This window comes from Arvicanthis niloticus, chromosome 4 (assembly GCF_011762505.2).
Source record: "Arvicanthis niloticus isolate mArvNil1 chromosome 4, mArvNil1.pat.X, whole genome shotgun sequence".
Classification (NCBI taxonomy): Eukaryota; Metazoa; Chordata; class Mammalia; order Rodentia; family Muridae; genus Arvicanthis; species Arvicanthis niloticus.
In genome coordinates this window covers 7,837,213-7,981,391 of record NC_047661.1, presented here as the reverse complement: position 1 = coordinate 7,981,391, position 144,179 = coordinate 7,837,213, and the positions used below count along the sequence as shown (strand labels likewise).

Sequence of the window (144,179 nt, the reverse complement as noted above, 5' to 3'; positions counted from 1 at the left end):
GTTAGCTAACTGATTCCAAGGGTGATCTGATTGTTTTTGAGTTTCCTGTTTAATGTATTTGTAAGAATTTTCTCAGGGAAATTTATTGTGACAAAACATAGCTGTACGGTTTTGCTCTGTGACCTTGGAGGTTGTATAGAATGGAATTATTCTTTAGAAATTTATCCTTTTGTCTTCCGAACTGTATATACTGTACTAGAGAGGTCAAATTCCTTTCTGTCCAGGATCTTGGCATGATCATGAAAAACATATATAGAAAGAGGAAGCAGGTCAGCAACTAAAATTTTATGTAAAAGAAAACAGTAAAACTCTCTAGTTGGGAAAACAGTGTCAGGGCTTCTAAGGGAGGACCACGGTGGGAATGGTGGGTGACATTTTTAAGGGTTAGGAGGGGAGTCTTTTGGGTAAAATCATTAGATGTGGATTTCATGGATGTTGAATGAGGCAAAAGTCTCCATAGGTGGTTTCTGAAACCAGGAATCATGATGATTTCCTTTATACTTATCCCAAAGAGTCTGATATCACTAGGGTGGTGAAAGTTTATGCTCTGTAAAGATGTGCTTGTTTGTAAATTTTTATTAGGAAAAAGAAAATGGCTTTTACCCACTTTGGAGATAATCCCATAGATTATGGTTTAATTGTCAGATGTGCTGTATTAATAAGGTCTCATTTTAGACACAAAGTCACCCTCCATGTATTTATATACTCTACTTCTCTTTTGAATGATCATTGAATTTGCTTCAAGTTGGCACGCACACACACACACAGAGAAACTATATATATATATATATATATATATATATATATATATATATATATATTCGAGAACTAGACTTTGTGTTACTTCTCTGTCTTTTCTGTCCGTCTGTCTGTCTCTCCCCCCTTCACACACACACACACACACACACACACACACACACACAAGTAATCAGTCAGGGAAACAATCAGTAAAACAAAAATTTCATATAAATCTATTTTAGTATCCAGCACTACTTCAAAGACACAGCAAGATTCATTATTTAAAATATTGACTTTTCTAACAATATATTGAGAAATTGCCTTGGGTTCAATGTAAAAGATGGAGGTTCCTCAAGGCAGGCCACCCTTGGAAGTACAATTAACAGAACTATCCAAACAGCCACCTTTACCCAATGAGACTTTGTAAAGGGTTTTGATTACCAGGATTGGAGTGAGAAAATGCAATGCTATTCAGTTTCTTCAATAACTTGTTTTATAACCAGAATTGAATTCATTTTTTAAAAACAAATGAATAAAAATACTTTTCTAAGTAATTAACCACAAAATCCAGTGTGTATAGTTTTTATATCTTTTTGGTTGCTGTTGTTTTTACAGTCAAAGATCCATTTTGTAAAAATATATTTTCAAGTGACTGCCCCCCTCTTCAGAAGCCCATACTACAAATTAGCATGTCTTATTCTTTACCAGGCATCTTTCTCATTAAACTCTGTGTTGAAGACCTGTGTGGTCACATGTTTAATGCACATAAACTCTGCTTCAAAGCTGTGTTTCTTACATGTTTGGAAGAGATGACTGACAATGAATGAGTGTGTGAAAAGTGAAAATGATATAAACTATGATTAATAAGACATTTCACCTTTGCCTCTGTCCCTGTCTTGGTCTGTCCTTCTTCCCCTTCCAGGCAACTTCTATTTAGCAATTAAAGAGTTCTTGCAGGTAGTATTTATGAAACCACAGCAACAACAAATACAGCCTAATTCTCCTCTCGTGACCACACCTAAAATACCAATGTACAGGCACTGTTTACCAGCTTGTCATTTACATAAAATAGATATACTGATAGTTTTTTTCCATATTGTTAGATAAAATGCTCTGTGTGTTTGTGTGTGTGTGTGTCTGTATGTGTCTAACACTTGTTAGTCAACCCTCTAAGTGCAACCACAAAATTGCATGTTATAAACATGGACTTTAAAAAGCTCATCTTTGCCCACTACTTACAGTGTGGACATAATGATCTTTCCTTTCCCAGATTAGTTTATTTATTTATTCACTTTACATCCTTCTGGCAGCCCCCTCCTCTTTTCCCAGACCCACTCTCACACCTTCCTTCCCCATTCTCCCCTCTCCTTCTTAAATTACCAGGAAAGAGGATTCAGGGAGTGATGAATTCTGCCTTCTGTGACATGAGAGACAAGGAACCAAAGATCTTAGAAACATGGTCACATGTGAACAGGACCTAGAAGTCACAATAGCAATACATTCCAGTCATGTTTTGGTGCAAATGAAAGATAGAACCCACAATTGTTGAAAGAGTTGTGGGTTGACTCTTTCTCTAGTGTCCTGTTATTTCTCTGCCTAAGGGTATCAGGGTAGTAATTTTAGACTCTGCATGGTGTTTACAGCCTTTAAGTGTTTGCAACCTAATCAAGTCACCAGGCCCACATATCTAAGTGCCTTTAGACTCCTCTTCAGGACCTATTTTTCCTCTTCTGTTGGTGACTGGGGCCTCCTCCAGTTTTTTCAGATAACAGGAATCACTTGCCTTCTGAAGATGAAAGCCCAGAAGCAGCCTTTTTAATCTGAATATAGACACCTCTCTGGCACCCACCTCCTACCTTCTGAAATGTTTCTGCCAGTTGAGCTCATTTGAATATTTCACGATCAAGCCATTTTCATTGGTCCCAGTGTAATAGTTTCGTCGTTGGGTTCTCACATTTAGTAAAAGAGATTGATGATGCCAACTTGGAGAATTCCTCCCTCTTATTTTCATTTGTTTACTGGCTTTTCATGTGCTCAGCTGGCCTTTTATCCATGAGATATAGATGACAGTTTTCAGTAGTCAGTCTACTAATTTTAGAGCCTTCCCCAAGATATTTTTTCTGACATCTCTGTACATCTGAGTCTCTGCTTACCCATGATATACTTCTCTAGAAATGGACTACTAACCAGCATATCATTTTTTTGCTCATGATCTGCACTTTATTTTGTTTCTCCTTTTCTTGGCATAAGTCTTCTTCTCACCTGAGATCACAATGACACTTAATGGCCAGATTAGAATTTTGTCTGGTTTAAGTAGGGGTGTGACTCTGTGATGTATATCATTTGTTAAAAAATTTTTTTTTCCAAATATTCTTCCCTATCTGAAACTTGGCTAGAGTTGTGTCATTATTCTTAACTCAAGGCAAACAGTAGAGTGGACTCAAGTACAGATGTGAAACATACCTCCCTTTCAATGCCAGCTTTGAGGAAGAGAAAGACTTGTGCTGCCAAGTGAAGCTCAAGGTTGAATTGTTTTTGCAAAAGTTTGGCAATTTTTCCTTAACGGTACCACTTTCTTCGATATTAACATGGCATAGTGCTTCAATTATACCCTCTACTATGCCAGTCTTAGTTTCTCTGCTTGTTGCTGTGATAACTGATAAAGGCAACTTAAGAGAGAAAGAACTGACTCAGAATTCCAGTTTCCAGTACATTACTGAGATGAAGTCAAGGCATCATGAACTGGTCACAGTGAAGAACAGAGTCTGATGAATTAATGCATGTATACTAGTCCTTAGCTCACATTCATCGTGTTTAGAATCCCTTCTTAGGGGATGGCTCTCCTCATAGTGGATAGACATTCAAACTTCAAGTGACTTGATTAATATACTCCCTCATAGACGTGCCCACATAATGTAGACAAACCCTCACCAAGAATTACTTTGCAAGTGATTGTCTCAAGTTGACAACACTATTCAGCATAATTCCTAGTTTCCTCTCGTTGCTTTCTTATTCTATTTGCCATTAGCAACATGGAATGTATGTAGTAGTTCCTTGGTACACATCAGGGATCTTCTTTAGAACCTACTGTGGAAGCCAAAACCTGACACTTTTGAAGAAGATTGTTTAAAGTGGATTAATTTCTGCATATAATATGAACAATTCTCATGTATACTTTGAGTCATCTCTAGTTTTTTTCTATTGTCTAATACAACAAATACAGCATATTATTATATTATACTTGTTAGTGAAAAATGGCAAAATAACAAGGCAAAATGTTAGTGGATATTTAGTGTAGATTCATTTTTTTCATGATTGGTCCACCCATTAAGGCACCCATAGATATGGGGCGATCAACTGTGCTTTATATTTCATCTCCTAACTTGGATGGACTTCTGTGAAGGAGGGATTTCCTTCATGAGTGTTTGTTCAGTGCCCTCAGAATGTGTCCATGGCATTAGAATTGTACACTAGATGTTGGTGAGTGAATAGATTGCTCTATAGTATCATTTTTGATTTTTGGCTTAATTAAATATTCTTGTCCTTCATTAACATACACACTGGCATTGTTTGTTTCTTTTTTTCCTGTATTATGCTCACTTCTCCTTCCAGATACCTTGCATCAGTTTCAAATTTCAATAGGTATATCTTTAAAAAAAAAGATTGACATGCAGAGGCATCATTTTTTAATTTTATGGTTATGAGGGTCAGTGTTTGAGAATACCAGCCCTTTCGTAAGAGAATAACTCAAGATCTCAAAGCTACAGAAGAACTATGTGGGGCCTTCACCTGCATTGTTATTGTTCCTGCAGCCACACACCTGTGACAGGAAGACATTGTGTTATTTTTAGATTTAAGGAGTAAAATGCATTATTCAGAATATTGGTATAACTCTGAATCCAAACTGGCTTTCCCATGCATGTGATCAAAGCATTATGGTCTCTGATACATGCAAATAAAGATAATAAAACCTCCTTGTGAGGTAGTTTGGACTGGATATTACATGTGACAAACATTACCACCATTTGACCACTACTATTAATCATTTTTACACTATTCTCTTTCTATTGATTTTCCACTCATTACATACAATAATCTTCACTCCAATCTAGATTACAAATATGATGATTTCTGGCTAGCATTAAATGGTCCACATGTTTGTTCCATCAGTAAGTGTTAGATGAGAATCCAGCACACACCAAGAAGAATGCTAATCACATTAGCACAATCAGGTAGTCGCAGCAGTCTTGCACTTTCAGCAGCCTGGTACATCTCTTCAACAAATAGGTCAACAACTGTTTAGTGAGTGTCCCACGTGTCACATGTACTGTTAGAGGGACAAGAGATGCATCTACACCAGAATTTAAAAAGGACAGAAGATTCCATTCTAGAGGACAGAGATGAAGAGTGAATGAAGTAACTAACAGCTAACTATACTATGTTAGAGTGGATACAGTCTAGAGAAACTGAGTCAAACAGAACAGGAAAAAGGATACTCAGTGAGTGCTTCATTGGACCCAAAGGATTTATAAGTAGGGTGGTCAGGGAAGAATTTCTTGTAAATGTGATATTTGAACACAGATTTAAGAAAAGCAAGACTAATCTATATATTTGGTAGAAGAATATTTGGGCTCAAAAAGATAAAAATCAGGAGGAAAGGAAGAAGGAGAGTACACTGTGAAGCCAGCATCCCAAGGCTGGTGGATTGAGTATGGAGTAATCATGGAATATGGTTACGATGAAGTCATTGGCAGGATGTGCTGCAGGTCCATTGAGCACAGTATGAAAACAGAATCAGCCTTTGGGCCATGTTGTCTTCCCTTCCTACTTAAATCACTTATTCAGGCCCTGAAAAATGACATCTCCTTCTTTTGTGTTCTGGGTGGATTTTCTGGGACTTTTTCATTGCTGCTGCTTCCTTCCTCTCACAGTCAGGATCAGTGCCCACACCTATAACCATCAGAACCTCTATATCAGTAGAATGGAACCAGATATAAAAGCACAGTTTCTTTTTTAATTTTATTTTTAATTATGGGTATGTGAGTGTCAGCATGAAGGTATATATGCATTCTCAGGGAAATAAACTAGTTAGTAAGCTCAAGGAAAGGACTTGGGGGCTGAGAAAATGGCTCCTTAGTGAAGTGCTTGCTGTGCAAGCATGAGGATCCAAGTTCAGTCCCCACTACTTAGCTAAAACACTATATATAGAGATACAAATATGTGAAATCACCACTAGGAAAGTGGCAACAAGGAAAGCCCTGATTTCATAGACAGCTTACCTAGAGTAATTGGTGAGTTGCAGACCAATGAAAAACTCTGTCTTAAGGCAAAGAAATATTTCCAAGTTGAAGAGTACCTTAAGAAAGACACATGAGGGTGGAACTCCCCTCCCCCAACATACACACAAAGAAAAAGAATCAAAGGAGGAGGAGGAGGAGCAGGAGGAACAGTATATTTAAATAGAATAAAAAATTAAGTGCACTGATTTTAAAATATATGTCTGAAGACTCATGCTTTGATGTATAATTTCCTTTAATTTTTTTGCTGTAGTCATGAACTGACACCCTCATAAGGCAAAGACAAGGTAGATACATTTATGAAAAGTATGTGATGTAGTGTACATGTCATCTTCATACACATGTGCACACATATATATATATGCATACTCAAACACATGTGTAGACACATATGAATACCCTCACACATATGTGCACACATGTGCACACATGCGCACATAAACATGCACCCTCACATACATATTCACACACATGTGCACACATGTATACCCATATATACACAACTCTAGTGTGAAGAATCTTTAAGAAAAAAACAGCAAATAAGACTGTAGTTACTAGATTTTTTTTTTTCTGTCTGATTTTGATCTCTCTGTGTTTTTTTTTTTTTTGTTTTTCATTCTGGGATGTGATAAAAATTCTCTACAAGCTCCTGGGAATCCTTCATATTTCATTTTTTAGGGGAAAATTTCTCAATTGAATTGGGAGACTGGCCCTATATGAGATATTGTGAAGTGTGTCAACATAAGCCTGTTTTATAAATACCTTTTCCAAGTGGCTTGCTATTTTTATGCAAAGAAGAGATAGCATATAACTTAATTTTAGGTTATGAAGGCTCTCTGGCATTTTAATGTTTATGAGTTTGTCATATTGTGAAATTATTTTCAACTTTTATCAGTCATTTGAAGATGTTCTAGAAGGAAGGTTTTCTCTTAGTAACAAAAGAAATCTCAGCCTATTGTTTCAGAGTCCATGACTGTACCCAACAAAAGACAAAACAATGCAAACCCATGGCTTCCCATCATGTCTGGTGAATTCTGAGATGCATTTCACAGAATTGTGTGGAAGTCAGTTTGTGTCTCCATTGTAATTGAAACAATCGTGATGACAGTGACAGCACTGTATCGTCTCTTCCCTGATGTATCATATTAGCTGAGAACAAGAATCGCTGTAGTTCTAGAAGAAAATGAGAGAGAGAGAGGAGAAAGCTTGGTATTTTCTTAAGCTTCAACAACGGCACATATAACTCAGAGAACTACTCAAAATGAAATTCATGTTGTATAGAAGACTGTTCGTCCTGGACATGGAATCGTGTTTAGTTAAACTCATAAAGATAACACTAACAATGTCTGTGAAACTATATATAAATACTCATGTCAAAATATGTACTCAAGTTACTAATAACAGACAGACAGATTTTATTTTAAAAGGCTATTTTTGAGCTTCTGGGAAGATAACTCATGGTAAAGTCACTACTGGGAAGATATAAGAACCTGAGTTTGATTTCTAGCATCTACATACAACTTCCTGATGTGATGACCCCAGCTTGTAATCATACTTCTTGGGAGGTAAAGAAAAGCTAGAAAAATTTGTAAGCCCATGTACCACTGAGAGACCATATCTCAAAAATCAAGGTGGATAATTCCTGAGAAACAATATCTAAGGTTGTCCTTGGGTTTCCACAGGCACATGTACAGACACATAGACACATAGAGACATGGTCACAGACACACACACACACACACACACACACACACACACACACACACACACACACGAGAGAGAGAGAGAGAGAGAGAGAGAGAGAGAGAGAGAGAGAGGAGAGACAGAGACAGAGACAGAGACAGAGAGTTATTAGTGAAATCTACTGCATCGTCTCTGTGAAAGGGCAGGTATTAGTGCAGAAGTCATCATTATAAACTCAGCTTGCAAAGTTATAGTCTTTCAAAAGTCCTCTCCAAATACAGAGAAAATTTCAGGTTTCGTTTAAAACAAGTTTCCCCTTTGGAAAGTTGTTCTCATGAGTTCTAAAACGTAAAAGCTCTTTTAGCCTGGCATTGAGAAAATTATTTTTCCAGATTTTTTGGCAGCAGCTTAGTAGAGGGAAAAAATGTTTTGCAATGTGGTTCTCCTGCCATAGTCAGCCTGTCTGTACATTTGGCAGGTACCTCATAGTCCACTGGGCTCAGCGCTGTTAGATAATGATGAGTCAGCATCCACGGTTCCAAATGGAAACACTTACAGAGCCACCGGATCTCCCTTGTTCTCAGATACTTTGAAATAAGCATTGGCAGCATGTATTTATAAAAGCTCAGGACTTTGAAATGCATCAGCAATAGGCTTTAGTTTTAAACAGATGATGCTGTGTTTTCCTCGGGGTGATTAAAAACTGTAAACTTAAATTTATGTAACTGAAAAGATAGCAGATTACAATAACCTAGGACCAGAACTTCAGTGATACTCCCATTCCCCCAGGGTGTGGCCAAAGTGGGTCTTTTTTTTTTTTTTTTTAAAATCTTCTCCCACATCAGTCACAAGATTTTCTTTAGTCCACAAACATTATCCAAGTGGGTAGGGGTTTGTGGTTGGTTTTGTTTGGAATAGAATAATTTTGTTCCTTATCTGCTTTGGTAGATTAGGAGTTTTGAACTGAATTTCTCTCTTCTAATAGAGTGTGAGTTACATGAAGCAGTAAGAGGTAAATAATACACACACAGAAACGGTCAGCACTGTGGGTGCTGCTCATTTGTTTTAAGTAAGAATTAAAATTAAGGTTTGTTGTGCCAAGTCCCCTTTCTGGAGAAACAGAGGAGGTTCTATATTGAAGGATATCTACAGATAAGTATTGAAAATGTAAAATGAGTTGATGATCACAGAGACTAACCTCACACATTATCTCAGTGATGTAAGGAACTGACAATGCTTTGGTTGACCTCTCTTGCTTGAGTCAATTGTGAAAGAGCAATTCCTCTCTCTTTTATCTTTCTGATGATGTACTTTGCATCACTGGGCATATTTTCTTATCTTTTCATACTGTTAGCCCTTTCTAAATTTTTCATAGTCATAGTGTTCCACTGTTCATCTGAAGTCATGTCTATGGAAATCCTTAAAACTATGACATGTCATAGAACCATATTGGACTTTGTGGTTAGGTTTAGGTAGCATAGTAATTGTGGCTTGACCTCTTACTTTTTTTTTCTTGACAAGGTTTCAGAAAGCCCAGGAAGGCCTCAGTTTCACTTTGTCACCAAAGAGGACCTTGAACTTCTGACTCTCCAGGTTTGTCTCCCAAATGCTGAGATTATGGGCATACTCTACCACAAATGATTTGTGTGATGCTGATGATTTAATCCAGGACTTTTTAAGTGCTAGGCAAGCACCTTATCAACTGAGCTACATTCCCAGCTAATTTTCTTCTTGAAATTATTTGTCCTTTCTCCTTTACTTCCAATGAACTCACATGGAGCTGCCAAAAGTTATTTATGCTAGCAGAATGATTTCTGAGTCCATTTATCTAAGAGAACAGAAGTTAAAGGATTGGAGTGGAGGTAACAAAGACAGGAGGGGCTATGTGTCTCTCTTCTCCAAATTTTCTTTAAGTGTTTCTTCTAGAAAGAAGTGGATAACAGTGCAAAACAGTAAGATTTCTCAAAATGTGCTTTAAAAAAATGGGGAATTGAAGGCTGAAGAAATGGTTCTGCAGTGCTGCTCTTCCAGAGGACATAACTTTGGTTCCCAGAACCTACTGTGGGTGGTTCACAACTGCTAGTAACTCGAGATCCAGAAGGTCTAATCCAATACTTAAAGCATGTTGTGTGCCTATGTTCATGATGTAAACACACACACACACACACACACACACACACACACACACACACACAAATAAGTCTTTAACAAAATGGAAAACTCAAATCTACTTTTCAAAAGAAAGTTTATACCGAACCACAACATGTACATGAAATAAAGGTTTAAACCACACATATATTCTCTTTTTTTCCTTTAGCACCATTGGTTTCAGGATTACTTAAGAGGGAAATCAATATTTGACAGAAAGCAGCTTTAAATGTATCATGTTAACCATGTCTTCTAGGGGATGAGTGAAGAAGGGAGGGCAAAGGAAAAGAGGAAAGGCTTACACTGGTATTCCAGACATGGATCAGAAGTCACTGTACTTTGCATTTAGCCACACAGGGTGGTCATGTTCAGCATAATACATTACAGCAAGTAGACATGTGAGGTGCTTACATTCCTAGGTGACAGGTTCATAGGAAGAGTATCCAAACTAATTTGGAATTCTACAGATTATTCTTAAGCTAAGACAAAACCTGGTCCATCTGCCTGCAACTCGGCCTCTTCCATTGTGCTTTGAGAATAATAGGCACTTCATTGTATATTGGTTCCAAGACCGCATTGTTTGTCTGGGCAGGGTAAGAGTTTGTCTGGGCAGCCCTGCTCTACCAGAGGTCACACTGGCTTTCAGAAGTCCAGGTACCTGACCTTGGAACAAGATATTTTCTCTACAAAATTATAGTAAATTACATTTTGTAGGCTACAAAAAAAGTGTTTGGTAAATGGAATGGTTCCACTTCATATACTTAGTTTGTTATGGTGTTTGTTTTTGATGGTATCCACAGCTTTCTGAAGTAAACTAGGTAAGAGGTTAAAGATACTTTGCAACATTGACAGTGTAGAATACAAATTGAACATGAGATGAGTCAAGAATTCAGCTGTCTCTCAATTTGTAATATGAGATTTTTATAAAAATAGATTTTGCCTTGGAATCAAATAAAAGGCAAAGATTTTGATGGTGAAATAGGATAAGACATATGTAAAATTTTCATCTGTTACTGCCATGAAATGACTATGTTTGGGCCAACACTATATCTTCAATTATGTATGGCATTCTCTTTCAGAATTACAAAAGGAAAAGATAGCTGGGATGAATTAAATCAGAGCTATCAGCATAAAGGAAAAGTTGATTTCCTGTTCTGACCCTAAAAGCCAGCATGCAAACTGCTCTTTCCAATACTCTTGGCTATTTCTGCTCTCATCTATGACAATGCAACCAGAGCCAATCCAGACCTCTTGCCAAAAACACTCAGAAAACTGAGCAAAATGCATGAAGTGACTTTTTCCAGGAAATGAAAAAAGTTTATGTAGGACTGAGTGCATGAGAGTTTAAATCCCCAGGAAATCCAGCTCTCTCTCTGAGCAAACTTTCATGCCACTGTGCAAGAAGATAAAGCCAAGAAGTATTATGGGCTCAGTAACTGGTCTCAATATTGGTTGGTCTAACATGTATGAAGATAGAACCCAGGCAATGAACATTGGGTGGAAAGCAGGGAATGAAATGGCCTAACGGTACTAAAATGTCAAGGGACATATAAGCCTAAAATCCAAGAAAGTAAACAAATCCTAATGGGTCCGTAAAAATAATCAACCTATACTCCAGACTTCTAGATAGCAAGACTTTTACCAGTCATCCAGGGAGACAGCATCATGTTACTATTAAGGAATGACACCAAGGCTGGGATAGTGGCTCTCTGATCAGACAGAGGGGACCAGATTCCACTTAGATGACAATTTTTTTTAAAGGGCTGAAATAAAGGGAGGAAAAATCTATGATTGAGATCTTAAAGTTAAAGTTAAGTGTAATGGATAAGAGGAGCTACACGTACCAAATTTTTATATCCTCATTCCAGAATCACATACAGCAAAAGCGATTTTGCAGGTGTGACTGAGTTTCCAGACTTTGAGATGTGGGAAACTATAATGAATTATGCAGGTAGAAAAAAAAATAAAATTACACTGATTTTTATATCCAGAAATTTTTTTCCTGTGGAAAAACTGTGGTCAGAAGGTAGCAATAGAAGAAAGAAAATAGATGAAAAGTCAGAGAGATGCAGTGTTCCAGAGTGTGATGATACCCAAGAGCCAGGGAGTGAAGCTTGCTTTTAGAGGCTTGAAAAGCAAAAGATATGAATTCTTTGCTAGGAATTCCAGAGAAAACATATGTCTTCAGACACTGATATAAGCCCAGTGAGACCCATGGTTGGTTTTAGAACTGTAAGAATAATATTTTTTTTTTTTAGTGTTTTTAAGTCAGAAAATGTGTGCCAACTTGGTATGGCACAAGAAGAGAGAGAATCTGAACTCACATTAACAGTTCCTTAGCATAAGGCATTTCCAAAAAACAAATGTGTGAGAATTTGTCTTGAATAGAATTAAAACTTGAAAATGGTAAGGGACATGCTTTGGACTGAAGGGAAATGAAACTAGACTTAGGGTGGATTGAAGACTAGTCTGGGGATGTTCACTATGGGTAGAGTGATTTGCCAAGCACATGGGGAAACTTGGACTCAAGTTCCATACAAACAGGAAAGAACAGAAGGAGAAAGGGGCAGAATAAATGATCCTTGTTGCTGCTGTGTTCTCTACAGTAATGTGGGAGCAACAAATATTTCAATTCTCTGTATCCTTGACTATCAATGTTTTTAGAAACAATTCAATGAATGGAAAATTAAAGCATGGCAAGATATAATCCATATTCAAGCATGAGAAAGCTCTTGTGGCTGTATTGCCAAGTGGACTTCAGACTGAGATCCTTACCAGAAGTCAAAGGGAATGTTCAGAATGGTCAAAGATATAACTCAGAAGGAAGGCACAATTCTAAATGTATATATGTTCAAGAGAAAGGTCTGTAATACACGAAATAAAAGTCTCATAGAAATGTAGGAGAGAAATCTACAAAGTCAGTTAATGTTTTAAAACTCTTCCCCTGTAAAGTATAGAGAAGCAGACAAGAAAAAAAAAAATACAGTAATCACCGAAACACAGACCTGAGCTGCATCATCAGCAACCATACATCAGAATGGGTAATTGCAGACTCACATTCACTGGGAAGGTTCACAGAGAATTTCCTGAAAGCAAGTCCTGGAGACTATTAGATCACATTTTATTAAACAGCACCAACATCATCATACAAGAAAGAGAAATGATTTTATTCACTCTGGAAAAACAAACGCTAGTGTGGAAAAGCCACAATTCAACAGCCATTCATGGTGAATGCTTTTAGAACTTGCCACAACTCAAGGGTCTGCTGCCTCACTGAAAGCAGGTGTGAGGCGGGCTGTAGATGCTGGAGTGTGTCTCCATTTACTCACCCTTCTGATGTGGAAGCATCTTAGAAAGAAACTCCTCTCAGAAGCAATTAATGAGTGTTCTTCTACTGAGAAGTTATCAGCATGTTCTTCCTGTGTGATTAATCTTTTGTGTTTGTGATTCAAACCACAGTTAAAAACTCAGATAAATATACACATTAGAGAATTCTCAAAAGCTTAAGAGAGAAAGGTTGGTATGATTGAAGGAAGGCGAGAGAAAAATTTTAGTCTGATTCTGGTTGCAAATAAAGGAAACAAAGAAACGAAGACAGTAGAGGCCTTATAGGACAATAGCAATAATAATAATTAATAATAATAATAATAATAATAATAATAATAATAATAATAAAGACTTGTACATCTAAGGCCTACCTAATAGAAAAGCTGGAACAAAGATGGAGCAAAGACTGAGAGAATAGCCAACCATGGGCAAGTACCAACCCCTGACACTATTTGTGATAGTGTTATGCTTGCAGATGGGAGCCTTGTATGACTGTCCTCTGAGAGGCTTTACCCAGGGGCTGGCTAAAACAGATGCAGAGAACCACAGCCAAACACTGGATGGAGCTTGGAGAGTCTTAGAGAAAAGCTGGTGGAAAGGATTGAGGGCCACAGAAGTGATAGGAACTCCATAGGAAGACAAACAGAGTCAAGTAACCTGGACCTTGGTGAGCTCTCAGAGACTAAACCACAAATCAAAGAGCATATATGGGCTGGATCTAGACACACTCCCCCATGCATATGTAGCAGATGTGCAGCTTGGTCTTTCTGTAGGTCAACCAATAACTGAAACAGGGGCTGTGTCTAATGCTGTTGCATATCTGTAGATTCCATCCCCCTAATTCGGCTGTCTTGTCTGGCCTCAGTGGGAGAGAAGATGCCACTATCCCTGTAGAGACTTGATGTTCCAGGGTGGGAGGATATCCAGGGGTTTCTACTTTGCTTCAGGAAAAGGGGAGTGGGTACTGGAGAAGGGACTATATGTACAAGGGCTGGGAGGAGGAGGGGGCAGTGATCAGGATGTAAGGTATATAAATACATAAATAATAATAAAAATCTCTGCACTGCCAGACAGGCTGGCATACCAACAATACCAGAGGAAGAATTGCACTCCTCTCACTGACAGCTTATATTGATCTGTGACTTTGAACATCAAAGTTACAATGGAAAGAAACTTAAGGAGGAGACATCATTTTCTACTGTTTTAGGAGGTTTATCTTGCTCCATTGTTTTTCTTGATCAGATTTTTTTTTAAAGTTCATTTTATTTTATTTTATTTTTCTTTACCAGGAATACAAACTTGACCTTGGCTTTAGGGTCAAAGCCTATTCAGACTGTGTAGTCAGCAGAAACTAGGAGAAAAAAAATCAATACAAAGCATATTAGAGAAGAAAAGGGAAAGAGGGATACAGAAGCTCTGGGAAGTCTGACAGAAATTGAAACCAAGTGTGGGAGTATTTAATGTGACAGGCCTGTGATTCCTTTCTCCTTTATCCCCCTGTTCTTCCACCAGGCTAAGGACTACAGTGGTTTAAAGACTAGTTGGCTATGTATGCTTTTTCAGAAGATAAATGCTACTTTCAACCTTCAGAATTAAGATTCCTGTCTCCTTTACCTCCAATCCCCATTAAGTCTTGAAGTATTGGGAATGATTCTTCTACATCCCTAGTGTGGCCCATAGACTCTTAAGGCCACATGCTGAAAGTTAAACCGATATTTATGCAGCTTTTAATGATGGTATTAGAAATAATCCTTGTACTAAAGGAGATATGTATAAAATAACAGTGGAAATATTGACCATGGAATTCTACAGCTGGGCATGGTGGCATACAATGCCGGTGCTTGGAAGGGAAGGGCAGGGGTACAACGAGTTCAAAGTCATCCTCAGCTCCATTGTGATTGTGAATCCCTCCTGAGATGTCTCAAACACACACACACACACACACACACACACATACACACACACACACACACACACACACACACACACACACACACACACACACACCAAAGTAAGCAAGCAAGCAAGCAAGCAAGCAAGCAAGCAAGCAAGCAAGCAGGAAGGCAGGCAACCAACCAACCAAAGAGAAACTATATCAGAATCTATTGAGAGATCAGACAGAAAGGAACCTCAAAGTCAATAAGAAAGAAGTAAAGATACTAAAACAACAACAACAACAACAACAACAACAACAAAGAGTAAGAGTTTGGTCTCCATTTAAGGCCAAGGATAGCCTTTTTTCTCCTGTCACTACTGATACTAACAACAAATTAGCCACAAAAAGCATTCATTGTTGTGTTGGAGCTCAATATTTTACCAAAATTTACAGAACTATAGAAGATTCGGAGAAACGAACTCACCATGTATATGTTTATGTGTACTCTGTCTCTCTGCAGTGTAAATGTAAAAAGATCAATAGGGATTCTGTCCTGTTGTCATGGAGAAGCAGTTTGCCTGAGTTTAAGTAATTTTTGAGCCAAATTATGTAGTGCTAGCTGAAACACATGAACTCTTTTGCCAGAAAAGCAATGGACATAAACCATATGGTGTCTTCCCTAATATCTAACTGGAACATGCTGTGCTGGAGACAGAGAGCAGTGCACTGGCTCTAGTATGCAGACTACTGCATATAGAGCTATGAGTACTGGTTTCACAGAGAAGTGGACACTGATGCTTCAGTGTTCCTGCCCAGCCTAGTTTTACACAGACTGCAGATTTGATATTGGAAAAACAACAGGAAGGAGCTGGGAGCAGAGCTGAGAGCAGGAGACTATGAGTGGGGATGGTCATTGATGATGATTTTGCCCATATGAAACTGAAGGTGAGCAAATATGAAAAGCCACTCCTTCCAGGAAACATGTTACGTAATGCTTTGGAAGAGATCTGTATCAGGGGCTGAACTGGGGAAACACAGATTGAGCTGCTGCTATTGTCTGTACTATTGTTCAGGTTGTTTCTACTACAACATCCCATCCGGAACCTGACAGGTCTCCATCAAAAGTCACAGAAGAAAACAAAAACAGAAAAAAACATTTCTAAGCTTAGTCAAATGTATGTGTTTTAGTTCGTGGAAAGTCAGTGGGGAAACAAGAAAGATTCTCCGGGCTAACATTGATTTTCTTTATATTCATTTTTTCAGTCTGAACACTCCAGGCAAAAACTCACTTGGCTTCAACTAATTTGCAAATACCGTCACTCACTGCTGTTTCGTTACCCATTTCTCAAATCTCAATTAACTGTGATGACAGTGTACTCTGCCAGAAAAGCATAGAAAGGTTTTTCCCGACCAGAGCTCTTCACTCATTTCTGCTCGTGGCCTTGGCAAGTGGGGTCAAAACATCCATTACTGAGGGTGAGTTTTAATTTAAAAGGTTATCAGGTGAGTCAGCTAAACAATTATAAAATAATTTATGAACACATACTGTAGCACACAGGCACAGGAATTACTTAGAACTGTACATACAGTGAAGACTTCTGGATGTTTTAAAGAATGAATTTAAGGCTTGCATTTGGGCCACCCTTAGATGGACAGAAAGGTTGTCTTTTTTTTTTTTTCAATTGTAGTTTACATGAAAACCCTAGATAACAGTAGGAATAATGTGCAAATCTTAATGCTGCTACTTGCTCCCTGGTAAACTAGAAGTTAAAGGGAAGGCTCTTTCAGGAGAACCCCCTAGTTTCCTTTATTTCGTCTACACTTATTCTCTTCGATATCAGTAAGTCTTATCAAATTATGTGTTATTACTTTAAGAACACAAATTCTTGCATCTTTATTCATCACAGATTCTTAAAGAAATCTTTAAGTGTAAAGAGCTACTCGTTTACATAATAGATGCTCAATAAATCTATAAAGCACAGAAACAGACCTCAGTTGTCCTTCCTCCTAGGTTGTTGGTTCTGCTTGCCACCATTTCAGAAACCCTCACTAAACTGTGAGGAGAGAGATATCCATAAGTAAATATTTTGTCCATTTAGGTCATATCATGTTGCCATTTCTGATGGAATCTCATAGCATCCTGCTTCATGCTGTTTAGGATGTGAGTCACATGTTTGTTCCATGGGTCCACGTGTATACAATATTCACTGGTGGCGTCTATATGATCAGGCTGCTAACTGAAATCTTTATTCACCTCCATTTTACTCAGCAATGACTCCAAAGCAAAAGAGTATTGATGTCAGTAACTTACATCTGCCAGAGGAGCCATAAAATGTTGGTTTAACTGAGAAGCCAAAAGTTCACTTAGTAAGAAGTGAAACATTTGGAAGTGTGGTTGATCAGATCTGTTTTCTGTTATTTATTTGCTTGCTTGTTTGTTTAAGCAATGATGTCTCACAATATTACATGGGATAGACATGAACTCTTAGGCTCAAGTCTTAGCCTCTTGAGTATCTGGAATTGTGAACTGCAGCTGAAGTTAGATAGATCAGTGGTCAGAATAAATCTCCTGACAATAAATGGTAAAAAAAGAAAACTGAAGTTATGGAGCTTATGGTTATGAGAGTATTGTTAGGCCCTTGGTAAACACGGAAAAATATTAAGCTTTGTGATAGTTTTGTTTTCAGGCAACCCCGGGCATCTTGTAACACATTATCTTCATGATTTTCTTGCTCTTCAGACCTCAAGAACTTAGGCCAGAGTAGTTGAAAAAATTTAAAGACTTAAAGGGTGGTCACTGACAGCCAGGGCTGACTTTTGTCCTGGGTCCACAGTTACCTATGTTTCACCACTATCACAGAACTTTAGTTATCAACTCATTCTTTAATACCAAGAGGAACTCCAGATACTTAGAGGTTCTTCCATCACAGGTCTTAGGAGTGGTGAGAATGTGTATAACATTTTAATTGTCGCACCTATGAGCTTGCAAGCCCTTGCCTGAGCTCCAAGGAATGTGATGCATTGGATGCTATAGTGAAGGCTGAGTCACTCTTCTGAGCTCATGGTGTCTGCTTACCCTCTCTTCAGGCTTCTGGTTTATGTCAACATTACCTTGGACATATATCACAAAGCTCCCTGAGAGACAGAGGGGAGGGGAGTCAGAATGATCATGAAGTTTTAAAACGGGACAGCTTTCTCCTTTTTGTTTTTACAAATGAGTAAACTTTCTGCTAACTTCAGTATAAACTATTCACTCCTATAGTTGGAAGTTTTGGTGGCAACCCAAATGCCTCAGTGACTATCATTTCTCATTTTCCTTTGAGAAAACATCCAGCAGGAGACATTTCCCATGCCCACCATCCCAGTAGAAGGCACTGCAGGCAAGAATGGCCCTGGAATCTTGGCTATTCTCAGACTCACTGACTACTCAAAAGCTGGGGTCTTATAATGCCCCATCCTTATGACTGCAGGTCCACTGATGGATTGTGTAGATAAGAAGACAAACCTGCTATAGGCTTTCTTACTCAATAAGCGCATCTGCTTACTGAATTTGTTTGAGTTTAAGCATTTTGTTTCATAAAGTGTTTAAAGGGGAATGACTTTGGGAATAGTTTTAAAAATGAGAGTGAGAAGAAAAGGAGTGGTAAGGTGTCACTATTCCACTTTACTGACTTCCTGTCCTCTCAGGAAACACATCAGGGCTGGGCTGCCAACCACCACAGGAATCCCTGTCACTTGTCTGAAAAGAGGAGGTGCAGGAACAGAATAGGAGAGAATGAAAAGACAAGAGAGTAAAAAATACAATCTCTGTCAAAAAGTTACTGCTGTTGGAGGAGTGCTTCTCTCCTGGGCTCTATTGGAATGGCAGTCTGGCTTTACACTACCCAGTAACCACACGAGGGCTATCATCAAGTCTTTACAACTCTGAGACAGTTTTCTCACCCATTAGTGACCATGATTGTCTGCTTTAGTTTTTACAGTCATTCTGAAAAGGAAACAAATGGCTCCTCACCATGAAGCCCGATGTCAGTCAGCAGAGAATATGTGGTAATTAGTAATTTTATTCTTGCTTTATTTGGGGAACAATTTGTACATTGAAAGTTTTCAAGTTACGTTGGGATGTGGGAATAGGCAAGACCACATTTGCTGTTAGACCTGGATTTTGTAGTAGATGAAAGCACACTGCTAGGTATAAGTTGTGCTTAGTTAGCTACACAGGTTATGTTCATCTGTGTAAGCTCCATCCCAGCATTGTTTCAGAGAGCCCCATTTGCTAACTTTGTACTTTCCAGACCCAGAAGACACTCCTTTCCCCAGAGTTTTTACTGCTGTGTGCCATTGTCTCCATTTCCCAGAGCCTGGTACAAGCCTACTTGCTCATGCCTACATAGTTGGAAGCATTGTGGGAAATGACAACTACTTTGCTCTTGTCATTAGTCATGAGTCTCTCTCAGGTGAATATAGGGAGCATGGTTTCTATATAAGTATGGTATTAGTGGGGTTGGAGGTGGCCACAGTAGAAGGACCCACACTCAAGGTTCTTCTTTACACTGTCAGGCTTGGGCTTGGGCTATCTTTTGCCTCCCAGGAGTACTCTCTTCCAGGAGCCCTGCAACCTTCATGGGCATTTTACTGACCATCTTCTGACCTTTCTCAGTCATCTCTGTATTACTAAATAGATCTTTTTCTCTACTAGGAAAAAAAACCCTGGAGCATCCTTCTCTTCAAATCACTAGAACTTTACATACAGTTTTTTTCAAAAGCAAGTGCTCAGAGTATTTGGAAATTCTTCCTAGGTTAGCAGTGGTTTTCTCCCTTTCCCTCACCCAAACCTAGCTATTGTCAAGTCTCCTGTGAATGCCATCCCAAGGGATACTTTATGGATAAACAAAAGAACTGAAGTACTTTAATGAATGTCCTGGAGCGACACAGAGCATCTGTTACATTCCTAAGGCCTGTTACCTGTGAGAGTCAGTTTATATTTAAGGAGATGAAAGTCCAAAGCCAGGAGTATGGGTCAGCTTCGTACTCTTTCATGTCACCGAGGAAACAAAAGAGCAAAGAATTAATGAGGTATAGAATTGGCTTCTTGTGAAATAGGATTCCTAGGACTTAAAATAAAACATAACTGAAAGAATTTTTACTTTTCTGTTTCCCGGTGTATGGCTTCCAATATAAAAATCCTTGAATTCTTCCCCCCCAAACCGTCAGATGTTTCATAAACCTGGGCATGCCCTCATTATTCTGTGTAGTGCTTAGTATCAGAATGCTTGGGACATGAACACATGCAATTCCAGTCACACATCCAGCATAGATTTAATTTTTTATTATAGGATAAATGTTGGCGTGACAAAGGATTAAGATGCAGATTTTGCTGAAGAGCAGTGGGTAATTTTTCTGAAGATCCTATATTAGTGAACACTCACACCCAGAAGTCAGGCAGGAGTTACGCTGATCATAAATCAATAACCTCATTTTAGGACTCAAACACAGAAATGGTGAATAAAGCTCAGCATGGCCCTGGGCAGTATTGACAGAAGCAATGGAGGAGTTATAATAGCAGGCTGCAAGAGTCATTCTGCTACTGACGGCAAAAAGAAAAAAAATTCTCCCTTTTCTCAGTCTCTCATTTCAGCAGGATTTAGATTTTTTTTTTTTTTTTTTTTTTTTTAATAAAAAGACCCACAGATACACTTTATTTTAAAGTATCATCCATTGGTGCTTTGGTCAGAAGGGAAAAGGACTGAGAGATATCAGTCTGGGAAAAAGGAGTGGGATTTAAGGACTTGTCTTCATTGTTGTTGGTGGTGATGTATATATGTTTGTGTATGTGTATGTATAGGTATATGATGTATATGCATATGTGTAGTGTGTGTGTGTGTGTGTGTGTGTGTGTGTGTGTGTGTGTGTATCTGTATGTGGTGCCTACAATGGTTTGGTTAGACCATTGTAACATATGTAGAGGTCAAAGGACAATTTTGTGTCACATTTCTCTCCTTATATCTTTATATGAGTTCTGATGGTTGAACTCAGGATGCCAGGCTTGTGCAACAAGAACTATGAGCTATTGAGCCATCTCACTGTCCCTCAGGTTTCTATAAACTGATCTGACTCACTGGGCCTCATATGTCCCTTAACTGAATTGTTAATTTGCCATTTTGCCACAGTTTGCAGAAGCTTTCAGATAGAATTGGAGGCTAGTATTTCTCCATTACCTTACAGACTCTCGAAGGACTTGGAAAATGCATGCTAGGTGAGGCTAGATAGTAAAGTGGTTAAGAGCAGAACTCTGGGGCCACTGGCCCTTTGATCCTACCTTGGTCTATCAGGCAGTCATGCTGCCATCTTGGGTAGTTTGTATCTCAGTTCCTTCATTTTCTTCTCTGTCATATAGAAGGATAACAGCAGCACTCTCTCTAGGTTGTGTGAATTAACTCTTGAAGAGTTCTTCATGTGGCCGATGGCCTCTGCAGAGTACTGTATACATTTTCTCCACTGCAACCCAGTTCTTTTTGGTCTTTTAATGGTCTTATGTAGGCCAAGCTGGCTCCAAACTCCTACTTAGCTAGTGATGAACTCCACAACATGCCTTTGGGGAGTGCTGAGATTATAGATATGAGCCATCCCACTTGGTTTATGCTGTGCTGGGGATGAAATCTAGGATTTCCTACAAAAGAAAGTAGCAGGGCAAGCAGTCTACCAACTGAACTATCACACTCCCAGTCCTGAATGACTCTTCTTAAAGAATAATCATAATCTTGAGGAGAATTATTTATCTTCTCAATCTCTCACTGTCTTTCTCCCAAAAAAATCACAAGGTAAGTAGGAAGATATTTTATGAGACCAACAAAAAAGCATGAGCTTTTTAAAAAGTATGATAAAAAAATTAAAAAATAGAGTAATTAAAACTGTGACTTAGTAATAATAAAGAAAAACTTTTATATCAAATATAAAAATACTTAATCAAAAATAAATTTTAATTAAGAATATTGAATTATTTGCTAGTTGGATTATATCTTCTGTCTGTATTGATAAATAGGTTTGACATGGGGATAATTTAAGTAATAAAAGAATTGATATTTTGTAATTAAATTAAATTTAAATTAGTAGAAAAAATAGGTGAAAAGAAAAAATAAAGACTGGGAAAGAAAGAGACTTTTGGTGTGAAATCATACATCAAACTGTAAGGGCTTACTCCAAGGGTCCTGCTGAACACTGGATGTCTGAAGGACATTAAGAGGACAGTAACAGAGGGGCTGCAATGCATCCAGGTCACTACATAAAGGACAGCAGTTGTTCAACAGTTCTGACTCTCCAGAAATGCAATTCCTCTCACATCACTTGCTTTCCATATTCACCAGACAGTTGTAGTCTGCTTATCAATAAATTCATCTGGCATCTGTGGATTGAGCCCTTAACCCCCAAAATGACCAAATTAGATGCTACAGTGAACAGATACTTTCCTAAGAAGATCCCAAGAAGATGCCGCTAAGAGTGGTAATAAGTAATCCACTAATGAACCAAGTCCTTACCTGTGATAAGAGCAAGATGCACACTGCTCAAAGAAGCAATCTAGATTAGTACAGCAAACTCTAGGCCACCCCAGAACAGGTGTAGAAATAACTTGAGCTCTTTATATTTTGGAGTGTATCAACTTCTTTAATTTCCTAATGGTGGTTTTTAAATACTTAATGTTTCTCTAATGTAGATTTCAAAAGCCACAGACTGCAGTATCAATTCATAGCCAACTCAGGACTTTTATTGTAATAGGAGAAACTTGGCACAAGTAGCACAAACCTATAGATAATTCTATCCTGACCCAGAGGATGACTTAGATGACGGACTTATAAAGTATGTCAGTGTTAGCTCATGCTATCTCTTCCTCTCAAGTTGTCCAGAGATTGTATTATGTTTAAGAAAGAAACACAGACACCTAAATTAACCTTTTCACCAAAGGGTATGCATTATATATTCATTGAACATTAATGGCAATTTTAGTGAGTATACGTTTCTTAAAAAGGAGAATTTTTTTTTATGTACAAAAATTTATAGTGTAAGTGGGGAAACATTAATAAAAAATTATTACAGTAAATGGCAAGTGAAAATAGATATGTATAAGAAAAGACCATTACTTTATGGCAGTGTTGAGCAAAGGTCATACCTGCATGAAATTTCCTCTTATATTTTCAGTTTTGCTAGGTAAAAATGGTGTTATAGGGTAACATTCATCCTAGGTGGGAGAAATCCTCCAAGGATGTCACCCAGTCTATGAACCCACCACACAAGGCAGGACCTAAGGGAGCTACATAGGCCTCACCATATCTCTCCACCAGGGCCAGCTCCACTGTGCTGTTCAGATGGGGTCCAGGGCCTCTCTCCCAAGTCCTGAGGAATGCCTAACCCATTTTCTGTCCTCTCTCTGTTGCTAGATTAAAGAAGCATTCTGCTGCCTTATCCTGTATGTCAAAATAAATCCGTTCTTCCTTATTTCTTTCAGATTCTTAGTTATAGCAATGGGATAAGTTAATTCTTACATTTGGGAAAGATGAAGACCAGTGGATGCCTGAGGCTGTTGGAGATGTTGTCAGATTGAGCTGAGGATAGCAAGGCTGGAGTTTCAAAGCTGTGTTTAAGAGAGGAACTCAAAGAAACATTTGGGGATGTTATTAAGAAGTAGTTAGAAGCCAGGGTATAGGTTTTATGACTGCCCTTCTGACTGGGATACCTAGGTACAGATCACATAAACATTAAAAAATTTTCCATGGGCCTCTAAATGATTAATATTTGCTCACATAGAATGATTTGGTCCTTTTTAGAAGTAGTAACAAAATACTCATGGGAGCAAATATGGAGACAAAGTGTGGAGCAGAGACTGAAGGAGGGGCCATCCAGAGACTGCCCCACCTGAGAATCCATCCCATGTGCAGTCTTCAAAGGCAGATGCAGTTGTGGATGGCAGGAAGTGCATGCTGACAGGAGCCTGATATAGCTGTCTCCTTAGAGGTCTGCCAGAGCCTGACATATCCAGAGGCAGGTGCTCGCAGCTAACATTGAACTGATCACAGGGTTCCCAATGGAGGAGTTAGAGGGAAGACTGAAGGAGCTGAAGAGATTTGTGGCCCCATGGGGAGAGCAACAATACAAACCAAACAGAGCTCCCAGAATCTAAACCACCAGCCTGGGAGTACATAGGGAAGGACTCATGGCTCCAGCTGTATATGTAGGGGAGGATGGCATTGTCAGGCATAGGTGGGAGAGGAGGTCCTTGGTTCCATGAAGGTTGAATGCCCCAGTGTGGGGGAATTCCAGGGTGGCAAGGTGGGAGTAGAAGAGTGGGTGGGGGCATATCCTCATAGAAGCAGGAGGGGGGGGATGGTATAGGGAGTTTCTGGGGGGGGTGTGGGGAAAAGGGATAACATCTAAAATGTAAATAAATAAAATATCCAATAAAAAATTTTTAAAAAAGATTCCCTAGGATAAGAAAAAAAATGCATGGCTTAAGAAATAAATTTGTTTTTTCATTGGTTGTTTTTAAAAATAAAATTTACACCATGTGAAATTATAGAATGCTCACTTATGGCCATTTGTCTACTTAGATGCTATTGAACATTTATTATGAGAATACATAATGATGCATTCTTTATGATTTAAGGGTATAGGTGTGTGTTGATTATAAACAGTTAAATATCCCAGGATTACATTCATTTGCAATGTACAGTGGGTTTTTATTCACTTAGCAGAGTTGGGGCTTATCTACATGGTTTATATTTTATATTTGAGGGAACCTAAGTAGCAGAAACATTACAACATAGACAATGGTATTAGCATATTCAGTGTGCAGCTCAGGTCTCTCTGCTTTACACATGTAATTAGGTTGTTTCCATGGAAATGATCTAATTATGGGCTTCTCCTTGGCTTGGTAATCACATTTGCTGTGCTTTGGCAGAGATGTTTTCCTTGTTTTGTTGAACAGCTCCACTTGACAAGATGTTCTCTCCAAAGATGAATAATAATTTTTCCTGAGAGAGAAAAATAATTTTTTTTAATGAAACACACTGTTAAAGGTGACTTCAAAAGAGGTTACAGACGTGTAGCAGATCCTGCCAATAATAAGACAGCTATTACCCTGGAGAACACAATCTATTTTTAGTGCACACGTGCCTGTCTGTGTGTGTGTGTGTGTGTGTGTGTGTGTGTGTGTGTGTGTGTACTATTATTGTTAATGATGAAAATCATAGGAGGTTTTTATTTTGAAGAATTGCACTGTTGAAATATATTACTTCTTTCAGGAGTATTTTTATACTTATATATATATTAATTATATGCTTAATAGACTAAAGGAAACGTTATGCTGATAGAAAGAGAGAGAGAGCTCCAGAAACAGAGGCACTGCAGAGAGAGTACTGAAGCCCATATTCAGTAAGAATACTAGATTGCAGAAGATTATTCATGAAGAGATATTTGCTTATGGTTGCCATGGCAATTGGGAACACCCTAAAAAACCAATTAAGACTTATTTTGGGAGAAGTCCAAATATAGATCTTTCTGTGTATAAAGGAAACAGGAGATGCAAAAGTTGCTGAGGAAACTCTATGTCACCTGGTCCCTTTAAAAATCAGAAGGAGACAGAAGACAGGCAGAAGTTTAGCTCTTATGCATGTGTGAAATCCCAGCTCACTGTAAGAGAACTTCACAGGAAGTCCTTACACCAGACACTATGTAGATCCATCGAGGGTTAGCAAGATGTGTAGGGTCCAAAGCCCACAGCACCCACTGTCCAGATACTCATAACCCTAGCTCCAGGAAGTATCCAGAATACTGGAGCTCCCTCCTGATTATTGGTTTTGTAGGTAATAAAGTGGGTGGTATAATTTTGTGGCAGAACAGGCCAGTTTTACGTCCAGGCTAAGCTATAGGAAAATGCAAGTCTGAATGGGAGCAAAAGAGAGGGAGGCTGATGAATGACATTCATTCCAGCAGAGGGAACAGCATGGAACATGGACCAGGCATCACAGATAACTAGACAAGCTGGGAGCCCTCTTGGCACAGAAGGATGAGGCTAGAGCACCCTCAGGGATCACAGTGTCACAACGCTGTTAAATGATGCTGACACGCTTGTTCCCTGAGCACACTTGGCCTCCATTAGAAGGTTTTAAGTATAGGAACAGCCAGCATTGCCTGGATTATGGATGCAGGAGACTGTCACCTTTAGAGTCTAGTTTTGATACAGTTAGTTTTATAGAATGATGTTTTCATTGTGAAATACCAAGGCTGCCTACAGAGACTTCCATCCTATGGATTTAAGTGAGTCACTCCCTCATTCTAGAAACCTGAATTTTTTGTCTGTCTGGTTTCTTTTACTCTATTCTGACATGACATGATATAGACCAGGTTAGTTTGTTTACAGATAAGCTTACAATGTGAACACATGTGTGCCTAGGAGCAAGTTATCTTTGATTGCAGAGCTCTATCCTGCCCATCAGGTGCTGGTCCAAAACTATTGATTCCACCTTGGTTCACAATATGAGACACTGCTTTCCAGGGGCACTTAGGCAGGTGTGCCAGGTGTCTGTTCCAGAGTGGGATGTGGGTTGGCAAGATGACATCTGAGGTTGTCCTTGACCTTTACATGCACATACACATACAAGTGCATTTGCACACATGTGCAGCCAACACCCCCTTGTATAAGCACTCAAAAAACATTTTTGAAAAGACAAATACAGAAAGGGCAGTAATCTGTTAGTAGATCAGGGAATACTCTTTTTATTTTTAAATTCTTTTACAGTCCAGTGTTACCCCCTCCTAGTCTGCCCTTCCACAGTTCCACATACCATTCATCCTCTCCCCTGTCTTTAAGAGGCTATCCCTACCCCCACCCCACCCTATTCTCATACCTCCCACCTCCACCTCCCAACCCCCAACCCCTTCCTGCCAGGGAACCTCCCCAATCCCTGGGACCTCAAGTCTCAAGGGTCAGGCACATCTTCTCTCACTGAGGCCAAACCAGGCAGTCCTCTGCTGTATATGTGTCAGGGGCCTCGGACCAGCTAGTGTATGCTGCCTGGTTGGTAGCACAGTGTCTGAGAGATCTCAGAGGTCTGGGTTAGTTGAGACTGCTGGTCTCCCTAAGGGGTTAGCCTCCTCCTCAGCTTCTCCCAGCCTTTCCCTAATTCAACCACAGGGGTCCCAGACTTCAGTCCATTGTTTGGCTGAAAGTATCTGCTTCTGTCTCAGCCAGCTACTTGTTGGGCCTCTTGGAGGACAGCCATGATAGGCTTCTGTCTGTAAGCATACCATACCATCAGTAATAGTGTCAGACCTATTAGAGCCTCCCCTTGAGATGAACCTAAAAGTTGGGCCAGTCACTGAGACTGAGGGAATGGAGCAGTCTTAAAAGTTAACCAGAGAAATCCAGCCCCAAATTCAGTTTTCTTATAGAAAATTTTATTGGTCTAGTCTTTACTAATATTGAAATAATTATTGTAATCAGCCTAATATAAAAAGTGTTGTGTTTTAATGTTAATGTTAAGACAATATTGCATACTGAAGAAACGTTATCATATATTTACTTACTGAATGCAACAAGGAATTTCAAATAATCAGATTGAAAAATTATGAACCAGAAATGTATTCTAGGTGCAGGGTTAATGATGCTATTCATGGGAAGCATGCAAATGACCTACATTTAGGTGAACACCGGGGGAGTCTTAACCTTGAGAAATGTAGCAACAGATACTCAGTGGGACTGGAATCTTTGTCTCTAATATTCATAATAGCTAAAGTCTAATTTTTGTCTAATATGTTATATAAATGTTTCAAGAAGAAATAAGATAAAGTGAACATTTAGAAGAATCCCTCTATGACCGATTGTGTTGTTTTCTGTAAAAATGAAAGTTGGGTTCTCTAGCTGGCCCATATAGTCCAGTATTCTCCCATACAATATGCTTTGTAGACACTTCAAATATTTTAAATTTGAATGAATGAATGTGGTGTCAAAATCCTATAGATAATTCATCCATTTCATTATGAGTAGACCCAAGTTACTTATAACACATGATATAGATCCTGCTGAAAAGTCTAATACAGGAAATAACCCTGTGGTCAATGATATGCATGACTGCCAAGAAATACTTGCTGGACTAAGTTATTCATTAAAGATTGGTCAAAATATTCCTCTCTTCTATAATTAATTTTATAAGCATCTAAATGTCTGGATGGAGAGCAGAAAATTGGAAAGTGTGGAAATAGCACTGCATTTCTCATGGAGTTAAATGTAGCTCAAGAGTCTAGGTAGTTTTGTGTGTGTGTGTGTGTGTGTGTGTGTGTGTGTGTGTGTGTGTGTGTGTGTGTGTGAGAGAGAGAGAGAGAAAGAGAGAGAGAGAGAGAGAGAGAGAGAGAGAGAGAGAGAGAGAGAGAGAGAGAGAGAGAGAGAGAGACTGTGTATCTGTATGGTAGAAGTCAGAAAACAATTTTGTGTGTCATCCCTCAGGTAGCTTCTCCCTTTGTTTGAGACAAAGCTTCTCACATAAGTTAAACTAAGCAGTCAGTAATCTTGCAGCTATTTGTCTATCTCCCATCTTGTCTTTGTTTGGATTACAAATATGTTCCACTGTGACTAACTTTTCCTATGGGTTCTGAGAATGTAACCCCAAGTTCTCATACTTTACTAGATGAGCAATCTTCTCAGACACATGTGGATTTTATCTTTAAAATGGTAAATTAGGTGAGGTCTGCTTATCTGCTGTGGTCACAGGCATGCACCATTTAGAGGTCTTAGAAAGTCCTGCTCAACAGTGAAATGACTGTATGAAAACAAATTGCTACACGTTAGAGCAGACACACAAGAGGTATAACTGTAGCATCTAGTCCTAATTTACTTACTGCCTTTTAGAAAAATACAAAGATCAATAGATTAAGATAATTACAGCTATTAGAAAAACTAAGAATATATCTTTCTTGGCCCATATTTCCTCTAGGATATTCCGGCTGTGGTTTGTTCATTCTCTTTATGGAGCGTGTTTCAGTAACTCCAGTGACTGGCACCTTTTGCACTGTGGCTTAGCCCTGACTTGCTCACTCCTAAAGCTCTTTCCAGTTTTATGTGATGCTCTTTGCATCTGCTTCATCCTTAGTTATGGCAGCCTGTGTATAAGGAAGAGAACAGCCTCAGGTCTCAGGGCTCTGAAAACTGTCCTCCTCAGCATCATTTTACAGATTTTGCCTTGAATCAATAAATGAATAGATGAATAAATGAATAAATCAACGTGAATTCAAGACTCACCCAGCTCGCTCTCTTGCTCTCTCTCTCTCTCTCTCTCTCTCTCTCTCTCTCTCTCTCTCTCACACACACACACACACACACACACACACACACACACACACACTCTCCCCCTGTCTTCATCTTTATCTATCTCTCTTTTGTAGCTTTCTCTCAGTTTTTTCTCTCCATTGAATCACCCCAACCTCCAGCCTCTTCCATTTTTCTCATCCAGCCTTTCTCCCATGTCCTTTTCTCCCCCTAACTTTCTTTTTCTGTGTATCAGATATCATCATAGAACCTGTACCTGGAGCTGGAGTATGGACAGGTCTGTGGGTGAACAGGCTTGTGGTTATGTGAATGTTTGCCTATGGCTGTCTGTTTCTGTGAGGCAGATTCTGCCTGACCCAGTGTGACCTCCACCCCACTCTCCTCTCTCCACTGTAAACCTCTGTCCATACCAGTCTCTAAGGTCACACACACTGAGGAGAAATAACTGTCAGGCAGCAGGAAGTTATTTAATGATGACTTAAAAGAACCTGGGAATAAAGTCCTGTGAGCAATTTGTTATATATTTAATTTAGGAAAGATTGTTTCAGTATCAGGGGAGGAAAGGAGGAATATATATGGCTACCCATAAAAATGCAGTAAAATCATCCATCTAGCCCTTCTGTTATGTTGAAATATTGTAATTCTGTGATTAAAGGCGGGCAGCAAGGTGGATGCTGTTGAGTGCTGTGCCAGGGTGGCATAGGAGAGTGCTGAGAGATCCAGCCTGTGGGTTTTATCTTTCTGGAGTGCCAAGAAATGAAAATGTTACCAAGTCCAGAACAGAAATTCTGAGCTTCTAACAGGAGGAGCCCTGTGAATGGTGAGCCAGATGGGCCATGAAATAAACTTGAGGTTAGAGCTGTATGAACCTTGTTTTCTATAGCTTGACAGATTAGCAGAAACAAGGACTGAGTCCCATGATCGATCTCTCTCTCTCTCTCTCTCTCTCTCTCTCTCTCTCTCTCTCTCTCTCTCTCTCTCTGTGTGTGTGTGTATGTGTGTGCACATACACACATTTGACAGAACCCTGTGCAATGTCTATATTTTCTATCAGGGAATCTTAGAACCCTTTTAAAAGGGAATCATCTTGTGGAGTGTCCAGAAAGCTAGGTCAGTTTTTAGATCCAAAAGCATCATTAAAGGTGTGAAAAAAGCATGCCCATGTTACTTCAAGAAGCAGCTGGAATTTCCTGTCCATCTCATTGGCACCACCAAACTAGAAATCAATAAATACTCCAGTATTGCCTTATTTATGGCTAATTATAAATGATGTCTATTGTTAACTCTTACTTTTAGCTACCCCTACTTAGTAAGGGATCCATTTTGGATTTTTGCTTGCTTTTTTTTTTTCTTTTTGAGATGGGGAATCTATATATAGCCCAAGCTGTCTTGGAACTCACTATATAGGCCTGGCTGGCCTTGAACTCAGAGATCTTCCTGCCTCTGCCTTCCCAGTGCAAGAATTAAAAGCATGAGCCACAATACCTGGCCTTGATTTCAGATCTTGATCCAGGTCATGCCCAGAATTAAAAGCAGCCCTGCTGTGAGAGAATGTTCATTCATCTGAGATATACATATTTTACACAATAATGGGGACACAATGGAGAAACATCTACGTGTTTTGTAGTATTCTAGTTCCAAAGGCCAGCCTGAACCTATTTTTAGATATTAGGGTGACCCAGAGGAAGCACAAGGTATCACTGAGGTGAGCTTGGTTTCTATGATAGTTATTCTCCATTGTTTACTTGATGAGGTCTAGAATCATCTAGAAGATAAACCTAGGATGTACCTTCAGAGTTTTATCTTGATTAGGTCAGTTGAAGTGGAAAGACATTCCTCTTATGTGTGGGCTTTTCCTCTCAGCTGGGAAGCTGGAAAATAGGGAACAGAAGGGGACTAGCTCAAAATAAACATTCATCAATATCTGATTTCCAATTTCAGGCACAATGTGAGGGTGCCCCAAGCTTCTGCCTCTATGGTTTCCCCACAATAATGGTCCAAAATTTCAAATAAATACTTCCTTTCTAAGTTGCTTTTGTTAGGGCAACAGAAAAGTAACTAAGAAAGAATAAGATCTCAGTATCCATAGCTGCAATAACTGGCTGGGTACTGTGTCAACTCGAGTATGCCCTCTTGTTTGTTCATTTTTGAACTGGGTGAGCTGGGGCTGGAGAGATGGCTTAATGATTAAGATCACTTACTGTTCTTGCATCTGATGGCCTTTGGTTACTGGCATCCAACTAGAGTGGCTAACAACTACCTAAAACTCCAGGAGACCTGGTGCTTTCTTCTGGACTCCTCTGACACTTTGCTCACATGCATAAACATACACTTAGACACCTATGTGTACATAATTAAAGATCAAGTCTTAAATGAATAAGTTCTGAAAAATGGATAAATCATTATATACTACAGAAAAACATGTTTCACTCCTTTTGTTTAGTACAAGAGTTTATTCACCCCATACTATCCATATTGTGTTGAAAATGTGACTTCGGGCAAAAAGGTGCTTTGAGCAGTGAGGAGGATCTAGGTTTGAGATTCCTAAGATGCTTAACATCTGACTCTGTAATTCTGACTTTTAAACAGTAACTGTCATGTCATTAATCCACTTGAGGTTTAATTTCAAATTGCTCTCACTGTAATTACAACTGATTCATCAGTTTGTCTTTTAAATGCTAGTCACCTCCTGCCATTCTGGTATTTGATTTGCTGACAGTTTGGAAATATTTACTCTCTGCAGTTGTTCATTAGTGGTAGGCCCAGTATTTTATGTTTGTGACATGTCTGCTGAGAAGATCCACAGTTCTTCCAGCTAACTGGACAGCACACTGGAGAGGACAACAAAATCCTCCTAGATTATGCTCATGTCCAGTTTTAGGTACTTATTACCTTAAATTATTGAGTTATTTTAATAACAAAACAAAACTACAGGTGGAAGTGATGACTTATGGAGGCTATCATTTGCAAAGAACTGAAATACTGATAGTTCCATAAATCTGATCCCTATGCCCAGATGACAACTAAGCTTCAGTTTATAGCTTGTCTCCTAAATACATACAAATAGAAGTAAAATCTAAGCCTGTGTTTATTGTAGAGACTGTCATTATACCACATAATGTGCCTCTGGGAGAGAGGCTGGTGTCATTCATACTGAATTGGTAGAGGAAAAAAAAAACTGTTTCTAAATTTTACTCTTGATAATAAATTAAAATATTAGCACATAAATAAATAAATAAATAAATAAAAGCACTAGAGATATTTGTTGGACTTGAACAAGGACACTAGCACTTTGTAAAATGCAGTTTTACAAGTGGGAGACAACTGACGTCACAGCTCTTAAATGTTGACTAGAAGATCTCAGTGCTTCTCAGAAGCAGAACCACTTGGAGAGCATCTCAATGAAAGGTTATTTTTATTGGGTTGTCCCAGGAGCATGCCTGTTAGGGCTTGTCTTAATTAAGTTAATTGACTGGGGAGATGCAGTCCAATGCAGGCTGCACCATCTCCTAGCCACCCATATAAGGATGGAGACATCCAGCTTGCACAGACAAGCAGATGAGCACATGCACATTCATTTCACTCTGCATTTGACTATAGATGTAACTGGCTGCTTCAAGTTGCTGAAGCTATAATGTCCTTACAATGATAGACTGAAACCTGGAACTGTGAGCTGAAATAAATCTTCTTCTTCTTCTTCTTCTTCTTCTTCTTCTTCTTCTTCTTCTTCTTCTTCTTCTTCTTTACCACTTTTGTCAGTGTGTCTTAATCACAGTAACAGAAAAGAAACTAGAGCAAAATGAGAATAGCTCATGAGATGTTATTTGCATGTACCAGTTTCACAGATCCAGTAACCCTTCATACCACATGTGTAAAAGGAAGAATTTTGGAAGGAAATATTAACCTGAGAGTCCCAGAAAGTATGAGCAAAGGGCAGGTGTTGGTGAAAAACCTAAACAGAATAAACAATGAAGAGAGGGCAACCATTGGAACATTGTTGAGTGGTTACATGCGTGACGTTTCTCACAAAGCTTTTCCTATTTTCACATTGACTCTGAAGGTCAAGTGTTCTACATTTTACAGATATAGAAATTTGAGGTTCAGTTAGGAGAAAGAACATGCCTATGTGTCCTTTGTAGTCACCAAGAGAACTCTTTGTCTATAGAATAAAAATAGGATTAATAAACCCTCGTGTTAGAGCATGGACAAAACAGTCTTTCCCGCTACATCTTTTGGTAGATAGAGGCAAAGAAAAAAATCCTGCAGCTCAGAAAGTCAAAGGCTTGGAAGCTGAGGTGGCAAAGAACAAGCTTTTGGTTATGGGATTCTTGGCTTCTTAACATTTGGTCTATGACCAAATGTTAAATTGGATTGAGTGTTTGTGTATGTGTACGTACAAGCTTCTCAAGCATCTCTGGTCTGAGATGGCTCTGGGGCTTTTTCCTTTGGGTTGGAGATGTTCAGTAAGGCAGTGATACCTGACTCTGTAGGTAGACTGGTTCCAAAGCAAGCCATGCTGGGGTATTTTTTTCGAGAGTACTTCCTGCTCAAGACAAAGTGTTTTCCAGCATAAGCTGCTCCTGCTGCGTGAGCTTTAGTTCCAAGGAGCAGTGAGAGCAAAGATGTAGACAGATTGAGACTTTTCACAGAGTGTAATTTTTTGAGAGATCCTGGGTGGCAGCCAGGCCCAGTGAATCTCTGCAGATTGAGATAGAAGGATGGGGTCTATAAAATGGCCAGAAAAAAAATGGCTTTATCCAAGCTAGAATATACTTTATCTTTCATAAGCTAATCTCAAAAAGCTAAAATGTGTCTGACAAAGTTCAGCTAACATGTTCATCACAGTGCACGCTAATGGTTTTATCTATTTATAGAATGCTGGGAAACTATGAGGGAAAAACCAACAGAGGTTACTCAGGGGCAATTGTGGCATTTACCACTCAAGACTACTGAAATCATTTCAAGCTGACTCTGCAACAGGGAGGGAACTAGTAGCAAATCCCAGACTCAGGTCAGATGTTCTCTCTAGGAATAGAGCATTTTCCCTCTATGACCTTGTCTTTGTCTTGGGCTTGTACAAATGGGCATAAGAAAGGCAGCCTGAAGGAAAAAACCCCAGCAACAGACAAATCTATCTATCTATCTATCTATCTATCTATCTATCTATCTATCTATCATCTACCTCTATCAATCTCTATCTATCTATCTTGCTATCTATCTATCTATCATCCATCTATCTATGTCAATCAATCTCCATCTATTTAAATATCTAGTATATGTGTATGCTGTCATCTGTCATGTGATCCTCACCTTGCTTATCCAGACAGGGTCGTGGCCTGGATTTCTCTCCACTGCTTAGAGTACAAACTCAAACAACAAGCCTGTCTTTTCAACGTGGTTTCTGAGGCACTGAGCTCAATTTTCCAAGCTAGAAATTACTTTACCAGATGTAGAGAGTGAAACCACTTGCAGTCATGAACACTTGTTAGTGATATAACTAACAAGGCAGAGCTGAAAGATACCCAGGCATGTGTTGAAATGATTTAATAAGCATTTGGCTGGTGATCTTGGACATTTTATTTTAAAATGTGAAATATTTACTCAATCACAAAAGCAATCTCAGGAGAATGAAAAGAAAAATGAGAGACTGACTGGAAACATTGCAACCAACATCTGATAAAAGACTTCTCTCCAAAATAAATGAGGAATTATTTCATTCAATAATGAAAAAAAATGGAATGACCTTACTAAAAAATGGCCAAAGACATGAGTAGATACTTCACTAAAGAAAATGAACAGGGGTGGAGATCCACCTCAGAGTTTAAAAGAATTTGCCATTCTTGCTGAGATCCTGGCAGGTTCCCAGCACCTGTATCAGAAGGCTCACAGCTGCCCATAACTCCAGTTCTGTGGGATTTGGTCCTCTCATCTGGCTTCTGTAGTACTCCACCCTTGTGGTGCTTGTACAGATAAGGCCACACACCATAAATACACATACATAATAAAAAAAAAAGATGAATAGATAGCAAATAAGCATATGAAAAGTTGTTAGAAGCATTCAGATGAAAACACTGAGATACCACTATAATACACTACTAAATATATCTGTATATATCAGATAGCCCAAACCCTCAGCACTGGTAATGAAAGAACAAAATTTGAAAGCAGCATTGTAACAATAACAAAAATTCATGGTCAGCAAAGACCACCAACAATTTGTTGAATATAGTTATAATAAAATATTAAGTCCCTCCAGGGGCAGGGTGACCAAAAATGAAAAGGCATGCAAGGATGTGCCCAGACAAGTCCAAACAAGCCCAAGTGAGTAGTGGGCTATCTGGTGTTTACTTTTCTCTCCCCCTTTTCGAGAAGTCCAAGGTTTCATGGTCAAAAGTAACTAGTCATTCTGCCAGCTCACACTAGCCACTTCTGTAAGTTGCTGATGTTTGAAATATCCAATCATATGTAACCGCGCAAAATTTTTCTACTCTCCCCAACCCCTACCCATTAATATCCCAAGTTTCCTGGGTTCTGGGTTGGAACCTCTATCTCTTGTGTGAGATATGTTCCCACCCAAGGGCCCTCATCATTAAACCTCCTCTGCAATTGCATCAAGAAGGTCTCTCGTGTGTCCTTGGGGCATGCAGTTCCGGACTTGGGTGAGGGTCCCCTTGTGGGGTGTTGGGATCCGCAGTGAGCGTGTCAGCATTCACCATTACAAGATGGCGTGGGCATCCTGTCCTCCCACTAGTAAACAACTGACTGCGCAGGTGCAAAAGGCAAAAAGCACGCCAAAGTCACTGCCCATCCTGGGGTGTATTATGGGTAATGAGTGAACAGCCAATCAGAAGTGAACACGTCACTCAAGGGTGTATATAAGCAGTGTCTTTTCCGGTCTTTCCGTCTTTCCGCTTCTGCTTATACAAGAAGTAAAGCCTCGCTGTAGTAACCACCCGAACACTGCCTCACGTGTCTTTTTCGCGGGCGAAGGGGACACGGAGGGGCTCGGAACATCTGGTGCTGAAACCCGGGATCTTCAAGGTGCCGCGGGAGACCCCCCAAATTTTGGGGCAGGATAAAAGACTACAGGATCGAGGTACGTCTCTGAGAGGTATGCTTGGGGTGGAAGCCTTTGTTGCGAGCGGATATTCACCCATTGCCACCGCTGCAGTAGTTGGCCTCTTGCTTGTGTTGTTTTTGCTTTTAGCTTATTTGTGTTGTGAGGATCTAGCCCGCAGCACAGCTACTAGGGCAAGTCAAGAGGTTTCAAGAGAGGTCTGCTCCAGGCTATCAGAAACAGAGCGTGTTAGCTGGCATCAGGCCAAGGAGCCTGGAAAGGAGAAGCAGGCAAAAAAAGCCTAGACAACAGAGGCAGGCCAAGGAGCCTGGTCATAGGAAAGAGTACTCAAGAGGAACAGGGGCCACTGTAGGGCCTGTTAAGGTTAAGGACCCTTCACTGGCTGGTGAAGAGAGAGTGGAGTTCTGGGGACCCCCCCGTACCCCATTAAGGAGCCTGCCTCCATAGACCTTGGCAGCTCCAAGGAGGAGAGCTTAGAGGACGAAGCAGCCACCTGTGCAAAGGATAGCCATTCTGGGATAAGACTAAGAAAGACCTTGAATCCCTCGGCCCCGTCCTTGCCTCTGGCTTATGCCCCGGGCAGCGCCTCTAATTCATTTCTCAGCCCAGGAGATAGAAGACAGCTACAGCTTGCATTTCCGGTCTTTGAAGCGGCAGAAGGCGCTCGTGTCCGTGCCCCAGTAGAATATAGGCAGGTCAAAGAATTAGCTGAGGCAGTACGTGCATATGGAATTGGGGCTAATTTTACTATATCCCAAGTGGAGAGATTAAGTACAGCTGCTATGATGCCAGGAGACTGGCAGGACACAGTGAAGGCTGTACCTAACAATATGGGCCAATACCTAGAGTGGAAGGCCTTTTGGCACGAGGCACTGCAAACACAAGCCAGGATTAATGCAAATACTGAGGGACAACAATTATGGACTTTTGACATGCTGGCGGGAGTTGGCGTACACGCGAACGACCAGACCACGCATCCCGGGAGGGTCTACACACAGATAGCATCAGCTGAAATAAAGGCATGGAAGTCTCTCCCTAGGAAGGAAGGCAGTAACTTTTATTTGTCCAAGATAATTCAGACATCTAATGAGTCTTTTTCTGACTTTGTGGCCCGCATGACTGAGACAGCTGACAGAATCTTTGGGGAACCAGAGCAAGCAATGCCATTAATTGAACAGATGATCTTTGAAAATGCCACAGCTGAATGCCGTGCAGCCATTGCTCCTCGGAGAACCAAAGGGCTACAAGACTGGTTAAGAGTCTGCCGTGGCTTGGGAGGTCTCCTTACTAATGCTGGACTTGCAGCGGCTAACTTAGAAATGGCTGCAGTCCTCATTAAAGGTCAGAATCATGGAAAATTCCCTTTAAAACATATGGCCCGATGCTTTGCCTGTGGGAAGGCAGGACATATGAAGAAAGATTGCCCAAATAATCAAATATAATCAAAGCTGTGCACTAGGTGTGGAAAGGGCTATCATCTGGCTCAGGATTGCTGCTCTGTTAGAGATATAAGAGGTCAGATCCTCCCTCCAAATCCCTCAGCCATTAAGGAAGAAAATTTTTCAAAAAATGGATATACGGGCCCAAGATCCCAGGGCCCCAAAAGATATAGGACACTGCTGAACACTCAGGGGACACTTTTCGCTACAGAGCCACAAGGGGTTCTGTAGGAGTGGACCTCTGCTCCACCTCCCGAGTCCTCCTAATGCCACACATGGGGGTACAGCCGATCCCGGTTGATTATAGAGGCCCCCTGCCAGGAGGAAGTGTCGGCCTTATTTTAGGCCGCTCCTTTCTTACTTTAAAAGGACTCGCGGTACACCCCGGTGTAATAGATCAGGATTATACCGGAGAACTTCAAGTTCTCTGTTCTAGCCCACAAGGCATATTCTCCATGTCCCCTAGGAACAGGATTGCTCAATTGGTTCTCCTTCCAAGCTTACATGATTGTTTTCCATCCAGCGAGAAGCTTAGAGGTGCTCAAGGGCTTGGTTTCTCAGGAACTGACTTCGCTCATCTGGTGGTTGACCTTAAAACTAGACCCACCTTACAGTTAGCAATAGAGGGGAAGAACTTTACTGGAATTCTGGACTCAGGAGCGGATAAAAGTATTATTTCTTCTAATTGGTGGCCTAAGGCATGGCCTGTAAAAAGATCATCTCATTCCCTACAAGGATTGGGATATGAGGCCAGTCCCGCAGTCAGTTCTCACTCGTTGACTTGGCAGGCACCAGAGGGTCAAACAGGAAGTTTTATACCTTATGTGCTTTCTCTCCCTGTCAATCTCTGGGGAAGAGATATTTTACAAGACCTAGGGCTAGTTCTGACTAGTGAATACTCCCCACAAGCTATAAACATTATAAAGAGAATGGGATTTAAAGAAGGGAAAGGTCTTGGCAGGAACGAACAAGGAAGGTTAGATCCTGTCTCAAGAATCAAACACAGGAAGACAAGGCCTGGGTTTTCCCCAGTTGCCACTGAGGGATCTATGCCCATACCCTGGCTCACAGAGGAGGCCGTGTGGGTTCCTCAGTGGTCCCCATCCTCTGAAAAATTGGAAGCTGATACAAAACTAATTAAAGAACAAGTGCAGCTCGGTCATCTAGAACCTTCTACCTCTCCCTGGAATACACCCATATTAGTCATTAAAAAGAAATCCAGAAAGTGGAGGCTTTTACATGATTTAAGAGCTGTCAATGCACAGATGCGACTATTGGGCTCTGTGCAACGAGGCTTGCCTTTACTCTCTGTCTTACCTAAGCAGTGGAAAATCATAATGATAGATATTAAAGATTGTTTTTTCTCTATTCCTTTGTGTCCACAAGATAGACCAAGATTTGCATTTAAACTACCTACTATTAATCATTTTGAACCTGATAAAAGATATCAGTGGAAAGTTCTGCCTCAGGGCATGGCCAACAGCCCCAGTGTATGTCAGCTGTATGTACAAATGGCCCTCGAGCCAATTAAGAAACAATTTCTCTCTCTGCTGCTGGCCCATTACACAGATGACATTATTATGTCTCATAAGGATTTAAGTACTTTACAGACCTCATACCCCTTATTATTAAACACCTTGGAACAGTGGGGTCTACATGTTGCTACTGAGAAAGTTCAATTTTCAGAAATTGGCTCCTTTTTAGGGATGGTTATCTATCCAGAAAAGATAATTCCTCAGAAATTGGAGATTCATAGAGACCATTTACATACTTTGAATAATTTTAAGAAATTATTAGGTGTTATAAATTGGTTAAGACCATTTTAAAAAATTCCCTCGGCCGAGCTGAAACCTTTATTTGATATTTTGGAAGGGGATGCTCATATTTCCTCACCGAGGGCCTTAACACCGGCTGCGAGCCTTGCTCTGCAAGAAGTAGAAAACGCTTTACAAGACACCCAGCTAAAACGCAAAGATGAAACCAAAACCTTTGACTTATGTGTTTTTAAAACTAGATACTTACCAACTGCTGTATTATGGCAGGAGGGGACCTTGTTATGGATTCATCCCAATGCTTCTCCTGCAAAGATTATTGAAAGGTATCCAGATTCAGTCGCTCAGCTTGCCCTTCGTGGACTAAAAGCAGCCATTACTCATTTTGGAAGGGAGCCTAAGGTTTTGATAGTGCCTTATACTGCCCATCAAGTCCAAATATTAACGGCAACCTCTGATGTTTGGGCAGTGCTGGTTACTTCCTTCAATGGTCTAATAGATAATCATTATCCTAAGCATCCCATCTTACAATTTGCCTTAACTCAAGCTATCATATTTCCACATATTGTGTCTCAGGAGCCACTCCCAGATGGAATGGTAGTTTATACGGACGGGTCTAAAACAGGAGTGGGTGCCTATGTGGTTAATGATAAGGTTACATCCAAACAATACCATGAAACCTCACCTCAAATTGTGGAATGCTTAGTAGTGTCAGAGGTTCTGGAAATCTTTCCAGGTCCTTTAAATATTGTTTCAGATTCCTTCTATGTGGTTAATGCAGTAAAAGCATTAGAAGTTACTGGGTTAATTAAGACATCTAGCAGACTTGTAGAAGTTTTTCAAAAGATTCAGCTTACCCTGGCTAAGCGAAGATTCCCTGTCTTTATAACTCATATTAGGGCTCACTCAGGCTTACCGGGACCTATGTCCCGTGGAAATGACCTGGCAGATCGAGCCACAAAGTTGATTGCAATTGCCCTTTCGCCAAAATTGGATTTGGCTAAAGCCTTTCATAAAAGGTTTCATGTGACAGCTGAGACACTACGATGTCGGTTTAACATCTCTAGAAGGGAGGCCAGAGATATCGTGACTCAATGCCAAAACTGCTGTCAATTCCTACCTGTTCCCCATACAGGAATTAACCCTTGGGGAATTAGGCCATTACAGATCTGTCAAATGGATGTTACTCACATCCCATCCTTTGGCAAATTACAATATTTGCATGTCTCCATTGATACCTGTTCTGGAGTTATATTCGCCTCTCCATTGACCAGAGAAAAGGCGGCCCATGTTATTCAACATTGTCTTGAGGCCTGGAGTGCCTGGGGAAAGCCTAAAATCCTTAAAACTGACAATGGACCAGCCTACACTTCTCAAAAATTTCAACAATTTTGTCGCCAAATGGAGGTGACACACCTGACGGGTCTTCCTTACAACCCTCAGGGACAGGGTATCATTGAGCATGCTCATCGTACCCTTAAAACTTATTTGATAAAACAAAAAGGAGAAGTTGAGGAAGCTCTGCCCACGGTGCCACGAGCTACTGTTTCTCTGGCACTTTTTACACTCAACTTTTTGAATTTGGGCAGTCAGGGCAACACTGCGGCTGATCGCCATTGCCTAGAACCAACTAGGCCAAAAGAAATGATAAAATGGAAAGATGTTTTCACTGGTTAATGGAAAGGCCTGGATCCTATTTTAATAAGATCCAGGGGAGTGGTTTGTGTTTTTCCACAGGAAGAAGACAACCCATTTTGGCTGCCAGAGCGACTGACTCGGCGACTTGCGGTTCCTGAAAATGACCCCCCGAAGGATTCATCTGCAGACGCTCTCAGTTCTCATTTGGACTCTCCTAAATCGGGTTTCTAGTATATATAGTGAATTTAGATGGCTATCCTATCTGCTTTTCCAAAACCTATGCCCTTGCCTTCTTAAAATGCGCCGCTTCTGCTAACTTATACCAATGTAACTTGCTTTATGTCCCAGTGCTGGTCTGCTCTTGTCTATAAGCAGGCCCTAATAGCCAGTATACCACATTGGATCCCTATCCACGTTCAGACGTCTGGGACCTTGACTTTATTTCGACAGAAGAGAGATTTTGATATAACTGCAGCCATTCACTGCTATTACCATCTCTGCAGCTGCAGCTGTGACAGCCGGCACAGGCATGGTTAATAAAGTTACAGCAGCTACTTTTGTTAATCAAATTTCAGAAAAGACCTCTGAGGCTTTGACCACTCTACAGAAAGTGGATGCTTACCTGACATCAGACATTCTGTTGGTCAATCAGAGTTGATTTGCTCCAAGCCCATGTGGAGAAGCTCATGGATGTGGTTCAAATGAGCTGCGTGTCAGCAACCCCACATCTAGATATTACACCTCTGAGATTTGTGAATGATACATTTATTCAAAGCCATAATCTTTCTGCTTATGTAAAAGGGAATTGGACTGGGGAGTTGGACCAGGTGCAGCAGCAATTGCAGATCCAGATTTCGAGCCTTAATGGAACACGAGTGGACCCTGTTACCCCTGGCGATTTTACTTCTTGGCTTACCTCTGCCTTTTCCTTCTTTCTTAAAGGGTGGGGATAGGCCTGTTTGGTGCAGCCCTATGTTGTGGATTAGTGTTCATGATGGTTGGTCTGAAAGCTCAGAGCCCAACAAAAACATGACAAGGTCGCTATCACCCAAGCACTCGTAGCCTTGAGCAAGCATCTCCCCCTGAAATTTGGCTATCTATGCTAAGAAAGTATCTGATGACTGAGACCCTCAGTCGATGCACCCCAATGGTTCAGCCCATTGCACTGGGTCGATGAGAGGTCTAAGTCTAGCCAGCCCTTGCCTGAATAACTGTGGTACCTGAATATTTAGAGGTGTTGAGAGTGGGTACTTGACAGGGAATGTTCCACGAGTGTGGATAGATTTCTCGAAAGTATGCCTGATTGCACAAAGGTTTGATGCCAAGAAACCTCCCCTGGTGACGCCCCAGGGTGGAGGTTCCCTTTCCCTGTCAAAAGGCATTGAGATGGGTATGGGAAGTAAACCCATTACAATATCTCATTTTGCACAGCGGATCAGGCCTCTGCTTTCCCTCACTGAGTTGGTTCCGTGCTTGATAGGCAATAGGCTGTTCCATCTTAAATATATAGATAGGGGGAGATGTTGGGAGCCACAGTGAGCGTGTCAGCATTTGCCATTACAAGATGGTGCGGGCATCCTGTCCTCCCACTAGTAAACAACTGACTGCGCAGGTGCAAAAGGCAAAAAGCACGCCAAAGTCACTGCCCATCCCGGGGCATATTATGGGTAATGAGTGAACAGCCAATCAGAAGTGAACATGTCACTCTAGGCTGTATATAAGCAGTGCCTTTTCTGGTCTTTCGGTCTTTCCGCTTCTGCTTATACAACAAGTAAAGCCTCGCTGTAGTAACCACCCGAACACTGCCTCACATGTCTTTTTCGCGGGCGAAGGGGACATGGAGGGGCTCGGAACAGTGGGGGTCTTTCAGCAACACCCAACAAGAAACAAAAGAAGCTTCACTCATTCTGGCTTCATACAAAACTAAAATGAATCTCATTTAATTCAGGAACTGGATTATTGATGCTCATTCCAAATAAATTGACACAATGAGTCCTCACAATATTAACATCATTGTACACTTATAAGTGCCCAGACTTGAATTCAATAAAAATGTCCTTCTCTGGGAAAATAATCTGGGGCACAACAGGGATGATAGAATCTTTTAACATTTTTTTCCCACGGCACATGTACATGTTTGTGTAGTGGAATATGCTTGTTTTAGTACAGGTTCTTGTAGACTCCAAAGAAGCATATTAGATCCTCTGAAACTGCAGCTTTTGGTCATCGTGAGCCACCTAACATGGGCTCTGGGCACTGAGCCTAGGTTCTTTTCAAAAGCTACACAGTTCTTAACCACTGAGGTGTCCTTTCCTCAAGTTCCCATTTCCTTGCTTTAAAAATTAATTAGAAACATTTTGGGAAGAATATAAAATTATTCAGAGATAAAAAGGAAGGTACCACAAATCCACAGAAACCAGCAGAGGAGTCTGAAATATATAGAACAAGTAAAAAGAGCCAATCAGAAAGGAGTACATTGTGAGTCCTTGTGTGTCACATAGGGAGATAGAAGACACTTCAAAGAAATCAAAACTTTGGGAAAAGTTAAAATGTCTTGGTTGTCAGAAGTCAAAGGGAAGCAAGATACGGTGAGTAGAGAAAAGTTCCTAGGTGGTGAGGCCACCCTGAATGACACAATTCATGTCATTTTACATCATGAAACATAGGACAGGCATCAGGAAGGAGTACTGGTGTCAATGTTAGCCTCCAGGCAAAGGCTGTCATCATTGTTTTTATCAATTGTGATTAATATCTCTTCTGATGCCCTGAATGGTGACAATAGACAAGCTGGTGAATCTGTGGGAATAGAGGGCTTACAAAGGTTTGCCATGAACCTAAAGTTGTTGTAAGGAATAAAGTATTTTCAGGAAACAAAAATGATCTCAATTTCCATAATGCAGGGGCAATCACTGTGACTGCCATATGCATGTTCATCTTTCATTCAGGGAGTCTGCGCCCTGTATACCAGGTGGTATTTTAGGTACTAAAAATGTAACAGTTATGTAAACAGGAAGAAAATCCTTATTTTGTGGAGCTTATGTTCTACCTGGGATGAGAGCAGGGATCAGTCAATAAACAAGTACATCATAGACTATCTTTGAGTGTAATAAATGCTGTGAATGTCAGAAAGCACAGCAGAGGGGATACAGAGGAAGGGTGATTGCATTCTAAATAGTGTGCTCAGGTGACATTTTCTAGCATGGCTTGGCTTTCAATTACAGGGAGATGGAGAGTCATCAGATGGTTGTGAATTGAATAGTAGTACTATGTTCTGGCTTCTTTATGGTGGTTATTCTGTTTGCCGTTTTGAGAATAGACAATGTAGGAGATATTCAAAACACAGGGGACATAAGCCATAAGTCAGGGGAGCAATGTTAAATCCGGGGTGGTATCACTATGGGTAACTATATAGGACCTGGGAAAGTCGACAATGGGTGGGACATGGGATATAGAAATTATGCTGGAATTAGAGATGGCTCTACATCCTGAATATTTGGGAGTAGGGAGTTGCCATGCACGTAGACTTAAAGTGTTGAAGAAGTGTCATTTGTAGCATCGGTACCTTAGGAGCTAGTTTTGGATTTGTGTAGTTTGAGAAGGTTTCTCTTTCTATTCAATTCAAAGTTTGGCTACATGTGTGTACAGAAATGCACATACATATCATGTATATTGGGTAGAAATACTCATTGAAGAATCTTTAGCTTAAATGCTGTGTTGTATTGTGCCATGAAACCTTTGTGAACTCCAAAAGACCAATCAGGAGTCAATCTGATGCAATCACTAAAAGGTATTTATTCACAAGCTCAAGCTTGGGCTTAACTCACTGCTGACCCACAGGAGGGTTTTGATAGAGAAAAGTCCTAAACACTCATCTGGATAAGGAATTATAGGAAATGGTAAGTGAGGGGTGAGTGTTTCTAGCCTGGTAAGCCTCTACTGTGGGGGTATGGGCAGGGCTACTGTGGCCTTTAACATAATTGGCTGATGTTTGGAGCCAAATTATAAACTTAACTTCTGTTTTCTTCCTGATTGGTAGTTGTTAGGAAGTAAAGTTTCAGCGCAGGCTTATAACCTCCAGGTGTAAATTTGTTGGGGAAAAACCTGCAAATTGGTGTTAGGTATCAGCCTGTTAGTTTATTTGAGGGTCAGATTACCTAAAATGGAGTCTGCACCCAAAAGGTCTGGTCTCTCTGTTGAAAGCTATGAGGCTGGCTGAGAGCAGAGGGACACTGGTTCGGAGAGACACCACAAGGCTTAGTTCTTCAGCTCTACAGAAGGGTGGGAACAGGGGCACGAGAAGGTTCTTTTGCCCACACACATTTTGATATGGTTATTACTTGGCATAGTGTTTGAGCTTTCTCTCATTAACACAGCAATTATGTTTTCTCTTTTTATCACCTATTTTGCAACATTGCTTTTAACGGCATGCTTCACAGCATATGCATCCAATTCTTTATTATTAGCTTTCTAGTTTTCTCATATTTTACATTTTTAGTAAATATTCATATCTACATATGATTATTTTAACATAAATTTTTATAAAAAAGAGTGAAATCTTTTATTGCATTTCGTCAAAATATTTTCTTGAAGTTACAATAAGAAAGTTATATAAGGAAACACTCTTTCTCCACATCCTCCCCAAATGAGATTTTTTTTTCAGTGTCTGGATTATTTAACAGTCTGATGGTGAAAATGAACAAATATAAAACATCATCTTATTTTAGTATCTGTTATGACAAACTGAGGATTTGTAGACCATGCTCCTTAGCTTCAGTCCAGCTGGAGATTATGATAACCATGGAGCCAGTTGTGCCTCAGCAGCAGTTCAGCCCACATGGTGTGGGTCCCAACTCTATAAGTACTAGCATCTTTTGCTTTGGGTTCTCCAGTGAATGTGACTGAACTTGGCTTTCTTGAGAGATGCCCTCTTAGGATGTTACTGGTTTCCAACATTACCGTCTACAAATAATGTGTAAAACATAATTTTGTGCTGCTGTTCTGCCCAAATTTGCGTTTATGAGCTTGATGTTTTTTTGTGTGTTACAGCCAAGCAAACATTAGTCAGTAGAAATACACTGCATGTTTCAATACCTTATTCTTCTGGTTCTATTTTAGAAATTCTTTTCTGACTTGTAGTTAGCAATTGGTCACTTCAGCAAAGTTAACACCAGTAACTTTTTTCACCATATTTGGAGCCTGGAAAATAATTTAAATTTTTTTTTAATTCCAGAATTATTTGTCCTAAATATTTTAGGCTTTGGAAAAGCCAGAGATTTCTGTGCCAAGCCTTTCCCACCTTATTTTCTAACCAATATGTTTTGAAAAAGAAATCCAATACACCTGGCTCTGGTTTCTTTACTCTTAAGTTGTCAAAAGCAGTTTACTGAGACATGATTAAGGCGCATAAGAATCTGGGACTTTCCCTTTTTGATGGAAGCAGGAAATCTTATTTTGTTGACTATAAATTGAACTTGGACCTCAAGGGTTTAAAATTTAATCTAGAAATTTCAAAATCATAAGCTAAGAGAATATGTACCTTGGCATTTTCTTTTCTCTGGTTATTATTTTTATTTTATTCTCTACTCTTTATTATGAAAAAATTCAAAGCTTAAAGAAAATTATTGATTAGCTATATTCAAAGGAGTAAAGAGTGCATTAGAATTAAAGCACCAAACTTTCTGATTTTTTTCCAGAAATTTCTGAGCAAACCAAAGTTAAATGATATCAATAACATTTTAAGGGTCTGTTTGAAAATACCTTTTAGTAATTTTCATTTGAGGAACACGGATCTGTCCTAACGATTCAGTTACTCGTTATTACAGATCTGCAGATTGCTGGGTGGGTCAGCAAATATTCCTGTTATTGCTTCAGTTTGTTGTTAAACTAAGTCCATACTTAGAACCACATGATTTCCTTTATATTTAATTTAATCATTTGATTATTTAACCCTGCTGTCTCTCTTATACCTTTATGTTTAACAGTCCAGTCTCTATGTTTTATGAGTGCTCTGATACACACCCAGGTCCACTGTTTTTTGTTTTGATTTGTTGTTTTTGTTTTTTAAGGTAGGGTTTCACTATGTAGCTCTGCATGTCCTGTACTTCATTATGTAGACCAGGATGGACTCAAACGCATTGTCCTGCCTCACTCTTGCTGGAATTAAAGGAGTCCATCAGTGCACCCAACTGTCAGTGTACACTCTTACCTGCTCAGCCTTCCTTCCAACCCTATTATGCTGATTTTCAAGTGAGTTTTTAAAATTGTTTTTCTTCTTAATTTTTCAGTCTTAAGATGTCACACCAAACGTGATTTATGATCTATCTCTTTCATGCAAATATCTAAAAATAAGAGAAAAGACTTTTGACTGTTCATTTGTTCATTGAATGATGAAATATGTAGTTTATGCTTAAAATAACAATGTCACAGGACAGAATAGGAAAACTCCCAGGAGATGGGAAGTATCATAACACAGGGAGAGATGGCATGCTGAACAAAGATAAAAGAGAACACAAGTCTCATCTTGAGCTTGTACAAGCAGAAAGCAGGAAGGGACAACTAGGGCATTAATTAAGATTGGTTATCTCCTGATGGAAGATGGGGTGAAGGACTCTGGAAACAAAGGCAAGCCCTTGGTCTTATTCACTTATGATAACTCAGAAAGGAAGAGAGCCTTCACTCCTGGAAGAGCATTTGTTGACCTAGTGTATTGGTTACTTTTCTGTTGCTGTAATGAAACTTGATGTCTAAAGACCCAGAAAGGCAAACGTTTTATGTTCTTACTTATGTGGATCTAGTGTTGAGTCTTTAGATTTGTGTGTCCACAAATCCAGAAAACTAGCCAGCCATCGTTGAAGGTTGGGTGGTAGAGAAATGTCTCCTAGGAAGAGTACTTAATACAACACAGGTAAAGGGGGAAAGGAGACAATTGGAAGAGAGGTTAAAGAGGTATGGGAGCATAGGATTCAGAGGAGATTTGCAGAGTGATAGCTAACACTGAGATAGTTTTAAAATCTACATGTACATCTGTGATTTTCTAAGCTTTATACATATACATTCACATATATACACACATATATACATTAATGTATAACATATAATTAATATATTAACACCTATTAATATATACTAATTGGAGTCACCTATATGGTTATTTTGTTCATTTCAGAAGTCATAGGTTACACAATAAAAAGCCCAGAGCCAGATGTGCGACACATCTCCTTGAGTTGCATTCAAGGGTGTCCTAAAGACCCCCCAAACAGTACAGGCTATTGCTGTTGCTCTTGGTTGCTCACCGGAACTTGAAAGTAAGTTACTATTGCTCAACATACCACACATTGGTCATAGACATGGAGAAATCAAGTTGGTTCTGACAAGGAAATGTCTTCCCTGTTGGCTAGATTTTACAGTCCTGCAAAGTGCTAAAGAGGCTGTAAAGGAGAAAAACCAAACTGAGCTGTGAACTCTGTAAAATTCATTAATGAGTGATGTGGCAAAACATACTAATGGGGCAATAGGGGAACAAATGTTATGGCGGAAACCAACTGCCTTCTGATTGGATTTAACACCCATTCTGCAGAAGGAAACCCATTCCTGGAAGCGAAAATGTGGCTAAGAAGCCATGGATGGGAGCCCACTAGCCTTGGAGGTGAACCTGTTGCTGCTAAATACACTCTAAAGTCACAAGTCTATACCCAGAGGTTTGTGCAGCTTTCTGGCCTCATCAGAGAAATTTCTTGGTGCAGTGGATGGTGATTAATGCAGAAACTCACAACTGGTAAATGACAGTGTAGTGCTTAGCTACAAACAGGATCTATATCCTGCCAGCTCCCTAAGGCTCAGGGTGCATCACAGAAGAAGAATGGAAAGAGTGCCAGAGCCAGAATTGGGGGCACACTGAAATAAACATGTCTTCTGGCTATGATGGGAGTACTACACTCATGAGTTCACAGTGGCTGTGGTTGCCTGCACAAAATTAAGCCAGCAAACATTCGAGCTCTTGAGCCTCCACCCCTACCTGAGGAGCTATGCACAGGTGATAGCTTCTGGAAAAGGGAGGGTCAGTTTTCTTTAAGTGTATGGTCCCTGGTGTAGACTCACTGGCTTCACACCCAGGAGTCTACAGTAAAAACCAGAGGCAATGGGTTGTTGAATTCAAAAAGAAGCAAAGAGGAGTTTGTGGGGATAGATAGATAGGTGGATCTAGGAGTTAAAGGGAAGATGTCGAGGTAAATATGATCAAAATACATTGTATGAAATTCTCAAAGTATTCTTTTTAAAAGCATTTATTATTTAAAAATATAATTATTAGGAAAAGATGGCAAAGTACTGAAAATTACCTAAAAGGTGGATCTAGCATCATCCTTAAATCTACTAATCAGAGATTATAGCTCACACTACATAAGTCTATATCCTTGTTGACATTTCCTCATTTTTATTATGCAACCCTTATCATACTAAGTATGTTACTTATACTTCCTTTTCTCTCAGGATAGTTTAGGAAAATAGCAGTTAAAGCATGATTACACAGTCTTCTTATTAATTAATATATTTCATCCTCTGAGCTTGTCATCACAGAGCTTGAGGAATATTATGTCTTATTTGAACAAGGAAGCCAGATATGCATAGCTTTTTAACATTCTAGTCATGCCTACAAGATCTTCTTTATATTGTTTGGAAAATGAGGCTGAGCACTTTCCCTTTAAATATGGAGTGTTACTTTAATACTTAATATTTATGACTCTCATAATTACTCTTATAAGAGATCCACTATTACATGAAACTTCAGCTCTTGGGTTAATAATCCTGCATTTTAATGAGCTCTAGGTAATTATGCTTTGAAGCCCAAGACTTCTTTTTAAAAATTATAAATTGAGGTTCTTTTTTAATAACTATGTAATTTTAATCTCATGTTGAAGAGCAATGAAAATTTTCACATTATAACACAACTGTAATTTTAGAGGAAAATCAGTAATGGACTGGGTAATTTTAATTTAGGTCACTTTTACATAAGATAATCTAAATATACTAGAAAAGATTTCCTCAGAAGGTAGACTATTAATCTATTACTACCTTGAAAAAAGAGCATCCCAGTTGGGAAGGTATTTGGGACAGTCAATTTTCTACTTTATAAAAAAGAATCTGTCAGATCAACACTCTAGTGTTAAAGGAAGGATAGATGTTCTGGTTGCTAGCTTTCCTCTAGTAAAGAGATAGCAGGAATTTTGATTCTTAAAGTAGACTCTTTGTGCTTTCCCCATGGTGAGCTAATGTCAGGATGACAGCTGACCTGTCCTAGAGCAGATATTTTGACTTCTTTCCTCTAAAACTCCACTTGTTTTCTGAACCTCGAGATTTAGAGCAGGTAAAATTTCCAACTATGCTAAATCAGGATGGCATTCTCAGACAAATGCATCTTGTCGACTTGTTTTCAGAGCTAGACAGTGAAGTGCCTCCCTGATTCCCCCTCCCCAGTGTCAGAGGAATACCTGGCCTTGGAATATGCAAAGTTCTGGCTCTGTGCAGCTGGTATGGATGACACTGTTCAGATAGTATCATTTCCTGATAAGTATAGGATTCTACATACCATAAGTTTGGGATCCCAACTTGAAACTTTGCCTTCTCCCATTTACCTGCTGGCACAATGTTTTTCAAACAACATGGTGTGCAAGAACAAGCCTCAGGAGGTAAACTCCACTTGGCTTGTCCCAGGGTAGAGTACTGAATTTCAGTTTGATGCTGAGATTGTTAAGCAGGTCACTGATTGTTAATAATAATCCACAATATGGTTTTTAATGTCCGTTATAAAGGCCAGTTTTATATTCAGTGTTATACTTGTGTGAGGATTGCAATTATCAACTTGATAAGGACTAAGAATCACTCTGGAGACAAATCTTTGCTCATATCTGTGAGAGTTTCTTGATTGGGTCCATCAAGGAGGAGAAACCTAACTTACATTTGAGAGGGCCATTCTATGGGCTGGGCTTACAGACTGAATAAGAAAGAGAAAGGTAGATGAATGTTTAACTTTCATTGGACTCTACTTCCTGACTGTGGGTAGAGTGTATCAATTTGCCTCAAGATCCTGCCTCAGGACTTCCAGCCTAGGAGGACTGTATGCAGAATAAGACTTCCTCCTTAAACTCTTTTCTCATATCAGTGGAAAAAGTAAATAACATAGCCACTGTGTTTCTATGCAGCAGTTGCTCCAGTTTACCTGTCAGACACTACTTGTCAAGGTCATATTCTAAATTACATGTTTTGTGCTGTCATTTCTTCCTGAAAACAGACACCGTTTTTTTCTAGAACAACCTCATAAACAGTTCACAGATTACTTAAATTTTTTGAAAATTTTTGTTATAAAAGAGATCCATTTTTTAGATTTATTTATTTATTTTATGCATATAGAGACATTGTAGCTGTCTTCAGACACACCAGAAGGGGTTTCAGATCCCATTACAGATGGTTTTGAGCCACCATATGGTTGCTGGGAATGGAACTCAAGACCTCTGAAGGAGCAGTCAATGATCTTAACTGCTGAGCCATCTTTCCATCCCCAGAGACTCATTTTATGGCGAGATTAACTAGAACAAAAGGCATCCTACCTCAGCAGAACTACGTTTATGAGGAAACTTTTTACTAAGTTTATTTTGTTTGTATTTGTTGCTAGTATGCATATGAGAAGCATTTCTAAAGATTAGAAAGCAATGCTCAACAAAATAATCATCTCTGTGTTGATTAGGTCATTTAAAAAAATAAGCCTCTCAAGATGCAACTGAAAGTAGACACAGGTTTATGCAAACTTTAATTAGGTTTATGGAAAAATATGTCAGTATTTTCAAAAGAAAAACATAAGACATAAGCACACATTCCTCCTGCTTACAGTGACCTGCGAGGCAATATCAAGGATGTGTCAAAACATAAACTGCTAGAAAACTGCTGCAACCTAAAGCATCAAGTTAGCAACTGCTAGCAAAACCCATGCTTCAGGTGAACTTATGTCATAGTCATAATAATGTTTTCTTGTTTTTGTTATAATGTGAGCTCAGTTTATGTAGACCTCCTTACCCTGTGGATACAGGTAAGGTCACCTTGTTAATGATTATTTAAATGATTCAGATCCTTGTCCCTACCTATGCAGCATGGTTCTCTTATGAGTCTTCCTCAGTTACTTCTCTAGACCTGGCTATACTCAACAGCAAGTATTTCCTAGATACATCCCTCCATGATGCTCCTTCGGAGGACTCTGGAAAGCACCCCGCTGCAGACTCATCCACGGTGCTGAGAGCTGCCTTCACTGTTCCTTTTGCTTCCATGAGCCAGCCCCATGGCCATGGTCTTTGTAGGCAGTGATGAATTCCTCACAGATAATTGTCCTCTTGGTTTTGCTGGGACAAATCTCTACTGGACTCTGATGGAGGAAGGTTCAGGAAACAAACCAAAGTAACAACTATCTTCATAGATGTTATTTTTTAAAGTCAAGTTTTCACATTCTTGGTACCCACATGTCCTGAATTTTGATCAAGTCTATCTTTTTTTTTTTTTTTTTCCCAATGGTCACAGAGAATTTTGGATTTTTTTTTCATGCTATTGTTACTGTTTTGAAAGAAGGTTGTGCTATTACTTCTATCTTTTCAGATGAAGAAGCTGAGACAAAGATGGTTTACGCTGTGTGACTAAGGCTATGGAGTGAACCTGTGCTCAAGCTGCTTTCTGGTTGAGGTGGGAGGGAAATTTGGGTCCCAAAATTGAGTAACGATTAAAAGGCCCATCAGAATAGTAATGATTAATGAGGGTACCTGCTGTGTAATGGGTTTCCCCATCTTACATTTGTGCCATTTTCCAGGTTTAACTTGAATCTGGTTTTCTTGATGGAGAATCCTATTAAAAACTATACCACTAAATTCTAGCAACCCAAGGTCAAGATGCTCTTTGTTAAAAGTGTTCATTGTGTGGAACTTACTAAAGCTAAGTGCTTATGTTTAAACTGCTTCTCTTAAAAATGCTTGTTTCAAACTGTGTAAACACTTCCGCCACCATGACCCAGCCTCAGTAGCTGCAGAGCAGGATGCCTGGACAAGGTCTCTGCTCTTAAAAACCCTGTATTATAGACACTGTGACCATACCCAAATCCCTGAACAATTGGGTGTGGTTCCTGTTGGCTGAAATAAAGAATTTCAATTGGCTATACACTTTGAGTGATCTTCTCTGAGGACCTTCCCATAACAATTCTATAATGCATTGTCTGTCACCTTAATTCAATGTAGAATCAGGAATTGCCTAGGTTAGATAGCTTTGGGGCATGTCTGTTGGATGACTGTTTTGGTTAATGCTACATGATTTGAGAATACCTAGCCTAGCAGATGGTAAAATCAGTTTGTGGGCTAGAACCTGGATTAAGTACACGCATTCATTTTCTCTCTGCTCTTGTCTGAAGATGTAACTAGCTCCTTCAGGTTCCTGTTGCCTTGACTTTCCTGCCATATTGGTTTGTAATCTGGAATTATGAGCTAAAATAAACTCTACCCTAAATTTCTAATGTCTGGGTAAAATGAAAGACATACCTTGAATTTACATGATTCAGAAGCTGTTTGTTAGAGGCGAAATCCTAGTTTCTTTTGTGCTTTTGTGTGTTCTTAGGATAGGATTTTGTCTTCTTTAAGTGTTTAAATTTCTGATTTCCATTTATATGTGGTATATGTGTGTATGTTTGTGCGTGTGTGTAGTCATAAGTATGTATGGAGGTCAGAGATAAGTGTTAGGTGACTTCCCCAATCATTTCCACAATATGTATGTATGTATGTATGTATGTATTTATGAATGTATGTATGTATGTATGTATATATTATTTATGTATGTATTTTTCAAGACAGAGTTTCTCTGTGTTGTCCTGGCTATCCTGGAACTGACTGTGTAGACCAGGCTGATCTTGAACTCATAGAGTTGTGATTGTCTGTGGCTCCCAAATGCTTGGAATAAAGGTGAGCACCATCACAGCCGAGTTTATTTATTATTATATTTTAAGACAGTATCTCTCACTGTACCTGGAGCTTACTGTTCAGCTAGGTCAGCATTTCAGTGAACTCCAGGAAGCCTCTTATCTTTGCTAGGATTACAGACGCATTGGTTTTTATATGGGTTCTGGGAGTGTATCCAAGTCCTCAGGTTTGAAACATCCTCTCATCCTTTCAGCTGAACCATTTCCCCAGACTCTGCTTCAGGAACGCCTACACAAACCTAATTTCAGTGTTTAATGTAGCAACCTCCTGTTGGTTTTTCTTGGATGAATTATTCAAATTTCAAGCTTCAGGTTTTGTTGTTGGTGGTGGTGATGATGGTTACTTTCTTCATTTTTCTTTCCTTCCTGTCTGCTTTCTCTTTCCTTCCTGTAGTCTCCTCCTTCCTATCCCCTCTTTTCTTCCTTCCCTCCCTCCCTCATTTCTTCCCTCCCTCCCTCCCTCCCTTCCTTCCTTCCTTCCTTCCTTCCTTCCTTCTTTTCTTTTTTTCTTTCTCATTTTTTTTCGGTACTAGGAATTGAACTAACGGTCTCTTGTACACAACACAAGCACACTGTCACTGACCTACACCCCCATAGAAACATTAATTTCTGAGTCTGTGAAGTAAGAGAAATAATAATAGAGTATATCTCACAGGTGATTTGTGAGGATCAACTAATCTCATTCTTAATCAAGATAGAGGGTCATAGTTTCCAATACACCTACTATTGAGGTTGAGTTAGCTGCTGCTTCTGTTGGTAAAATTAGATCTTACCTATGCAATGAAATATAGCACAGCTCCCAATAACCTCCAAAAATTATTGTTTAGTGAAATTTCAAAAATTTGAAGATAAATAACTTTCTTTAAAGGTGGTTTCTATACAAAAAACAAAAAAAAAAACAAAAACAAAAAAAAACAAAAAAAACAAAAAAAAAAAAACAAAAAAAAAACAAAAAACAAGCAACTAATCAACCAGACAAAAATAAAAAAAAAATAAAACCAGAAATGAGAAAGAATGTGAGCTTTAAAGTTAGGGCAGGAAGAGCAGGCTGTGACCTAGCCTGTAACAACAAAACCACAAAACGAGCCATTTAAGTAGACCATAACCCTGTGAATGAGGAGGCCAGGAGCTGAAGAAAAGACTTTAGAGATGAGATTTTGGCTAAATGATGGAAACACAACTCCTGTGATCTTAGGAGGAAAATTTTAGCAAATCAAGTCTTTCTGATATTTGAGTCAGCTTGAAGACATTCAGGTAGAGATACGGATGGAAAAAGACACAGGGGAATTTCACTTTTCCCTTTTTTCTTTTCTATGGTTTTTATTTATCTATATAAATAAGGTTGGTAGAAACCTCTGTATACATGAAACTATAAACACCCAAAGTGAAGATCCGACAAGAGTACACAGTACTGTCTAGCAATCACTAAATTAGGAAAATAAATCTGTAGCTAAAATATGATGCCATTCCGACTAAAAGTCTTTCTGGACTTAATTCAAGTTGTTCTGAGTTCTTGCCACTCAGACACTTGACATTGGACTGGTTCTCTTCTGCTTCCCACCACAATATTATTTTCCTTTACTGAGAATGTGAGCTGATGTTTGGCAGCCTGGGCCCATTTGTCTTTCAAGGTTCAATTCTTTGAAGATTCCAGTCCCTGTAGATTATGGAAGAAGATGTGGCTCAAATCTTGGTTTTACCAATTATGAATAACCTCACATAAACTCGTAGTCTATTTTCTCATCCTGAGAATGATGGTGATTTATAGAATTCAGCCTTTATTATAATGATGATAGCAACTATTTCATTATAGGTTTCCTATTGCTTTAAGATATTATTTTTATCATGTATATATGTGAAGACTTAGTCTTCCAGTTCTGGCTAAGATGGGCAAAATTTCAGAATTTATGTCCTAATATTACACAACTAACTATATTAATATATCTTTAGTTTTTGAAAAACATGTGGCACAGGATAATGTCCCTGACAGATAGAACAGAACGGTGTACTTTATTCACTCAGGCTTTTCCATGGGGTAAAAGTGAAGTTTTCATTGCAGGGTACAGGGAAAGAAGTTCCCTTGTGAGTACAAAAAACAGACAGCCTATATTGAAATTAAGAATTCTAGAGAAAGAACTCCAGAAATTGGTCCTGAGGATGCCTTAGGGTTTGTTTGGATATTGAAATGTATATAAGTAAGAAAAACCCTCAGAGATTGTGAGGATTTCCTTAAGCTTGAAAACGTTCAAGTCTAATCAGAGGTAAGTCTGGGTGTTCACCCAAGACTTCAGAAATGCTACACTTTTAGAAATAGTAAGAATGACTCTGAATTTATCTTTAAAATTAAAAATGAAAAGTTTTTTCTAACTGTAGCACAGAAATGAGAAAAATAAGGACATACATACCAAGTGAGGCAGTCAGAAGTATTTTGGCAGACACGATTAAATTATAGAAACAGAAGTAACAGAAAAATATTAGAGAAATAGTAGCGAAACTCAATCAAATTGTATGTAATTTTTTCTTTTTTTCTTTTTTTTAATGGGATATTTTATTTATTTACATGTCAGATGTCATCCCATTTTGCCATTTCCCCTCCCTAGAACCCCCAATCCCATCCCTCCTCCTCCTCTTTGTTTTTATACCATTTTAATTACATGCACATATTAAGGTCAGTTTTAGGTTGAGGAACTAGCAATATAATAGATGCAAATAGTCAAGGAACAAGCAAGAAAATAAACACAAATAGTCAAAGAAGGCAATAAACAAATTCTGTGAATACTCCTGCGATCACTGTTTCTAAGGGTTTATCAGGGTGACAAAAGTATCTGAGCCAACTTCCTTGTCCTAGCCCAAAGTCATTTTCATCTCTGAAGCCTATTTCCTTGTTTTAGCCTAAAATTTAGATTCCTGACTGAAATTACTTCTTTGTTCTAGCCTAAGATTTAGGTTCCTGCTTAAAATTACTTCCTTGTTCTAGCCTAATGTCAGATTTCTGCCTGAAGCCGATTTTTTTTGTCCTTGACCAATGTCATATTCCTGCCCAGCAGCCCATTTCCTTGTTCTTGGCCCATGTCAGATTCTTGCCAGGCAGCCCCAAAGGCTCTCCACCCCTCGACCCTTTTTATTTCATTAACAAGACTGAGCCTGTCTTAGGTCATTCTGACAAGAATGCATCTGAGTTGTTCAACAAATGGGAAAAAGACTAAAACATACAAAAAGACCAGACCATGACAACTCACAATTTTACTGATAAAGACCATACCTCGGCAGTTCACAGTTATATAATGAAACCAACCAAACTTTTGTCTGTTCATGGACATTTAAAAGGACTGAACTTTGAGAATTCTCAATCTCATTATGATAACTACATATTGATGGTTCATAATCACATCATCCAAGTCTAAACCTTGGAAGTTTACACTCACATTGATAAGACGATACCCTAACAAGTCACATTTACACTGATGAAGACTACACCTTACAGTTCATACTCTCATTTATGAGATCACCCTGATAGTTCACTGTGAAGATTCTAACTTGACAGGTCACAGTCACACTGATATAGACTAAACTATGACAACTCACAGCTATATTGATAATTGCCACACTTTTAGAACTCACTGTAATGTTGATGATGACTACACCATGACAATTCATAGTCACATTAACTATGCCCACTTGTTGAAAACACACGGGTATGTTAATTATGACCATTCCTTGACAGTTCACACATTGATGAGTCCACACTCTGACAGTTCCTAGTCATATTGATGATGATCACAATTTGACAAGTCACAGTCACACAGACAAAGAGGATACCCTGACAGCTCAGAATCATATCAATGAGACCACTCCTTGACAACTCACAATCATATTGTTGATGACTATATCTCAACAGTTCAAAGCCGCATTGGTGAAGACCACACATTGACAATTTACAATCACATTGATTATGTTTATAGCTGGACAGTTCAGTCACATTAATGAAGATTTAACCTTGACACTTTATAGTGACTTTGATAAAAATTTAATATAAAGAGAAAATCTGAAGAGCTAATATAGAAAATAGATTGGTTTCTGAAAGTTAAAGGGAACTATAAACATGGGACTTTCAGAAAAAATAAAATATACTAGATAGTGAATCAAAGTCTCTAAGGAGTTCCATCAACTTAGAGTGTATATAAAATAATATGTTCCTTAAAAATAGATGAAATAAGAATATTATTAGTAAATAAATGCTGGAACTATTTGTCATAAAAGGTTAACATTACAAAATTATAGAAGCTGTTTTACATTTTTTTGGGTAATAGCAACAGAGAAACTCAGATTCTACAAAGGAACGAAGACTAAAATATCTAGAAAATAAATACTTTATTCTTCATTTTAAACTGCTTTAAATGACAACTATTATTTAAGGCAAATAAGCAAACCAAACATAATGCAATGGTTATTACACATATAAACACATGGAAACAGAACCTACAGAATGTGGCTTGTCAAGAGAAGCCATCTTGCTTCTGACAATGCCTATGAAGAATTGTTATAACAATGTAGAAGTCAACAATGCATGCTGTAAACCATGCAAGAAGTGGTGAAATCATAAATAAAATACAAGAAATAAATGGACCTACAAAATATCCAATAAATCCAAGAGAAGGCAGTGATGAAATAATGCAAAAATGAAAATAGCATATGCAGGAGATGAGTAGCCATAAACACCTCAAGACCAATGGTTTATACTAAAATGGATGAAAATGAATGATGAAAATGAATTAGATGGAAAATTTGTTAGACTGGTTGGTTATAAAAGCATCACCCAACTATATGTATTACAAAGAGTTAAGTAGGTCAAAGGTAGTGTAACTTAACAACCCAGAAAGCATAATCGAGAGAGGCAAGAGTGACTATGTTGACATATGGTGAAGCAGATTTCAGAACAGAAAATCTGGCCGGAAATAAACTGGGTCACTTGAAAAGACTAATAACAGACCTTTCAGATAAATGATGTAGAAATAAGTAGAATTTAAAAAAAGAAATAAACACACAGACTTGAAGATTTTATTAGTCCCATGTTAGTAATTGCTGAAGGTATATAAACTATCAGAGAAGATACATGATTAATAGATAATTTAAAGATTATTCACTAAATAAGTATGTTAGTTAAACATTCCTGCAAACTCACATAGTCTTAAACAAATAATATATTCAAAAGATAAAGCCAATGGGTTTTGGAATGAAGGGTAAGTTCAAACTTTCTTTGCCACAGTGGAATACACTTAGAATTCAATAATAATTCAGCAGCTTTAAAATTTTCTAGACATTTCTAAGCTAAAGAAAACATCAAATAATCAACCTACTTATCAAAGTCAAAATGAATAGGAATAAATTAAATTATAATCAATTCACAAAGAATCAGAATTGTGACTAGAAAATGGCAATACCATATAATTGATGCTATAAATATTTTCTTTAAAAAGCTAAAAGTTAAGTGATAAAATTAGAGAAATAAATAAAGGAAACTAAAGATAAAAGAAAAATCAAGAAAGTTGTAAAAAGACAAATAATAGAGGAAAATATGGACATGGAATAATTGTTTCTTCAAGACTCAGTAACATGCTAACTTACTGGCTGGACCACTGAAGAGACATGCAAATAGAAGACAAGTTGACAACATCTACAGGAATACAAGAGAAGAGACTACACATCCCATTGAAAAGGAAAGCCAGAATGTTATGACAATTTAGATAAATTTGAAACAACTTTTAGAGCATGTCAGTTGCCAATCTGGAATAGCCAAAGTGGAAAATCTGACTAAATCTGAAGCCACAGAGAAAATAACACCCATGCTTAAATTCATTCCCACAAGACATGCCTTTCCAGACAGCTTCAGTTGTGAATTCTGCCAAATGTTAATAAACCAAATTAATACATAAAAGCTGGCTGTATGGATATACTTCATCCACAAACATTTGGAATATTATTTTTAACCATGTCATTTATACTTATATCAACACCACAACCTCCTTAAGAAATGACAGGTCTCACTGGTTAACAGCAGGTAATGTTCTACCAGAGGACTCAAATTCTCAGCACCCACAACTCACAATGGTCTGTAACTCCAGCTCCAGGTAACCTCACTTTGGTCTCCACAGTCACCAGTACTCACATGAATCCCCCATACCCCTTCACACACACAAATGCACATACATGTAGCTAAAAAAAATTAAGTTTTAAGTATCCTACAAAACTTAAAGATACTGAAACTGACAAGATGTTACTGAAGAAAATGAAGAATTTTATATAAAGCCAACTATGGAGACATAAAGTAGCCATTAATTAGAATACTCTGAATAGTTCACGTGTAAATTGTCAAATTGTTCCACAAATTCATATAATTGCCATAAAAGATCCAGCTTCCCTCTCCTCTCTTTAAAGGGAAACTGATAATCTATATAAAAATCTATATAGAAGTTAAGCATGGAAATATCTATGAAGTATCACACTGACATATTTTTTCCAATTTCATCCAATAGCTAGCTGTATAGAAAACCAAAAAGTTAATTCTAACATTTTTTCCCTAAAACCACATAATCAGAAATAAGCCACATATCTGTCAACAGTGTAGTTAAATCATGGTATTTCCACATAATAGAAAATTAGTCACAAATAAAAAGAACACTGTCGTGAGCAATGTCATGGAAGAATGTCAGAGACAGCACCGAGAGAAACAGCTGACAGTAACATAAAATGATTCTGTTTGTTGGTTATTCTAGAATGGGTAAGGAAACCACAGAATGCTAAGGTCTTAACAGGGCTGCCATTGGGATGAGTGAGGGCAGCGATTGGCTGGCGAGCTGTATTGCTGGTTGAAGCTTTATTTAAAATTTGTTGGCAATGCTGCATACATGCAAGTCTGTGGACCTCACAGAATTGTATACTTGTGTAAATATAGTTCAGCAAAAAGTCCATTTTAAACGTGAATAAATGCCCACCACAATAAACTTTGGTATGTCTTTTAAAAATCAGTTATGATTTTCTGTTTAAGGACATGCATTTTAAAAATAGATAAGCTAGTAATTAGTTGTCAGTACTCAAGGCACATGTAAAATCATATGCCTGTCTTTTAACAAATCTGGTCTCTGAGCACATAGCTACAAAATAAACACTTTCTGATGGGCAACGAATTAAAAAAATGTTAATGTGGGGATGGGAGTGTATTAGCATTTAAGAATACTGGCTGCTCTTTCAGAGGACTCAGACTCAGTTTCCAGCACCCACATGGAGGCTTAAAACCAACTATAACCCCAGCCCAGGGGATCTGAAGCCCTCTTCTGACCTCCAAAGGACACCATGCACACATGTGGTGCACAGACGTACATGCAGGCGAGAAACCCAGACACATAAAATATTGATAATAAGAGTAAGTAAATGAATAAGTAAAACTTAAGTGCTATTGTTAATGTAGTTTGTACTGTGTATGATTTGTAAGTGTGGAGAAATGGTACTGGAGAGGGTGAGGCAGTGGTTTTCAATAGCCAATAAATTAGAGAAATTAAAGTAGAAAGGAAAAGGTTAATCTTCCTTAGGTGGCGAGCATAATCTATCAGAGACATGGAGCAACAGCCATGGGAGATAAAGGAGGCCAACAAGCTTGTTTCCAAGAAATCCTGTGTGGAGAGACAGAGAATGGTGGCATAGAAAACATACTAAGAGAACCGAAGTTGGGAAGAAGCCACGGGCACAGGCACAGAGGACTTAATGGCAGATATCATATGTCCGTCATTAAAGAGAAAAACTGTGGATGCTACCCTACTTAAAACATCATGAGACATTTGCCTCTCTCTCTCTCTCTCTCTCTCTCTCTCTCTCTCTCTCTCTCTCTCTCTCTCTCTCTCTCTCTCTCTCTCTCTCTCTCTCTCTCTCTCTCTCTCTCTCTCTCTCTTCTCCTCCTCCTCCTGGACGTGTGAAGTCTCCGCCGCTGAGGCTCTACTTCATAGACCAGCTTTGTTTCTCTGCTTGTTCTGTAAATTAAACGAATTGAGACTAGAAGACAAGCATTAGGGCCTTCTCCAAGGACATGTTTGCTAATTCATTAATAAAATATTACATGAAAATGGCTTACACTGCAGTGGGATTTTTCCTAATGCTCCTTAAATGCTTGAAATGTGAGAAAGCTGCTATCAGCAAGCTTTGGAGGTGGGTCCTCCTGTGCGCCGTCCACTTCGATAGCGTTAGTGGCTACCCTGGCCCGCCGAGCAGCTTGTCATCATCTTGACTCAGCTACAGACCTAATATTTCCTGTGTCCCCAACTGTGGGAGATGGGTACAGCCCCAACACAGCTTTCATGCGGATCCCAGCTGGTGTGCTAATTAGACCTGTCTTTACAAAGGAGACGTTTCAAAGTCAAAACAGAGTAACAAAGAAAATAAAAGGCACTGGGCATCTCAGCCTCTCTGGGAAGAAAGGGAACAGGGTAAATTTTCAAGGAAACTGACCACTATGTGCAGAGGGAGGCCGGTGCCCAGCCACTGCTGGCTGATGTTTGCTCTGTGGACATCTTCTTTTTCATTTTTTATAAACACATATACTGATCTTTCCTTCTTTAATATATATAATCTTATTTGCATGTATTTGGGTGTTCTTGCATATAGGACAGTGATCCATGTGTGTGCCTGATACATAAGAAGTCCAGAAGATGGTACCAGATACTCCAGGAACAGGAGCTACAGGTGGTGTGAACTACCATTCGTGTCCTGGGACTTGCACCCAAACCTCTGGAAAAGCAGTTGGTACTCTTAACTGTTGAGTTATCTCTTCAGTCCTTATGCACATATTCTTATCTAGTAGGCAAAGTAGAACCCAGGAAGATAACGAAACAAGTATGCTTCCAAGAGTGTATGTGTGTGCACACTATGTGTGTGTGTAGTGCCCATTGAGGTAGTGCCAACTGAGGCCAGAAGGGCACATTAAATGATTGTGAGCCACCCAATGTGGGTGACTCATATAGAATTTACTGGAATTCATTATGTAGACCAGGCTGATCATGAATTAAAATCAGTCCTTCTACCTTATCTTCCTAAGAGTGCTTGGGTGATAGAAAAGAACCACCGTAGCAGATATACAGAGGTCATGAGGAAGACAAGAGACTGTGGCATTGAACAGATATTGCCAGCTAATCACTCAAATCATTTCCCCTGAATTTTTTTTTTCTTTTTGTCCCATCATCTTTTCTTTAAAAGTCATCTCATCTTTATGGCAACCCCAGCTCATTCTCTGGTATCTTTCTCATATACTATAGGCGTGTTTCCTCATAGGACAGTGCCTTAAGCTGACTACAGTATTAGCTTGAGTGCTCAGCACAGTGCCACGGACTCAAGAAGGGATACAATAAGGGATATTTACAAGAAAACATTTCTCTTTCAACAGATTAAATACTTTTTAAAAACATTGTCTCTTCCACGCTGTATACATTGGCCACTAATTAAAACCCAAGCATGAACAATTATTTGTTCTTCCTTACAAGAAATGAGCTATAGTTGACTTTGGGGTTACTTACTTTTCTTTGTAAGTAACCTCAAGACTGCATAATTGGTTACAGTTCAAATTCAATGTGCATCAAACTCTATGAGTTGTTACTATTTTGGGGTTTGGGGCTTTTAATATATAATCATGATTTTCCTTATGGTTGATATGTAATGCTGCTCATAATATAAAGCTCACAATTTTTAAGATAGATTTTCTGTGGATTTCATCTGTTTATAATTATAAACATATAATGATTTTTTCATTACAGTATTTGCATTAACTTTAATTTTAAATATTATTAAAACATTTTTTCTTGGTCATTGAGTATATCAGCACCCAAGATAAGCACCTGATTTCTGACTTTGGAAGTCAATGTAGAATTTCATAAGATTATTGTGCAGCCGAATGAAATTTATAATTCAAAATTTGTATACTTTAATCAGGTAACTCATGGTTTTCACTTGTGTACTAGTAATTTTAGTTGAGGGTGCTCATGTCTGGTAAAGAGCATGTTAAGACCCTGACATAAAATATGTTCACTTTGTGCACATACCAGAAAGGTGCGGGGCTTGCAGTCAGAGAGCTTGGACTTCTCTGGCTCTTTCTGACTCTGGGCTTTCACCATCAGGTGCTGCTGTTTATTTATTAATACAAAGAGCACTTTGTCACTCTTCTATGGTAGGAACTATGAAAAGGGGCAAAGCATGCTTTCCTTCTAGCTATTCCACATGTGCCAGTGCAGGGAGTCAATCATATTAGAATAGAATTCAACTTAGAGTATAAACCGCAGCAAAGAGATGAGGACATCCCCAAAACGGAGGGATGTCATCCATGCTCATGCTCATGTTGTCTCTTCCAGAAGAGCCTGGTTTTGTGTGTGAGTTACACAGGCACACACACACACACACACACACACACACACACACACACACACACACACCAACATTTATCCTGTAGACACTATGGGAGGATCTAGGCATTTGACCTTTGCTAAGGAACACAAGTCTAGCTTTGCAAAAGGAAACATGGAGACTCTTTGTGTAAGCAGAAACTAATATCATCCTGAGCCCATAACCTGTATGGTGGCCCTCGTGGTTGTGAACCTTACAGTCTGCAGAATGATGCTATCACTGAGTTAAAGCTGTCACCAGTGAACAGCAGCTTCCAGAAATAGTGAATCACATTCCACAGTCTTTAAAAAAATAAGAAATGGTACTATGGCTTCTATGAAAAGCTCATTTTAAACAGAAGGCAGAAGGTATCACCTACAAACATTACATATACATTGTCTATACCTACAAACATTACATATATATTACTTATATCATTTTTTAGAAGTTTTAATTTGGTTTCAAAATATTTAATTAGATTCTCACTTTGTACAGATGAATAAGGCTAGTTACTTTCAAGAAGCTTAAAATATATTTGGAAAGAGGGAAGACATGTGTGACACTCCAGACTATAAATCCAACATCTCTTGTGTTAAATACATAGACATGGTGTTCAAAAGGAAAACGATTGGGGTGGACAGTAAATCCAGGCTGATGGGTAAGAGAAGAAGACTTTACAGAGGCAGGAGCATCTGATTTGCAACCCCTGTGACTGCTTGAGTTTTGTTTGGTTTTAGTTGGTATGCCACTCAGCCCTTGAGCAGGACATAAACATACTGACACTTTGCAGTTCCAGATTTAATTGTCCTACCCATCAGGATATTCAAAAAACGTCCCACATCGTTCTAATGTGCAGCTAGGCCTGAGAACTTTTATAGCTGAGCAGTGTGGTCAACTTGATTTCAGAACAGACAAGGCAGAAGTGAAGGAAGATAGACCACTTGCCTTGGACTTAACGTCTAGGCGAGTTCTACCTTTTGACACTGTCATATGACATTGTGAACTACTAATGTGTTGCATCACATTGTAGTACTCCTCAGAAGCTCATGATCCATGGTCTGAAGGTTAGAGAAGCCTGGGTCAGTAAAATACCTTTGTACTGTAGGTGGTTACATGTGGTCACATTGCATCCTGCAGGCTGAGTGTAGCTTTTAATTTTTAGCATCCTGTACATACATAGGATTTTTCTGTATCTGTATAAAATGTAGGCCTTTTCAATGTCTCCTCCCTCCTTACCATACAAGTCCTTAGGATTTGTCTTCAGAGTGAACCCTTTATTTTGTCTTATAGCTCAAAACCATATACTTCATGAGAATCTTCTAGAAACAAACTTTTCTAACTCACAGGAAAAGTGTCTCTACTATTTTAGCTATGTAGCAAACTTCTTTCATATGAGTTAAGTCTGGCTGTGTTCTTCTTGTCCCCTTTAGTTCCAGTTCTTCACCTGCTTTTGTGTGACTTTGAAGGGTCCTTGTGGTCACAGTTCTGGCCTTAGTGGAATGTATTCAGTAATTGCTCAGAGTGGTTAGGCTACATGTGTCTCACCATTCCTCTCTTTCTGATGCTCTTAGCAGAGATAGGAATTGGAATTTTATAAAGTAGGAAACTCATTTTTAGGTACTAGCTTCTCAGAAACAAAGCAGATGATGTCACAGTTATTACCACAACACCTTCATAAACCCACTTTTCTCTCAAGGTATCCAAAGAGTCTGCTAACTTGAAATCAGAGTGTAAAGAGTTACCCCCACATCTCCTCATCCTGAGTTTCTAAGAGCTCTGGATTAACCTATTATTAACTGCAAGCATAAGTATTTTTCTCATAGTAGCCATCTGCTCCTGGGTACCAGCCCCAAAATGTCTAGAAAAAAAATCGACCTGTGTTATTTATGGCTCATATTACATTTTGCTGCCAGCTTAAAGATCACCACCAACTTACTTCTTTGATTAATAGAATAATTAGTTGTATATAAAATAAAGAGTATGCTGCAGACTGGCAGCTATAAATAATAGATCTCTTCTCCAAAGAAAATGTATAAAATTACAGTGCAACTTCATAGACATACCCCACAGCCAATGACTCTCACATTACTTTATTTTCATTCTTAGATCCAGGTCAAGAGCTCTCAATAGTCTTTTGGTACCTTTGTAATTTGCAAAGTACTTTCTGACATATGCTGCTAGGTTGGTTCATGGCAATATCTCTTCATGAACACTAAAACAGTGTAGTCAACTGAACTAACAGGCAAAGAGATAAACATGTTCTGTCCAAGGCCACTGAGCTCCAGACTGCAGGGTACCAAGCAAGGGACTGCCCTGGCTGTGTAGGCTGTGGCAAACACCAAGGACCTAGAAAAAAACATTATATTAATCTTATTGAAGATACACTCACCCTCTTCCATGCAGGGAATACAAAGAGACATCACTAGCTTTCCAGAAGCTTCTGTTTCTTCTCATAGAAAGAGAATGAAGTGATTTTCATTATATATTTTCTGTAAAGATTAAATGGAACAGAACATGAAGAAACCCATGTCATCTAGATTCTGAAACACAGAAGGAGTATGTACATGAGAGGCGTCTAAAATGTAGCTCATGGCTGATTCCCATCCTTCCTTCTCCCTTTAATTCTTTTTTCTTTTGTTTCTTCTTATTACTATTATTCTTTTATCTTTTTAAAAGTCCAGTCATTAGCCCCCTCTCAGTCTACCCTCTGACTCTTTCTCATCCCATACCTCCTCCCTCCCCGCCCCTAACCATCTCCAAAGAGAATGTCCCCACCTCTCTCTGGGGCTTCAAGTCTCTCACAGGTTAAGTGCATCTTCACTGACTGAGTCTATACCAGGCAGACCTCTGCTGTGTATGTGTAAGGGGCCTCATATCAGCTAGTATGTGTTGTCTTGTTGGTGGCTTAAGTGTCTGAAAAATCTCAGGGGTTCAGGTTAGTTGAGACTGCTGGTCTTCCTATGGGGTGCCCTCCTCCTGAGATTCTTCCTGCCTTTTACTAATTCAACCACAGGGGTCACCAGCTTCTGTCTATTGGTTGGGTGTAAGTATCTGCATCTAACACTTTTGGCTGCTTGTTGGGACTCTCAGAGGGCAGCCATGAGTTCCTGTCTGTAAGCATACCATAGCATGAGTAATAGTGTCAGGCCTTGGGGACTCCCCTTGACCTGGATCCCAATATGGCCTGTCACTGGACCTTCTTTCCCTCGGGCTCTTCTCCATTTTACCCTGCAATTTTTTTAAACAGGAACAATTTTGGGTCAGAGTTTTTGAATGTGGGATGGAAACCCCATCCCTCCACTTGATGCCCTGTCTGTCTTTCTACTGGAGGTGGACTCTACAAGTTCCCTCTCCCCACTGTAGGGCATTTCATCTAAGGTCCCTTCCTTTGAGTTCTGAGAGTCTCTCATATCCCAGGTCTCTGGTACATTCTGGAGAGTCCCCCCATCTCCTACGCCCCAAGGTTGTCTGTTTCCATTTGTTCTGCTTGCCCTCAGGGCTTCAGTCTTGCCCCCACCCCAGTACCTAATTATGTTCCCCTTTCCCCTCCAACTCCCCTCTCCCACCTAGATCCTTCCCTCTCACTGCTCCACATGATTGCTTTCTTCTCCCTCCCAGGTGGGATTGAGGCATCCTTACTTGGGCCCTCAGCTTCACTTGGCTTGTTAACCTTCTTGAGTTCTATGGATTGTATCCTGGATATTCTGTACTTTTTTGGCTAATATGCACTTGTTAGTGAGTATATACCATGCATGTCCTTTTGGGTCTGAGTTACCTCACTCAGAATAATATTTTCTATTACCATCCATTTGCCTGCAAAACTCATGATGTCTTTGTTCTTAATAGCTGAGTAGTATTTCATTATGTAAATGAACCACATTTTTTGTATCCATTCTTCTGTTGTGGGACATCTGGGTTGTTTCCAGCTTCTGGGTATCACAAATAAAGCCACTATAAACATAGTTGAACATGTGCTCCTATGGCATGGTGGGGCATCTTTTGGGTATATGCCTAAGATCTGGGTCTTCAGTTAGATCTATTTCCAGTTTTCTGAGGAACCACCAGATTGATTTCCAGAGTAGTTGTACCAGTTTGCAAACCCAAATGAGTTGATTTTTCCTAGTAGTATAAACAAGGTGCTCCAGTCATGAGAGTTGTTTCAATAATGAACAGTGCTCTTGTCATGAACAGTGCTTGGTAATTCTCTGGGGTCTTATCTCAAAGACAGAGCCTGTTATAGCCATCTGGATGGAGTCTTAGTTCAAGGCTGTCATAGACTCACTGACTTCCTGTCAGCTTACAGTTTTTCACATGGCCTTCCATTGTTTCCTGCACCAAAGCACTGGTAAACACAAACCCTTTATGTAACAACCATAGTTGGATAAAGTTGGAAGAATATAGATACTTTGGGTGGTGTTATTTGATATATTTTAGTCTCAGCTACAAAATATCTTTTTCTATTTCTCAACAAAAATGGAATCTTGTAATAGAAAATTTTGTGGAGCAATTCATTTTTGATCTATAAAGGTATAAATATTTTATTGAAATTGGTAAATGAACTGTATATAGAGAAATTATAAATTATCTTTTCTAGACTTTGATAATTTTACCATTAGTCTGTCTCTCTGGCCATTACCATGTCAATTAAAAAGGAATTGTTAATTTATTTGACCTTTTTGATTTTTCTCTAAAATAGGACATTGCTGTGAGTACTCATGTAGGCTATTCAAACAAAGCCATGGCATTGCAAGCTATCATGAAGGGGCATTACAGTGCCTTGATTCCCACAAGTGTATCTTTTTACATATTGATGTTGACAAAATTAGGTGACCTGTACCATTAAAACCATCTTAGTACTGCTTTATGGTTTGGTGGACTGTATTTTATTTCTTAGATGATACAAAGTTATTTAAAGTTAATTATAAAATTTTTAATATGCATTTGGTGTTATGCAACATTTCTGGAAGCTCCTTTTCCCTTTGCTCTACTTCTCTGGACTATAAAAGATATGATGCCTAAATTTTTGCCAGTTTTTCAATGTTTTTAATGTTGACAAAAAGGAGAGCTCTGACCTCAAAGGGAGAGTGTTAATTATGGAATCAAACACAAGTGGCCATGGCCTATGAACACAGACTCAGGTTATCTGATCACATATTCTAGAAAGAGAGTTTCTGGGATACTATATTCCCCTATGTTGGCAGTTTCACAGAGCCTTTATAGGAAGTGAAAACTATAAATCAAGACATGTTTAAAATACATTGGTGGGAACATCAGACAGGCAGGTTAGAACAAATTGGCAAAAAATTCTGCTTTGGGCTTCAGATGCTATCTGACTTTTATTTTTTCTTTAGATTTTCACAACCTAATAGTCTGTACATTCCAAAAGGACTTTACCTAGCAGTCACAATGGTGCTAGGATATGTAAATAGGTTGCCAACAAATTTCTATTTAGAAGGCTAAAATAGCTAATCTAGTTTGGCTCCAGATCTGTAAAATTTCACCTCTTCAACTGTCATTGTAGTCAATTAGCCAATCAGCCTTGCAGGGTGTTTAGGAGTAGGAGTGCAGCTGTCTTTCTGGGAATTCCAGTTGTTGATCTTAGATTTCTAGCTGAAAAATAGACTTTTTTTTTCAAATAGATGAACACAAACAACTTGCAAGATAGAAAAAAGATATGACTTTGTATCCACTGTTGGGGTGGCTATGGGTTTAGAAGATGAAGTGATCCTGCACTATAGCATTCTAGTAGCATTTCTTTAGCATCTTCAGTCCCAGATGAAAGTTTGACAAGCAGCAGCAGCAGCAAGTTCCTGGTCCCATCCTGTGGGTACCCTCACTGATCTGGGATCATCTCTCTCACTGATAGTTTTAAAGGTGCCCAGAGAAGATATTTCACCATAGTGATGAGATTTAAACAATTCCTAGAGGACTATCCTAGAATATATTCTTCTAGTCTTTTTAGAAATAATGCAAACACTGAGTTCCCTATATAGCAGTGCTTTCTGATTAAAATACTCAGCGAAAGTTTGGCTTCTTCTACTGGGACACCTGACAACAATCATACATACTGTGGATAAAAAAATAAAAATAAAAAATTTATGAGAGCCTTTAGCTATTTTCTTTTGAACAAACCTACTTTCTTTCCCTTCTCTTACTTGGGCCTGATATGAAAGCATCAAGGGTTGTCATGAAGTTAAAGGAAATAAGGGGTTGCAAATGATTTGCTTCAGGAAAAAATTCCTTTACTCTGTTATTTCCATAAGATTATTTCATGACTAGAGAAGGAACATTATCCTTTTAATCCAACTGTAATCTTTCTATCAAAAACCGAAGACTATAAGTGAATAAGTCAGTAAACATATAAATAAATCATTGCTAAATTATTGCAAAAGAAACACATAATACTTGCCTATTTATCTCACAACTTGTCACTTGAAGAAATAGAGTTTAAAGAAAAATATTTTTATAGGATATCAACAGGAACAATCTGCTTGATATTAAAATAAGTCATTTCAATATGCTTTAGCTTAGATCTTTCTGTACAATACAGAGAATAGAACTTGTCAATCACTGAATTTCAAGGGTGTTGTAAAATGGACTATATAAGCCAATGTCCTTGCACATACTTGACAAAACTTGTAAGCACAAGACTTGGACCATAGATTCTCAGTATTGTTCTTATTGCTAAAACTTCACAGCCACTAACCTTTGAATTTAACCATATATAGGGCATAGATCTAATTAAGTAGAACATCAACTGAAAATTGTAAGCTCATTCTGCTTTGGGAAAGAGCTCTTTCTCCATATATACAGTAATGAAATACATTCCAAGGTCAAACAAGGACTTTCCTTAAAACCATTTAGGGTTCACTTCAAAGCAAAGGGGAAAAAAGAACTCAATAAAAACGTTCCTTCTTTCAATGTTTTTTTTAGCTAAGATTAAATATTGTATATGTGAGACTGGTAGTTGTCAGGTGAACTGAAACGTTTTGTCTCCATCCCCATTTTATTTTAGGTCCATGATTCTTTAGCCACATGTATGCCTATGCTTTTAGTGAACACATCCCTTTAGGAAATGTCACTCATCTGGAACATAGGGAGAAAAATTAGCTATATACCTGTTCCCAAAATAAAGTTTTTCTTTCTACCAGCTGCCTCATAAAATCAAGCCAAGGCCTCCTGCTTCAATAAAAGTTTTCATTGGTTCAAAGTTGCTTCCAACTGAATTAGATATTGGAATTGATTTCAATATAAAGAAAAAATATTTTGAGATTTTAAGGTTTAGTAAGGTGAGAACAAACACCTTTTAAATCCAAATTTCAGTTATGAAGGGAATTTATATACTTCAATTCATTATCTTTATTTAAGTACAAGAATAGAAATTATAGAAAGGTTAAATATCCATACCTCAATATTGTAAGACTGTTTAATTTGACTGATGCAAATATTCTTCCTGAGATTGAAATTTGACCAATATAACCAAAGCTGTGTACATATAAAAATATCATTCTTATTTCAATGGCCTAGAAGATTTAGAACACATTATCCAGACAATCCTTATATTATTACCAATAAATAATTTTTGTAAACATTAAAGAAAACCTGATATTTTAAATTCTGTCTAAATTCATAACCTAATGCTATTTTCATATGGCAAAGTGTGGTGGGGATGCCATTATTTTAGAAATATGAACTCAGGTTCTGCACAATCACAAATTTTATAAAGTTTCTATCAACAAGGAATAAAAATGAACAAATGTAAAGACTTCTAATAAACATATTTATGAAGTGGAGAATTCATTTAAGACAGACAACTCAGAAGATGCAGCACAGATCTCTAATATGCATTTGTATAAACATAAAAGCTGAGAAAGGGAATTCCATTGCTAAAACATGTAGGATTTCCTTCAATAAAAAATTGTAAATTTGAAAAGGTCACTTTTATTTACTGTATTCACCCAACCAAAAAAAAATGTACTGTAGAAATTTAAAATACAGCCATGAAAATAGTAATTATAAGGTAATGTGAAGCATTAGAACAGACTCACCTCCAAGTCACAGACAAGTATCAGCCAGTAATGAGAACCTCAAGAGCTCAGTCTAATACTTGTGGTAATGTTAACAACTTGTGTGTATATATGTGTGTATACATGTTCAAATGAGTATGCATGTTTGCTTGTGTGTACATGTGTGTATGTGACCCTCTCTCTCTCTCACTTTCTCTCTCTCTCTCTCTCTCACTTTCTCTCTCTCTCTCTCTCTCTCTCTGTGTGTGTGTGTGTGTGTGTGAATGTAAAGGTATGTATAGGTATATAGGAATACCCTGGATCTTTAGATCTGCCTCAATTTTTGATCTCATTGGGACCTGAGGATTGCTGATAATCTAGGCTCCCTGGCCAGTGAGCCTCAGGAATGCATGTACTTCTGCCTCATCAGCCCATGGATGTTAGGCAAGAACCACAAAGCCTGTCTATTTTATGTGAGTTCTGAGAATAAAACTTAGGTCTTGGTGCTTTTATGAAAATCCCTTTACCGGCCACAGTTCTCTAACCACTGGAAACATTGTATGACAAAGGAGATGCTACAGAGTTTCCTGTGTGTGTGTGTGTGTGTGTGTGTGTGTGTGTGTGTGTGTAACGGTGAGTGGCAGCATAAAGGCAGTGGGGGATGGGCTGTCCCTATACTTATGAGTGCTAGGTACTTCACCACTTAAAAGAAATTCTTTTAGCTTTTCTGAGATCATTATGGACACTCAGAAACATGAAGTATGGAATAGACACAATACCCTCTCCCCAAAATTTAGTGTGTGTGTGTGTGTGTGTGTGTGTGTGTGTGTGTGTATGTATATATAGTCTACTTGTGCATGTGCCCTCCAAGGTCAGAAGAGAGTGTCTGATGCCCTGGGCTTGAAAGCTAAGTGCTTGTGAGCTGCTCCTAACCACTGAGCCATCTTTCTAGGCCTGCAAAGTGGTGGACGTAGGATCTGAATTTGTTTCTCTTTTTACTTCACTCTAATTATTGCCCGGACATTGTGCATTTCTTCCTAAAAGCAATCCCCAATTGTTTCCTGTCTCTATAATTGTATGATTTTGCAGATTGTGTTTTAAGTTTACACTTTAGAACTGCGAGCTGCATCGTTCCTTCTCTCTATTTATCTCTTGTCTCAATCACAAGGTCTGAGAAAAATGAGAACTATGCTGGTTTTGTTTGAACTGAGAACATTCTAAAACATTTGGCTGAGCCTCAAATTCTTGTTAAAATAATGTTATTTATAACTTTCTGCTTGGTTAATTTTATTTTAACTTCGGCTGCTTTTCTCTGGAGACTGTTCTATCTTGATAGTGAAGTTGGCTTCTTGGAAACTTGGATCACCTTACACCTTTTAAGCAAGACTCTGGGTCTTTGCTTGTTTGGTACATACAAGTTTCTTAGACACTTGCTTCAGCCCCTACTGCAGCTACCTGCAGGATATCTCTCACTGGCTTGGAGTTGGAATATGAGCAGTGAGAAAGGCATTATTTACCCAGGAATTGAGCCATGGCTTCACATGTGGCACAAAACAAAATGCATTCATCAACAGCATAGGTGACATTTTGGAGCCTGACTTTGGAGTGGTCTAGCCAGCTCTCTCCCTGATGCTGTAAGAGGAATACAGAGTTCTTTCCTCTTATATTTCTCCTCGGGAGGGTTCTTATAATTAGAAGGTTAGTTGAGCTGCTAGAACAGCCTGGCACCTTCCATTGACTTTGGAGCACATGATCTGATTTTTAGACAGGAAGGAGGTAAAAGGCAAACTGGCGGAATCACCCATTGCCAAGAACAGAGAAGTGACAGAACAGACCTGAAAGCAGTGAGCTGTTGTCCCATGGCACCCACTCCCCCAATTCAAACTGAAAAAATGAAAGTGTTTACAATAGAAAGCAGTGTGAAGCCCAGAGGCTAAGGATTTGTTATTTAGGGCTGAAGAAATAGCTTAGGAGTTAAGAACACTGGTGGGACTTCCAGGGGACCTGGGTTCAAATATTAGCATGGTAACTCATACCTGTCAGTCCAGAGGGTAAGATACTGTCTTAAACATCCATGTAACCCCCCCCCCACACACACACACACTATGAAAAAATAATTTTAAGCAGGGAATTAAATGAATATAGTCTCCAAAAGACCATTGAAATAGTTGTCAGTGAAATAGGATTTCTCAATTGTGCATGCCAGGAACAGTTGTCCTAAAGAATCAGACATGCATGCACGCACACACACATGCACACACAGACACAGACACACACACACACATACACATACACACACACAGAGAGAGAGAGAGAGAGAGAGAGAGAGAGAGAGAGAGAGAGAGAGAGAGAGATACAGAGACATAGAGACAGAGACATAGAGACAGAGACATAGAGACACAGAAAGAGAAAGTGAAGACAACCCAACAGTGCTGCTGTGGATCTGTAAAATCCCAGGACTTGAGCCTGTGCTTCATTCAGCTTTCAGCAACTGCCACCCACTCACCCCCACCCCAGTGCATGCTAGAGGCTCAAGTCCCATTTGTTTGTCCCTTCCTGGGAGCCAAACACCTATTGATCTTCTCTGAACAACACTTATACTCTGTAATATTTAGGGAGTGTTCTGTAAACTGCAAAGGAGAGGCCTCTGACTAAACACTAATATGCAGTGTTCTTTTAGTAAAATAGTGAACAATTGGTGCAATTAAAGGCCAGTGGAAACCTGGAAGAAATGAAGCTCTCCTTTGAGGGACAATAACTTTTGTTATTTATTTGTTCTATCTATCTATCTATCTATCTATCTATCTATCTATCTATCTATCTATCTTATTTTTTTCTTGTAAGGAAAAATTAGATCACAGAAGGAAATTTATGAGATTAGAACTGTTAACACAGCATTCTTTAGCTGATGTTGATGCTAAGAAAAATAGGACCCACAGCTTCAGGCTGCACTGTGTAATTGAAATGGCACTTCTTAATGTGTTATGTTTGTTAGGGACCAAAGATTCAGGGCCCCCTTTAACTTCTGTTGTAGGCTGGTATCATTACTTTTATAATGCTGTTTTCTTATGCTCTTTTCCAAATTCTATATTTTCTTCAAATTTTATTTTTTATTTATGTATTTATTTTTATTTTTTATTACCATTTTGTAATTTATAAAGTATAAGATACACTTAACATCCAGTCCTTCATCTTTGACCATTAAATAGAACACTCTTATTTATCCTAACTTAAAAGACTTATAAATCCGTACGTTACATCCCTCCTGGTTTAGCTTGTATTCTATCTGAGAACTGTCTTCTCAAATATATTTTCTCAATGTTAAATAGCCTGGTTTGGCTATGAGACTATAAGTAGTCTTTCAATTCTGTCAGAAATCTGAGAATGAGCAACATTATCTGAAAACATAAGAAGCCTAACTCAACTTCCAGAACTGAGACAAGCTGTAGAGACTGCTACCTACCCATACAGCTCTAGAAAGTCAGGAAGCTGGAGCATCAGTCTTCAGCCTTCTGGACCAAGATCTCTATAAACATTTAAAGCTCATGAGAACCAGCTTAGCATATCAGCTGTACCTCGTGTTACAGGCTGTGAAGAACTAGTTACACTTGGGACAACAGGATTCACTGCCAAGTTTGGGACAACAAAGTGTCTTCCATGGAGACCAGAACACAAGAAAAGTGTGTTTCAGGCCACATATACCTGGAGATACTATGCTCTGAGAACAGGCCCTTAAATTGAGGTAATGCAGCTATGGGTTTGTGCCTCACAGTAGGTTAAGTGTGTCCTTCCTGGTAGCAGGGGTAAGCACAGGCATGTGGGACAGAGTGATAATATATCTGAGAGAGAGAGAGTGAGTGAGAGAGAGAGAGACAGAGAGACAGAGAGAGAGAGTAAGAGAGAGAGAGAGACAGAGAGACAGAGAGACAGAGAGAGAAAGACAGAGAAAGAGACAGACAGAGAGAGAGAGAGAGAGAGAGAGAGAGAGAGAGAGAGAGAGAGAGAGAGATGGGGGTGAGGGAGGGAGGACAGCTTGAGACAGTTGACAGTTGGAATACGAATATAATATTTAACTGAGTTGACGTCATGTTAAAGGATCATGGTTACTGGGAAACAATATTAACTATCAGTTATTCAAGATGATGATAAAATCATGAAACCTGTTTTCCAACTGTTACAATAAGAGAAAACTATAAAGATAAACAGATACCTGCAGCAGTGACAATGACAGGCCAGCTGCCTTGTTGCTGGATGCTCCGAAAGGGTATATTCTTATTGTTCTAGCGGTTCTTATTTCTTTTTATGTTAATAAAACTTCTGCATATTTAAACAATTTCTTGAGATTAATAGTCATAACATGTCTTCCAATTTACTGAACTGATTGACTAGAATTTAAATTTTTTTACCGCATTTTTTTCAGTAACTATAACTGCTTCAAACCACTAGAAGGTTCAAAAGGAAGATGATTGTCTTGCCTTGTTGTGGTTCTCATAGACCTGCCTTTGCCAGCCTCTTGTATGATCCTATATTTGTGGTATATGATTTGGTGAAAATTGTGAGTTATTATGCTTTGCTCTACAAGGTTCTTAAATGATCAGACCTTCCTGAACAAAATGAAAAGATACTCTAAAACTGTTTTGTTGTTTTTTTGTTTGTTTGTTTATTTTTGGTAGTATGAGAAAAGGATAATTTTATATTAATTTGTCTTTGCTTATATCTGTTTCTATCTTTTCTTTATTAAAATTGTAACACAGTCCGTTGTATTGAGTGCTCAGAAAATATGGACTGTGGAGGCAAAATGACAGAAAATAGTTCGGTGTCATAATGATCTAAAGCATAATCTCAAGTGACTCTGAAAGGCATATATTTATAAAATGCATTGTCCAGACTCTAAAAGCTGCAGCTAATGGGAGAATAAAATATTTTAAGATACCATGTAGGGCCCTGTTTTAGAAGACAAACAAGTTGTTCTTATAGTTATGCAATTCCAGGTTCTGCTCTGGTGAGGCAGAGTACCCCTCCCCTGGCATCCGGGAAAGAGAGAAATCAACATGGACATTGTCTTTAGCTGGAGGCAGATGGAACAGGACCATTGTTTTGATGTTTGTAATTGCAAATGGAAACATTACTTAATGAAGCCAAGCTTTACCAGGGACTCACTTAATGATGTTTTCTTGGCTTAGGATAAAACAGGCTAGAAATCTGTTTGCCTTAGAAGGCTGGGAAGGGATCAAAAAACTGCCCTTCAAAAGGAAGTGATCCAGTTGTCTAGATGTGGAATTTTTAAATGCTAATTGAGCCTGCCCTGAAGTGGCTGATCCTGGGATAAAGTTACTGCAGAAATATGTGCTTAGGTTTCCCTTAAATTATTTAAAAGAGACTTAGTAGTTGCTTAGAAGTGGCTTCATAGTTCTAGTCCCAAGGGCACAGTGAGCCATATGTACTCACTACAGTGCACAAGAATAGAGACAAATCCAAAACTTGGAGCCAGGCCTGGAGGCACAGGCCTGTAATCCCAGCTAGTTAGGAGGCTGAGTTAGAAGATTATAAATTCAAGGTCAATTCAGGCCGCCGAGTTTGATTCTGTCTCAAAATAACAGCTAAAAAGAGGGCAGGAGATATAGCTCTCAGAGACAGAATGCAGCACCATGAAACAAGCGATGAACAAATACAACAGTAAGGTAATAACTGAACCCATCCTTAATAAATTCATGTGGCGAGATCTGCATTTAACAGATGAGATCTAGCACTCTCTAGTAAAGCAAGAACGGCCTGTAAAAATGAAAGACTAGTAGTGATAGGAAATCTAATTCCAAGCATAGGGATTTCTTAGAAAAAAATCAGAGTGGGGATAAAATTATAACATAGTAAGCTAATCAATTTTATGTTACACATGTCCAGAAAGGCAATATTAAATTAAGAGAGATGGTTATCCCAGAATAATTAAAAAGTAGTGAAAATGACTTTGGGCTAGGACAGGGAAGTTGGCTCAGATACTTTGGTCATCCTGATAAGCCCTTAGAAACAGTGATCACCTGGAGTGTTTACTTTGTTTATTGTTTTGCTTGTTCCTTGACTGTTTGCATCTATTGTATTGCTAGTTCCTTAACCTAGAACTGACCTTAATACTTGCATCTAATTAAAATGGTATAAAAGCAAAAGGAGGAGGGGGAATGGGTTAGGAGGGTTTCAAGGGAGGGGAAATGGGGAAAGGGGATGACATCTGAAATTTAAGTAAATAAAATATCCAATAAAAAAGTGTCAAGAATAAGTATTTGTCACAACACTTCTGCCGCTACCAGAAAGAAGAAGATTTTCTAGTGGCCCATGAGTTTGTCAGTAAAGCAGTCAAATTCTACAGCACTGTCAAAGGCCCATCTATGAGTTCACCAGTCATGAAAGTACATTGCAACTGAAATAAACCAAAAAAGAATCAGAGTGTTTAAAAATAGAATTTTGTGCTTGATTCACCACAGGCATTTATCATAACTAACGTATTAGTGCTGGCATCTCTGAGTGATGAAGACATAATTAACATCTATCAAGTATCAAACTGACCAGGCACTGTGGTAGGGATTTTTATATTATGTATCTTACTGAATTTGCTTAAAGGAGTAAGTTTGGGCAATTCAGTCAAATGATTATTTAGAATGTTGAGTACTTTTGTTTAATCTTGAGACTTCCATAAGATGAGATCTCTCTCTTAAAATAATCACTAGCATTATTGCTTTATCATGATGGACAGCAAAAAGTCTTGCTGCAGCCTGTGCTCTGCAGAGAAATCAAGGCATGCTGGAACTTTGGAGAGGTTAGGTGCTCCTTCCCCCCCACCCCCCCACAGTTTAAGTTAACATCATAAGCACCTTGGCATTCTGTTCTTATCAAGTGAAAACTGATTGTATTCTTCCTTTGTGGCAAGTATGTGAAATTAGTGTATTTCAATATAATATTTTCTTGGGAGTTTGGAGAGATGACTAAGTAGTTAAGAGTATTTGCTAATAATCTTAGATTTCTTTTGCGGTGATTAACACCAAGATTGAACACAGCTTGGTTTATTTTGCTTACATTTCCACATCTCAGTCAATCTTCCAGGGAAATCAGAGAAGGAGCCTGGAGACAGAAACTGACACAGAAGTCTCAGGGAGCCTTGCTTACTGACTCATTCTCCATGGCTTGCTCACTTTGCTTTCTTAGAGCACCCAGGACCATCAGCCCAGGGGTGGCACTGCCTATAGTAAGTTGGCCCCTTCCACATCAATCATCAATCAAGATAATGTCCCACAGGCTAATCTTTTGGGGCATTTTATGAGTTGAGTTTCCCTCTTTCAAAATGACTCTAACCAAGAAGCTAGCATACTGTTCTTGCAGAGGCCTGACTTTGGCTCCCAGCACTTTCACTGGGCTGTATGTAGCCTCCTGAGTCTCAAGCTCCAAGAGATCAGAAGACTTTTGCAACCTTAGCAGGTGCCTGCACGCATGTGCACACTCACAGAGACACATATACACAAATACATAAGTAAATAATAAAATAAATCTCCAAATATTAATACATGAATAAAAATGTCTCTTTCAAATTGGTCATTCCTCACTTTTCTTGGTTTATGTGAATTCATCTTAGTGGGGGAACTGGTGCCTTTATTTTATGTGTTTTCTATAGGGCAGAAAGCCTGCCTGTTATCGGCTTTGTACAGTGCTCTCCTTGTTAATAAGGCTGATTTCTCCTCCCCATTTCTACTTCCGTTTAGAAATCTCTTGCTGGTTAATTTTGTGAGTTTTATGTGTTGACTGCTGTGTTACAAAATCCTTTAGATTAAACCATACAGAAGAAAGAGACTAATAAAATAAACATTATTTAATTATTTCAATCACATATTTTTGTTTGAATAAATTGGCCTCCATTCTAATATTTTGAAATAACTAACATAGCTTTAGAATAAAGTATTTCTTGCATAAATAAAGTGATTCATTGTGAGAAAAAAAAACAGGAATGATTTTAACCTCAGTTTGGTAATATTGTTAAATTTAAATTTCCATGGTGTGGCTGAAATCTTCTGCCTTGAGATTCAGACCTTCAATCCAATTCTGACCTTTTTCTTCAGAATGAGATCAGTTATTGTCGGGTTCTTAAGTTTTCCTTCTCTATGAAGCTGAGGTTGAATTAAATTATTTTTAAAAGTTATTTGTAAGTTCTTAGATTCTGCAAGGGAGTGTGTTATTAAAGGATCTTTTGAGAGACAAATCAAAATGATTTTGGAACTTTAATTCTACAACTTGTAGGGCATCAGTATGGATCTAATATGGAAAAGCCTGGTAGGAGTGACACTTCTAGCTGGTTCTCTTATGGTTCTTGCTACTATTCTCCATGTGACAAAAGGCACCTAGAAGGAGGAGAGTTTTATTTTGTATCAAGTTTGAGAGGACAGTTCCTCATAGTTGGAAAGACATACTACCCAGAAAGGCTGACACTTTGGCAAGAGCAAAAGGTTAGCTGCTCGTATCTTTACAGATCAGAAAGCAGATATAGGATGGGAAGTAGGAATGAGCTGTTCTTCAAGGTCCCTTCTCTGGCACCGCCCCTTCCTCTTACTAGGCCCCATCTCCCAGATAACATCACTATCTGGGGACCAATTGTTCAAAAGCATGAGCTTGTGGGAGCTACATTACACTCAGAACACAGACCATGCTGTAGTTGTCCTCAGGCCGTAGCCTCCTGAGTGCTAAGATTATGTAATTGGGAGTAAACAAAACCAGTTAAACTGTGAAGGCACCAGCATCTGATCCTCATTACCAGCAAAGCTGTTCAGTATAAATATGATGTGCACTGTATACATCATTCTCCTTTTCTAATGGTCAAATTGGAAGCTTTTAAAAATAAAAGGAGTTTCACTGTTAAATTTAGGTACTACTGTATACTCTAAATATCATTGCCTGAAAGTGTTATCAATTAAGAAACTCTAAAGAGATTGCATACATTTCATTAAAAATACCTAAATCTTCAAAATCTGATGCCTATTTTTAAATTACAAGAAGGCTTATTTTGGATCATCCACATCTTAACTGCTCTGTAGCTACACATAGCTATGGCTGTAATAGCAAATAATGTAAGTCAAGAAAAAAATACTTCAATCACAGCATTTAAAACTACTTATTAAAATATGTGAAAATGGCTTTCATACTTTTGTATTCAACTAAATTTCAATTAATCTTTGGAGATAGTGTGTGCTGAGTTTTGACAATGTGGCCACTCATATCCAGACTACATTGCAAGGATGTCAATCATCTTTTGGAGAATGTAGGTTGTGCAGTGAATCCCAATTATCTGTTGCTTGTGACAGCAGGGTGATGGCTTTGCCTGGAGTTTCAAAACTGGACTCAACTTGAAAGTGACACAGCTCATTGTGTTCATACCCAAACTAATGCTGTATCAGAAAATCTATCTTTCCACTGCTTCTAGAATATTGACCAATGCCACAGGTTTATGAAAGCATCACATCTGCTGCAGACAGACAGCCTTTCACTCAAATCCAAAGCAGGGAAGGCTCTATCAAACTATACCATGTTTTAGATGAGCGATTGAGAGAAGAGATTATGTAATAATTAGTTCATCGAGATAAAATATTTAAGGAAAATGTATTAACTTTAAAAAATGAAACTAGAAACTTAATTTCCCTTTTCTCATCTTAAATATATTTATTCACATTTTTTATTACACTAGTTTGTGTGTGTGTGAGTATGTTGGGGTAGATGGTAATGTGGTACTCACATGCCACAGTCTGTGTCAGAGGACAACTTGTGGGAGTCAGCTCTGTTTTCTCCCTCCACCACTTATGCTCACAGACAAAATTCAGGTCATAAGGCTTGGTGACAAGTACTTTTATCCACTGAATCGTGTTACCTAACCTTTCCCCAGTAAAAGAACATTTTTGTTTGTGTCAATTTGTGTGTGTGTGAGTGTGTGTGTATGTGTGTGTGTGTGTGTGAATGCAGATACACATGTGTTTGGAGTGGAGAATAACCTCAAGGTATGGTTTTCATCATCCATTTTGCTTGAGATAGGATTCCTGCTTGTTGCTGTATATATCGTGTTAGCTGTCCCAGGAGTTTCCTTCCTTTGCCTTCCATCTTGCCATAGAATCATAGGGGCTATAGATGCATGCTACCATATCAAAATTTATATAAGGCTCTGGGAATCTGAACTCAGTTCCTCATACTTCTGAAATGAGATAGTAGTGTTACTTTTCTAATTGGCAGAATCTATCATCACCTGGGAATCAGGTAAACACATGCCTGTGGAAGATAGTCTTGATTGTGATGTGGGAATTCACTGGGAGGGTGTTGCTTTCTAGGCAAAAAAATCCTAGAATGAATGAACTAGAGTAATTAAGTAGATCCCTTCCTTGTATTCGTTTCTCTTTGCTTCTGACTGTGAGTGCAATTTGACCAATTGCTTCAGCCTCTATCTGCCTAGAGCACCCCACCATGATGGACTGTACCAAGGGCTGTACCCTTGAACTGTGAGTAAAATAAACATTTCATGCCTTAAGTTGCTTTTGTCAGGGTATTTTATCACAGCAACAGGAAAGGAGATGAAGACATACAGCAAGCATTTAACCTGCTGAGCCCTCTCCACAGCTGAATTTATCTCTTTTTCTTTTGGTTATATACTTATGCCTAGAAATGGGCATATGAGGCATTTTTATAAAGCTCTCATTCAGAACATGGCTAAAATTCAGTTTAACTCAGATTAAACACGTGTCTCTGCCCAACTAAGCCCATGTTTGTAGACACAGATTTTTTTTTGTTTTGTTTTGGTAATACCTTTTATGACAAGTTAATTCACAAGTATGCATATTTTCTTCATGAAATTTCAAACTGTATCCAACTCTTATAACTCAGACCATTTTTCAAATTCATTTGTTATTTGTAAGTTTTAAATGTATGTCTCAACAATTACATGGAAAGCTTAAAGTAGGTGTTAAACTTATATTGAGTTAGTAGAAAACATCAGGGTGTGTCTGAGATCAAACATAGTTTCTTGTACACACTAGGCAGGTGTTTTACACTGAGCAGGCCCCTCATCCAAGACACTAAAAATTGAAGCCAGGTTTTTCTCCTGACTTTTGATTTATGGGTAGTTTTAACAACTTCTTTAAGTAGTTGTTGTCTCTGAAGTTAAGTCCTCCACAGGCTGGCCTCCAACTCAGTATTGGTCTGAGGATGACATTGAATTTCTGATCTTCCTGCCTCCATCTTTTTAGAGGTACAGACATGCACCACTATGCCTGTTTTCTGCTGTGCTAGAGAGAGAGCCAAGGGCTTCTTGGATTCTAAACAAATAAGTTGGCCACAATCTCAGCTCCTGAAGTTAGGGATTTTAAGATGCTCAACAGAAAAGAGATGTTATGTGGATCTAAGCTGTTTTAGTGTCCTCAGGGATGTTTCATTGTCTTACAATTTGACCACTTCTAAATCTGGTACCTTGAACAACTATAGTGGAATCTTCTTCCTAAAACCTTGGATAGTGGTAGTATGCTTCTCTCCTTCATAAAAATTGGGTCTCTCAGAGTAAATATTAGGATATTTTTTTCTTTTTTAAATTATTTTATTGGCTGTTTTATTTATTTAGAATTTTAACCTTTACCATAATTCTCAGATGCTTCTCCACATAACCAGACTGGGAACACTTTCATAGTTTGTTCTATCACTTGGAAAAATACATTAAAAACTTTAAATACATATATATCAAAGCCAATGGATCTCAAACCTAGGAACAGAGTTTATATGAGATTTCAGAGTTTCCTTGTGTAAACACAATTACTTCTACTATACCCTATATAACTAATAAAAGGAGGCAGAATTTTAGACAACCTTTCAATTCCTAGCTTTTGTTTCTTTAGTTTGTGTTTGCTGAGGATCAAGTTTGTGGCCTTAATATGCTAAACAAGCACCATGAATGAGCTACATGTTGAGACTCAACATTCAGGATTTTATGAAATGGTTGTGTTACATTTTTTTTTTTTTGGCTATGCAAAACACTAGACAAAGCAACTTGAGTAGTAAAGGCACACTGGGGCACATTGTGAGGCTACAGTTCATCATTATAGGAAAGGGATGGTGGCAGGAAGCTGAAGCAGCTAGTCCATAGTCAAGAGGGAGAAAAAGATGGATGCTCATGCTAGGATGATATTCTGTTTTTTATTCAGTGTAGTACCCCTACCCATGGAATGATGACAACCACATTCATGGTGACTCTTCCCTTAATTAAACTGCTCTAGAATGGCTAATCTTACACAAGTCAGACATATGTCTCCTAGGTGGTTCCAAATCCAGTCATATCAAAGTGAAGATTAACCATTTACTTGAATTCAAATTAGTCAAACAGGTCATCATTCTGAATTAATTCTACTCAATAAAGCTTTTAGTATGAATTATGAGTTAATATTCTTCAAAAAAACCTCTGTAAGTAAAGTCTCCTAAGCATATCTCTAGCTTATAAGGTATATGGAATTTTAGATAATAGAAGAGGATACTTATATCCCCTACCCTCAGTGGCTATTATTATTTATATAGGTTTATGTAAATTTTATGCAAATTTAGCAGATCTTATATTCCAAAACATATGGTCATAATAACTATTTTATTCTCCAGAAGTTGTTCTCCAGTTGATGATCTATGTAGCCCACTACACTACTGTGACATTTATCACCATCTTACTTAGATACCTGACTTGCAATATGTGAATATAGAGCTGAAGTAAGACGCTGGCTTTTCTTTTTTCTTGGATGAATTATTCTCAGCAAATATCTGGGGATCATTCTTTGAAGTTTCTTCTTTAGTTCTGAGATACAGCTCCAATTGATTCTTCTTCTTTTTTTTTTTTTTTTTTTTTGCCACAAAATAAAAGTCTCTCAGATTACAATTTTATTGAGTAAAAAAGATATACTCTCAGATGAATGAAAAGTCTTCCTAAGTTTTATTAGTCTTAAAAGTGACTTTTACCAGGAGCCAAATTTAGGAAGAAGCCATTCCTATCTCTAGAATGTAAAAAAAAAAAAAAAAAATTAAGGGGTGATGATTTCATTAATTTTCAGAGTATTACAGCCAGCTGGCAGAGGCTTTCCTATATGATTATACCTTACTGCCTTTGAAATTACTTTCTTTTCTTAAATTAACCTGTCTGAGCTAAAAATGACACAATAGTGATAATAGTGTGATAAAATTGGGTTCTTTGTGCAATCTTGAAGTATCTTAACTAACTTAAATAAGAGCATCCCCAAGTTTATGACTTCCAAAACTACTCCATAAAAAGAGATTGGTGTTAGAAACATTTATAGAGCCCCTCATTAGTTTTGATAAAGAACATTTAAAAATTGAGTCATATATACATAAAGGAGAAAGAGAGACTACTAGCACCAAGCAGATAGGCTCCACAGTGCAAAACCTCACTACATGACGCTATTTGTGCTGGAAGAAACATCAAGCTTGAGGCAGAGAGTCCACAGTCATGTGACAGTCTTGTATAAACTTGGATCAACGGGTAAACCTTTTGGCCTTGCAGAATTTCTTCTGTAAAGAGGGAATGCTCATACCATTGCTGCCTTTTTCATAAGTTGTTACAAATGTTAATATCAGAAATTAAAAAAAAAAAAAAAAAAAAAAAAAAACAACACTGCCTTATATAGCTCTAAGGATTTACCTTACAGGGAATGACAGGAGAATAGATGGTTGGAGCTTATAATATAATCACCCTATAGAATCTTGGGAAGAATGTCAAGAGACTGTGAGGAAGGCGATGCTAGGGAAGAAGCTCAAGGAAAATTTCTTATAAGGGTAAAGAAGAGTGGATACAGTGTGGGTGGATGCAATTATGCAGACACTAGTTAAGCATCTGCATTTCCCTCCAAAGTAAACAAACAGATATGTCTTCTTTGGGATGAAGGCCTGAAGGTGGCTCAGAATTCTTTCGGTTTAATATTTAAGCTTCTTGTCTGTTTTTAACTTTGTGTGTGTATGAACATGTGTATATGCATGTGTATATGCATGTGGAAACCAGATGTTAACCACAGGAGTTGTTCCACAGGCACCTTCCATTTTGCTTTCTGAGATAGTGTTTCTCACTGGCTTGGAACTCATTAAGTAGGGTAGACTAGTTTGCCAACTAGCCCTAAGGATTTTCTTATTTCTGCTTCCTCTATTCTGAGACTACAAATATTTACCATCACACTCAGATTTTTGTGTGGGTTTTAGGGGAACAAGCACAGGTCCTCATACTTGTATAGCAAACAATTTACCCATCAAGCCCTTAAACTTTTATATAAACTCCAATTATTTCCATGTCTTATATATGGCTAATGGTAGGTGAGCTTGCTGGAATGTATTCCTCTGACAAATGGCTCTGCTTTCATTAAGTAGAATAGAAATCTTAGTTCCCATGACTCTTTTTGGAACAGGATTTTCTTTTACATGGACAGAAAATGTTTCCTCGCTTTGATTCATGAAAATGCTTTTCTAGTGAGCATGTGAGATGCTTAGACAAATGGAGATCTGTGCTATTAGCCTATGATTGCTAGCATGTAAAGTCACCAAAAACATTATAACTCATACTTAACTTGCAACAATAAAAGTTAATTTCCATTTTACTTTTGGAGACCCTCCGAATTATAAATATTAAATGTAGATTTCTAAGACTTGTTTGTCTGTTTTGGGGAACAAGAATGCAGTCTAGTTTTACAAGGCGCTAAAGTATCACTTGAGTAGCAAACACATCCTCAAGAACTAGCTCTTTGTATGATGCTTTTTAACATTCATCTACTTTCTATGTACATCATTCATTTACAAAACACAAATTATACACTACAAACATTTTTTATTGTGTACTAGATTACACATGAGCCCTGAAAATACTTGGTAGAAAGGGATTTTGTACCTGGTCATTGATTTGTTAAATGAGGAGGTTAAATGAAGTGTGTCTTAGGGTTTCCATAGCTATGATGAGAGACCATGACCAAAACAACTCTTATAAAGGAAACATTTATTTAGGGCCAGCTTCCAGTTTCAGAGATTTAGTCCATTATCATCATGGTGGGAAGAATGGCAGCATACAGATAGACATGGTCCTGGAGAAGGAGGCAATAGTCCTGTATCCAGATGTGCAAGCAGAAGAAAGGAAAAGTGACACTGGGCCTAGTTTGTGGCTCTGAGAACACATTTCGAACCTTGTGATCACACTTCCTCCAAAAAGGCCACACTTACTTCAACAATGCCACACTTATGATAATGCTACTCCCTATGAGTCAATGGGGGTCATTTTCATTCAAACAACTACAATGTGTTGTCAATATGGATGAGAAAAACAGCAATGAGTAGAACCATAGTACTTCTCACATTTATATTTGTAGGTAATAATGGCTGGGGAACCCAACACACGAGGAAGTCTTTGAGTTTCCAAAACGGGTTTATTGGCATGACTGATGGTGGATGGATCTGGATGCACCCCCCTAAAACTCACGGCAGTCCTGAGTTAAATAGGGAGGGGAAGAGGAGGGAGGAGCTGGGCAGGAATGCTTATTTGGCTCCACCCTCTGGCCTTCAGGTACCTCATTAGTATGTAAATATCTCCAGAGCCTGAGGCCTGATTATCATGCCCTCTGCAGGTAGTGACTGAAGGGTGAAGGTTGAATGGGGATTAAACCTTGTGTCAGGAGCCTGGGTTCTGGGGGTGTGGCCGAACCCACAACCCAAGAACCAGGATACCCTTCCATGACCCGACATATATTGGCACACATTTATTTGATATGGTTATAGGATTCACAAAGATAAGTGTATCACATATTTTGATCACAATCCCCTGTCTGTTCTACCCTTCTTATTAGTCCCACTTATTCCTTGAGTCTCAGTTGAATCTTCAAAGTCTAAATATGCCTATGATTTTGTATCTATATAATATCTAAAATTCACAAACAAGAGCACACATGACATTTGTCATTCTGAGTTTTAGTCCACATAACATAATCATCTCAAGCTGTATCAATTTTTTTGTACATGAATTATTTTTGTGATCTTTCATGGCTGAATAGGACTTTATAGTTTATATATGCTAAATTTACTTTATTCCTGTGTCTACTGATGAAAATCTAAGATGATGTCACATTTCAGCTATTATGAGTAGTACAAGTATTTCTGTGGAATATTGACTTAAAGTCTATGATGACTAATTTTAATTATCAACTTGACCCAACCTATAATCATGAGGGAAGAGTCTTAGTGAGGGATTGACTACACTGAGTTGACCTGTGGCTGTGTATGTGAGATTGCCTTAACTATGTTAATTAAAGCTAGCCAAATGTGAGTGGCACCATTCCTTAAGCTAGGCATTTTGAAAAATGGAAGTAAGCACAAACAAATAAGCAAGTAATGTGACTAGCTACTTTAAAAAGTTTCTACAGCTGTGACTTCCCTACAATAATTGACTATGATCTTATGTGAGCTAAAATAAGCTCTTTCTTCCCTAAATTGCTTTTTGTCAGGTTATCTTATCATAGCAAAAGAAATAAAACTAAGAAAGAATTCTTCAGGTAAATGCCAAGGGGTCAAGTAACTGGTTGTATTTTTAATTTGTTTGAGGAACCCCCTCTACTAATTTTCATAGTATTCTAAATTCTGTATCCATCTCAATAGAAAACAGAGACCCTGGATGAACAAAGAGTGAGGTTTGGCTTCCTCAATGTCCTTTCAGAATTTCTAGTACTTTAATGTAGTACCAGGTTAACCTTACCTTGTTAGTAGGTTTCATTGTCTTGTAGAAATTTGTTATATTTTGTGTGGTTGTATAATGATCCCACATGTAGTTACTTATTTTGTATTGTCTATTATAGATGGTAATCTCATAGAATAATGATTTATCCTTTCAACTCATTAGTTAAGTATAGTTATTTCAAATATGAAGACTTAAAAAACAACTTTATTCTGATTGCAATTTTTGAAAGACACCTTTAAGTTTCTAAACCAATTGCTCACTAATTAGTATCTCAGGAGTATATGTGATCTAAATTGTGTTCTTATAATTTTTACGAGCTACCATGACTTGGGAAATTTTCTAATTTGATTGCCAAGAAAACCCAGCAAAAATCCTGGCAAAATGAGATGTCATTTTATGATTAAATTCAACAAAAAACATAGTATAGTAAGGTCTGGTTTATTTTACTAATTATTTAATATCATTTACTAAAATATTTGTATGCATGTAGATTTTTAAAGAAAGAGACTAAATAGGGTGCCTTTGTAGTCTTTGTATATCCACATACATTGTATGTCCTTCATTTATAGTATCCACTTGAACATTAAACTAGTTACATCTCATTTACTAAATGTCTACTTTTCGTCTTTGGTGAAGAAAATATTGCCCCCATAGTACTCAGTAAGTTATTAGAGAAAATGAAATTCTAATCTGTTGATTATTGACTTAAAATTTTCCTCTGCATTTCTAATATGGACACAGAGGGTGTGTGCACAGTGAGAAATAGATCTTTGTGAAGAATTCCCCCTAAAAGAGGAAAAAACAGACAGTTGTAAAACAAACAAAAAAAAAAAAACCCAAAACAAAACAAAAGCAAAAAAAAAAAAAAAAAACAAAAAAAAAAAACAAAAACCCAAACCAACCAACCAACCATTCAACCAACCAGCTATCAACAACAACAACAATAGCAATAACAAAAAAACAGTTATGATAGCTACTCTTTCTTATCCTTTGAGCTCTGATGCAGATGAGGCATGGTTCTCAAGTGAGCTGTTATTCTGCTGGCTATTATTTGAATAGCAAGGATGAGGTTGTAAAAGTAGATGACCCTGAAGACATCTTTGCAACTATTAGCCTTCTCAGCACAGGGCAACTCTGTGCTGTTTGTAAAACATTAAAAGTGGAGTAAAAAAATTATCTCTTTGAGATTTAGTGTCTTCTTATTTTCTCTATACTACTTAAAGTTAATTTTCTTTTAAATCAAAGTGTCCTGCACTACTAGGTAGTGAGTAAATTCTTTTTTTTTCCAGCAGAAAAGAAAAACAATTTTTAAATGCCAAAAATATCTTCTTTGTGTGAAAATATCACATACTCAAAGACATTTTCCAAAAGAGAGAAAAGACTCATCCTGTGAATTAATATTTTTAAATATATAGTAGGATAAATGTTAGAGACAGAGCAGGAAAAAATCAGTGTGGATAAAATGAGAACATAAACCCTTACATGCAGTCATCGAGGCCCAAAGTCTGGATATTTACCCTATTTATGAGGCTTTGGATTTCTGGTAGGATTTGAGACTGACAATTGATGGCCTGAGTTCCGGTCTATAAGAGACAGCCATTTCTAAGCATCTTGTTTAGCTTTTATGCCTTTGAATTCAAAGTTTCCAATGCCATGTTTATCACTAGCTAAAGCAGGAAGTAAGGTAGGTATAGAAGATACCTCTCATCTTTGGGACAGAACCAAAATCTCACACTTTTCTTTGTCTTTAAATCTTTAAATCACAGCACTACCCTTGGCATCCATATACTCCAAGGAGATTTTTTATTCATTATTTACATGTAGCTGACTGTCAACCAGCATAGAGTATTTTGAAAGAAATGGTCACCATCGACTGATCTTTCATGATAAGGGTTGCTATGTAGCTAAGGCTGGCTTCTGTCATGAAGTCTCCTGAGTGATGGATTATAGGCCTGCCACCATGCCTAGTCTACATCACTCACTTTGTGTTTCCTGTCTTAATAAAATATACTTTTGCTTTGAAAAAAAAATTAGCACTTTTGTTACACCTTGGGGACACCTGGAAAATGAGACATTATCTTGTGAATTTGCAGTGTGAGGATGACAGAGACTAAGCACATCAAGGATTGTTTGACAGCTATGCCATGCAGAGTCCTCATGGCCTTGACTATGCAAATAGCCCTGAGCTTGTGTATTTGGCCTTCTTTCCTTTGTCTTAAGCTCACATTATGGTAATATTTTTCATTTCTAAGTTGGTCACGGTTTGCAGCTAAAATGTCCTAACTGTGACAAACAAAAATGTATCCTAGGTATAACTCATCTGTGAGAAAGTGACCATACTGACAGGTGCAGGAACAGTGTGTGCTTACTTCCAGAAGCTTCTTTATGGCTTATTTCTTCCCATTTCATTTGTCTTGGTTTTATTTATTCACTTATTCATTAATTCAATGACATATCATTTTGCCTATCTCCTTGTTCACAGTTAATATTTTCAAGGCATTAAATCTCTGTATAAATCTGATTTTCTCAAAGAAGGTGTCCTGAAAGCACCAAATCCACTTTCCAGCAGTTTCTCATGGTATTTTTTTATTTGCTCAGTTCAAATTCGTTTATTTAATTATTTATGTAATATGTTTAATGTGTGTGTGTGTGTTTCAGAGTTGCCAAGGTGTAGAGGTGAGGCATAACTTAATTTCAGGAATTCATTCTTTCCTTTAAACATGTGTGTTCAGGAATGCACCTTGGCTCACCCATAGCTACAGAGCTATCTTATCAGTCCTGTTCATTTTTTTGTAACTTGCCTAACATCCATGTTAATGCCTGATATTTACTGTTTGTTATTGGTTAGAGAGAAAAAAAATGAAAAGGATGCTTATAAAACTACATGTGTATTAGGTGTATTAGTCATTTTTCTTGTTGAAGTGATACTCGCACCTGACTAAATTACCTTGATGCTTTTGTCATAAAGTTTGAAACAATATGATCCATCATGTTGGATGGGATATGAATACTGGTGGTCACATTGCATGTTCAGGAAGATAAGAGAGGGCCAACAAGAAGTATAAATAGTCTATATAAAACTTTAAGGCCCATACTAGACCTATAAACACATCCTGTTGTCCCTCTCTTACCAGAGTAAGAAACAACAAAAGCATGAATTTTGTATGATTATCGATGAGCAACATCTCCTTTAGCTATTGTATATTTATTTTCTCCAAGTTGAAACATTCCCTCTTGGAAGAAAGTTGGTAGAACACTACAGAAGAGAGGCTGGAAAGATTGTTAGAACCAGAGGACCAGAAAGTTGTCTATGAGATCTTTTTCTTTTTGAAATGGCAGAAGAACATCTCCCAAAACACCAAAACAGTATGGCTACTTAAATAAAATCTGAACAAAACCAGCATCAAGAGATAGAAAGAAGAAAAATCTCACACTGTCTTATCTTTAGACAGAGAACTACAGGCAACTAAAGACTGCAGAGAGAGGAAGAGTTAGTCTTTCCCAAGGATCAGCTGCTTAGTTGGTTATTATGGTGGTTTGAATGAGAGTGCCCCCTATAAACCCTTATGTTTGACTGCTTGGTCCTCAGTTAGTGGAATTGTTTGTGAAAGATCAGGAGCTGTGGCCTTGCTGTAGGAGGTGTATCTCTGGGGGTGAGCTTTGAGATTACAAATGCATAACCAGGCCCAGTCTCATTCTCTCCTATCTGTAACATTCAAATCAGATGTAAGCTCTCAGCTACTGTACTACTGACATACCTACCTGCCTGCTATCATGTCCTACCACAATAATCATGCACTAATCCTCTGAAACTGTAAGCAGGCTCTGCCCCCACCCCTTCTTTAAATGTGTTTTTTAATAAGTTGCTTTGGTAATTGTGTTTTGTCAATGCAATAGAAACTCTAAGACAGTTCTCCAATACCAAATAGTTAGCTGTGAGGTCATACTATAAGGCCATACAAGATGTCTATCTTTATCTCTATCTCTGTCTTCATCTATCTATCTATCTATCTATCTATCTATCTATCTATGTATCTATCTATCTATCTATCTATCTATCTATCTATCTATCTATAGTGTGTGTCTGTGTGTGTGTGTGTGTGTGTGTGTATGTAACAATAATAACCAAAAGAAAAGAAGCCACGAATCTGAGAGGAACTGAGAGGAATCTGTTGAATAAATAGAGAAAATAAACAGAAGGGAAAAATGTGTAATTATATTTTAAGTAAATATTGAAGCTTAGATATGGGCAGTGGTGGTACATGACTTTAATCCTAGCACTCAGGAGGCAGAGGCTGATCTAAGTTGGAGGCCAGCATGGTCTATAGACAGAGATCCAGGACATCCAGGGCTACACTGAGAAACCCTGTCTCAAAAAAACAAAAACAAAAAATTGAAATGCATTAGTAAATGACACCTAGGAGGTATAGAAAATAAACAGAACACATAAATCTTAAGAAGTCCCCAAATTTACAAGATTTGGGTCCCACGTGTCTGCCACAGCTCAGGGAGGCAGCAGAGTGGGAATTTGGCTCAGTTCACTCCACACAGCGCTGGGAGTATGTGGGCTGTGAGAAGCTGTGGGGCTTTGCCCAGGCATGGAGAAGTCTCAGCCTGAAGTCCTGTTGGAGCAGAGCTCCTAAGTGTGGGTTTCTGGGCTGAAGCATCTGACCGAGAGACTGGTGATCTCTGTCTTTTGGCTCCCAGATGCCACTGGGAGCTGCAGAAGAACCGAGAAGGAGTGGGCATATGGGCTGGACCAGGAGGGAGAGAGGTTCCAACAGTGCCCCACGGGGTGAGAGACTCTTGGTTACCAGGACTTGCTTGGCTGGGTCGACTAGCTTGCTTGAGTTGGCGGCCTTCACAGAGGGAATGTAGAGAAGTCTTCCAGGTAGAAGATTAAGCAGCAGCTTGGTAGTCAAAGGCCTTCTCCATGGCTCCCCACAGCAGGGGACCCAAAGACACAACGAAGTCCATGGTTTTAGAAGGTTTATTGTCATGGCAGAAAGTATATGTGGTTGTACCTCCATACCCCCATTTCTCAGGGCGGACCTGAGTTAAATACTCAGGAGGAGTATTATAAGGAGGAGGGTCTGGGAAGGAATGTTTAACTGGCTACGCCCTGCCCTCTAGCCTTTAGGTATCTCATTAATATGGAGATTTCTCGAGGCCCTGAGGCCTGTAGTCATGCCCTCTACCTGTGGAGGGGTGTTAGGAGCTGCAGTGAGCGTGACAACATTCGCCATTACAAGATGGTGCAGACATCCTGTGTTCCCACAAGTAAACAACTAACTGTGCAGGTGCAAAAGGCAAAAGCGCGCCAAGCCACTGCCCATCCCAGGGTGTAATATGGGGTGATGAGTGAACAGCCAATCAGAAGTGAACACACCACTCTAGGGTACATATGGCAGTGCCTTTCCCGGGCTTGGGGTCTTCCAATTCAGCTGATACAAGAATAAAGCCTCGTTGTAGTAACTACCCGAACACTGCCTCACGTGTCTCTTTCGCGGGCGAAGGGGACTTGAAAAGGGGCACAGAACAGAGGGGCTGGTAGGGGTATTGCCCTATGTGACTGAAAGGCACTGATCAATGGAGGTCTTCGGCCCCATGTCAGGAGCCTGGAGTCTGGGAGTGTGGTGAAATGTAGGAATACCTGTTGGGTCCCTGGCTATCTCTAGCCAGTGCTCCACCAGAAACCAAGCTGTCTTTTCTTGGTTCCACACTGCTCCTTGAGGTTATATTAACAGTAACAATTGCTATGGAGAAGAGGGTCTTCTCAATGGCTGCTTAGCTGTGCTTTATGGATGCAGTTTTTCTGAGATATGACCAATCCTGGAGTGGCATATTGTGTGCTTTTTTATGATGCAGCTGCCTCTCAGTCATCAATAATTCTTTAAATGACCACTCATCCACACTCTAATGAGTAAAACCAGTAACTCACTTGATCACTCAGTTAGACTTGAGTGGAATTTGTTTTTTTGTTTTTATGTTTTGTTTGTTTTGACTTATAATCTGTTCTATAGCTAGAGTGAATTGATGTTAGCACAGTCTGTGCTTGCATTCCCTGTGTAGTTAATACTGGACTTGAACTCCTGATCCTCGTAAATGCTAGGATTATAGGCATGTGCCATCATGCCCATAGAAATGTTATACTTGAGGAACTCAATCCACACTTTATTCATCTCAGCTGAAGAGATTTTTGGATTGTAAACTGATATTGTTGTGGGGGAGAGTTTAGCAGTCTTGAGAACAGTGAGTTGATTTTGGATTTGAGAACAATTTAATTTGTTATGGCTTGAAGATATTATGGGTAGCCTCTACTATGTACCCCAGTGATCCTCTCGTCCTTAAATTCATATCCTTTCAGGATTTCTTTCTTTTGTGTGAGCTGAGCCTATTGCCTTATCTAACATATAGAACACATCAGATGACAGGATGTTCTATTGCATTTCTCATCACTTCTGTATATATCAAGAAGTGGGGTACAGTAGGAAGTTTGGCCAAGCTATGGACATCAAGGTCTACCCTCAAGAGTTCTACTTATTCCAGGTAATCCCCACCATTTAAAGGTTTCAAAGCTCTACCAATCAGCACCATTATCTGAAGACTAAGTGTGGTAATCTATGGGGGACATTGTACATCTAACCAGTAACAGATGTTAGTTTTGTTACCTGATTGGGGTTTCTGTCTGTGAGGAAAGTTCTTTCCCAGTACCTCTTGAATGATGTACCCTGGGGGAAGTCATCTGTCATACCATAAGGCAATGTCAGGCCCATGAAAGAGAGCTTGAAATCTGGTTTTCAGAAGCCTGTTAAAAGCTTTGAGAAAAGCAAGGGAGAAAGTCCTCCCTGAGCCAATACTTAAAATAACTGCAGCCCAGACAAACCTTGATTATAGCTCATGAGGGAACAGGATCTCAAACTACTAAGCTAAGCTGATGGCCAACTTCTACTGCACAGAGCCTGTTGGAAGGTAAATGTTTGCTGTTTTCAGTCTTTAAAGGATGAGACAATAATTCATGCAGAAAAGGATAAAATATACATGAGTGCTTTAGAGGACAGACTATACTATAGTATTCCAATTGCTATTATGCAATGTTCTGTGAGGAAGCAAGTCCCATCTGCTCAGGAAGATGACATTTTCAATTAGTTTATCATCCTCCAAAGAGCATTATTTTCCAGTGTGCTCTCTTACATCTCCACTGGCTTCCTGAAGCTTTTGCCTTTCTGTTCTTTTAGTTGCAAAGTGCTAAACTGAAGGTTGAAACTATTGCTGAGTAGGTAGAATGATTACGTAGTGGTATGTTTGATGTCCATAACTGCACAGTGATATCCATTTGCCTTTCTAGCTGGGGAAGAGAGGATAAGATCAGAAGTTCAAGCTCATTCTTGGCTATATTGAGTTTCAGGTTGACCTGGGATACACATGACCCTGTCTCGGGATGATGAAAGAAAGAAAGGAAGGGAGAAAGAAAGAAAGAAAGAAAGAAAGAGGAAAAAGAGAAGAGCACAGAAAGAAGAATAGCTAAAAGGAGTGAGGTTATGTACTTGTATGTTCTTAGAATAATTAAAATTGGTGTCAGTAATAGGTCAGCATTGGCCCATACTAGATAGGATGGGTTCATATGTAATTTTCTATCCTGCTTTACCCTGTGCCAAGAACTGACCACTATAATAACAACTTTAAAGGGGATTTCCCAGTGTTGCACTTAGTAAGTGGTTGGCTGGAATATTTTATTACTGTGGTGGTGAAAATCTATCCTAGTACCTCTGGGCAAGTGCTCAGTACACTAACCTCCACTACTATGGGACTAAAATGTGAGCACAGTCCTGACAGTAAAGGCTGGAGCCTTCTTTCCTCTAGTCAAAGATCTGTTACTGTGCTCCACGGGAATGGAGTGGAGAACCAAGTGGGTAGCTGCCTGTGCCCTTGAAAAGTGGCAGCTGGACCTGACTGTAAACGCTGTTCCAAATGTGGGCGATGCTTGAACTAGCTGTTTGCTTTGATTATCAGGATTAGGAGCACCTGACCATCACAAGGGAAAAATCCGAAGATTTGACTGAATGGAATGGAAACTCCTGGGTGATGCCTGTATTCAAGACTACCACGCCAAGAGACAGAGGCTGGCCATGTGAGAAACTGTCATGTGCTGGATCACTTAGCGAATACATCACAGATCCTGGGTCATCCTGACACCTGTCATTGACTCAGCTATTTTTAGGAGGTGTTAAGAGTTTAAAATGCAACAAAATCTCAGATTTTAACAAGGGTTTTGGTTCTATTTTAACAATAAGTTAGTCTGTTGTTTTTGTTATTGTTTTAAGACAGTAAGTTCTAAAACTCACAGGTCTCATGATTCAGTATCCTAATTGATGATTGCTGAAATTAGAGGTGAACTTAGCTCAGTACCACCAGATTAATTTCTAGTCCCCTCCCCCACAACTTCCTTTAACTTCCATCTCTTGTCTTTTTTTGAGGTGGGGTGGTGGTGAGGTGCAGGGCTTTTATTCTAAAGCCAAAGACAGACTAGAACTCTTTATGTAGCTTAGGCTGTCCATGAACTGGTGATAATCCTCCTGGCTCAGACTCCTGTATGCTGGGTTTACAGATGTGCCACCATGCCTTGCAATAACATATTTTTAAAAGTTAATTGGCACTAACATAATTTTGAAGTAGGATTTCAATTTAACATTTTAACAGTATTGATTTTTTAAATCATTTTCTTAATTTTACAATCAATTTCTTCAAAATTAAATCCTTTATCTTTCTTTCTTTTAAAAATTTGCATAGCTTTCAAGCATAAATTTGGGAAACACATTACATAATTTTTTAAAATAATTTTTCTTGTATCCAGGCTGTACATTCAATAAAACTGTGATGGGCAATTTTATCTTATCACACTGAAATCTGAGGGTTTTTTTTTTTAAATGTTATTTCCAGACTTTTTTCTTCCTCTTATTTTTCAGTCTTCCATCTAAAAAGAAGAATATGTCTAGTAAGTTAGCTCAGAAAATAGCCCAAGTAAGGATGGGTTTGATCTTTAGCAGAATTGTATATGTGTATCTCAGCACTGGCAATATAGAGGCAAACAAAAGGCTTTACATTTGTTGGCCAACTACCCTAGTTGGCAAGCTACAGGCTAGAGAGAGAGAGAGAGAGAGAGAGGCAAAGGCAGAGAGACAAAGAATGAGAACAGACCTTCAGACATAATACCAGGAGGGTTTTTCTGGGCTCCATAAACATATGCACAAACATGTCTGAGCACCTGCAGAAACAGAAACTTTGCACATGCAAGTGTAAGTGTGCATCCCCCAACCCTCTCTTAGATACACTGGAAGGAAAATTAATTGGGAATAAAATATGTGCAAGCTTATTTCATTCCTCTTTCAACTGTTCAACTGTCAGCTGCCAATCCTCTTCATTTGTTATTGATGTGTGTAAGACACAGGGAAACTGTGCCTGTTCGAGAGTAGCCAGAGCTGGATGGAATTACAGAGACACCAACATATATGTATTGTGTAGAGTTTCTTGATTATGCATAAAAACCTCTTCAAGCTTTCTAGAAAGAATTACTGTTTCAAAGATTTGTGCCACATATTAATAATAAAATTATTGAGGAAAAGTGCTTCCCTGCAAATATTCTTTATATTCTCAAAAACTTCTGAGACTTTGAGGTAAAAAATCAGGACAAAATTTGTGTCAATTATGTACCAACACATGTGACACATACTTTTGTTCATCTACAAGCCTCTCAGATCTATTCTGATTCTCTCTGGAAAGTTTATTTAGTATACCCTTAAGATCTCTCAAAGACTATTGTACAGACCTTGAAAATAGTGAATGGAAAACTCACATTAGCTATGGGCATTCTGTTACTATGATAGAACAGCCACTGAATTAACTCAGTTGGCATTCAGGTAGGTTATATATCCCTCAAGACTTATTTTATTTATGAATGTAACACTATAAGTGACCCAAATCATATACTATAAAAGTCTTGGGGGGGGGGGTAAATAGAGTAGTATCTCAACAGTCATGATGACCTGAGTTCAATTCAAAGTAGTCATGTTAAAATCAGAGATTGTATTTTGAGAGAAAAATTTCATTTTAACAGGAAGGGTGATATGTAGGAGGAGCTAAGGTGGGAGGAGTACTGAGAGGAAGAGAAGGAGTAAGAAGAGGAGGAGAAGAAGGAGAGGAGAAGCTAGGTGATGAAAGAGAGAAAGAGGGGGGAGACAGGGAGGCAGATGTTCATGTATCTCCACCAGTCAAAGATAGTTGATATATCTAGGTTGGGTAGTGGGTTACACCTCTGATTGAGCAATACCAAACTTATAAAGCCCATGATTAACATTTTTAAAAAAATGTATATGTGCAAAAAGAAAGAGGGGGCAGGGGATAGGGGTTTTCTAAGGGGGGGGAATGGGGAAAGGGGATGGCATCTGAAGTATAAATAAAATATCTAACAAAAAAAATTCAGAGAACAGAGTTGAACACTTGTAATCCTAGAAGTAGGGAGGCAGAGGCAGAAGCCAATTTAGTTAAACTAGTGAGCTACTTTTAGTGAGAGACCCTTCTTTTAAAAACAAGATATATAGAGAGACTGAAGAAGACACTGGGAACCAACCTCTGACATCCAGACACATGTGTATTCTTAAAAAACACATAATCATATACATGTATACACACATACAACTTGTGATAGCACATCTGAATAATTTAAATGTTCAATTATTTTCAAAGTGAAATTTTACACACTTCTTATTGAACGAGATGACTTAATAAACAAATTCCCTGAGATTACTTTAATAATTAATCTGAATTGTTGGTTGAAAATTTTTGGGTTTTTTTTTTTTTGTGTGTGTGTGTCTATTTTCTTTGAACTTCAAGCATACTGTTGGAACATCAATTAGAAGAAAATTAGATGCTATTTAATAAAAGTTAATATTATTGTAGAGGTTGTGCAGTTGCAACACTTGGTAGCCTGAGAGTGGAGAATTGCTATGAATTCTGGGATAGCTTATAGAACTACATAGTGAATTCCTACCAAACAGAGGTGCACAGCAAGACTCAGTCTCAAAAAAAAAAAAAAAAAAAAAAAAAAAAACCAAAAACAAACAAACAAACAAACAAAAAACAAAACAACAACAACAAAAAAAACCCCACCTCATCTACTAACAACAAAAATCTTTACATGGTTGACTCTGATTGGCCATGACAAACAAAGGCAAAGTGTGATTGAAACTCCACCTCCCTGTGATAATGGAACCCATGCCAACAAATCTCCATTGAGATATCTCACTCTTTGGTCATTAGCATATAGTTAAAGTCCTTAGAGTCTGAGGAGAAGGCTCCGAATGGGAGACTGGTGGAGAGGCACTACAGTTCCCCTTCCAGTGGCTCTCTATCCCAGTTTTCTCCTCTCAATATCAGGGTAAAGCAGAAGCAGCTCAGTTTCAATTGTGTAATCTTCACCAGGAAAACCTTAGAGAATGTGTCTATGGGAACATGAGAACTGTTAATGAGGTTGGGAGGGGAATAGGCAAGATAGAGAGACTAATAGAGGGATGAATAGAGCTGTGCTATCCCTAGAAATCATTCGTGTGACTGCTATGTTATCTACATAAAAGATATACATGATATTGTGCTTGGCAGTCCACCTTCGGTCCTCAGCATGGCTCAGTACCACTCACTGATAGAGTCTGGTACAAGAATTTCAGAAGCATTTGGTTTTCATGATCTTCTCGATGATGCGACTTGGAACGGCTGAAGCTCTGTACTGCTCTGGGGTCAGTAAGTGCTTGCATTAACAGCCCTGATTCCTCAATGCCAGAATTCCATAGTATGTATTTATGTCTCTCAGATGGCAAACAAAGGCACAAAGAAAGCACACGTTGTGCTTAGAAACAGAAGTAAACAGAGCAAAGGCTGGCTAAAAATTAATCTTATGACATTGAGAATATTCTAAGTTTATAGTTAAATGTTAAGAAGCAGATTAAAGTTGTCTTGGCAGGCCTAAGGTTTAGATTTTCCACCATGAAAGACCACTTGAACAGAACAGGTTAGAAAGGCTGATTTTGCTGATTCTTTGGTAATATTCACACTGTTCTCCTTTCACAGTCTAATGCATCTGTCTCTCGTACTATGTCCCATCTGTTTGTTAGGACCACTGTCATACAGAAAGCCTAGAAGAGTGAAGAAAGGCCTGATTGATCACAAGATTCTATCAGATGTCAAAGCTGGCCCTGGCTGACCTCAAATCAACCCAGAGCTGTCTGATTTAATCTCTACACCAGCAGCTTCTTCTGGCTGAGAGTTCTATTTGGAAGCCATGCATCAGCATTGAGCTATGACCTGAGTCATGCTCCATTCATCTTATCTGAAGGAAGGAAATTAAACTAGAGGGTTGAAAGAGGGAAGTGCTCAAAATACATACGCATTAACTGAAGCCTTTTGTGTGGGTGCATTCGAGGAGCTTGAGCAACCATTAACAATGATATGAAAATGTAATTGATCTTGACTCCACTGGTATAGCTTGGAAATGTGGCTTCCTCTACTGCCCCTCAGTCCTTGCTTCTTTCTTCCTGCCTCCATTTCTAGCAACCTGATCTCATCAAGGTTTAATGGGAAAGAGGAGAACATTTCATAAATTTTCTAGTTTCTTTAGAAATGCTACCTTTAAGAATATCAACAAATCTTTATAATTTGCATATAATTAGTGGGTAGAGACACAGAGCAGATAAACATGCTGCCGGACAAGTGCAGCTGCTTGTTCACCACCACTGGATCAATTAAAACCCATCTTTTAAAAATTAAAGAAAAATCATCAAACCTCAAAATTTTGGGGTAAGTCTTTTACCCCAGGAGACATTGACGTCATATAACTTTGTACACTGTTGATGTAATTCTACTTTTCTATGCAGAAAATTGAACATCAAACTTCACATGTGCAAGGCACATGTTCTCCTATCAAGCTAAACTTAAAGCTTTATGTTCTGTTTTAAACGTATTTCCTAAATTCTCTGATTACTTCTATTGGCCTTTTAAGAGAATGAACCATACTGGCAACTAAGGAAAAGATTGATTGCTTAGCGTTTTTAAACTCAGAAAACTTATTTTTCTAAGGGTGTTCCTAAGCCACAGTGTTAGTAGCATTTCTTCTAGGCTTTACCCTCTCTCCCTCTCCTTCTCCCTCTCCTTCTCCCTCTCCTTCTCCCTCTCCCTCTCCCTCTCCCTCTCCCTCTCCCTCTCCCTCTCCCTCTCCCTCTCCCTCTCCCTCTCCCTCTCCCTCTCCCTCTCCCTCTCCCCCTCCCCCTCCCCTTCCCCCTCCCCCTCCCCTTCTCCTCCCCCCTCCCCCCCCCCCTTCCCCTCACCCTTCTCCCCCTCCCCCTCCCCCTTCCCTTCCCCCTCCCTCTCCCCCTCCTCCTCCCCTTCTGTCTTTCTCTGCCTCTACTCCCTTCTCAACTTTCCTTCCCATGCCCCACATAAACTCTATTCTATACTATACCTATAGTTATGGCTGGTACCTCAGGGGGAAGGGATACCTCAGCATGGGCCCACCAAAGTACTTCTCCCACCTCATCATATTGTGTTCTACAAAACATATACTTGACTTTTTATAATACATAACATTTGGTGCCGAGACTTGGATTTAGAAACTTGAAGGTTTTTATTTCCCACGATTCAGATTTACAAAATTGCAGGTTCATATTTCCCAATGTCACATGGACTTTCCAGACATTGGATCGGTAGACCTCCATCCAAACTCTGGCAAATTGGTAAGCTTCAGTCCCACTGGTCAGCATAAATGACCCCTGGTTGCAAGGGAGGGCTTTTAGGCTCCCAGCCACCCTCTGGTATACTTGAGATTGGAGGTATTCAGAGTTATGACTGGTCTTCAAGCTGACTTCTGATTTTAGAACATTTTCCCTTGGGTGAGATTTTTCTCTCTCTTTGAGGTGGTTTCTTTCTTGCTATTGGGAAATCCTAAGCCTAGGTGAACCATTCTCCCATTGCCACTAAAGCTCAGCCCCAACTTTTTCACATGAAGACCTGATGATCTGGCCTGTGCTACCACTGTTTCTAGTTATTAATTTATCCTCAGGATGCTGATAGGGATAATATTAATAACTTCTATTCTCACCCCAAAAGAAATGTTTGCCGCTACTTCTAGGCTCCCTACTGGGATGCCTCCCAGTCTTAAAGGCTTCCAAATTCACAGGCTAAATTTGGGTCAAATACCCACAAGCAATAACTCTAAATGGCCGCATAATGGCGGGCACTGAACCTCCTTATTCTTCTGCCCACCTCTTTCTGCTTCTCTCTTACTCTCTTGCCTATACTGTTTCTGCTGCTGCCACAATTTGTTCACCTCTCTCCACTACCTGGCACTGAGTAGAGCCACCACCCACATCTTCAGGCTCCCACAACCCTGCCTACCATAGCTGCCACCACCACCACCACCAGCTGCTGCTTGCTCAAGTAGACAGTCTTAGATATGAGCTAAGCTCAGACACACCATTCTGTACATAGTGACAGAGGCTGCCTAGTGTGACATGGAGAGATCTCCTGCCACACAAAGCATGTCTGTCTCTGCTGATACATAACAACATTTCTGCAGTGCCATTCTAAGGTACAACACGTGACTTTTCTCTACAGATGGAGCTATCACTTCAGCAACATCTTAGCTAAGGGTGGTCTTATGGCTGGCTGTAGCTTCAGCACCATCTTGGTTGAAGGCAGGCTCTTGACTATCTGCCATCTTTGTTATGGGCAGTTCCCACCTAACTGCCTCTTTACCTTAGAACATCATGACTTAAGCTCTACAAAGACACATTAATTAAGATAAGGTTTTCATTTAATTTCTATTCTGCCTTGGTAAATAATAATTTTAATATCAGTTTAAAGATTTACAACATTAAAATGGTTAAAGATTACTGTCTTAAAAATAAGTTTAGCCTTGCTTTTGCTACTGTCATTATTGCTATATTAAAATATTCTCTCTTTACTAGATATATTCTAAAACAAATAATTAAACAAATACAGATTGTCTAACTCAGATACACTTAATAGATATTGGCTCTCAATCTTGTCAGAAATCTGCTAAATGTAACATTAAATGTTCTAGCTTACTAGGATAGGCAGAGACTCCCAAATCCTGACAGTGAAACCTCTCCCTCTCCCAAGGTCTCTGAGAAAATATGGGCACAGTGACAAGACTGCCTAGATTATGGTATGATAACCACTGAGAAACACCACTGCATTGCCTTGCCTGCTGCCAGGGCTCAGTCTAAATGGTGGACAAACAGAGAAAACCTAGGGAATTAAATGTCTCATTGCCTAAGACAAGGTGAGTTATTTCTCCCATGTTTCTACTACACAGGAAAAGCTTCTCATCTTCTGGGCCTGATGGCTAGACTACCTCTGCCAAGTTGTGGTGGAGACCACAGGGACCTAGAAAACTGTTTAGGTAGTAGACTATAGACCAACTTCTATCATTTTAATTAATAGATAACACCTAGATTATAATTTATTCTTTCTAGATTACATTGACAGCTAAGCTAACTTCAGCTTGACAGCTAGAAAATAGAACTCTAGTTCCTTACCCCCAAGGTAACCCACCACCACATTAGCTCACTAGTCAATTTGTTAGCTAGTTGAGACTGCCAGATCTATCAAAGTTAGACAGGTTTGCCTTACTCACAAGCTTCAAAATAAAAGATAAACAACTTCAGATGTAACCTTTCACAGATGTAACCTCTGCTATTTCCTTATCTAAATTCAGTTTCCAGTGACTAAATGCTTCATATTTCCTCCCCTTTTATGTCACTGTACTAACATTAATCAATAGAGTTTCTACAAATCAGCCTAGCCCTAATAAAACATTCTATTATACAATCCAACTTTTAGAATCATAACTTCAAATGGTAAGTCTCTTTTGGTTATCTTCTAACTATAGACTTAAAATGTTTCTCGCGCTAAATCTATACTATCAGCTATCATAGTTACAAATATAAGTGTCTGTTGTTTCCTTTTAACTATAGACTTAAGATGAATCTCACATTAAACTTATATGATCAACTATCATATTGACAAGGTCATCAAATTTTTGAGTTTCTTTTAATTGTCTTTTAAATATATACTTCAAAATGTTGCTCATTATGCTAAATTTATATATATATATATATATATATATATATATATATATATATATATATATATATATATATTCAGTCTCCTAGACAGAAGAAAAAAGCCCTTCTTGATCCTTCTGCTCCACAAAAGTTTTTTGTCTTCCCAAAGCTCACCTTAAAGACTGTTCATGCTGTTAACAACCTTATCTCTTTTGTAAATGTATAAGCTCAAGGAAACCTACTCAGATCTACCTCTCATGGACCAAACAGACTCCATCTGAATAAGTACAGCTGCCAAAAAGTAGCCTAAGTTTCTACCTGTTACTTATTCCAGAAGGTGGGCCTCTCCAGTTTCCTGGAACTGGGACTCCCCTCTCCCTAACACCAACAACTAAGGGTTTCAAATGTACAACTAAGAAAAAAATTTTTCTCTCAAAAGTATTTAACTTTATTTTCTATCTCTAATGTGTAGTTCTGCCAGCACCTGACTAATACAGATGCAGATCCTCACAACCAACCATTGGACTGAACCCAGGGACTTCAGTGGAAGGGCTAGGGGAAAGACTAAAGGAACGGAGGGGAACAGCAACTTATAGAAAGAACAGTATCAATTAACTGGATCCTCCAGAGTTCCCTGGGACTAAACCACCAACCAAAGAGTACACATGGAGGGATCCATGGCTCCAGCTACATATGTAGCAGAGGATGGCCTTATCTGGCATCAATGGGAGAGGAGATCCTTGTTCCTGTGGAAGCTTGATATCTCGGTTTAGGGGAATGTTAGAGCACTGTGGGGGTGTGGGTAAGTGGGTGAAGGAGCACCCTCATAAAGGCAAAAGGGATCAGGGATGGGATGGAAGGTTTATGGAGGGGACATCACTTGAAATGTAAATAAATAAAATGATTACTAAAAGAAAAAAAAAAAAAGAAAGAAACTGGTGGTGATTAAAAAGACTCTAGCATCACTGAAGTGAAATGTTTCAGGAAGTATTTTCTGAGAGCCCAGTGTTCCAGAGATAGCCAGAATTGCATCTCCTACTGAAGCTGGTCTTGGTAATGTGTAAGAGTCATCCAAGTGGTGCTGGTTTTGAAGGAATGAAGAGGTCATTGAGAACAACTGAAGCATGTCACTGTAAGAAGACAGGGAGTAGAATGTGATGGTTTAAATATGCTTGGACCATGGGAAGTGACTTTATTAGGAATTGTGGCCTTATTGGAGGAAGTGTATCACTGTGGGGGTATGCTTTAAGAGAACCTTCTCTTGTCAGGAGAGAGTCTTTTCTGATTGTAGTTGGATCAAGATGCAGAACTCTTAACACCATGTCTGCCTGGATGTGGCTATGCTTCCTGCCATGATGATAATGGACTAAATATCTGAAACTGTAAACCAGGCCCAAGTAAATATTGTCTCTAATAAGAGTTGTCTTGATCATGGTGTCTCTTCACAGCAATGGAAACCTGAACTAAGACAGATTTAAACACCATTTTAAAATTGAGTTATTTGGTTTCTTGATATCTAGAGTTCTTTATATATTTTGGATATCAGCTCTGTGTTAGATATTGTCTTATGAAGATCTTTTCCCATTCTTTAGTTGGCCATTTTGTTCTTTTGATGGTGTCTTTTTGTCTTACAGAAGGTTTTTTGTTTCACGATATCCCATTTGTTAATTGTTAATCTTAGTGTTTGCACTATTGATGTTCTGTTTAGGATGTTGTTCCTTGTGCCAATGTACTGAAGGCTATTCCCCACCTTCTATTCTATTAGGTTTAGTGTATCGGGTTTTCTGTTAAGGACTTTTATCTATGAGGACTTGAGTTTTGTGCCAGGTGATAGATACAGATTTATTTGCATTCTTCTACATGCAGTCATCTGTTTGGACCAGTATCATTTGTTGAAGATGATTTCTTTTTTCCATTGTATAATTTCGACTTTTTTTTTTAAATTAGGTGTCTATCGGTGTGTGGATTTATGTCTGGGTCTTCATTGATCAACCTGTCTGCTTCTATGCCAATGCCATATACTTTTAGTTACTATCACTCTGTAGTACAGCATTAAATGAGAGATTCTTGACAATTCCAGAGGTTCTTTTACATACACAATTATTTTATCTATCCTGCGTGTTTTGTTTTTCCATATGAAGTTGAGAAGTGCTCTTTCAAGATGTAAGAAATTGCACTGGAATTTTCTTGGAAATTGCATAGAATCTGTAGACAGCTTTTGGTAAGATGGCCATTTTTTTACTCTTGATTCTACTGTTCCATGTACATGGGAGAGCTTTCCATCTCTGATATTTTCTTCAATTTCTTACTTCAAAGATTTGAAGTGCTTTTTATACAAGGTTTTTATTGCTTGATTAGAGTTGCACCAAGATATTTTATATTATTTGTGGTTATTGAGAAGGGCATTGAATCCTATTTTTTCTCAGTCCATTTATCATTTTCATAAAAGAGGTCTAGTGATTTTTTTTGTTATAATTTTATATTGAGCTACTTCGCTGAAGGTGTTTATCAGCTATAGGAGTTGTTTGGTAGAATTTTTTTGTGTCACTTATACTATCATATCATCTCGGGAAATGATACTTTGACTTCTTCCTTTTTAATTATTATCCACCTGATCACCTTCATTTGCCTTATTACTCTAGCCAAGTATACTGGCTGCTTTTATGTGTCAACATGACAGAAACTGGAGTTATCACAGAGAAAGAAGCCTCCCTTGAGGAAATACCTCCATGAGATCCAACTGTAAGACATTTTCTTACTAAGTGATCAAGGGTGGGAGGTCCCATTGTGGGTGGTCATCCCTGGGCTCATAGTCTTGGGATCAATAAAAAAAAAAGCTGAGCAAGCCAGGGTAAGCAATCCAGTAAGCAGCACCCCTCCATGGCCTCTGCATCAGCTCATGCATGCCTCCAAGTTCCTGCCCTGTATGAGTTTCTGTCCTGACTTCCTTTGGTGATGAATAGCAACGTGAAAATGTAAGCTGAATAAACCCTTTTCTCCCTAACTAGCCTCTTGGTCATGATGTTTTGTGCAGGAATACAGACCCTGACTAAGACACCAAGATTTTAAGTATTATTGAATACATGTGGAGAGAGTAGATAATCTGGTCTTCTTCCTGATTTTAGTGGAATTGGTTAACTTTCCCTCCATATAATTTGATGTTCACTATTACCTTGTTGTACAGTGTCTTTATTATGTTTAGGTATTTGCATGTATCTCTGATCTCTCCAAGAATTTTATCATGAAGCAATGTTGGATTTTGTTAAAAGGCCATTTTAATCTAATGAGATAATCATGTTTTTTATTTTAGTTTGTTTATAAGGTGGATTACATTGAAAGATTTTGGTATGTTGAGCCATCCCTGCTTCTCTGGGGTGAAGCTTACTTCATCATGGTGGATGATGTTTTTGGATTCAGTTTGGAAGTATTTTATTGAGTATTTTCGCATCACAGTGGAAATTACTGTGAAGTTCTCTTTCTTTGTTGATTCTGTGTGGTTTAGTTACCCTTGTACAATGACTTTGGCAATGTTCCTGCTGTTCATATTTTGTGGAGTAACTTGAGAAGTATTGTTATTAGCTCTCCATTGAAAGAAGGACCTATTCTTAGTTAAAACCATTTGGCCCTGCACTCTTTCCGGAAGTGGGGAGACCGTTAATGATTGATCCTATTTCCTTAGGAGTTATAGGTATATTTTGATTGTTTATCTGATCTTGATTTAACTTTGGTTAAGTGGAATCTGTCCAGAAATTGTCCATTTCTTTTAGATTTTCCAATTTGGTGAAATATATGTTTTTGAAGTAAGAGTTAATGATTCTTTGGATTTTCTCAGTGTCTGTTGTAATGGCTTCCTTTTCTTTTTCTTTTTTTTTTTTTTTTTGTTTGTTAATTTGGATACACTCTCTCTGCCTTTTAGTTACTTTATCTTGTTTATTTTCTCAAAGAATCCACTCTTTGTTTCATTGTCTTGTTTTCTGTTTTTTCTTTCTATTGATTTTAGCCCTGAGTTTGAATATTTTCTGCTATCTACTCCTCTTGAGTGTGATTGCTTCATTTTGTTCTAGAGCTTTCACCTGTGCTCTTATGTCACTAGTATGAGATCTCAGTAATTTCTTTATACGGGCACTTAGTGCTATGAATTTTCCACTTAGCACTGCTTTTGTTTTGTCCCACAATTTTGGGTATGTTGTGCAATTATTTTCATTGAATTCTAGGAAGTCTTTAATTTCTGTCTTTATTTTTTCTTTGACTAAGTGTTCATGAGTAGAGAGTTTTTCAGTTTTTATGATTTGTAAGCTTTGTGTTGTTTCCATTGTTAAAGTCCAGCTTTAATCCATGGTTATCTTATAAGATACAGGTGATTACTTCAATTTTCTTATACTGGTTGAGACTTCATTTGTGACTAAATATATGGTCAAATTTGGGGAAAATTCTTTGAGGTGCTGAGAAGAATGTGTTCAGGTGAAATGTTCTGTAGATCTCTGTTAAGGCCTTTATTTCTCTATTTTGTTTCTGTCTGGATGACATGTCCATTGGTGAGAGTGGGATATTAGTTTCCCACTCTTAATGTGTGTGGGTATTTTGTGTCAAGAACTTTTTAGATTTAATTGTTTAATATATCAATTTCTTATATCAAACTTCAACGTCAAGATTGTCCTTTCTGTCTCTTGTATTCTGTTGGTGATGCTTGTATCTGCAGTTCATGGTTGCTTACCTTGATTTTCCATCTTCATGAGTCAGTCAATTTTTATTTTTTAAATTGCCTCTATTTCCCTTTTCAGGTCTTGAACTATTTTATGCATTTCCTTTCCTTGTTTTAGTTTCTTTTCTGGGCTTGTTTAAGAAATTTATTCATTTCCTCTTTAAAGGTTTCTTTCATCTTCATAGAATTGGACTGAAGGTCAGTCTCTGTGTTTCAGCTGTTGGAATATCCAGGGCTTGCTGTAGTAAAAAATTTGGGCTCTCGTGGCATATTGCTCTGGCTAGTGTTGACTGTATTCTTATGCTGGCTTCTAGACATCTGGTTCAGGGTTATTATGGGTTTATGTTCTGATTTTTGTGTTTATCTTTCGTGGGATAGTTTTTAGATGGTTTTCCCCATGGTTTTGTTTCTTCTTTATTCTGGCCTTAGTATCCTGTGCTCCTGATGAGCATTGAGCCTTCAAATCCAGTAGGATCTCTCTCCCCAGGTGTTTGTGGCATACTTGACCTCTGAGATTTAGGTGCTCCCATTGCCTATGGATTTTCTAGAACCTGCAGGAAAGCGTAGATCTTCTGAAAGGGCAGGAATATGGAGCCTATAGGATGTGGTAAATGTTACTGTTGTTGGGTGTGCTTTAAGGAGAGTTAGCAGCAAGAGGGGGGGGGGTCTTACCTGGGGTCCCTGATGCAGGAATGGCCTCTGAAAATCAACTAGAGTCATGAATCATAATATAGAGCCCATGGAATGGGGTGCAGTTTATGGCTGTTGGGTGTGTTAGGGTCCTTGGTACAGGCATTGCCTCTGGGAAAGCAGACAACTATGTGGGCTAGACTATAGAGGCCAAGAGGTAGGGTGTAATTTAATGTTGTTGGGTGTGCTGTCAGGGAATTTGGTGAAATAGGGTGGCATCTGACCTGGGTTGGATTTCTAAATCACATTTTAAAACTATTACAAATGTGTTTGTACAAAGTATTTTATGCCTCCATAATTTATTTCAAACTCATTAATTCTGAGGAAAATAAGATATGCTCAATTTTTATATGAAGTCAAAGCTATTATGTTTTCTTCCACACTCTGAGTACCCACTTAGAACTAACTTTTTGTTTGTTTTTTTATTTTTAATTATTTTTATTGGATATTTTATTTATATTTCAGATGTTATCCCCTTTTCCCATTCCCCACCCACCCAGAAACCCCCATTCCATCTCCCCTCCTCCTGCTTCTATAAGGATGTGCCCCCCCCACCCACTCCTACCTCCCAGCCCTTAAATTCCTTTAAGTTACCATTTGCCTTTCCCTTAATCTATGTTTACTTGTTTTATATGTAACATATACTATGGGATGAGAACCATAATAGAGATTATTTTGTGATTAATCTATTTTATTTTTGGACTTAGGTAAAAGATTTACCTCTATGTTCATATGAAGAGAAAGATCTGAGCATCAGAAGCCTTCCAAGAATGCTGCTTGAGCATTAAGTTTTCCAAGTAGTTGTCGCCTCCTGAACCAACCAGAAGACAGAAGACAACAGACACGGGATCTCCTTCCCAACACTGTTTATTCAGGAACCTTGAAGTACCGCAAAAGCCCCACGAGCTCTAGCTCCCAGCCCTTAAATCTCTGTGTCCTCCCCAATCAGAACCTGCCAGGAAGGCATTCTCAATTGGTGCTGAGCACATACATCACATGGCCCGATCTTACTTAACGATGAACAAGCAAAATGCATGAGCAGTAAAGCCTAGCCTGTATGCCACCCAGGCTTCCTGAAATGGTAAGCCAACACGCCAGGGGTGTCTGGCACCCAGCCAGGTGCCATCTTGAGTTCCGCTCCTTACAAGTAGGAAAGAACAGATGTTTTCTTTCTGTTTCCTATTTCCAGCCAAACCTCTCCACATACCCACAAATAAATATGCTATTTTTTTCCATCTGGATATTCTGAAAAATTGAATTTTGTGTTTTGATTCACTCATGACCATGGTAAGTAGAAAGTGGGCTTATAGTTTTAATGTCACATTTGGCAATGGGATGTTTTCAGGGCCTGAGGAAATGGCTCAGTGGGTAGAGTTTGCTGCTCAAGCATAAGGAACTGAGTGTGTCCATCCATGTAAAAGTACAGATGGTCATACATGGCTATTATCTCACTGCTGGAGGCAAGAGGTAGGGAAATCATGGAGGCTCACTGGCCATATAGCCCAAATGTCGAAAATCAGTGAGAGACCCTGTTTTAAGGAATGTTGTTTATAAGTGATTGAGGAAGACATTCAAATGTCAGACTCTGGCTCCAACCTGCATGGATATACTAACCTGGCATTCACAATGATGGCCAGTGACTCCTTATGGCAACTGAATTTGTGAAACATGGCTCCTGTAATTCAGCAATTGATCACTAACTTTATGTAATTCAAACTATAATTCATTAGCCACTCACAGTTGGTGGCTGTCATATAAGACAGCACAGCCTCCCAAGTCCTATCACTATTAGAACCATCTCAGCACTTCATGAAGCAGAGTGGCTGTTAACCTTTGGTTCAAGTTAATTTCATTGAAGACTAAATATTAGACAGTGAAGAACTTATAGGTTTAAGATATAATACAAGAAAAGATACTCATAACTGGCTTGGGTGCTGACTTAGATGTTTTTGTTTCTTCCAGAGAAGATTACTTAAAATTTCAATAAGGCAACAGTGGTCATTGTAGGTCCATCTTTCTCAAGGATAATGAATTGGAAAAAACAGGACTGTTTGGGTCTACAATCTGCTTTTGATGCTGATGACTACCTACTAAAATACAATATCCTTCATTTCTACTGCATGGTTACTTGGTATTCACACCATTAAAGTGTTTAGAAAAGAGGAAATTTGCCTTTATTGTAGGCTTTATCCTATATGTAATAGGATATGTATGATTAGAATCAAATGATACTCTCCTTGTACAGACATCCACTGCTGAGTATCTCTTATGTACTCTATATTTGTTCAGTGAATAAATGCATTTAGTGTCTACTTGGATCTACAGCTCTATTAGCTTTCTAGTCCTTTTTTAAAAAATTATTTTTATTTTTGTGTTTGAGTGACATCATACTACATGTATTTACATATATATTTCCACAGAGGCAAGAAAGAGGTATTGGATCCCTCAGAACAGTAATTACAGGCACTCAGAAGCTGCTTAACTAGCAAGTACTTAAGGGCACTGGGAAGTGAACTCAGGTCTCTGCAAGAGGAGCAAGCTGTTTCAGTCTTAACTTTCTAATCTTTTTCCACCCCATGTATTTAGCTTTATTTACATATTTAAAGAATGTAATTGTGTAAGTTTGAACATAAGTACACATCGTAAAACTACTCCCAAATTAAGAAAACAAGCATCTCTGTTACTTTAAAATTTTCTCCTGTATCTTCTTTGTAATCTTTTTTTTATCCCAATACTACTTGCCAATGCTCATTGTTATCTGTTTCTTACATTAATTATTTTCAAAAAGTTTATATAAAGGAAGTCTTATTCACATATCTCTCTACTCTTAAAGTTTTTCATACCTAAACTTAAAACCATGGTTTTAAACATGGGTGATTTTGATGCAGGAGAATATTTTGCTTTGGGGTAAGATATTGATGGGCATAAATTTCTGCTTTAAAGTGCTAGGGAGGTCTACTTTCAGAGATGGCTAGAGAAACATGAGATTTCAATTCTTGGCTGATGTCATTAAACAAAAGCCATCACAATGGTCTCAAAGACCTGAAGACAATGAGAAAGTTAGAGATGGGATAAAATGTACCAAAAGCTTAATCTTCTGGTCTGCTTATTATATGCCTCATTTGAATAGTACTTTCTACATCTCATCAGTATTCACTGCTTTGATAACTCCAGCTCAGTTAATAAATTTCTGTTTTTTTTTGTATTCTGAAATATATATTTTACTTATGAGTACTTAATATTACTTTTTTTTGCAATTAAGAGTTAATTTTTAATGTTGATTTTAACCCAACAAACTATTCAGTTCCACAATGACTGGGATTGTAATAATTGCATTTCTATTACTGAAATAAAATACCATGACCAGGACAATTTATAAAAGAAAGAATTTATTTGTAATTATGGTTTCAGGAGGATAAGAGTCCATGATGGCAGAACAGAGGCATAGTCATTGAGAGTTCACATCTTGAATCATAAGGTAGAGATGGAGAGAGTCTGGGAATGGGGTTAGACATTTGAAACCTCAAAGCCTATCCCAGCAATACAGTTTTTCCTACAAGATCACAGTTCCTATTCATTTCTATGCAGTGCCACTAACAGAGAAACAAGTATTCATATATTTTAGTGTATGGGAGACATTCTCATTTAAACAGCCACAAAGAAACTACCTTTATTGATAGCATATTATTCTCTGTATCTTACTGACAGTGTAATCTTCTGTCTTTCTCAGTATCAAACATAGGGGAAAATACTGAAAACAATAACACTGTGCAAATATCAGCACTTACTATCATGATTAAGAACCAACTTAATGATAACGTACTAATCATTTTTTATTTATGATGCATAGCAGTTTTTCTACAGTAAACCAGAAGCTGGACTTTGTGGACTCACTTAAGTTGCTCTGACATATTTTGACCACTGCTAGAATTTTCCCCTAACAAGAAAAGAAATTCATTATGCATGTCCCTCAGAACAGGTAATATTAGCAAGTAATATTTCAGTCTTCCAGGATCCTGTGTAATTTGAGGGAGGAAGGAGTTCTAACATCAACCTTTTTGAGAGCAATTCACCACATTACAAGTTAGAAATTTCTCAACCCTGATGTTCTTCCCCTGCTTTAGAATGTGAGTGATGATAATATTCCTGTGAAAACCAGCAATGCTCTATTTTAAATTAATACATCTGTTTTGGGGGAGTATTGTACAAAAAGAATGAGACAGATCTTCAAGCCCCATACTCGGATAAATCCACAATTGAAACATAGGTTAAAAAAGCAAATATCTTGAGATAGAGATGTAGTTCTATTTGTATAGTGTTTGCTTAGTGTGCAGCATGCTCTGGGTTTGATCCTGTGTACTAAATAAGCAAGATATGGTAGTACATGTTTACAACATATTACTTGGGAGATACAGGCACAAAGATTAGAAATTCAAGGCCATTTTCAGTTACATGATAAGTTCTATGAGTTCTAGGCTACTCTGGTGCTAGAGGCCCTACCAAAGATAGAGGAAGAGAGAAAAGGGGAGGATAGAAAGGAAGAGCAGAGAAAAAGAAGGGAAAAGGAGAAAAAGAAATAATTTTCTTTGTGTATATATTGCCTAGCACAAAAAGAACTAGAAAAAATTTACATGCCCAATATCAGAGAGATGCTTTAAAATTTTTAACAGCAAGGAACACAATGAAAATGTGACATTAAACAATATAGATTACATACCCATACATGGAAAAATAGTTTTGCCATAACATTAGGCTAATTAAAAAAGCAGAGTGTAGTACCTGTGTTGAAGTGAGTAACATGTTCATGCATAGATAGAGGAAACATTGTGCAAACACAATTACTTCATTTCTAAAAGGTTAACATGTGTAAAGACTTGAGATCAGAAATGGGTGTGAATCTCAGTATTTCCACTAGTTGTTTGAGTATTCAATTTCATTTCTGGTCAACTGTTACATATACAGAGATGGGTGAAGGATATAACACAGTTTGTTTATTGTTTTGTTCTGGTTTTGTTTTGTTTTTGAGATGGGTTCTCATGTGGCCCAGCTTGGTATAAAATTTTCTAAGTCATCAAAGATGACCTTGAACTTTGATCCACCTGCCTCTATGTCCTGAGCACTGGTATTACTGGTCTGGATTACTAGGTCTGGTTGGATGGTGCTAAGGATCAAATCAAGGGTTTTATTCATGCTAAGCAAGATTTCTACAAGATGAACTGTATCTTTTGCCTAAACAAAATTGCTTAGAATATAGGGTACCACAGTATTCATTACTAATCTATTTCCTTTACAAAATACCTGAGACTTTCCAGGCTTGAAATATTTTCCTCAAATTTATTAACTTTTTAATGGCAGTTTCAACATCTATATATTTATACATACATATTCTTGGATCTCTACTAGATGACAAGAAATTAATGATTAGTATGATAAATCTTCCTTAATTGGATCATAGTCATTGTCTCTGAATGGATTTTTAGAATGGGATGAAATGTCTCAAACTGAAGATAAGGTCAGTCTCAATTTACAATGGAAACTGGAAGGCTCGGAATGGTAAATCAGCTGATTTTAACCAAGAAACAGTGCAGTTTGCAGTCTTTAAATCCAGCATTATATTCTAAGATTATAACTCATTACTGTGGATGTTTCTCTCCAAGATTTGAGGGAGATGGAATATCTCCCAAATACACAGAAATATCAGGATACAATGAAACTTACTACACAGCACACAGGAGTTTCTACAATGAGTATCACATTAAGGGAAAAATAAAAAGGTTACATTAGAAAATAGAACCTTTGACATAGTGGTAGAGACCAGAGCAAGACAAAAAGATCAAATGAAATTAAAATTCTTTGTCATGTAAGAATATATTTTGAATTACAAAAGAAATTAGTAACTTGTCCCTCTGTATTACTGCATGAATTAATGGCTATTTTAATTGGCTTGGTGTTGAAATCAATGGCTGTTTGCATTACTGTTGCCAATTTGTCTTAATTCATATAATCTAAATTGCTTTCTTGAAAACAGTGGATAAAACATTTTAACTCATGGGTTGTTTTTGAAATAAATTTGGGAGAAAAAATTCTATTGAAGTGTTTTCTATCTCAGATGGTTCTACTTTCTTTTGTGTGTGCTATTTAAACAAACAAACAAACAAAGATTTGAATTCCATAACAAATGTATTTTAAGGACAGTTAAAAGAACTAAGGTGACAGTCACACATCTTTTATCCCATTGACAAATTATAGGTATTGTTGAAGCAGCAGAAAATTCTCCTAGGGCTTTCCCCATTCATCTTAAGTGGAAAACAAAACAAAATACAAAGTTGAGAAGTAGTGTGCTATAAAAATCTGATGAGTTAGCAAATTCGTGTTTCTAAGAGTCTCCATGGAGTAAGAGCTGTCCAAGTGTGAGAATCTAGTCAGATCCCCAACTCACAATGTTCTGTTGCTTTTTGGGCTTTGTTTTTAAAGCTAGAAAACTTCAGGTATGGCTGTGCATGTCTGTAATCCCAATGCTATGAGAGACAGTGACAGGAAGATTGCTAGGGCTTTCTGGCCATCTCTTCTCTCTGTCACCAAATTATAAAGTCACTTTGTTTAATACCATCCTCTCTTTTCCTTACAAACCAAATTCTCTAAAATACTGAAGTATACTGTGTAGTATGTTTCTAAATGTCCTGAAAACACCTTATTATGTGGAAGATGTTTTATCTTTGAACCTTGGGGAAGGGAATACTTACAGGTTTACTGAGGTAGTCTGCTTCAAGGCATTACAGTGGAGAGTATAGAGCAGGATACTCCATGACTCCCTTTGGCATCTAAATGTGCTCACTGGTATATACATGCACATAAGACACAAATGTACCCCTCTCTCTCTCATGCATACACGTGCACACGCATACACGCACACCCACAAACACCAGGAACAAGGCCACTTATATTTGAAGGACCACAGAAAAGTTCCTTGAGTCCTTAGTGCATCTGTGATAGTGGATGAAAGAATTACATCTGGCAGGTTGATGAACATGGTGCCATGAGCTATTATTCAAGAAAGATAACTCAAACATGTCATTATATGAATTTTAGTCTCATGAGCATTGTTCTTCTCCTTTGACAGTGTATTTACACCACTGACTTGGGGAATTTGACCAGAAGGCAGTCTGAGTTTTCATGTTACAGTCATGAGAACGGCATTGGTCTCTCCTTCATTCCTCAATACCAAGGTGTTTGATTTTTCTTGAGTGTCTGCTGTATCTTTTTGTGCTAACTCTACTTTCACAAATCCAATCACTCAGGTTTTCACTATTCTTTTTCTCTTGGCTGTCTTACATTTTATGAACCAAATTTCCTTGTGTTAACCAGTTTGTGGTATTGTTTTCTTATAAGCTTGTTTTGGGAAGCTCTTGCCCCAGTCCATTAATTCTCCTTTGGGTGCACACATCTATAGTGGGCTGTTCCACATTACATATTAAAACTTTGCATGTTTAAATTTGACTCTGCCATTAGCAAAGAAACCTGTTAAAAGTTAGAGTTGAATTTTATTATTGTTTCTGGCTTTTTGTAAACTAATAATGTTTCAAACACATAGTACTTCACCAATATAGTAACTGAATTCAGCTAAAGCAGAATGAATGCACTGGCATTTAAATAATATTGAAAATTAATTGGATTTTTAATAAGAATAGATTCCCAAAATTAAATGTATATACTCCAAGACTACAAACTTTATGTCATGGTCTTTAGAACTGATAAGTAAGGTGATATTAAATTATTAATCACAGAAAATATTCTGCAGCTGAAATAATGATAGAAAAGTATATTTCGCCCTTTGTCTCCTGCACATGGGACAGTGTCATCCAGATTATAATATCCCAACAGCTTCATTCTTGCTTGTTAGCTGTAAATTTAGGACACTTCAGGAGCTGCCAAAGGTAGAAACATATACTTGTATATGAAGGAAGATTCTTTTTTCTTTTACTCATGTTTTACATATTTTGTTTACTTAAAAGTCACATTTCTTAGTGAAATTCAGGTTCTCCACTCTGTCTTGTAAGAGTTCAGAAAAGGGCAGCCTGGCTGTCGTTATTCTAAAGACTGAGATTCAGAGACTGGCTGTTTGAATTCATGAACTCAAAACAACACATCAGGGCACAAATTCCTTTGTCCTTTTCAATTTTCTTTTTTTCCAAAGATTTTTACTCTGGTCATTTGTTCACAAGATCTAAGAAGTCATCCCTCTGCATTCATTGGCAACTTTTTGATTGTAATAAAGAACATTATTTTAGACCAGAATGGAGTAGAAGGGACTGCCTCCAGTTTGTAGGGCAAGACTGGTATAAGAATGCCAACTGACTTTCTTCCTTAGTGTATGTGTATCTCCTTACAAATCTACTTTCTTCTTCCTTCTCTCATATTGCAGCATGGTTTTTTGTTAGTATTTTATTTTATTTGTGTTTTGACAGAAAATTGTTTCTGCATTTACTTCAAATGCATTTGTCATTTTTCAGAAGTCTAGCCTACACAAACAGGAATGTCACACTCATTCCAAATTCTCAGAGACGACTAATTTTCTCAGTCTAATTCAAGTGCCTATAGCAGAGAAAGTCAAACACAATTAGGAGGTAGGGTCAGATGATAGTATGAGAAAAGCCCCACACTAACCATGTAGATTTGGCAGGTTGGAGAACATACTGGACTCCATCAGTACTCATGTATATTGTTCTCCTCTAAATTGCTTTTGATTTTCTTAAAACACACACACACACACACACACACACACACACACACACACACACACACACACATTTTTGTGGTCCTTCTAAACCTAGCCCCAAATTCAATGCTTTCATGCTATTTTTGCCTCAAATTTTGCTAAATGAGACTTTTAACATTGATCTAACCATTTTCAAGTGAAAAAAATTAATGGTCAGTTCTTGTAATTATTTAAAGAAATAGAATTTGCTCAGATACCTTTTCTTCTTCTTTTTATGGAGGAAATCAAAGTTCTAGTTCACGACTGTCTCTCCTGCTTTTGTGAATATGTATGTTTATATATTGTGTTAGGTGTGCATGCATATTTTGGGGTATATGTGCACATGTGTGTGGCTATAATGAGATCCAAGTATGACACTGGGTACCTTTATCTTTCTTTGATATATATATATACACATATATATTTCATATGTATAATTATATACATATATATAATTATCATGACTATATATATAAAACATATATACATATGTATGGAGAAAGATCAGACATATAGATATAGAAAGATAGATAGATAGATAGATAGATAGATAGATAGATAGATAGATTGATAGATAAATGGATAGATAAGGTCTCTCACAAGCAGACCAAACATTTTTGCTAGATTTGATGGTAGCAGCATTGGGGTAGCAGTCACAAAACAGCCACATTCACGTTTTTACATGGTACTGGTATCCACCTGGGTCCTCCTGCTGGCACAAGAAATGATTTTACACACTGATTCATCTCTGAAGCCCCACAAAATACCACTATAATGACTGTTGATGAGCTCCAATTAAAAAATTTCAACTTCATGCATTCATCATGATGAATGCATAAAAGCATCAAGAAACATCTCAGATACACATGGAAAGCTAAACACGTTGTTAATACCACTTGTCAAGAATACAACCACTACTGCAATTGTTGAGCCAAATTTGAATCAAGCTTTAATTAGGTACTAGACAGGATGATGGACTCTGGCCTGGTCCCTTCCTGGGTTTCCAGAAAATGATGACAAATCACATTTGCAGTGGCTTATAAAGGCAAACCCACAAGGTTACATATTTCCCAACAGGTCCAATCAAGGAAAGTTATACATTCATGTGTTTCCTGCCTACATATTTTCCACATACATGTGATCAACCACATCCCCTTCAGTTGAAACAAAAAAAAAAAAACTTGTTTAGGGGAGAGAAAGAAAACATATATCTTGTTATATCTCATAAACAGTAGCCTCCAGCATTTCAGCAAGTATCTGTCTTTGTACAGGAGGCTTACAGGTTAGAGGCTAAACTAGAATTTGCCAATTTCTGTGCCATGTTGTTTATTTTTTTAAATCTTTAAACACCAGGAAGTCTTTCTATTCACAGATGTGACATTGAAGTCCCCATAGCACCACTGATAAGAACAATTCATTGGTTTCTCCATAATTACAGCAACATAGTTATACATAACCAATTCTTCTTTGGTTCTACTTGGCATCTTTTCAGAAGGTCTTAGAGGTGGGCCAGTTTGAGAAGAAATAGAACAGCTCAGTATTTGAGTCTGTGCTGATTTCAGAAGAGAGAACCTTTCTCCACATGACCTTAAGACTCATCTCAGAGGAAGAAGATGGAGAAGCAGTGAGGAATAGGAGTTGGCCAAGCTCCTGAGGATTTTCCTGCCCTCATCCAGTGCTGTTTGCACTTCTAGCTATGACCTCAGGCCCACTGATGTCTTTAAGTCCAATCTAACCTTGGATGGAAACCAGGATGGGGAGCACTATAAGGTATGATTTCCAGGTTGCTCCTGACACTGTGGCCTGGCTCTGATAAATAGATGTAAATATTAGCGTCTTTCTTGTGATAACAGTTTGATATATTAACAAGTTCCTGCTCAGTATAGTGTGAGATATCCTTCACCTGGATTTCCTTCAGGTACCTTTAGAAACCGTAAATAATTAACATCATTTAGGACTATTGCACAAGAATGTTTAGGCTAGTATATATTAAAAAAAGTATATTGGAAAGTATGTGGTGATCAAGTTTCTGAGAATTGATAGTTGTTATTTCCAATCTTTAGACATGTAAAATATTTAATTAGTTCTCTGAAAATTTTATACATACATACTGCCTTAGATAAGATTTCTATAGCTGTGAAGAGACACCGTGACCATAGCAATTCTTGTAAAGGAAAATTGCCACATATTTCTCAATATACTTTGTTTGATACTAGCTTAAACATTCTGATGCAATAGTTCTAAATGACATTCATTATCTACAGTTTCTAAAAGTACCTGAAGGCAATCAAAGTGAAAGATGGCCCACACTACACTGAACAAGAGTGGCTAATATATCAAACAATTAGCACAAGAAAGACTGTAATATTTACATCTAGGCCACAATGTCTGGGGCTTGTGTACAGGTCAGAAGTTTAGTCCATTATTGTCATGGCAGGAAGCATGGTGGGATATAGGCAGACATGGTGCTGGAGAGGTAGCTGAGAGCTCTATATCTTGATTTGCAGGCAGCAGGAAGAGCAAGTGAGCCACTCTGGGCATAGCTTGAGTATCTGAGACTCCAAAGCCTTCCCCTAAGGATTCATCCTCCAACAATGCCACACCTACTCCAACAAGGCCACTCTTTCCTATCAAGTCAGTTACTAGGAGCCTACAGGACCATTCAAATTCAAACTACCACATAAGCAATGTATTTTGCTTATACATACCTTCCACTAAATCTGTGGTTATTTTGTAATTCTTCCCTATTTTGAGGGGAAAAACACAGAATCACACAGCATTTGTACATTTCTCTTTGATCAGATATTACCCATGAACTTGGCTCCAGGTACATTGGTGCCCTCATTAGCTTCACTGACAACTTGACATACCTGGTGAGGGAGACTCAGTTTAAGTATTGCCTCTATGACATTGCCCTGTGGGCATGTTTGTGGGGAATTTTATTTTTTATTTCAAAATACTTTAATTCTTTGAGAATTTCATACCACATATTTAGATCATACTCATTTCCACGTTTTTCTCTCAGTCCTCTGAGATTCACATTTACCTCCCTAATGCCTGCACTACTTCCTCTCCTTTTAAAAAATATTACAACTTCTCAACACTAGTTTGTATTGTACAGATACTTGTGGACGTGTATTCTGTTCATATTTCATTGTTATATTTATTATTGACATTTACTTAATGATCCAGTTCCTCAACATTATCTTCTTTCCCTGGTTCTCTGTTGTGCATATGATCCATTCTATTTGTAAGGTTTTCCTCTGAGGTTTTTCAGTTGGTTTCTTGTGTTTTTTGTTTGCTTGTTTGTTTGTTTGTTTCCAACAGCATTCAGCATTGGGGTTATCATTTGCAATTCTCTAATTTTATATCTTGGATCTATATTATTATTTCATTTCTCTTGGATTTTCTTTCCTTTAACATGTCTTCTTTGGATTATTTGAACAAACATGTAATTTTTCCTTTGAATTCCTTGTCTAGAAAATCCTACAATTCATTTTCATTAGGTAAGGTTAATGAGGCAGCTTAGTGACTTGAAGAGGAGACATTCTATCTTGGGTTTTTATGATGTTAATGTTTCTGTTCTCTATTTGCACATGGGAGTTAGTTTATTGGCTGAAATTTTCTTTCCTTAGTATTTTTTCTTTCTTTTTCTTTTTTTCCCAGTCTGCTTTTATACCATTTTAATTACATGCCAGTACTAAGGTCACTTCTAAATTGAGGAACTAGCAATACAATAGATGTAAATGGTCAAGGAACAAGCAAGACATTAAACACAAATAGTCAAAGAACAAGCAAGGCAATAAAGTCCCATGATCAGTCCCATGATCACTGTTTCTAAGGGCTTATCAGGATGACTAAAATATCTGAGCCTACTTCCCTATCCTAGCACAAAGTCATTTTCATGCCTGAGGCCTACATCTTTGTTTTAGCCTAAGATTTAAATTCCTGCCTGAAATTACTTCTTTATTCTAGCCTAATGTCAAATTCCTGCCTGAAGCCCATTTCTTTCTCCTTGGCCCATGTAAGATTCCTGCCAAGCAACCTCAAAAGCTATCCACATATCCCCTTTTTATTTCATAAACAAGACTGAACCTGTCTTAGGTTGTTCTGACAAGAATGCCTTCCTTACCCATTGTGGAATATGCATTATCAAAAGCAATGCTCTTCTCTCTTAGGTTGGTAACGCCCTGTGCAGAATTTTACCCCTTCTTGGCTTGCCAGCCTGTTAAATTAGTAACTCTGTCTGGGGTTCCATTTTCAGTTTCAAGCCATGTACTTTGGCTGCCAACATGTTAATGCTGTTAAACACAAGTTCTAACACAAAGGTCAGGAATAAAAATATTCCCAGGACAAAAAGGGCTAGCATGATCAAGCTATATATACCATTCTTGAAGTTTGACCAATATGGAAATACTGACCCCAGGCCATGGATAATTTTATCAGCAGTATCTGCATCATCAAAGCTCAGCAGAGCAGCATTATTTAAAATTATAATCTCAGTATGCAAAGTTAAAACATCCAGAGAGTTGTTAGAATTATGCCAAATACCCTGCAAATGTCTTTAAACTGTTTTCCCTAATTATAATCACAACCAAATTTTAGAAGTAACATGAATCCATTGGTATTTGGAATGACTCTTGAGATAGCTCCTTACTCTTAAACTCTGAACCTCCTACCAATGATTTGAATAGGATAAAGAGCATCAATCTGTTGTTCCAAATGCCTATCTAAATCCTCCTGTATACTCAACACATTAGTAACTTTTTTTTTTGCTAAATGATTAACAAAAGTAGTTGTCTTAACTTCTTGTGTCAAAGCAATTGTAGAAGCAGTGGTGTTAGCAATAAATGTAATTAAAGCTGTTATACCAGCAATAATCAAGCCCTCTTGCTTCTGCATAAAGTCTGACTTGCATCTTCTAGTACTTGCAAGCTTTGTTTTAGAATACCAAGGTACTGTAATACTCAGGGCAATAAAATTAAAACTGGTAGATAGACCCCTGTAACAGACATGCCAGTTTTCAACACACTAACATAATTAGAAAGTATACAATCAATATAATTTACATTAAATACTGTAGAAGAAACAAAAGTAATTTTAACTTGACAATTAAAAGACCCTTAACACATGCAATCACATGCAATAATATTTTTTTTGAAATCCAAATCCTGTCCCAACTTTATCTCTTCCTAACATAACATCATGCAGATCTACAGCTAACTTCCAAATATGTCTCTGAAAATGTCCAGAACCAGCCTTCCAAATAAAGACTGTTATTTCTAATATTGGATTGATTTCTATGGAATATTGACTTGATTTCTAGACCAGTCCATGATTGAATCCAAATAATTGGTCACATTTAAGAAAAACACAAGAGTCACTATAACTTCTTTTTTTGATTCTCTGTCCCACAAGGTCTAAAAAAAACTTGAGGCAAGGCAGCTTGTCCCATCTTGGATATAGGCAAACAAAGGTAGCTCAGGAACTTATGTCCAATACAGCCTCCCAGTCATCATTGTCAGGGCACTCAGCAAGCTCATCATTCCTTGCCCCAGTTTCAGCATGTCTCACCAATCACTCTGGTAGCCACCATGCTCCTTCAGCATCCTGCAGAAAATAACACAAACAAGCCCTCTTCCCCATATTAAATACCTGATTGAGATCATGTCATTTGCGCGTAAATGGAACCTTCATTTTCACCTGGCATAAATATGCCTAGTTGTAGAGTGCCATAGACATTCAGCAGAAAGTTCCTTGGCACCCAAATTTTTAAAAATTTAAAATAAAAAGAACACGATTTAAATAAAGTTGTGGTATACAGAGATATACCTCCCATATTTTATTGTATTGTATTGTATATTATTTTATGAAGATATTGTTTTAAAGTTCCATGGGCCTATTCCACAATACCTTGTCCTTGGGATTATAAGAAACCCAGTAATACAGGCTATAATAAATTTTTGACAAAATGTCTCAAATGCTTGACTGCAATAGCCAGTTCTATTGTCTGTTTATTTTATATTGAATATTTTACTTATTTACATTTCAGATATTATCCCTTTTCCCCATTTCCTTACCAGAAACCCCCTATCCCATCCCCCTCCTCCTGCTTCTATGAGGGTAGAAGCATTCACTTCTCACCCACCCACTTACCCTCTCCATCCACCCTGACATTGAATTCCCCTACACTGGGGCATCCAGCCTTCAAGGGACCAAGGACTTCCTCTCCTCCTGATGCCCTACAAGTCCATCATCCACTACATATAGAGCTAGAGTCATGGGTCCCTCCATGTGTGCTCTTATGCTGGCAGTTTAGACCCAGGGAGCTCTGGTTGGTCGGTATTGTTGCTCTCCCCATGGGGCCACAAATCCCTTCAGCTCCTTCAGTCTTCTAACTCCTCCATTGGGAACTCTGTGATTAGTTCAATTGTTAGCTGTGAGCATCCACCTCTGTATATGGCAGACTCTGGCAGAGCCTCTCAGGAGACAGTTATATCAGGCTCCTGTCAGCAGGTATTTCCTGGCATCCACAACAGGGTCTGCTTTTGATTACTGTACCTGAGATGGATCCCCAGGTGGGGCAGTCTCTGGATGGCCCCTCCTTCAGTCTCTGCTCCACACTTTGTCTCCATATTTTCTCCTGTGACTAATTTGTTACTGCTTCTAAGGACCAAAGCACCAACACTTTGGTCTTCCTTCTTCATGGGCTTCAGGTGGTCTGTGAGTTGTATCTTGGGTATGGAGAGCTTTTGTGAGAATATCTGCTTATCACTGAGTGCATATGATGTGTCTTCTTTTGTGATTGGGTTACCTCACTCAGGATGATATTTTCTAGTTTTATCCATTTGCCTATGAATTTCATGAATTCATTGTGTTTAATAGCTGAGTAGTACTCCATTGTGTAAATGTTGCACGTTTCTGTATCCATTCCTCTGTTGAAGGACATCTGGGTTCTTTCCAGCTTCTGGCTATTATAAATAAGGCTGCTATGAACATACTTCAGCATGTGTCCTTGGTATATGTTGGAACATCTTTTGGGTATATGCATAGGAGTCATATAGCTGGGCCCTCAGCTATATGATTATGTCTAATTTTCTGAGGACTGCAAGACTGATTTCCAGAGTAGATGTACCACCTTGAAATCTTACCAACAATGGAGGAGTGTTCCTCTTTCTCCACATCCTCGCCAGCATCTGCTATCACCTGAGATTTTGGTCTTAGCCATTCTGACTGGTATGAGGTGGAATCTCAGGGTTGTTTTTCTTTGCATTTCTCCGGTGGCTAAATATGTTGAATATTTCTTTAGGTTCTTCTCAGCCATTTGATATTCCTCAAAAAATTTTTGAGCAATGTATCTCATTTTTAATAGGGTTATTTGATTTTCTGGAGTCTAATTTCTTGAGTTCTTTGTATATATTGAATATTAGCCCTCTATTGGATATAGGATTGTTAAAGAACTTTTCCTAATCTGTTAGTTGCTGTTTTATCCTATTGACAGTGTCTTTTGGCTTACAGAAGCTTTGCAATTTTATGAGGTCCCATTTGCCAATTCTTGATCTTAGAGCATAAGCCATTGGTATTCTGTTCAGGAACTTTCCCCCTTTGCCCAAATATTTGGGATATTCCCCACTTTATCTTCTATTAGTTTCAGTGTATCTGATATTATGTGGAGGTCTTTGATCCACTTGGACTTCAGCTTTGTACAGGAGATAAAAATGGATCAATTTTCATTCTTCTACATGCTGACCTCCAGTTGAACCAGCACCATTTGTTGAAAATGCTGTCCTTTTGTCCACTGGATGGGTTTGGCTCCTTTGTCAAAGATCAAGTCACCATAGGTGTGTGGGTTCATTTCTGGGACATCAATTCTATTCCATTGATCTTCCTGCCCATCACTGTACCAATACCATGCAGTTTATATCACTATTGCTCTGTAGTACAGCTTGAGGTCAAGGATGGTGATTCTCCCAGAAGTTCTTTTATTTGTTGAGAATAGTTTTTGCTAACCTGGGTTTTTTGTTACTCCAAATAAATCTGAGAATTGCTTTTTCTAACTCTATGAATATTTTAGTTGGAATTTTGATGGGTATTGCATTGAATCTGTAGATTACTTTCATCAGGATGGCTATTTTCACTATATTAATCCTGCTAATCTATGAGAATGGGAGATCTTTCCATTTTCTGAGATCTTTTTCAAATTCTTTCCTCAGAGACTTGAAGTTCTTGTCATACAGTTCTTTCACTTGGTTCATTTGATTCATACCAAGGTATTTTATATGATTTGTTACTATTGTGAAGGGTGTCATTTTGTTAATTTCTTTCTCAGCCTGTTTATCCTTTCAGTAAAGGAAAGCTACTGATTTGTTAGAAATAATTTTATATCCAGCCACTCAGCCACTTTGCTGAAGTTGTTTAGGAGTTTTCTGGTGGAAGTTTTGGGGTCACTTAAGTATACTATCATATTTGCAAATAGTGAAATTTTGACTTCTCTTCTTCCTTTTCTTTCTTTCTTTCTTTCTTTTTTTTTTTTTTTGGTTTTTCGAGACAGGGTTTCTCTGTGTAATCCTGGTTGTCCTGGAATTCACTCTGTAGACCAAGCTGGCCTCAAACTCAGAAATCTGCCTGCCTCTGCCTCCCAAGTGGACTTCTTTCTTTTCCATTTATATCCCTTTGACTTCCTTTTGTTTTCTTTTCAATTTATATCCCTTTGACTTCCTTTTGTTGTCTAGTTGCTCTGGCTAAGACTTCAAGTACTATATTGAATAGGTAAGGTAAGAGTAGGCAGCCTTGTCTAGTCCCTGACTTTAGTGGGATTGCTTCAAGTTTCTCTCCATTTAGCATGATGTTGACTACTGGTTTGCTGTATATTGCTTTTACTATATTTAGGTATGGACCTTAAATTCCTGATCATTTCAGGACTTTTCTCATGAAGAGATATTGAATTTTGTCAAATACTTTCTCAGCATCTAGTGAGATGATAATGTATTTTTTTCCTTTGAGTTTGTTTATATAGTAGATTATGTTGATGAATTTCTGTATATTGAACCATCCCTGCATTCCTGGGATAAAGCCTACTTGATCATGGTGGATAATTGTTTTGATTTTTTTGGATTTGTTTTGCAAAAATTTTGTTGAGAATTTTTGCATTGATATTCATAAAGCAAATAGGTCTGAAGTTTTCTTTCTTTCTTGTATGTATGAGTGGTTTAGATATGAGCATAACTGTGGCTTCATAGAACAAATTGGGCAGTGTTCTTTCTATTTCTATTTTGTGGAATAGTTTGATGAGAATTGGTGTTAGGTCTGCTTTGAAGGTTTGATAGAATTCTCCACTAAAACCATCTGGTGCTGGGTTGTCTTTGGTGGGGAGACTTTTAATTACTGCTGCTATTTCTTCAGGGGTTATGGGACTGTTTAGAAGGTTTATGTGCTCCTGATTTAATTTTGGTACCTGGTACCTGTCTAGAAATTTTTCCATTTCATCCAGATTTTCCAGTTTTGCTGAGCAATTTTATTTTAGTAGGATGAGATGATATTTTGAATTTCTTCAGTATCTGTTGTTATATCTTCATTTTCAGTTCTGATTTTATGACTTTGAATACTGCCTCTGTGCCCTTTGTTTAGTCTGGCTAAGGGTTTATCTGTCTTGTTGATTTTCTTTTTTTTCCAGTTTTTTTTAAATTTATTTTTTATTGGATATTTTACTTACATTTCAGATGCCATCCCCTTTTCCCATTTTCTCTCCCTAGAAAACCCCTATCCCATCCCCCCTCCTCCTTTTTGCTTTTATACAATTTTTTTTAATGTTGATCAAAGGCTTTATAAGTTTGGTAATGCTCAATAACAAGATGCCTATACAATCAGAAGTGTAACCCAATACTCAACCTAGATATACCAACTATCTCTGACTGGTGGAGACATTCGAACATCTGGCTCCATGCCCCCTCTCCCCTATCTCTGTCTCTTTCTCCTAGCTCCTCCTCTTTTTCTATTTTTATGTCCTGGGTGGATTTGTTCAATTTCTTCACCTGTTTGGTTGTGTTTTCCTGTGTTTCGTTAAGGTGTTTTTGTGTTTCCTCTTTAAGGGCTTCTACCTGTTTACCTGTGTTCTCCTCAAATTCTTTGAGACTGTTATTTATGTCCTTCTTAAAGTCCTCTATCATCATCATTAGAAGTAATTTTAAATCTGAATCTTGCTTTCCTAGTGATATGAGGAATTCAAAACTTTCTTGTGTGGGAGAACTAGATTCTAATGATGCCAAGTACCCTGGGTTGCTGATGCATATGTTCTTGTGCTTGCCTTTTGCCATCTGGATCTTCTTAGTGCTACCTGCCCTGTCTCTGATTGGAGCCTGTCTTTCCTATTATCTTGGTTGTATCAGAATTGTGTGGGGTGGGTGTTACTACTGGGGTTAGAGCTGGGGCCCAAGATCTGTTCAGTGCTCAGGAGCAAACACAAAGGAACAAGTGCTATGGGCTAGGAGTGACTTCCTGGGTCCTAGTGCTTCCCAGTTACTCCCTGTTTGGTGTGGGTGTTGCTGTCTTTTTACCTAAGATACTGCCCAGGTTAGAGCTCCTGGGAGGCTCACTTCCTCTGGGCAGAGCTGCTGCCCACCGAGGATCTGCTCAGTGTTTGGGCCCAGACAGGCTCTTGTTGATTTTCTTAAAGCTTCTGGTTTTCTTGATTCTTTGTATAGTTCTTTTTGTTTCTACTTGGTTGATTTCAACCCTGAGTTTGAATATTACCTGCTGTCTACTCCTCTTTGGTGTATTTGCTTCCTTTTGTTCTAGAGATTTCAGGTGTGTTGTAAATTTGCTAGTGTATGCTCTCTCCAGTTTCTTTTTGTAGGCACTTGAGTTTTCCTTTTAGCATGGAGTTCATTGTGTCCCATAAGATTTGGTATGATGTGCCTTCATTTTCAGTAAATTCTAAAATGTCTTTAAATTCTTTCTTTATTTTTTCCTTGACCAAGTTATCATTGAGTAGAGTGTTGCTCAGTTTCCATTTGTATGTGGGCTTTCCATTGTTTTGTTGTTATTGAAGACAAGTCTTAGTCTGTGGTGATCTTACAGGATGCATGGGATTATTTCAATCTTCTTGTATTTGTTGAGGCCTGTTCTGCGACCAATTATATAGTCCATGTTGGAGACAGTTCCATGAGGTGCTGAGAAAAAGGCATATTCCTTTGTTTTAAGATGAAATGTTCTATTGATATCCGCTAAATCCATTTGGTTCATAACTTCTGTTAGTTTCATTGTGTCTCTGCTTAGTTTCTGCTTCTATAATATGTGCACTGCTGAGAGTAGGGTGTTGAAGTCTCTCATTATTATTGTGAGAGGTGCAATGTGTGCTTTGAGCTTTAGTGAAGTTTCTTTTATGAATGTGAGTGCCCTTGCATTTGGAGCATAGATATTCTGAATTGAGAAATTATGTTGGTAGAGTTTTCCTTTGATGAGTATGAAGTGTCCTTCCTTATCTTTTTTGATAACTTTTGGTTGAAAGTTGATTTTATCTGATACCAGAATGGCTACTCCAGCAGTTTTTCATGGGGTCATTTTCTTGGAAAATTGTTTTCCATCCTTTTACTCTGAGGTAGTGTCTGTCTTTGTCACAAGGTGCATTTCCTGTATGAAGCAAAATGCTGGATCCTATTTATGTATTCAGTTTTTTAGTCTATGTGTTTTTTATTGGGGAATTGAGTCCATTATTGTTAAGAGATATTAAGGAAAAGTGATTGTTGACCCAACCTGCGGGTCTTGGTTATTTATGGGCACGAGAAAGACCGTAACCTGAAAGAAGAACGGGCGAGAGAGAGAATGGACTCAAGGAAGCAAATACTTGTCAAGAGTCATATATTTAGGCGCAAAACGCTTTTTTATAATACAGTTTGCAAAGGGAGGGGTAAGAGGGATCCAGGTGGTGGGAAAGTACAGAATCTTCTTGGCCTGTGCCCTGAAACAATGGCGGTCTAACTGCTTTTCTCAAAAGATACGGTACACTGCTTTAAGTCTATAAGTCTATCTGTAACTGTCAAGCCGGACCTTGTGGTTGTTAGGGGGATGAAGCTGCAGGGGACATAACTGTCAAGCAGGACCTTGTGGTTGCCAGGCAGGATGAAGCTGCAGGGAACATTGTGCAGGTGGGAAGAGGTAGGGGGTAAGGGTGAGAGGTGAGGGTCCTGGCTTCTGACAGATTGTTGCTTCCTGTTATTTTTGTTATTAGAGGTGGACTTATGTCTTATGTTTGTGGGGCTATCTTCTTCTTTTTTATTTTTGTTGTAACAACATGAGGTTTAATCATACTGGTGCACTAGGGCTCCACTGCAGTGAAGTTATCTTCTTTTTGGTTTGTTCGAAGATTACTTTCTTGATTTTTCTAAGTTGTAGTTTCCCTCCTTGTGTTTGAGTTGTCCATTTATTATCCTTTGTAGGGCTGGATTTGGAGAAAGATATTGTGTAAATTTGGCTTTGTCATAGAATATCTTGATTTCTCCATCTATGGTAATTGAGAGTTTTTCTGGGTATAATAGTCTGGGCTATTATTTGTGTTATTTTGTGGTCTGTATGATATCTGTCCAGGATCTTCTGGCTTTTACGGTGTCTGGTGAGAAGTCTCGTGTAATTCTGATATGTCTGCCTTTATATATTACTCAACCTTTTTCTCTTACTGCTTTTAATATTCTTTTTTTTTTTGTTTTGTGCATTTGATGTTTTGATTATCATATGATAAAAAATTTATTTTTTGATCTAGTCTATTTGGAGTTCTGTAGGTGTCTTGTATTTTCATGTGCATCTCTTTAGGTTAGGAAAGTTTTCCTCTCTAATTTTGTTGAAGATATTTACTGTCTCTATAAGTTGGGAAGCTTCACTCTCTTCTATACCTATTGTCCTTAGGTTTGGTCCTCTCATTGTGTTCTGGATTTCCTGGATGTCTTGGGTTAGAAGCTTTTTGAATTTTGCATTTTCTTTGACAGTTGTGTCAATGTTTTCCATGATATCTTCTACACATGATATTCTTTCTTCTATTTCTTGTATTCTTTTGGTGATGCTTGCATCTATGACTACTGATTTCTTTCCTAGGTTTTCTATCTCTACAATAGTCTCCCTTTGTGCTTTCTTGATTATTTCTACTTCCATTTTAGATCCTGAATGGTTTTGTTTAATTTCTTCACCTGTTTGGTTAGTTGTAATTCTTTAAGAAATTTTTGTGTTTCCTCTTTAAGGGCTTCTACATGTTTACCTGTGTTCTCTTGTATTTCTTTAAGGGAGTTATTTATGTCCTTCTTAACATCCTTTATCATCCTCATGAGAAGCAATTTAAAATTTGAATCATGTTTTTCAGTGTGATGGGGTGTCCAGGGCTTGCTATGTTGGAAGAACTGGGTTTTAATGATGTCAAGTAACCTTGTTTTCTGTTGCTCATGTTCTTTTGCTTGCTTTTTACCATCTGGTTATCTTTAGTGCCACCTGTACTCACTTTCTCTTACTGGAGCCTGTCTCTCCTGTTATCTTGGTTATATCAGAACTCCTCAGAGTCCACCTGTCTCTGTGATACTTTGATCCTTAAATTTTGGGTATAAGAGCTCTTGGGAGTCAGGCTGCCTCTGGGATCCTGAAAACCTATGACCCTGGGTGTGTTAGAGCTCCTGGGAGTCCAGCTTCCTCTGGGTGTTTTTGGATTGTGTTTAGAGCTATGATCCTGAGCATGTTAGAACTCCTGGATATCCAGCTTCCTCTGCATGTTGTGGGATTAGTTGCAGAGCAACTGTTCTGAGTGCAGTGGATCCTCTAAGATGGGTCAGGATATGGCGTCTTCTTGGGTGCAGATGAGTTAGGAGTCTGCTCCAGCAGAAAGGACCAGGTGGAAACTCCTCAGTATGTTTTATTTAAAAATTATAATTACCCTTTCTTTTCTTTCAATGTGCTACTTGCAATAAGTCCTATTAGGGTTGAACTGTCTTTTCTGTCTATGAGACTGCTATTTAGGTGTGGGTTTCTATCTGTGGTCTTCCTCTGAAGATCACATATTATTTTATGTCAGCCATGACTTCCTTCTTGAGTTTGTAATTTTCTCGATGAGTTGGGTATCTCTTCATATCCCTGTGGGACTTATACAGAATCAGATCTGGTCCCCACAATGAGCACAAAGGTTTTTACGAAGCCACTGAAAACTGTGAATTTTCCCTAGCATTCATAAGCCTTAGCCTGTTCATGACTCATCAACTCCCTGTGTCCTCAGAAGCTACTGCATCTGCTTGGAAGTATGGATCTCACAGCATACCTCTGTGGGGTATTTGTTGATTGATAGCTGATGCAGGAGAGCCTGGTACATTGTAAAAAATACTACTTCTGGGCATGTGTGTGAGCTAGCTGTAGAAGCAAGGTGCTGAACATAAACTGGGTGAAGTGAATAAGCACAGTTTTGTTTTTTTTCAGGATCAAGACTTGACTTCCTTTGATGGTGGACTGTAACCTGTAAGGTAAAAGAGAAACTTTCCCACCCAAGTTGCTTTTGGTCATAGCATATAAAGAGAAAATTATAGCTGGGTGCTGGGAGTGCTCAGACTCCATCAGATACCCAACCCCCCCACACCCCGCCCCTGCGGAAGTATTCCGCTTCCGCCCCTCTCCCAGATCTGAGGCCTGGACCAGACCTCTGCCTGGTCCTCTCTTGTGTGGACCCCGGATTCCTCTGGAGACATCCTGGAGGCTCCATGGATCCCACAGCCATAGGTAGGAAGACCCACACACTGCCCTAAACCATAATTGGGTGTTGGGACCACTCAGATTCCAGCAGATACCAAACCCCCCCCCAGCCACTGTGGAATAGCACTCCCCTTACACCGCTCTCCTGGATCTGAGGCCTGGACCAGACCTCTGCCCGGTCTGCTCTTGTGTGGACCCCAGATTGTGCTCAAGACATTCTGGAAGGGCCACATAACCCAGAGCCACAGAGGAAGAACTGAACTCAGAGCATCAGACAACATATTCTGAGATATCCTAGAGGAATCACTGCAATCAGAACAGTGGGCACCTTATCCTGAGACATCCTAGAGGAGACACTGCACCGAGAACAGCAGACACCTAGCTGGACTACTACCTTGGAGGCACCATATCCTGAGGGATCCTAGAAGTACCACTGTACTCAGTGCAGCTGGAGAAGATCACAGAGACATCTGGACCCTGAGGAGATCAGACACAAGCAAGATAACTGGAAAGACAGGCTTCAGTCAGAGACAGCAAGTATAGGCAGCACTAGAGTTAACCAGATGTCAAAAGGCAAGCGCAAGCAACAGAATCCAAAGTTACATGGCATCACCAGAACCCAGTTCCCCCATCATAGCAAGCCCTGAACACCCCATCACATCAGAAAATCAGGATTCAGAATTAAAATCACTTCTCATGACGATGATAAAGGACTTTAAGAAAGACATAAATAGCACTCTCAAAGAACTTAAGGAGAACACTGGTAGACATATAGAAACCCTTAAAGAGGAAACACAAAAATCCCTTAAGGAATTGCAAGAAAACACAAGCAAACAGGAGAAGGAATTAAACAAAACCATCCAGGATCTAAAAATGGAAGTAGAAACAATAAAGAAATCACAAAGGGAGACTACCCTGGAGATAGAAAACCTAAAAAAAAAAGATAAGGAGTCACAGACACAAGTATCACCAACAGAATACAAGAGATAGAAGAGAGAATCTCATGTGCAGAAGATACCACAGAAAACATTGACACAACTGTCAAAGAAAATGCAAAATACAAAAAGCTACTAACCCAAAATATACAGGAAATCCAAGACACAATGAGAAGGCCAAACCTAAGTAAAATAGGTATAGATGAGGGGGAAGTCTCCCAACTTAAAGGACCAGAAAATATCCTCAACAAAATTATAGAGGAAAACTTCCCTAACCTAAAGAAAGAGATGTCCATAAATATACAAGAAATCTACAGAACTCCAAATAGTTTAGACCAGAAAAGAAATACTTCCAGCCACATAATAATCAAAACATCAAATGTACAAAACAAAGAAAAAATACTAAAAGCAGAAGGGAAAAAAGGTAAAGTAACATATAAAAGCAGACCTATAAGAATTACAGCAGACTTTTCACCAGAAACCATAAAAGACAGAAGATCCTGGACTGATATCATACAGACCCTAAGAGAACACAAATGCCAGCCCAGACTACTATACCCAGCAAAACTCTCAATCAATATTGATGGAGAAACCAAATTATTCCATGACAAATCCAAATTTACACAATATCTTACCACAAATTCAGCACTTCAAAGGATAAGTGGTGGAAAACTCCAACACAAGGAGGGAAACTACAACCTAGAAAAAGCAAGAAAGTAATCTTCCAACAACCCTAAAAGAAGGTAGCTATACAAACATATCTCCACTGCCAATAACAAAAATAACAGGAAACAACATTCATTTTCCTTAATATCTTTTAATATCAATAAACTCAATTCTCCAATAAAAAGACATAGACTATCCGAGTGGATACATAATCAGGACCCAACATTTTGCTGCATACAGAAAACTCACCTTTGTGAAAAAGAGAAACACTACCTCAGAGTAAAAGGTTAGAAAACAATCTTCCAAGCAAATGGCCCCAAGAAGCAAGTGGGAGTAGCGATTCTAATATCAAATAAAATTGTTTTTCAACCAAAAGTAATCAAAAAAGATAAAGAAGGACACTTCATATTCATCAAAGGAAAAATGCACCAAGAGGAACTCGCAATTCTGAACATCTATGCCCCAAATGCAAGGGAACCCACATACATAAAAGAAACTTTACTAAAGCTTAAAGCATACATTGCACCCTACACAATAATAGTGGGAGATTTCAACACCCCACTCTCAGCTATGGACAGATCATGAAAACAGAAACTAAACCGAGACACAATGAAACTAACAGAAGTTAAGAACCGATTGGACTTAGCTGACATCTATAGAACATTTCATCCTAAAACAAAAGAATATACCTTTTTCTCAGCACCTTATGGTACCTTCTCAAAATAGACCATATAATTGGTCACAAAATAGGCCTCAACAGATACAAAAAGATTGGAATAATCCCTTGTAACCTATCATACCACCATAAACTAAGACTTGTCTTTGATATGGACAAAAACAACGGAAAGCCCACATACACTTGGAAACTAAAAAAAATGCTCTACTCAATGAAAACTTGGTTAAGGAAGAAATAAAGAAAGAAATTAAAGACTTTTTAGAATTAAATAAAAATGAGGACACATCATATCAAAACTTGTGGGACTCCCTGAAAGCAGTACTAAGAGGAAAACTCATAGCTCTAAGTGCCCACAAAAAGAAAATGGAAAGAACATACATTAACAACGTGACAGCACACCTGAAAGTGTAGAACAAGAAGCTAATATACCCAAGATGAGTAGACGGCAAGACATAATCAAACTCAGGGCTGAAATCAACCAAGTTGAAACAAAAAGAACTATACAAAATATTAACAAAACCAGGAGCTGGTTCTTTGAGAAAATCAACAAGATAGACAAACCCTTAGCCAGACTAACCAAAGGGCACAGAGACAGTACTCAAATTAATAAAATCAGAACTGAAAAGGGAGATGTAACAACAGAAACAGAGGAAATTAAAAAAAATCATCAGATCTTACTACAAAGGCCTATACTCAACAAAATTGGAAAATCTGGATGAAATGGACAATTTTCTAGAAAGATACCAGGTACCAAAGTTATACCAGCAGCAGACAAACCATCTAAACAGTTGCATAACTCCTAAAGAAATAGAAACAGTCATTAAAAATCTCCCCACCAAAAAATGTCCGGTGCCAGATGGTTTCAGTGCAGAATTCTATGAGACCTTCAAGGAAGACCTAATACCAATCCTCTTCAAGCTATTCAATCGAATAGAAACAGAAGGAACACTACCCAATTTGTTCTATGAAGCTACCATTACGCTCATACCTAAACCACAGAAAGACCCAACAAAGAAAGAGAACTACAGACCAATCTCTCTTATGAATATTGATGCAAAAATACTCAATAAAATTCTCCCAAACCGATTCCAACAATACATCAAAACAATTATCCATCAAGATCAAGTAGGCTTTATCCCAGGAATTCAGGGATGGTTCAATATTTGGAAATCCATCAATGTAATCCACTACATAAATAAACTCAAAGAAGCTAGAATGCTTTCTCAACTAGAAGCTGAGAAAGCATTTGACAAAATTCAACATCCCTTCATGTTAAAAGTCTTGGAAAGATCAGGAATTCAAGGCCCATATCTAAACATAGTAAAAGCAATATACAGCAAGCCAGTAGCCAACATCAAACTAAATGGAGAGAAACGTGAAGCAATCCCACTAAGATCAGGGACTAGGCAAGGCTGCCCACTCTCACCTTACCTATTCAATATAGTACTGGAAGTCTTAGCTAGAGCAATTAGACAACAAAAGGAAGTCAAAGGGATACGAATAGAAAAGGAAGAAGTCAAAATTTCACTATTTGCTGATGATATGATAGTATACTTAAGTGACCCTAAAACTTCCACCAGAGAACTCCTAAACCTGATAAACTACTTCAGTAAAGTGGCTGGATATAAAATGAACTCAAACAAATCAGTAGCCTTCCTCTACTCAAAGGATAATCAGACTGAGAAAGAAATTAGAGAAATGACACCCTTCACAATAGCCACAAATAAAATAAAATATCTTGGAGTGAATCTAACCCAGCAAGTGAAAGATCTGTATGACAAGAACTTCAAGTCTCTGAAGAAAGAAATTGAAGAAGATCTCAGAAGATGGAAAGATCTCCCATGCTACTGGACTGGCAGGATTAATTTAGTAAAAATGGCTATCCTGCCAAAAGCAATCTACAGATTCAATGCAATCCCCATCAAAATTTCAAATCAATTCTTCATAGAGATAAAAAGAGCAATTTACAAATTCATTTGGAATAACAAAAAACCTAGGATAGCAAGAACTATTCTCAACAATAAAAGAACTTGGGGGAATCACCATCCCTGACCTCAAACTGTACTACAGAGAAGTAGTGATAAAAACTGCATGGTATTGGTATAGAGACAGGCAGGAAGATCAATGGAATACAATTGAAGACCCAGAAATGAATCCGCACACCTATGGTCACTTTTACAAGGGAGCTAAAACCATCCAGTGGAAAAAGGACAGCATTTTCAACAAGTGGTGCTGGATCAAATGGAGGTTAGCATGTAGAAGAATGCATATTAATCCATTCTTATCCCCTTGTACAAAGCTCAACTCCAAGTGGATAAAGGACCTTCACTTAAAGCCAGATACACTGAAACTAATAGAAGAGAAGACCCTCGAATACCTAGGCACAGGGGGAAAGTTCCTGAACAGAACACCAATGGCTTATGCTCTAAGATCAAGAATTGACAAATGGGACCTCATCAAATTGCAAAGCTTCTGTAAGGCAAAGTACACTGTCAATAAGACAAAATGGCAACCAACAGATTGGGAAAAGATCATTACCAATCCTATCTCCGACACAGGACTAATATCGAGTATATACTAAGAACTCAGGAAATTAGATGCCAGACAACAACATAACCCCATAAAAAATGTGGTAAAGAGCTAAACAAAGAATTCTCAACTGAGGGAACACAAATGGCGGAGAAGCACCTTAAAAAATGCTCAACATCCTTAGTCATCAGGGAAATGCAAATCAAAACAACACTGAGATACCACCTGACACCAGTCAGAATGGCTAAGATCAAAAACTAAGGTGATAGTAGATGCTGGCGAGGATGTGAAGAAAGAGGAACACTCCTGCATTGTTGGTGGGGTTGCATGCTGGTGCAACCACTCTGGAAGTCAGTCTGGCGGTTCCTCAGAAAATTGGACATAGCACTACCTGAGGACCTAGCTATACCACTCCTGGACATATACCCAGAAAATGCCCCAACATATAACAAAGACATATGCTCCACTATGTTCATAATAGCCTTATTTATAATAGCCAGAAGCTGGAAAGAACCCAGATGCCCTTCATCAGAGGAATGGATACAAAAAATATGGTACATTTACACAATGGAATATTACTCAGCTATTAAAAATAATGAATTCAAGAAATTCTTAGGTAAATGGATGGAACTAGAAAATATCATCCTGAGTGAGGTAACCCAATCACAAAAGAACACACATGGTATTTACTCACTGATAAGCAGAGATTACCCCAAAAGTTTGAAACAACAAAGATTCAACCAACAGACCACATGAAGCTCATGAAGAAGGAAGAACAAGTGTGGATGCCTAGGTCTTTCTTAGAAGGAGTAACTAAACACTGAAGGGAGCAAATATGGAGACAATGTGTGGGACAGAATCTGAAGGAGAGGTTGTATGGAGACCATTCCACCTGGGTATTCATCCTATGTGCAGTCACCAAAAGAGATGATTGGATATGGATGACAGGAAGGGAAAGCTGACAGCAGCCTGATAAGGCTGTCTCCTTAGAGGTCCCCCAGCGCCTGACATATCCAGAGACAGATACTCGCAGCTAACCATAAATCTGATCAAAGGTTCCCAGAGGAAAAGTTAGAGAGTAAACTGAAGGCGCAGAAAGAGTTGGTGGCCCCATGAGGAGAGCAACAATACCAACCAGCCAGAGCTCCCCAGCGTCTAACCCACCAGCCTAGGAGCACATATGGAGGGACACATGACTCCAGCTGTATATGTAGGGGAGGATGGCCTTGTTGGGCATAGGTGGGAGAGGATATCTTTGGTCCCATGAAGGCTGAACACTGAGTGTGTGTGTGGGGAATCCAAGAGTGGGGAGGGGGAGTGTGGGGTAGGTGGTTGCACACCCTCATAGAAGCAGGAGGAAGGGGGATTGGATAAGGGGTTCCTGGGTGGTGTGGGGAATGCGGTAAGGGGATAAAATTTGAAATGTAAATATTATATCCAATAAAAGAGGGGGGAAAAAGAAAAGCAGTTAGAACCAACATTCTTAATATAATATCAGCCCTCTTAAAAATTATCTTGATACTAAAAATTGTTTTGAGAATTGTATATTGCAGAATAATCAGCCCTGGTTTATCTACTCATCAAGCAAGCTGGGCAGACCTGCTCAAACCTCTGAGGTCCTGGAATTCCATCTGGATGCAACAAAGACACAGCATCAGAGGCTTATCAGTTTACTCTTCCCCCCTCTCCTCTTCTAATATCTCAAGATAATAAAGAGTCAGTGCCCCTATTTCCTGGGCTTGGGGAATAAGGTGGTAAATGTTGGGCTATCTTTCTAGGGGAAAGTAGTGGTTTTTTGGGAATACAGAGGATTAGCTAGGATTTATTGCATAGCCATAACCTATTGGTAGAAATCTGTACAATTATTATCAAGATGAAGATATAATTTCTTAAATGGCACCAATTTACTTTGATTACATATTTTAAGGTTTTCATTGGTATGAGCTTCTTATTGATATAAAAGAGATGAATATTGTTACTCTCATAGGCATTGTACCAGTATAACACATTTAGGAATACAAGGCTTAGATCCAGTCCTTCTTTAACTTTTTTAACAGATTCTTGATGGTTAGCCTGTTAGTTAAGGGACTATAGCAAATTCATGGCTTGGAGTTTATTGTTAGGGTGCTTTCTATGTTTTATTTAGAAATTGCTGAGTGGAGTTAACAGACATCAGTCCAGATTACCTTACATGGATAGTTGGTTTCAAAACGTCAGAAGTCCACAGAATTGACATGACAAACATTTCTGTATTAATGCTGATTTTGATTAGAGACCTATCTGCTTCTGACAGCTTCCTGTATTGAATTCTAAGAAGAAATTGAGCATCTTTGGAATTACTCCAGTTGTGGTGAGACAGACACTAGACAAGAATTGTCTCTTTCCATCTACAGACAAATTACTGTCCAGAAAAGGACACACTTGCAGAATAGTTGACTGATTATATCTGCCTAGACAGAGTAATCAACCCTTAATAATCCTGCATCACTAAGGTCTATCAGATAATACTGGGCCAGAAGGTGGAAAAACAGATGCTCCTATGTCGTGTAATAGAGGGAGTGTCCAGGTGTTCAGAGGTCTCTATAAATTAGCTAAGGTTTAGAAGCTATGCTTTGTGCTTCCCACAATTATAGTTAACTCAGTCATTCTGGATTTCTGACGGGGTTGAAAACTTATAGTCTCATAGCCAATCCTGGCTATTTACCTTGAGAGAAAAGATTTGAGTGGAGGGTTTTCAGCTGACATTCATTCTAAAGCCAAGAAAAAAGCCAGGTCCAGAACTAAGTGTTTTAGTTAGGAGAGATGACAGAGGTTCTGGTTAGTCAACAAAATGATGGACTGGGTATTAGAACTATCTTGTACCTCACTGGTACAAATAGGCATAATTATGCTCTAAATGTATTTTGAGAGAAAAGTTTTATTTTAACAGGAAGGGTGCTATGTAGGAGGAGCTAAGGTGGGAGGAGTACTGAGAGGAAGAGAAGGAGTAAGGAGAGGAGAAGAAGGAGAGGAGAAGCTAGGTGATGAGAGAGAGAAAGAGGTGGGAGACAGCGAGGCAGATGTTTACATATCTCCACGAGTCAAAGATAGTTGATATATCTAGGTTGGGTATTGGGTTACACCTCTGACTGAGCATTACCAGACTTATAAATCCTTTGATTAACATTTTTTAAAAAGTGTATAAATGCAAAAAGTAAAAGGGGGCATGGGATAGGGTTTTTCTAATGGGGTAATGGGGAAAGGGGATGGCATCTGAAGTGTAAATAAAATATCCAATAAAAAAAAGTACAATAAAATCTATCCTAATGATATTTTTTTAAAAAGAGAAAATTAGAACAGCTGTTCATCTGTGATGATTTTTACAAAATTACTGTGGAATCTGGTGGGTGGGACACAGGGAAGTCCTCCACGATGGCTGCAAGACAACAGTATCCAATAATACAAGAAAGTCTTGGGTTTCCAAAATGGCTTTATTGGCATGATGGATGGTAGATGGTATGGATGTGCACCCCCCTTGAGTCAGGAGGGAGCTGACTTAAATAGAAAAAGAAAGGGTGAGGAGGGTCACTTAATTAGCTACACCCTCTGGTTTTTAGGTATCTCATTAATATGGAAATTTATTGAGGCTGAAGCCTGTAGTCATGCCTTCTACTTGTGCTGGTGACACCTCTTTGGGAGGGGCTGCATTGTTCTTACATGACTGAGCAGTGCAGGTTAATGGACATCTCAGACCATATTTCAGGACCCTGGGTTCTGGGGGCATGGCTGAACACCTGTCATTGCTCCACTGGGGCCAGGGTTCAAGGCCTGTGTCACACTAAAAACCAAAACACCCTACATAACCCTACATCTACTAGTCTAACTGGGATTATATTTTCTATTGTATGTTGAAAAAAATGTAATCATGTTACTGATCATACCCATATATAAACATTATAAAATGTGACTCCACCAAAGGACAATTAATTTTCACCATCACATAATAATCATTTATTTTTCTCATTAAGGGTAACTAATGTTATCTATCATGAATAACAACTTAAATGACAGCAGTAATAATGGTGATTGTAACTTCAGAGATTTTAAGGCATTTTTCTCTAAAGAGCCTACATATGATAAAAACATTTACTAAGTGCTTTCTAGTAAATGACAACCATATTTATAAGAAATATGTATTTGATACCTCTGTGATGAAGAAACTTTTCTCAAAGATGAATGGGAATTAGAAAATTATCATGAAGCCTTACATTATATCAAATCAAGTATTCATAACGTATTTTGTTAAGCAGAATTAAGAGCAAATTAAATTATGTTTATTGCAATATAGTCAGATGTGATGTCAGCAAATACACTTAGAATACTATGGAGGGTAGGCTGAACAACTAAAATTTATGCAAAATGTTCTTGTACAAAAACTGACAAAAATTTAAATTGAGAAGTCACAATACACATTCAACAAAAAGATTAAAAACTGATTTATTTAGTGTCTCTATACCTGAAGGAATTTTATTTTCATCATTTTTATTTTCCTATTATTGAAAATAGATTCCCTTTTTACATATATCCTGACTATGGTTTTCTTCCCACCTTCCATTCCTCTCAGATCCTCTCATGTTCTGTCTCTTGTTAGGGAATAGCAGCTTTCTAAAAGTTAGTATTAAAATATAACAAAATAAAATATAATAAGATAAAACAAAAAACTATCACATAAAAATAGGATGAGAAAACTAACAAAAGAAGAGCTCAAGAGAAGACACAAGAATCAGAGAGCTATTTGTTTACATACTTTGGAATCCCAAAAATATGCTAAACTGGAAGCTCTAACACAGAGGACTTGGTGCAAAACTGTGTAGACTTACTGTTTCAATTTCTGTGAGTTCATATGAACTTTGCTCATGGTGATTTAGA

General features: G+C 38.4%; 1 long non-coding RNA gene across 4 annotated transcripts; it reads left to right on the top strand.

The window, feature by feature from the left end:
* Positions 1–45,121: 45,121 nt before the first annotated feature.
* Positions 45,122–113,303, top strand: LOC143441859 (uncharacterized). Of its 4 annotated transcripts, XR_013109598.1 has the most exons (5): positions 45,122–45,200; positions 47,370–47,550; positions 62,951–63,088; positions 97,490–97,607; positions 111,709–113,303. It is a non-coding gene; the product is annotated as an uncharacterized LOC143441859 (long non-coding RNA). The 4 variants fall into 4 exon arrangements; XR_013109596.1 differs by lacking the exon at positions 62,951–63,088; XR_013109597.1 differs by lacking the exon at positions 111,709–113,303 and having other exon boundaries at positions 62,951–63,028; positions 97,490–97,609.
* Positions 113,304–144,179: the final 30,876 nt, after the last annotated feature.